The following is a 144,179-nucleotide window of genomic DNA, read 5'->3' as shown; positions in this document are numbered from 1 at the left end:
GTAGGCTCTTAGAAGTCTTTACATGTGTCTTGATATGAGAGTTGGGTTTGGGACAATATGGAGGAGGGAAGTCCCCTCAACCAGTGATACTCACTTGCTAAAGGGTGTGTTCGGGTTATTGCATAGTCCTGCTGTGTATGACTGAAGCGTTGAAGGAACTGGGCAACACCGTTGATAATCACTTGTACACTGGATAGATGAATGTATTCAGCTTGTTACTGGAAGAGTCAGTGAAGAGCAGGTATATAGAACAGTTCAGTGTCGGGAGCTGGGAGGCGGGATCAGGCCTGCTGCCAGGGGGTCCCAGGGAGGTTTAAGTTCATGTGAATCCATTCTGGGATTAGTTGCAAACAAGAACAGTGTGGTTTTACAATCGGATGTGCTGTAATTGTCCTGCGGAGCTGGGAGGATGGAGGAGGTCGGGCTAGCTGGGCCAAGAGCAAAGTTTTTTGGGTTTGTCTTGTTGTCTTATTTTAGTTGGATAAGGGGCTAGCCTAGTTATTTCTGTCTTGGGGGCCTCATTGTCTTTGCTTGCACCTGTTCCTATTTTGGGAACAGAAGAGGAAGGACTGTCTCAAGTTGGCTGCCAACCACTCTTTGCGTTCTCAAGGGGCAGACTCGTGATTACCATCTTGAGGGAGCAGGACTTAATATTGAAGACTTTTAAGGAGTGGTATAGCATAGTGAAGTTTCCATTTTGAAAGGTTCCTTAGGTGCCTGTGAACAGGATCGTCTGGGATGCAGATTCAATGGGAGCAGAGGAGAGCTCCTGGCCATGAGAATGAAGAGGAGGGAACGAAAACGATGGGAAGAGAGGGTGTGATGGAGAGAACAGGAAGGGGAGAATGGACAGAGACGGTGGACGGAGAGCATGGATACAGACGGTGGAAGGAGAGCATGGACACAGACGGTGGACGGAGAGCATGGACACAGACGGTGGACGGAGAGGAGGGGCTGAAAGAGTAGAGAGTGGGGAGTAGACAGGATGGGAGGGACAGGATGGGGGGGCAGAGTTGGGGACAGAGTAGGAAGAAGAGCATGAGGGAGAGGATGGGAGGAGCAAGGTGGGAGGGAGAGGAAGAAAGAACTTATGAAGCACACAGTCAGTCTCCACCATTTAACTTATGAAGCACACAGTCAGTCTCCACCATTTAACTTATGAAGCACACAGTCAGTCTCCACCATTTAACTGGGAGAAACAGTTTGACATTATAGACTTTCTTTTTCCCAGAAAAGGAAAAATCCAATGTTTAAAGTCCCTGCCTGGGCAAATATAGCTGACTCGGGGCATCTGAAGCCCTTTGGCTCCAGATCTGGGAACACCCTTCAGTAGTCTTGCCTCACTTTAGATGGAAAGGGCTCCCCACGTCCATGTGGTTATGATTCAAAGTGGTCGCACTAGGACAGACACCGCTGGTGTCTGATTTCCTCGAGGAAAGGACGCCTGTTGGCCCAGGACTGTGAGTCCCAGACAGCAAGGACAGGTGGGGGAAAGTGACAGCCGTAAGCTCAGTTCTCTAATGCTGGCTCACCCCAGTCAGTTTTTAAGGAAGTGTAAGTAAGTGAGCAATTCTGATGAAATATGAAGCTACCAGAGAGCAACAAAACCTTGGAAATTAGGAGGGAAATAAGAAACTTCCTTTGGCGTTAAATAGGGTGCTACAGTAACTGAACACAAAAGACAGTTGATTGTCCTACATTTTATAAACTAAGCTGATAATTACATTCCTCTCTGGGCTGTAGTGTGTGTGTGTGTGTCTGTGTGTCTGTGTGTGTGTCTGTGTGTGTGTCTGTGGGGGAGTGCATATCTGTGTGTGTGTGTGTGTCTGTGTGTGTGTCTGTGGGGGAGTGCATATCTGTGTGTGTGTGTGTCTGTGTGTGTGTCTGTGTGTGTGTCTGTGGGGGAGTGCATATCTGTGTGTGTGTGTGTGTCTGTGTGTGTGTCTGTGGGGGAGTGCATATCTGTGTGTGTGTGTGTCTGTGTGTGTGTCTGTGTGTGTGTCTGTGTGTGTGTCTGTGGGGGAGTGCATATCTTTGTGTGTCTCTGTGTGTGTGTGTGTCTGTGTGTGTGTCTGTGGGGGAGTGCATATCTGTGTGTGTGTGTGTGTGTCTGTGTGTGTGTCTGTGGGGGAGTGCATATCTGTGTGTGTGTGTGTGTCTGTGTGTGTCTGTGGGGGAGTGCATATCTTTGTGTGTCTCTGTGTGTGTGTGTGTCTGTGGGGGAGTGCATATCTTTGTGTGTCTGTGTGTGTGTGTGTGTCTGTGTGTGTGTCTGTGGGGGAGTGCATATCTTTGTGTGTCTCTGTGTGTGTGTGTGTGTGTAGGCCCCAGGAAGACATCAGGTGTCCTCTGTTACTCTCTGTCTTATTCCCTGGGATAGGGTCTCTCACCCAACCTGGAGAGCTTGGGTTTTTCCTTAGGCTCACTGGCCAGCAAGCCTCAGCAATTCTCCTGCCTCCCCATCTCGGATCTCCCAAGGGCCATTGTTACAGGCACTTGCCACCATGATTGTCTTTTTATATGGATGCTGCTTGTGAACTCAGTAAGGCTTAGCAAGTGCTCTTGCCCTCTAAACCAGTGGTTCTCAACTTCTGAGTTCCAGCTCCTCTGGGGTCAAGTGACCTTTTCACACTGGCCGTATATCAGATATCCTGTGTGCCAGATATTCATATTAAGATTCATAACAGTATCAAAATTACAGTTGTGAAGAAGCAATGAAAATGAAAATTGGTTGGGTGGCCACCACAACATGAGGAACTGCATTAAGAGGTTACCGCACTAGAAAGGTTGAGAACCACTGCTCTAAGCCGTCTCTCCAGACTCCTGGACTTTTCTTTTCTTTTCTTAACCCATGAAATGGCGATTCACTGATATGAAAAGCTGATGCATAGCAGAAACTCATGTGACGGGGGGGGGGGGGGATAAACTGAGCAATGAAATCAGTAACAGAGACGCCCAGAGGTGTGCAGTTACTAATGATGATAAGGTTGACATCGTAATCCTCTGGGGTGGGGAGAAGACATGAAAAGATCTGAAAGTCCCTTTCCTTTTAATCCCCTTTTGGGGGTGGGGATTGCCTCAGATAGCTTAATTTTAATCTGTGACAGCGTGGTTACATAAGTGGCTTGCAGCAGAGTGCTTCTTAACGTTTGCTCTGTTCCATTCTACACAGATGCTCCGAGGAGCACACACTGCTTCCATGTGTTCCGTAAGAGTTCGGACGACTTGTTTACCCAGGACTTCTACAGGCCTACTCTGCAGATTACCGAAACCCTCGGAAGATGAGGATTCTATTAGGTCACGACCTTGTGTTTTAGTGGGGGGGAGTGGTTTTGCAACCCATAAAATGTGTTAATGTGGGGATCAAAATCTTTATCCTTCCGCGTCTACTCAGTCCAATCAACAGGAAGGATTAGGTCCTAAATAATCTGACATTAGTATTAAAACAAACATTTGCAAACATGTGTGCCCATTACTGGCTATTATGTATGGAGGTTTAGTCCTTTATCCCCCAACCTTTTACTAGAAGGCGCCACTATATGTGACACTAGGTAGGGAATGCTAATTAGGACTTAGGTCACTTTTTCATTCAGTAGCCGAGGAAGAAACATGATGACCATTTGAGAACCGGCAGACAAGCAGAGTGTTACACGAGAGGGGCCCCCGAGGCTAGCTTTGCTTCCCACTGTTCGCTTGGGGCATGCTGAGGTGCTGCAGGGCATCTGCTGTGAGCACACCTAGCTGGCGTCTGCGCCCTGAGTTCACAACGGAGCAATGCTGTAGTTTGACTCCCGCCAGCTGAAAGCGACACAGCTGTGGCTGTCCCTGTGTACCGGCTGCTTCTGTCACTGCTAGCATGGGACAGCGACAGAAGCAACCTCGGGGTCTGTTTTGTGTGCAGTTTGAAAGGCACAGCCCATCGTGGTGGGAATGTTGGGGTGGCTTTAGTGTGAGGCGCCTGGTCACATTGCATCTGTAGTTAGGAGGCAGAGAGCTAGAATTCGGGTAGGTTTTAATCAGTTGATGACTCCAGCCCTTGAGATACTACCTCTCACATGTGGGTGGCTCTGCCCGGCTAAATTAAACCTCATAGACACACCCAAAGGTGCGTTTCCCTTATGATGCAAGATTACAGATTGAAATGACCATCCAGACTAATTATCACACCTTGCTATGCCCTTGAGAACTTGTCCCAGGAACCCCTTACCTGACCATCTCATCCCTTCAGACACACACAGTGAAATCTGTGGATGTTCAAATTTTGTCTATTTAATGACAAAGTGTTTGCACACAAACAGATTGCATCACCCCCTATACTTTAAATAAAGCATCCCTAGCTTACTTGTACATCATGCATTGCAGATGCCAGGTAAATGGTTACTGTGTCGTGAATAACAGTCTTTCACTAGAGAACAATGACAAGAAGAAACTGATTACTACAGATGCAGGCTTTCTTTTCCAATTTGTTGACTGCCTAAAAGTGTGGGACTTGTGAATGCAGAGGACAGACTATTTTATTTTAAGTACTTTTGAAAATAAAAATGTACTTGTTAAAACTGCGTCTCATTTTTCGCTCAGGTGAATACAGTTTTTTCCCCAAGTATCTGTTACTAACTCATTTCTTGAGTCTTTACACTTGTTTTCATTCTAACAAAAACAGTAACTACACGGAAGTGTAGATCCCGCACCTGCCCTCATGAAGCTTGTAGTCTGTAAGACTCCTCACAGCTTAAATGGTGGTAGGTTAAGAACATGTCACTGACATTTAACCAAGGTATGTTGCCCAGGTGTTAAATGAATGGAGTCACTTCCTTGAGTTCTCCTGGCAGTCAGGAAGTCATCCCGAGATGGATGTGGTCTACTTATGTTTTAATAGAATGCAGGTGTTAAGTTGATTCATGAAAGATGAGTAAGGACAGTGGAATGCTGGTAAAAAAAAATAAAACAAAACAAAAAAAAAAAAAAAACCAGCTGTTGGAATGGAGACGATTGGTTGCTACCATTTGTTGATTTCCACGTGTATCCGGCCAACTGTGGCACATGCAAAACTAGAAAGCTAGCATCCCGAATCCGAAGCAGGAAAATTGTTCACAACTGATTTCCTCAGCGAGAGTACGCTGTTCCCAAAATGGGTGAGGAGGAGCCTGGCAAGCACAGAGGATTCATCTGCTTCTACAAGAAAGAGACATGTGCTTTTACTTGCTCCCAAGCCTGTTAACCTCTAACTCAAGCATGGGTCCAATTCTCAACTGAACCCTTTGAACACTGGGGGCTAACAGTGACAGACAGTGCTGACCTGGTGCCAACCATGCTTTGAGAAGCTGCTCCCAGGGCCAGCGGAGGTTGGGGGAGGAATGGTCTTCCCCCAGCTTCTTCTCCCCTCATTTCTCAGCATCTCTCAAGAGCGCATGTTTCCCAAGGGTTGGACTCAGGTTGGACGCACAGGCTGCAGCCCCAGAACTGGTCGCAGTTTGTTCAAGCAGGGTTAGATTTGGTAGAACTTGCCCGGTTTGCTTCTTGGCTACGTGTTTCTAAGTGCTCGCTGAGGACACCCAGTCCGAATCCCATTGTTAAGGAAATGCTAATACGCCTCTGGTGAGTCTGACTTTAATTCTGTGGCTGCTGAAACAGCAGCTTTGGAATCCACGTAGAAGTGAATCTCAGTGCCTGTGGCTTTGAACACTTTGAATATCTAATGAAATTAGCATGACTGGAGTGTTTCTAGTAACTGCCCAGGTGTAAATCCCTGGCCGAGGAAGGAGAAGGTAGGTTGCTCACTGAATCCCTGGATTCTTAAAAAAAAATTTTTAATAGGTCTTGGTTGTTTTAACTTGAACTTTGGCATACTTTCCCCTCTCCTCTCTTCCCATGAACCTTTGCTAGCAAACACCCAGCAAGCTGGTAGAAGTGGACCTTGGAAGAACAGTGTGCCAGTTTCTGAGACGCAGCTGCTCCAGCCATCTCAAGCAGGAGGCATAAAGACCCCAAAGAACTTACTGTTGTTTCAAAGGTGAATTGTACAGCAGCTAGAGACAAGCAGCTAACAGCCTGGACCACAAGGACACCGACCCTCTCTTCTTGTGGATGACCCCAATAGGGCTTCGTCGTCTTCAGATTCAGGGTCGCACAGGAGAATAAAGATTTTAGACTCTACCTGAATCATTTGGACTATTCACTTTTATTCACTTTTCCTGGACACACCAAACATTCCTCATCCGCTCCCCTGGCCAGGTGTTAACCCTTGAATGTATCAAGTGAAGAGAACGAAAAGCCTGTCCTCTGGAGTCTGCGGGCCATCCACCCACAAAACCAGGGGCTGCCCGACTCGGTTTGGGACTGTAGGTTACATAAGGCACCACACGAGGGAAGGCTGAGGCGTAATTCTGGGGCTTTATAATCCTAGACTCATTCCCAGATTATTGTGTGCGTCTGTGGTCTTCTTTATGACTTCCCATATTCGCTCTAAATTGAAACAGTGATTCAACTTTTCTGAAGCTTGCTTTCCAGAAAGGAATCCCAGGAAGTACCAGACTCGGGGTTATGATTTCAACTTGAAGTGCTCCACCCCTCACCAAAGGTCATGCATTCAATGCTTGTCCCGCAGTGGGTGATGGTGTTTCAAGAGGTGCTGAAAACTCTGGAAGGCAGGCCCAGCTGGCAGAAGTAGGTGCCTGGGAGTAAGTCCTTGGATGCATCTTGTTCCTGGCCTCTTCCTTGCCTGTCTGCCACGAAGTGGGGAAGCCTCTGCCACAAGCTCCTGCCACACCGCGGAGTGTGAAGTGACGTTCTTGACAGAAGCAATGGGCGCTTAAACACTTACGACAGAAACCTTTCAAGACAGGGTTTCTCTGTGTAGTCCTGGAGGATACTTAACTGTCTGGAACTTGTTCTGTAGATGAGACTAGCCTCAAACTCAGAGATCCCTCTGCCTCTGTCCCAAGTGCTGACTTCACACAGTTTCTTACATAGCTTTCCTTCCTTTCTTTCTTTCTTTCTTTCTTTCTTTCTTTCTTTCTTTCTTTCTTTCTTTCTTTCTTTCTTGCCATTATACTCTGTAGTTCTGAATTAGCCCTTATCTAAATGCCAAGGTAAATATATTTCTCACCTACCAAATGACAGTTACTATTCATCATTTGTAGTGAAAGATGACACCTGTAACCGACCACTGTTCCTTAAAGGCCTTGCTCCCTGGTGGTTGGCAAGCTCCTCAGTGCTCCATCTGGGACCCCGTTTCATTCCTTGAAGAGCTAGCTGCCTGTATCTAGCAATGTCTGATGTTGCTGTGCGCAGGCCCCTGCAGTCCTCCCGGGACGGAAATGGAGAGTGAGCCAGGAAGCGAGGTCTGGAAGCCACATGGTAGGAATAAGAGGCAGAATGTTCTACTATAAAGTGGGGGCTTACTCCTGGGTCAGTGGAAGAAAGGGAAAAGAGGGAGCTCAAAGGGACACTGAAGCCCCCAAGAGCACTACCTGGGATCCCAATGCTTTTGTACAGATCTCTGTGAAGCTCCTCCCACATGGTCTGCCCACAACAACGTGAGCAGCAACTGGGCAGTCTGACGGAAACCCAACCTGTGTGGGAGGAGCCAGAGAGCCTAGCCAGGGCGACTACACACTGCAGGGGCCACCTACCGATACCTACTGATCCCAAAGCCAAGATGCTGATCAAACAGACCTGGTGGGGTACGCTAAGTTAATGCACCTCGCATATTCTATTTCATTTGCTTCCGCTGTCCCTCAGTAGGCTGATTTAATAGACGCAGTGTGATATAACAAGGAGAGCGTCTAACTAGATTTGCTCAGGACCTTACAAGAAGCCCAGCTGTGCTGGGTGGGAAATAGGGGGATTGTGAGCTCCAGGCCAGCCTACGTTACGGGGCATGGTGCGACACCTCCTAAAAACAGAGAAAATGTGGATGAGGATAATAAAATAATCGTCTTGGGTTACAGAGAATGTGTATGAATAAACATGACTCACAAGTATGTGACTGTGGTCTGCACTGAGAATGTGTATGAATAAACATGACTCACAAGTATGTGACTGTGGTCTGCACTGAAAGGCTGGCCAGCGCCGGCGGCTGCAGATTCCTGTCCCCGGCAGAGTGAGAAGAGAGAAGACAAGCCTTGGGGACACTGAAGGCATGCTTCTTTTTTTTTTTAAGATTTATTTATTTATTACACATACAGTGCTCTGCCCACATACCCGCAGAGGGCACCAGATTGAATTGTAGATGGTCGTGTCGTGAGCTACCATGTGGTTGCCGGGAATTGAACTCAGGACCTCTGGAAGAGCAGTCAGTGCTCTTAACCTCTGAGCCATCTCTCCAGTCCCGAAGGCATGCTTCTTACCATCCTCCAGCATCCATACTGCCTCTGTCTAATTAGCCACCAATGTGGATGCCCTTTAATGGAAAGAAATTGCTAGGACCGCTCACTTCTTAGTTACAGGTAGACTGGTCCTCAACCTGAGCTACAGGCACGGGGCCTTAGGAATGACGATGTCCACTTGCCTTACCCAGACATTCATTAATTAGTCAAGGGTAAGCCCCGGAGAATACAGGACTTTTTGAAAGTGCCCCGGGTCATTCTGATGCACAACTAACTGCTAAGGTGAAAACTCCTGGATTAAAGCAAGCGCGGCTGGAGAGGGAGCGCCCACAATTCGCGCAGCAGCTACCGTGCTTCGCCGGGAGGCTCCCTTCTGCGTACTAGGGCTTGAGCCCAGGCCTTGCGCATGCTTGACAGCGCTCTGCACGGGACTATATCTAGCCTTTCTTACTTCAGAACAGAGTCTGGCGAATTCGCCCAGCCTGCCTTCCACTCACCCCATAGCCCAAGCAAGACTGCACCTTGCAATTCTCTCGTGTCGGCTCCCTATTGGCTAGAATCACAAGCTTACATCACCAGGCTTAGCCTTTCTAATCCTTTAGATCCACTCCCAGGTAGGAGTGTTCATTTTTTCAGGCTGAATTAAGGTCGCAGGGAGTCCTCCCACTGCAAACCCAGTCTTTCCTGCCACACCTGCTGCCCCTCCTGGGAGATGGCAGAGACAGCACAAAGGGCTACAGAGGCAGGGGAGACCAGGGATTGTAGTCTCAAAACGAAACTGGCCCTGAAGACATGAACCAGGCTCTAGGACACATTTTTTCTGCCCAGAAGCTAAGTCTCCCTACTGGCACTTACAAAGCCAACACCTCTGCAAAGAGTTTACTGTTAGCACTGTTATTGCTTGCTGTGCCGAGAGCTTAGGGGTTCGCCAAGGGAATAGACTGTACAATGCTTGTCTCCAGGAAAATCTCTTACTGAGTTGAGTAGCAGGTGAAACCATGACAGGGGCAAATTGATGGAAAGGCTTTGAATTGTTCCAGCCCCTGTTTAGACTGCACCCACACCACATGGGAGCTCGTTAGAAATGCAGAGTCCCGGGCCCCACCTACTCAACTGGAATCTGCATCTTAAGTGAACTCCCTTGGGATGCTGTGCATACTCGGTTGAGAAGCTGTAGTCATGAGCAGTAGCAGCAAGTCTCAAGTCCCTTTTGTAGCTTTAGGAACATCTGTTTGATCCTCTCTTTTCCATAAGAATGTCTACCATGCACACCCTTTTTTCTTTGCACAGAGCGTAGTCTCGACCTTCCCTGCACTTCTTAAATCACAGGAAACAGAGAAGCAGCGAGCTGGGCTCCTGTTCATCACCGAGTCATTTGAAAGGCTTCTTTCTATGGCCCCAGGTGCCCTGGCACAGCTGCTGGTATTTAGTTACGTTCTGCACCAGCAGTTCCAGCATTTGGGAAGTGAAATTCATTTTTTCCCTCTTTGGATTATGAAAGCCCAGGGCAAAGGAGGTGAAGAAAGCAGTCATCAGAGGAAATCAGTATTGGAAGCATCAGGTGTAGCGAGGAAGTCAGAACTGGTTTTGTTTTCAGTTATAGCATTTTATTTCAGCCTTGGCAACCTTTCCCATTAACGGGAATGGCAGGATTGCTTTCATAAAGACAGGAACAAAGGTTTTACAGTTCTAGAGAGCTCAACATCGGACCGGCAAGTCCTTATATGGGCTGCACTCCAAACAGGTTTCCTCTCTATTCAGAATAATCACGTTTGGAAACAGTTCATGAAGTCCCCTTGACCATGATCTTCAGACATGTGTGATATTAATGTAATTGACCCATTTAACTTCACACCAGTGTGTGCTCGTTATTTTATTAATAAAGCCAATTGCTTTCTTGGGATCTAGATCTCCTTTGTGGTAAACCTGCTTGGTTCCTTGTTTTTAGCATTAGGAATAAAGACCCACCTTTGCCATTGAACATTGTCCAAAGGAAAAACTACTCAAAAAGAGAAAGGAATTTGTACACAGAGGGGAACTTGTTGGAGTTTAAAGCATGTAGGTGACCTTGAAGCAAATTATGCTTATTCTTGCAAAGTTGCAAAATCATGCTATATAATGTTTGCCTTTGAAGAAATTAATTATGATCCCAAGTCATAGGTTAGAAATATAATTAAACTGATTAGTGCCATAGGATAAAAAAAAAAGAGGCCAGTAACAGCTTCCTGACTCTCCCACCCCCAGAGAGGCTCTTAAGCAAACATTTAAAACATAAGCTTTTGTTCCCTCAAGCTATGGAGCTTGGGTCAGGTGGACCCTGCAGTGTGGCTGAAATATCTCAAAAGAGTCACTCACAAATGTGTCATTTGACCTGCTGTTCTTCCAAAGAGGTATGAAAAATGTGTTTCTTGCTGAGATAACTTGAAATCAAATAAACATAATCTCTTTAATTTGGTCTAAATAGTTCTATATTTTAAGTCTAAACACAACAGTACACAAGGCAGCTGGCTTAAGAGAGTTCATTTTCTTTCCTTAGGTGTGTAGCGGAGGTGGGGAATTTTATTCTCCCAGCTTATGTGAGTTTGCTTTTAAGAAGATTTACATTTAAAGCTAAGAGGACACATCCCTTCGGTTTGGAGAGAGACACGCACAAGATGGCAATGTTGTTGCCTGGTTAAATGTCTGAATATGATTTTTCTAAGGGTGCTATCACTAAGCAGAGACAAACATTCTTATTTATAATTAACTATCACTCCACAGACCAGAGGAGACTTCAGCAAAGCTGGCAACAAATTGAACAATATCTCCTTATGTAAAATTGGTTCTGGTCCATTGTTTTTGTTTATCTAAAATAATGGTACTCACTCAAGTCTGTAATAACAGTCATGGCTGAAGAGAGTTTGCTTTCCGTATTACTCCTCCTATCTCCTCCCTCTCCCTTCTTTAAAGAATTTCCAAGATGGAAATCTGAATGTAGCTTGGATTTAAGAAGAAAAGCAAGGGCGAAGCTTTCCTGGAACCTCACTATGTAGCACGTCGTTTTAGATTGTGGAAAGATATCTAATAAGTCTTATTTGTTTGCTCTTGGTATTGAACAAAGGATAGGAGCAAATTCACCCCATTCTTTAAGGACTGTGGGGCTTGGGGATTCCTTAATCTAAGGTGGGGAGTTGTCTGGAAATGGTCTGTTGCTTTCCTCTGGTCTTCTTTTAAAACAAGCCCGCCTGACCTTTGCCCATCACGGTTTACCCTTCCTAGGGCTCCCCAGCAGTGGAGAAACGGTGCGATTTGGGGGATACTGCTTTCCCTTATCACCACTAGAGCATGCTCTAATGCTGCAAGAGTGCAGGGTTTCTCACAGTGGGCAAGGTGAGTCTCTCCCTGTGATTACAGATCATCCTCTAACGATCTTGGCTAGACTAGGTTATGCATATCTATTGATTACAGCAGAACTGAAAGGCTTTTGCCTCACAAGCCACGTGTGACAATACTACAGCAACTTCCTTTTTTGGTCACTGAATTATCTTCACTTAGCTCTAGTAGGGAGGATGGAGGTATTATTTCTCCTCCATCTACAAACTATATTTTCAGGCACCACGTCTTGTGCTTTTCTAACGGTTTTAAATGCACACAGTCCCAGCATGTGAATGAAGAATTACCTGGACAGAGCTGACCGCTTTGGAGAGAGCGTGAGGACTATGCAAACAAGGCTGCAGCTACCATCTTTGCGTATGATCTGTTTCCTTTTTTAATCTCAACCACGTATTACTTCTCAGTCTTTCGGCCCATCTCAGCCACCATCTGAGGAGCTGAGATTCTCCGATGCCAACACACCGCCCAGAAAGGAAGGTCTGGCTTGAACGTCGGCTGTTCTTGTCCCCAGTTCCTGGGAAGCAGACCTCCCCTCTATCTTCAGTGATATCAGCATAGTCCCAGATGCTCAGTGGGCATGCTGGGATGCTCATCCACATGATTCCAGCAATGTCTTCCCCTGCAGTCTTCCTGGAAAGCAGAGTCAGCTTTCCTCTTTCTCCTTCCAGGATCAAACAGGTCAAGAGGTTCCTCGATCCCTATGTCCCTTCAGTCCTGCTTATCTCTCCAGGGGCGTGAAGTCCTTTCAGCCCCAGAGCTTTAGACGGCTTCATGCCCCCAAACACCTTTCTCCTTCAGAGTGTCAGTCATGCTCGCTTCTACAGCATAGCCTGAAACATGGTTCTTGCATCTGAGATCGCTTGTCTCTGTGGGTGTCCAAGTCTTTCTTCTCGGGGTTGAGAGATCACCGCCTCTGGGGCTCACATTCCTCTTTCTCATCAGAAGGTTGCCCGAGATCCACTTTCACAAAAGCATGTCACTGGTTCTAACTGGCAGTGGAGCTCTAGTTCAGAAGCCAGTTCTATGAGTTATTCTAAGATGGAATGGGTCTGGAGATCTCACAGAAGACACGCAGCTGGGGTGGTCAAGTGTGTTAGGCTTCCTTTGCAACCTATGGGTGTGGATCCTCAAAGGTGTCAACCATGTGTGTCGTACTTCATACTCCCGTATTCCCAGCAACCTTGAGTCAGATTTGGAAGATGCTGAGGCAGTTGTGGAGTACACCTGTAATCCCAGCAAGTGGGAAGCAGAGACAGGAGGACTCTGACTTTGAAGCTGTTCTGGGCTACACAGTGATCACAGACAGTATATCCTGGTCAGCTGTGGGTGATAATGGCCAATGCTCCTCAGCTGAAGGTTTCTCTTTCATAATTGAGACATAAAGAACTAGCCTAGGAAATCTGAACCCCCTTGAATAATCTCTACTAGCCCTTTCAAAGGAACACTAAGTAAAAACAGAGTGTAAATCAAAGAAGAACACTTAAGTAGGTAGGACTTTAAGCCAAATCATGAAGAGACACAACGGTAATTCAGCATACACTAATCAGTAAGTATAGCATGATACTGATATATAAAAAGACAAGGACAGAGATCACATGACCATTTCAATCAATATAGGCAGAGCCTTCAACAAAGTTCAATATATTTTCATAGTAAAAGCCCTGAAAAAAAAAACAACTAATACTTAAAGGAACATTCCTTAACATAAGGCTGTACTTAAAGAGCATGGACTCACACCCCTCAATACAATATAGCCATATACAACAAACCTAGAGTCAACATTACACTGATTGGAGAAAACAGAGTATTTCCTAAAATCTGGAAGGAGAGAAATATCTTACCCTTACCACTATTGTTTACTATAGCGCTTGATGTCTTAGCTATAGCAATAAAACAAGAGAAAGATTTAAAAAGGACATAAATAGGAAGAGATCAAATTATTCCTATTTTCAGACAACATGATCCTAAAGTCCCTCAAGAAAACTCTTATCAAAGCACTTTCATCAACATGGGAAGATGCAAAACCAACGCACAAAATCAATAGCTTTCCCATGTACCAAATAATTAAGGTAATAGTCAAGGTAAACTTGTGCAGTCACTGTGGAAATCATTATGGAACTTTCTCAGAAATGGGTAGAGCTACCATATAATCGGTCATATCACTCTTGGGTATGCATACAAAAGATTGGAGTTAATATACCACTGAAATACTGAATTAAAGACGTGTGGGTGCCTGCTTGCATGTGTGTGCACTGTGGATAATGTTGGCACATCCATGTTTATTGTTGCACTATTCATGTATAAAGGCATATACATATTCTTTCTCTCTCTCCCTCTCTCTACCCCCCACCCCCAGTGTGTGTGTGTGTGTGTGTGTGTGTGTGTGTGTGTGTGTGTGTGTGTGCTGAATCTAGAATCATGAGTGGAGAGGAAAAAAATTTAAGAAAAGTCAGGAAAAGGGGGAGAGTAGGTGATAATTGTGATAGGAAAATATTTTTGGTGAGAAAAAAAACTAGCTAGGGGTGGCAGGGGACACGAGGAAGGACAGTGGGAGAGGGGATGCGTTGTAACAAAATATCATGACAAATGTGTATCAAACTGTCAGAAAGACCCATTAGTTAGAATAATTTGAAAACAGGTACATAAAAAATAACATGTGAAACACGGTAAGTCTGAAAATGATTATGCTAGATGACAACCCCATATGAAAACAGAGGTACAGGAACAGTCCAGCAACTAAAGGCAGATAATTGCGCCCACCTGTAGTGTGAGAGCATGGTGCATTTGGGGATGGGAAGAAAGGATCACTAAGGGACACATCCAAAATAAATAGTTAAGGTGGTAAACTTGGTATTTTGTCACCATTAGAAATAAAAGCAGAGGGCGGGAGAGATGGCTCAGAGGTTAAGAGCACTGACTGGTCTTCTAGAGGTCCTGAGTTCAGTTCTCAGCAACCACATGGTGGCTCACAACCATCTATAGTGGGATCTGATGACTTCTGGCATGAAGGCATACATGCAGACAGAGCACATTACAAAAATGAATAAATCTTTAAATTTAAGAAAAAAGAAAGAAAAGCAGAGTCTTGAGACGTGTCTCAGTTGTTAAGAGCACTGGCTGTTCTTGCAGGGGGCCCAGGTTCCCAGAAGCACATGGTGACTCACAACTGCCTGGGACTCCAGTTCCAAGAGCCCTGGTGCTCTCTTCCCACCTCTGTGGACCCCACAGAGCACACACGTGCACGCGGGCACTCACACACCTTTAAATCAATCCTTTAAAAATATAAACATGACAAGCAATCATCTAAAAGGCTAGCGTGCACCTGGCTGCGTATGTACTATCCCCAAGTTTATCAGACATGCTAGCCAGGAGTCTGAAAACGGAATCGGTGGTTGGACTGGAAAAAGGAGCTCAGACTATATCTCAAAACATAACCCAGAGAGATGAGAAGTGTAAAATAATGAAAAGACTGGAAACAGGGCTGCTGTAACTGAAAACGGAATCGGTGGTTGGACTGGAAAAAGGAGCTCAGACTATATCTCAAAACATAACCCAGAGAGATGAGAAGTGTAAAATAATGAAAAGACTGGAAACAGGGCTGCCGTAACTGAAAACGGAATCGGTGGTTGGATTGGAAAAAGGAGCCCAGACTATATCTCAAAACATAATCCAGAGAGATGAGAAGTGTAAAATAATGAAATGAATGGAAACAGGGAGAAGCCCTGAGTTCCAGGAGAAAGTGAAGGATAGCCGAGAAGCAATCTGAGAAGACGATTAAAACGAACAAAAACGCATTCTCCAAACAATACACATACACGTCTGAATTATCACCTTTTAGTCTCTTAAAAACTGGAATCATTCTGTTATATAGCTTTGCTCAGTGTTTTGTCTCTTACAGGTGTCTGTAACGCTCCACTAGTTTTGGTTTGTGGGATTTTTGTTGTTGCATACCATTGCATTGTGCATTCTGTATAAGAGTGTGTCTATTCTGTGTCCATAGCGGTTTGGGGTTGTTCCTGTTTGGCATCTATGAGCAGCAATGCCACAGACACTTGCGTCTGTCTCCTGACTTCTCTAGATGAGAGCCTCCCCCGTTGTGTCTAGACTGTAGGCTTTTTGCAGCTTCATCTCCTTCAGAAAAAAAAGGCAATTTCCTAAAGTGCTTGCACCGATTCTCATCTCCAGTATCCATTGTTCCCTATACTTACCCGCACTATATATTTTCAGACTTTTGATTTTTGCAAACCTAGTAGGTACGAGGTTTGTCATTGTTACTTTTAATTTGCATTTCTCTGATCACCATTTTTGTATGCTCCCTGACAATTCTAGGTATAATTACATTTTTGTCTTTACAGATTTTTGATAAGCACAGCAAAGTTGATCTCTCAAATGTTATACCAATTTCTTTCATTATTTATATTTTACAGATACTAAATACCTCTGAGAATTAGAAAGGTGAAAACTAGGTTTTATTTTTTCAAATTCCTTGTTTGAATTTCGAATATTTTTCTGAAGGCAATTGACAGAGATACTTGTGGCTCTTGCGTTATTCTGTTGTTTAAGGTTTATGCAAGACTATTCCAGATATCTAATTGTGGTGATATATTATTTATGATTTAATAAAGCCTGCCTCAGGGTTCAGGATGCAAAGCCAGCCACAAGCTATAGAAGTCAGGCAATGGTGATACACACCTCTAATCGCAGCAGCCATAGAGCGAGGCAGTGGTGGCACACACCTTTAATCCCAGGACTCAGGATTAAGAGGAAGATGATCTCTGTTAGTTCAAGGCCTCACCGACTACACGAAATTGATCCATTCTTAAAGCGAAACAGCTCACACAAAGGTGACCTCAGCACCTGGGATCACACACCTTTAATCCCAGCACTAGGGAGGTGGAGACCCACCGGAGTGATATGGTTGGGCGGAGAAAGAAATAAAAGACAGAAGGAGACAGGAACTGAAAGTTTTTGCCCCTGAGGATTCGTGGAGACAGGATCAGCGACTTCAATCTGAGGTAGAGATAAGAAGCTAGTGACCGGCTGCTTTGCTTTTCTGATCTTCAGCTTGAAGCTTAAACCCCAATATCTATCTCTGGGTATTTTATTTTTTCATGTTACATCTAATTTATAATCTAAAGTTTTTAATACAAAGTGTCATCAATGTTAGGCAGATAAAGATATATATTACTTTGTAAATTGGGGTTAGAAATGGCTAGAGTTTGGATCTTTTGTGTTGAAATTAAGTACATTGAGATCTACAAAACTGTTGTTTTTTAAAGGTGTGTGTGTGTATGTGTGTGTGTGCATGCGTGTGAGCAGTGTCTGGAGAGTGCATACACGTGTGTGCCCTTGGCTGGGGTTGTGTATGTGCATGCATTCCATACAAGGCACGCATAAAGAGGTCAGAGGACAGCATTTGTAAGTCAGTTCTCTCTGTGTGTCTTTTTTTCTTGTTAGTTGCCGCTGTGCTGTGTAGCCAGGGAAGGTGGTTCCCTGCCTCTGTCTCCATCTCTATGTAGAAGGGCTTGGGTTACACATTCATTTTACTGCACCGAGGCATCCCACTTTTGCAGTGGACATGGAGGTTTGAACTCACGCTGTCAGGCTTGTGTGATAAACATGCCTTCGGGGCCATCTCTCTAGACCCTGTGAGCAACTCCTCAATGCTTGGAGAGAATGAAACAGAGGGAAGCAGCTTTTGTTTCCAGACAGGAGAGAGACAGCACATTTCTCTCTGTTCCTCTTGGAGAGCACAAGCGAATGCCTGACGCTGTACATGAGATGGACAGAACACAACTTCAACAGGTGCAGGAAAGACGCAAAGTCCTCAGCTTTGCACTTGGAAGAAGATAGCAGTGAGATAGCGGGGAGGTTTTTTTTCCGCCATATTTTCCTAGGACTGATTGCTAGAGGGGCTGACAATCCCCAGATGCCAATGGACACAGATGAGAGCAAGCAAGCCACAAGTATGAATCAACCAAAGGCTACTCAGTATAATCAATGGATGAAGAAAGTGAAGGAAATACTACTACTACTACTACTACTACTACTACTACTAATAATAATAATAATAATAATAAAACACCATTAGAAAACCTCTATAATGTAGCACAGATTCTAATTGGTCTTAATAATAAAAGACCCCAGGTCAGATATAGGGGTACATGCTGAAAGATCAGAGGAGCAGAGCAGCCAGCCACTAGTTCTTACCTCTATGGGTTCCTCAGAATGAATGGGACATGCTGTCTCCAGGAATCCCCAGACCGAATGTTCAGACTGAATGCACTGAGCTCCTGTGTCCTTCTGCCTTATTATATCCGTAGCACTCCTGCCTCCACCTCCCTAGTGCTGGGGTTAAATGCATGTGGCTCCCAAATACTGGGATTAAAGGTGTTGCCATCACTGCCTGGCCACTAACTATGGCTTAGCTCTGAACTCTGGTCTTCAGGCAAGGCTTATCTGTTAGATCATAAACAAAATATCACCACACTATCACCTGGGAACAAGGGCTGGGTGGGGAGTCCGCTTAGACCTTTGCCATCTCCAGGGACCCCAATGTAAGCAGCAGAATGGTCCCAAAGAAGGCTGCTTTGTTCTCCTTAGGAAATAAACGAGGCCCTTATTTTCCAATGGCATCATTGGAGACCCACACAGTGGTAATGGAGTGTCCCTCTTCCTCCCTGATGGATGGAGTCAGAGATGCCTAAAGGGTCAGTATTTGTTACCATCCCACAAAGAGAGGCCCCCTCCCTTGCCTCACCCACAATGGCTTGTAGATGTCACTAGAAAAAGGAGAGGGAACAGAAGAGGCCTAGGTGACCTTGGATGCCCATAGGAACAAGCAGCTGAAACCTCCCTGGGTTTTACTACTTATGTAAGTGCCAGAGAAAAAGTCATTCTCTGGAGAACTGAGAGTCAGTCCCCTATGACCTGTTTGGCTTTCAAGACACTCAGCATCACATTCGGGTTACCAAAGAAGCTTAGAGCCATGTATAAATTGATCACCCCAAAATCCAAATTCTGAAATGTTCCAAAACCAGAAAAGATTATGTACCAGCAAGATGCTCAAAAGTGTTTGGGCTTTGACTGCAGGGCATAGTGGAGAATGCTTTTAATCTCAGAGTTCAAGATGCTGAGGCAAGAGGGTCGTGGGTTCGAGGCCAAGTTAGGCTACATGGATCCTGTGAAGGAAAAAAAGGCTTTGGATTTTAGAGCGTTTTTTAGATTTTTATACTGGGGATACTCAATTAGTGGAGTCCATATAAATATCAAAAATTAAGAAAAAACTCAAATGTTAAATACTTCTGATCTTAAGCAATTTTTTGCAGGCTTTAAAATAAAAGATTTTCTTTTTAGTTATGCTCTACTTTGCCTGTGTGTGTGTGTGTGTGTGTGTGTGTGTCTGTCTGTCTGTCTGTCTGTCTGTCTGTCATATTTTTCAAGATAGGGTTTCTCTGTGTAACAGCCTTGTCTGTCCTAGAACTCACTCTGTAGACCAGGCTGGCCTCTAATTCACGGAGATCTGCCTGCCTCTGCCTCCCAAATGCTGGGAATAAAGGCGTCCACCAGCACAGCCCTTTGTCTCCTCGTAAATCCAACCCTCTTCTGTTTTCCTTGGCTTCATCCCTAACATTCTCTCTTTTCCAGATAACCCTTTCAACTACAGAAAAAATGGACCTCACCTAGCACTTCAGTGAATTTCCACGCTTCTTCCTTTTTCTTTAAACTTCTAAGAAATGTCTTCTATTTTCAATCTTCTATTTCTTAACCCACTGGTACTTGGCTTCCATATGTCCCACTGGACTGAAACAGAACCATTGACCATCGAAGGTTCAAATGTGTACAAGTTATCGAATCTAATCATGAAGGGTTTGCTAGCTGGTTTCCATCACGCACTCTCCCTTTACTCATTGTAGGAGAATCCTGAGTGTAGTGGCTTGAGTAAGAATGGTCTTCATATCCAAAACAATACAGAGAAACCCTGTCTCATAAAACCAAAACAAACAAACAAACAAACAAACAAAAAAAGAATGGTCTTCATAGGCTCAAATGTTTGCATTCTTGGTCCCCAGTTGGTGAACTGCTTGAAGGACTAGGAGTTGTGTCCTTGTTCGAGCAGGTGTGTCACCTAGGAGTTGTGTCCTTGTTCGAGCAGGTGTGTCACCGGGGGTGGGCTTTTGCCGGGTCCGGTGTCTCACTCTCTTTGCTTACCTGTGGCTAAGAATGTAAAGCTCTCAGTTGCTGGTCAGCACCTGCTTGTGTGCAACCCCCCCCCACCATGATAATAATGAACAAACCTTCTGGAACTACAAGCAAGCTCCTAATTAAATGCTTTCTTTTATAAAAGTGGCCATGGTCATGGCATCTCTTCACAGCAATAGGACAGCGTGACTTAGACACTGGGGCTGAGAAGATGAGTCAGTGGATAAGCTAGCTGCTTGCTGTGCAAAATTGGGGCCTTGAGTTTGGATCTCCGGCACCCATGTAAAACCCAGGTGTGGTGTTAGCACTTGTAAGTTCAGAACTGTTGGGGGTGTGGGAGACAGAGATAGTTGGATTCTGTGGGCTCACTAGAAAATCCAGTTAATCTCAAAACAGCAACAACAAAACCAACCAGCCAGCCAGCCACAAAAACCAAAAGCCCAAGGTGGACAACCATAGTGGAAAACATCCAACATTGAACTCTGGTCTCCACATACACAGACATGGACACACACACACACACACACACACACACACACACACACACCATATACACACCAGAGCAGAGGTAGAGAAATCATGGACAAGATACATGTCTACTTGAAAGGTATATTTTCCAGCATCTTTTGCTTCTAGGAAAGGCCTCACTCACTCAATTGAGGACAAAGAAATACAGAAGAATCATGCAATGGCATTTCTGGAACACTCTTTTAAGAAAGAGTGAATGAATGGACTGTAGAGATTGCTCAGTGATTAGAAGCATTTGTTGCTCTTGTAGGGGATCCAAAGCCCAGCTTCTATGGCTGTGACTAGCTTTGCCTTCTGATCTCCAGGAAAGCTTTATTAGATCATAAACAGCAAGCATATCACCACAAAGTGTGTGCTTGGACCTGAACTATTCATTGGTATGCTCTTTCAGAAAAGAAATAGAAGCCTTTCTGAAGCTTAAATCTCCAATATTCACTGCCTCACAACTTCCACCAGACACTAATCAGGAGATTATTAATTGGGTGCTGGGCTTCAAGGGCTTTCACAGGCTGCAGTAAAGGTTTCCATGAGTTGTACTTATTGCAAGGCTAACGTGGGGGAAAGGTCTGTTCTCTGTCTCTTTCCTACGGAACTGGCTGGGTTTACTTCTTTGAAGGTTAATGGATCAAGAGCCTCACTTGCTTACTGGCAGATGGTTGGAGGGGCTCTCAGCTTTTCACCATGTAGACCTTTTTCAAAGAACAATTAACAATGCAGAAACTGGCTTATTGGGAAAGCACAAGAAGATGAGAAATAGCGGAGTGAAAGCAAGCTGAAGACAGTCTCCCACGATCTAATTTCAAAAGAGGATGGCCATAGCGTTCTGCTGTTCTGTTGACAGGAATCGCAAGGGGCAGCCCCGCACAAACAGGGACAAGGGCTACACAAGCAGCCAATATTATGACACAAGGATGGCGGAGAACCGCCGACCAAGCGGCATATCACGCATGGTGGTCTAAATGAGATGTCCCAAGTGGCATATCACGCAAGGTGGTCTAAAGGAGATGTCCCCATTTGGAAATTTAGTCTCCAGTTAGTGGCACTTGCAGAAGAGGTGTAGGAAAGGAAGCCCTGAAGGAAGGCTTGGGGAGTTCAAAGACTTGCACCCTTTGAGTTTGCTCCGTTTCCTGCTTCGAGTTGAAACTCTAGTTGCCATATTCCATACCTACATACAGAGTCCCTCTTTTCCTCTCTTGCCTCCATGCTGCTGCTTGCTGCCACATCTCCCTGCTGTGACAAGCGCATCCCTATTGAACTGTCATCCCAAATAAACTGCTTCTTCTAGAGGTGTCCCCGGCCAGGGTTTTCTCACTGCAGTGGGAAAGTGCGGTCCACACCACCTCTGCGTCCCAGGAGCTACAACATTTCATGAACACCAGGAAAAGACTGAGACGGGTGGGCACAGTTATGCCAATCAGCTCTACAGTTGGGACACTTTGTCCCTGTCAGACGGCTTGTAGCCCATTTGAGACTGCTGCTCGTTTTTCGCGTATTTTGAAAAACATTCTGCGGAGGTTGCCCGACCCCTACCCAAGTCTGAATGATTGCTGTAATAGTGCAAAGTGTAAGCTTACAAATGTTTACTAAGGGCCGGGAAGACAGCTTGGCAGCAGAGTGCCCGCCCAGCGTGTGTGGGGCGCCAGGTTCACCTTCCCAGCCATGTGCTGAGAAGCTGCCCATCTCTTTCCACGCTTCATTTGCATCATTTACATGGTGTCTCCATTTCATTGCCCACTTTTAGAGCAAGTCTCCACCAAAAAATGTCCTCTTTATTTAAATAGGACACACTTTTGCCATGAAGAATCATTTTTCTTAGGGCCAGGACTCAAGCGCTCCAACTCACCTACGGAGTTCTCGTGTTATAAGAAAACAAGACAGACTAGCACATTTTAATATCTTAAGATTAGTGAATTAACAATTATCACGTGTATTTACATTAATTTTATTGAGACAAATCGTTATAAATACATAGCCGCGATCAATGTGCCCAATTGAAAAACAGTAGCAACTAGCATATTGGGTTCCTAGGGGGCACTTTTTTTGCAGTTCCACTCCAGGCCATAGGGGGCAGAGCAGCGTTTTCTGGCTCGCCATTTTCGTCTCCGCTTCCTTCTCCGTTGGAACCGACCAAGTCAGTGCGGAAGGGGGACAGGACACTAAGTAGGGTCAGTAGGTCCGTCCCAGGCTTGCTGTAGTAGGGGATTATGCTCCCTTGTGACTCGTGACTTCAAGTCTCACTTAGGAAAGCTCATTGCCACGCGTGGTGTCTCCCAGAAAGCTCGTAGGCCGTGCCGGGGCGCACCCGCTATTTCCTCCTCCCCCGCCGGGCGGGCAATAAAGGACTTGGTCCGCTCCTCCCGTAGACCGGAAGCCGCCGCGGGCTGCGCGCGCGCCTCTTCGGCCGGCCGGGGAAGGTCGGTGCGGCGGCGGCGAGGGTGCGCAGCCGGCGAGCTGGCGCGCGCGCGCGCGCGTCCGGGCCCATGGGTCTCCATGGCGACGGCGGACGCTCGGCAGCCCGAGCGGGGCCGTGGCGCTCCGGGGGCCTCCGCGGCAGCGTGGCCGTGTTCGCCGCCGTGGCTGCCGGGTTCACCCTGACGCTGCCCCGCTCGCTGCCGGGGGGAGACTCGGGTAAAGTACTCGCGGGCCGCCCTCCTGCCAGGGCCCCCGTCCCCGGGCGTGGGCCCCGCTCCCGCGTCCCGTCACGGGCGCTCCGCGTTCCAGAGCTAGCCGCCGTTCCGTTTCTGGAACCCTGGCCTCTGCGTTCTCGGGCCGTCCCGCTTCCGTGGCTTTCGAGCCGATGAAATTTAACCAGCCGCCGGCCATTGTCCCCCTGCGATCCCTTTTGGTCCGTAAATGTTACCTGTCGAGCCCTTCGCAGTGTCACAGACTGAAAGACTCATGACCGTAGTGAACAAATACCTGCAGCGCACCAGCGTGCTTAGACAGGACACAGCGAATTCCTAAATAAACTGTGTAGTTCAGAGTGGCAGACCAGGAAAAGTGACAATAGCTGGAACCTGACCATTAAGAGGGAAACTCTAAAAGTGGGTGTGGGGAGGGCGGGCCAGTTTAAAGCAGCCCTCTGTGAGGCGGGGGAGGGGGGGAGAAGAAGCTTGTCTCACACAGATGAAGACGGGGGAATGGTTGTTACACATCTGAGTCTAGAAACGAAATTCCTGGTTCGTCTTACGGCCAGATCAAGGGACCAGTAATATCTCTAAATGAGCAGCAGTGTTTCAGGCTGGTGCTGTAACAGCATAAATGGAACTATTTGCTGAAGAACCCACGAGCTGCTTACCATTTTCACTACCTGGAAAGGCCACCCAGATTGGGACGTCTGTCATCTCCCAGTCTGTGGCTCAGAGCTCTCGGTGCAGTTTAGCTGGGACGCTAAGATGTGGGCTGGAGGTGCAGACCCCGTGGCCCTGTTGGGGGGGCATCTGCTTTCACCTCAGGCTAGTTCTTTGCGTGGCTCCCCACAAGACAGCTGATGCCTGTCAAAAGAGAGAGATAGGGCGCCCTGACATTCTATTCTGTCTGCCATTTTTGAAACCTAATCCAGGAAGTGATATTGTGCCACTGCCCTGTTTTATTTGAGGGAGTCGGTTAAATCTAGACCAGTTCAAAGGGGAGAGGATTACACGGCAGGAAAGCCAGGAGATGGGGATTACCAGGCCTGGCTTCGAGATTGCCTGACACGTGAAGGATCCTTGATGCTCCGTTTTCAGGCCTCTTTCCGGTTCCGCCGAGCAGTTACTGGGGATGGTGTTTGGGAATGGAGTTACCAGCTTCCCAAGATTATTATTAAATGATGAAGTAGTTTTAGGGTGGCAAGAGGTTTGGTATTAGAGGGTGTTACTGAGAAACCTCTGTACCCATTAATAGGTGTCTACAACAGCTTACGGTTGTTAGAGCCACAAACGTGGCATGAGAAGCATACTAACACTATATGCCACTAGTCGTTCTAAGTGCCTTTGGATTTTTTCCCTTCCAGCTGTCCTAGGAGGTAGGTGCTGTTCTCTTCTTTTGGAGATGAGTGAAGTTTGGCTAGCCAAAGTCACAGTGAGTGGGGGCCATCCAAAAAAGAACCTACACAGATTGACTTTCGAGCACTCTCTTTTGATGCCTGCTCAAAAGAATTTTGGGACTTTGTTAAATTCTCCATCATACATAGTGATAATCTTTTTAATCGTTGCCTTCTTTTATAATACTGTATTTCACGTGTCACCAAGAGAATAAAATTCATCCGAATTACGAGACTTCTTACAGGGTCTGATTTGCTTAGTTGGATGCTGAATGATATTGGTTAGTTGCTTCTGATTTTTTATAATCATTTTCGGGAATCATCAATGAGCTATTTTCAAGTACATGCCAGTGTGGAAATTCTGTTTAGGCTTACCTTTGATCGTGTTGCTTCTGTGTTGAATGTACTTGAATGTTTATGAATGTATGCTCTGTCAATAAACAGAATACATCTCAAAACCGAATAAAGCATGTCCTCCTCCTGCTACATCTTAAGTCTTACCCGATGGGTCCACCGCATTGTGTGGCATTGCCAGCTGGCTTTTTTTTTTCCTTCTCTGCTAAACATGCACATTTGCTCATGTTCTCATGATCCTTGAGAGAGAAAAACTTAACTTGTAGGTGTATTTAAATATGTTAAATATAGTGACTTTAATGGACGATATATGGGCTTGTGGACACTTCTCCGGGCAGCTCTGGGCTTGCTTCTGGTTTGTATCTGGCACAACAAAATTATGTGTCTCAAACTGGAATATACTTAGAAATTCCCCAGCAAGTTTGAGTGGCAATGTCGGGAGGCCTTCACAAAGTTTAGTTCTGATCCAAGTGGCCCTTTAGTTTAACTGCACCGACACGGGCCAGGAGAAAGCAGAACTGAGGAGGCACTGAGTTTAGCATGTACTTTTGCCTTCCCGTTTTCACATTCGCTTTAAGAGCATTCCCTTTGCTCTCGACCATGCATACATTATAGGTTTTGAACAGTGGCATATTTTTGTTTGGATTCAACATTGCCAATAACTGATAGAAATTTGTCAGATTCCAGATTTGTCCTTATAACATTGGAATTTAGGGGTAAAAATACAGATGACTTATTTTCTGGCAAGAAGCACAGGAATGGTATTAATGTTACAGTATAGTTTGAATACATTCCGGATGGGAGAGAACGGTGGCCTTGAAAGCTGGAATGTAGTATACTTTGTCCCACAGATAAAAGCAAAAATAGATCAAAACTAAGCTAAATCATGAAGTAAAATTGTAAGATCCTGTCTCAGAGTAGTTGCAAAAGAAAAAAGTTATAAGCCTTTTTTGACTATAAACAATTTCTCTAAAAGAAGTGTTCACAATACAAAAAATACTTGCATTTCTGAGATGCCAGTATCACCCATTGACCTAATTAAGCAGTACGTGGTTGCCCAAGGGGGCTTCTGTGAAGAAGAGGGTTTCTGAGTAGTAAGGACCACAGTGTGGTATGTCTCCACCACCCACTATGTGTGGGGGATTTGTTCTTGATTCATTGTGAGTGGCCAGAGAGGGGATGGGTGGTGTTTTCTTGACACCTTAAATGACTATGATGATGTTTCTAGACTTAGTGAGAGAGAAATTAAAACAACCAGCTAGACTATAGTCCTACACAGGAAAGTGCTCAATAGTTCAGACATGTGGAGGAGAGGAATTATTAGCTGGTAGAGGATGCTGGTGCTGTGTAAGCAAAGGTGTTATTCCCAGGTGGAGCTGGAGCTGTGTAAGCAAAGGTGTTATTCCCGGGTGGCAGCTGAACTGGGCCTTGACAGGTTAGGAAAGAAAGGTGGAGAAACATTCCAGGGTGAGAGAGGAGTGTTGGAAGGGTGAAAAAGGCCACCCCAGTGGAACACTGGCATTCAGATTTGGGGAGCATAGGTAGTGTGGAAACAAGGCTGCCGAGGGGAACTGCCTGATGAGAGCTCGCATTCTTGTTAGGATACCTGAATTTAGTAGTAGCAGCAGCTTGAGAGATTATAGACTGGGGATAGGCTCCTTTATGGTAATTCTTCTGCCTCCTCCTTGATTTTGTATAAACTGGGGAAAGGGTGTTGCAATCAAGAATAGTTTTGGAACAAAAATACATTAAATTAGTTAAGTCTTGCTATAGTTCAGGCCAGGGAAGGTGGAGGTCTATATTTTAAGTAGGACAGTAGAAATTAAAGGCAGAGAGTTGATATCTGGTGAGGAACAAAACATGCACACTAGTGCCTTTCTTAATAAGCAGAAGTAACCACAAGTCGCTATTTCAGACTAGCGTTTCATTGTGCTTCTGAGACACGAGTCAAACGTGCTCTAGTTATAGTAACAAACGTCGGATTACCTACTGTGCTGTAAACTTGGAAAGAATGGCTAGCAGTGAGGAGCTACGTGTAAAGAATAGAATGATATATTGCTGTAAAATGTTAAATTATAGGAGAGCTTACCAAAACAATGCAGATTGTTTAAAGATGCCTAACTTGATGTAGAGAAGGTATCCAGATGCCAGCGTTTGGGTAACAGCACATTTAACAGTGTCCAAACCTCAAACCTCTGTACACTTTTTATGTCAGACAGCTGCATCCTTTTTGTTGTAGGAGGGGCAGTCTCACCAGGTCCTAGGCTGACCTTGAATTTATGGTAATTCTTGTGCCTCTGCCTCCCAAGTGGTAGGATAACAGGCCCAAACTGTTGCCACTCCTCGTTATGTTACATCGTTATAAAACCATGCTACGTTCTTGAGACAATGCAACATATCACTTCTATGCTCTGCTATTGTTTGCATATTCACAAGTAGACACAACTTTCAGGAAGGAAAAAATGATTTTTTTATTAGAATTCACCTGTATTTCCACTGACCAGTTACTTAAAACTATGGAAGATAGTTTGTTAATAAGACCTAAGGGAGAAAGTACTCTTAGACTATTTCATGCTGTTAAATCTCCCCAGATTTACAGTTTTATCCAGTCAAATTAATGCAAAACCCCAATGCAAGCATCCGGATTTTGGAAACTTTGGAGGAGTGTCATTCTGTAATAGTAATTATTGGTTTTACATTATTTTTTCACAGGGGAACTGATCACAGCTGCACATGAGCTTGGAGTAAGTATTAGTTTTATTGTTTAATCAATGCTCTCATTAACAGTTTTAGGAATTAAGAAAGTTTAATTAAGCATGGAATAAAGTAGATTAATTTATTTTCAAGCCCTAGTTTTTAGTAACTTATAAGTACAGTACATGACAATTTACTTTAAGTTTTAAATCCAATTAACTGAAATTATAAAGCAAAGCCTTTACTATATATACAGTAGCTGGCTTATTATCATCCCAAATTTTGTATAAGCTGTGGAGAATAAATCGGGTTAACAATTTTAATAAGTTTATTATTTAATAAACTTTATTATAGTGTGTGATCCCTTTAGTCAAGACCTTGTGACTGTCAGCTCGGTGGTAATCCGATAGCAGTGTGGTCTTTCAACTCTAACCAAGGCCTGTTTCAGGACCTGCCTGCTTTCAGTAACCTTTTAAATGACCCGAACATACTGTAAACCCAGAGCACAGACTGCTTAAGGACGGCAGAGGAATATGTCACCCTCCCTTCAGGTGACATACCGTATGATAGGCACGCCAGAGCCACTAAAACACACACATTGACACAGGAAGCACTGTTCAGACAGTTAGTCATCCAAGCGCCGTCCTCATGCCGGCCTGGGAAGGGGCTACTTTTCTGCTAACGCCAGTGAGACACATCTTTCCGGGAAAGCGTCTGACTCGCTGCTTTTGCCCACAGGTTGCCCATCCTCCTGGCTATCCTCTGTTCACACTGGCGGCTCGCCTGGCAATCACTCTCTTCCCATTTGGTTCCGTGGCCTACCGCGTCAACCTTCTCTGTGGCTTGTTTGGAGCCGTAGCTGCTTCACTCCTTTTCTTCACCGTTTTCAGGTAAAGTAGTTGATTAGTTAGTTTTGAGAATTAGTGATATGGGCTCCTCATGGCCGGCTACATACATTTGTAAAAATCTTTTGTTGCTTAAGTGGCTTCCCTAAGTCACATAATTTCACTTTGTTATGGGAATTTCACGACCCCTCAGGTGTTTACACAGTTGGCTCTGCTTTGTAAAGCAGGTTGAAGGTATCACCTGTCTGTTATCACAATTCTCTGGTTAGGCAGGACTAATGAGGACTGTCATTTTACAAAGATGAGAGTGGGCTGACTTAGCAACACAAAGCTTGTCTTTTGTAGATAGTAAATTCACTTAATTACTCACTGTGCTGCAGGTGGGCAGCCTCTCAGGCTGGGCCTGAGACCTGATTATAAATATGAACATAACTGTATGCTTGTGGAAACCAGGCTGTCACATTTGAGGTGTGGTTTTAGTGAGATTTCATGCTGTCCCACATAGCCCTAGGCAAGGGAGTCACAATTGATCCCACTAACTTCTGTGATGGAGGCGTTCCTAGTGGGAAGCTACTGTGCTTTTAATAAATTGATCACTATTTAAGACATTGGTGAACTCCTGTGCCTCTGATGTTTCTGTCTCCATTCTTAACTTAGTTCAAACCTGTTTCCTAAGAGGATGACACTAAAAAAATATAATTGGTACTTTGTGGGAAAATGGGAAAAAACAAATTCTTGTGTCCAAAAGCTTTTGTAACCTTTTCTTAAGTAAAAAAAATTAATGTAAATATTATAATTTAAGTAGATTTGATTACCAATATTAATTTTGCCACCTAGCATTTTAATATAATAGTCATAGTATTGTCCTTTAAATTCTAAGTTTCTTTTGAATTACTTATAGAAGTGGAAAAACTAACATAATAACTCTAAAATAACCTTTAAACCTATTTGTAGAAAGGGTTCAGAATCAACTATTACAGTTTTGCTAAATTTTATCCTTATCACTTAATGTGCTATTTAACCTTACATGTTTTCATTGATAGTCAGTCCTTTAATAGTCAGGGTTTAAAATAAGGTCCTTGCCTGGGTTGCTTAGTGTTGTGGATATTTTTCTAAAAGGTTGGAATAATTTTGATCAAAACTATTTCTTCTGAATCTTTTGTGACTAAGTGTCTGTCAGTTTCTGTTAAGAGAGAAACTGATTTTTGATTTTTAAATATCTGGTTGAAATTTGGAACTTAGCCTGTTCAATATTGAAGACGTGAGTTACTAATTTTCACAATAAACTTTAAGATAGGTGCTTCAGGGCTGTGAATTATGTGTGTGTGTGTGTGTGTGTGTGTGTGTGTGTGTGTGTGTGTGTGTGTATGTATGCATGCACACTCACTCTCTCTTTCTCATACACTGAGGCAGGTAAGGCAATTGGTGTTCTAAAACCTTTCATATTTTCTCACACTCTGTTGATGGCATTCCATAGAGAGCTACTATTTTTAAAAGTCATATAAAAACCTCTTCCAAACCCAAATAGTTTCAGACAACAGTCTTCCCCTAGTTGTCCAGTTTAAGGGTTGATTTTATTGCTCACTGTGCTTGATTATGTGAGTTTTAGATGAGCCCATTAGCATGCGACTCTGATTTAATACACTGTTGATGAATAATCACACTTGCTGACAATTTGAATCAGAGCTCTAATACTGCTAAAATGGCTATGGTCTTACTAATACAATCCTTCAGAAAAGTTGTCTTCTCCCTGAAAAGGAGCCCAAGGACATCATTGTTTGCCTGCACTTTCATATGAAAACACTTCATTTCGAATCAAATAACTGACAAGGTACACGTCCTTTGGGGACTACCCAGTTCAAGTGGCAAATCTGTTTTGTCAAACAATAGACACCGTCAGAAAGAGAAGCCATCTCTATGGTAATAAGACTAACAGTAGCCTATTGATTGAGTGGAAGAAGACATTATACAGTGTCAGCTGGCTTGTTACAATTTCATTTGTTGTGTGACCTGAACTTAACCTCTGAAACCTTTCTTCTGTGAATGTAAGCCCAACAGCAGGAGAGGTTTTGTGCAGCCATTGCAGTGGTGGCTTTGCCAGTCCTGGTGTACAGTAAATATATTCCTTTGCAGGTTGCCCCCTTGCTCAGAATTTCTTTAGGAGACATTTCACTACTTTAATCATGTACAGACCAAGTCATCTTTCCGCTTTATTGTTGACTATTGAAGGGTTTTGGTCCAGGAGGCAGTTTGGTTCTTTCTTTCTCCCGTCACTTAAGAGAGCATTACTGTACATGGAGGGCTAGAGCTGACTGGTGTGCAGTAAATTAATTCTTTTTCAGGTAATTGTTCATGGAGCATTCACTATATTTAGCTCTTGGGGTGGACATAAAGACCTTCTGTACCTTTTAAACAAAGATTGTGTTTCAAAAGCAAATTTCTGTTTAAATGTGTTGATGTAAAAAGCTCCATTTTTTCCCAGTAAACATGACTTAGATTGAAAGAACAATTTATTCGTTGTTTCCAATTACTATGTAATTTTTGCTTTTCTTGTATCCTTCTCTTGCTCTTAAAAGCTGTAAGATATCATTAACACTGCATTTTTTTGTCAGTCTTTCTTAATGGTTGGCAGGAGCTCACTTTGATTTGATTTGCTCGAATGTAGAAAGCATGAGTGAAACAGCACGCTGGAAGCAGTGTGTGTCAGTGCAGCTCGCGGAACTCAAATAGGGAGAGCGCGCCTCTTCGGGAATAGTGTGCCCTTTGGGGCACTGGAAAGGCTACACTTTGTTAGGGGAACTTAGTCTTTCATTTCTGTGAAATAATACTCAATTCATCACTACATCTTTATATTAAGGCTATGCAATTAAGTTAGTGTTTTAAAAGAACAATGATTCTTCATTTAAGGCCACTGAAGTAAATCATTTTTAAATTTGATAATATGTAGTTTAAAGTATCCTATTTGTAATTCATGGATGGTATATACAAAAGTTTTTAAGTTATAGGTGATTTAAATCATAAATAGTAATTTTGCTTACCATTTGAATTTCAAAGTTATTTTCCAGGAACCCTCAAACTAGGTCCTATTGTAGTGAATCAGGAGGAATGCTAAAGTCACAGTCACACATTTCCTATGTGCTGCTGTCACTTAAGGAGAAGAGAGCACACTGACAGTGTCATGTGAAAACGCTGTGCCCCGGGAAGGCTTAGCTGTGTGTAGTCTCTAGTGAGGGCACGTCTTAGAACATTTGTTGAGGAGGCACGAGGTAAGAGATACATTCTCAATAGCCTTGAAAGTCAGCAAATTGGGATGAGGATGATTTCCAGCTGTTAGTGGACAGGTGGAGCTAGGGAAAAATCATGCCACAGTGTTTATTAAGCATCCAATGAGAAATGAAAGTAAAATCTTCTTGTTTTCATAACTAAAATCACTTTTAAAGAAAGTTAGGTAAACCATCCACTGTATAAGCAGATTTTCAGAGACTCTAAAAGTTCCTGTTCTGGAAATATATGAAAACAGTAAGACCATTAGCACAGTATGATAAGAAACCGGTCTCTTAGTGTTGAATACGTTATGTAGACTATGTGTGTGTCAGTAATCAGTGGTGTGTTGAAACAACAGAGAAATTGCCATCAACTGCAGCAATAATAGTTGACTATCTTCCGGCAGGTTATTTTGTGTTCATGTTTTATGTGTGGGGTTTTGTCATTTTTATATCATGTGTTCCCAAACATTAAAAGCTGATTTGATTATAGTTTTGGAAAGTGCTTGATTCTGAGCAGTGTGTCTGCTATCCTTACAGCTCCCATTTAGATTCCACTCAATAAAGAAGAGAAAATTAAAATGCCATACCTTGGAGAATGCAGAATCTCCTGCTTAAGGACATTTGGATTTTCCAGCTCAAAGAGTGTTTTAGATTATTGCCATAGAGAATAATGTGAAGCGCTGCCTAATTTCAGAAGTAACTATGCATAAGTAACACATTGTCACCAAGCTTTCGTACTTGGAGAAGAATGGGAAGTACCAGAGCATTCATTTCCATTCAGGGGAATATCTGTCTTGATCCCTGGTTAATTGATCACGTATTTTTCTCATACGTGTATTAAATTGCATTGACTCAGGTTGGTTAAGCATATTAAGAGCCCAGCTCATTTGCATTTTCCTCCAAGTTGAGGGACATATTAGGCTCAAATAGCAGTGCTTCATTTTGAAGGGAGAAAAGCAGGGCAAAACTCTTTTAAGACTGTGGAGTCTTTTCTGACAGCTAGTCAGAGTTAGAATTAGTTCAAGGAGATGTTAATAATGCACTGCCTGGCCTAATCCCTTTGATATCGCCAGGTACCCTCCTGTTCATGGGTTAATTGCTTTAAAAGCGCAGGCAATATTCTGAGCGGTGGGCCGCTTCACCTTTTCACAGCTGTTACCATTGAGTGACAACTAAATCCCATGTGTAAGATGAGGAAGAGCTCAATCTCCAATTGGGAGAAAATTTATGTAAACCGCAATCCCTTCAGAATGTGCGGAAGTCATAGACTTTCTTGATTTACTCTGCTTTTCCCAGAAAGCTCTATTGTTCACTTTCCTAAGTCCCATCAACCCTTTGTAGCAGAATATCACAGCGGCAGCAGATAGCTTGAAATATATAAATGCTATCATAGCTCTGATTAATAGCAGTGCTTATGAGTCAAGCCTGATAACAGTGCAGCTCTCCACTCAATTTCAGATACTGCTAATGGAATCTGTCTTCTCCAATTGTAATATGAGAAGGCCTAATTTGCCATGGAGCTTGGAGCTGTCACCAGTAGGGGATTGTGGGGTCAGATGGGAGCTGCCAGGTTTTTGCCCTGCAGCCTGTATCTCTCACTTTGAATAGCACAGCCCCCTGCCTGCCAGTTAGCTGATAGGCCGCCGTGGGGCTTATACCACCATGTACAATAGGCAAGGGCTACATAGGCTGACTTTATAATTGTGAAGCTAGCTCATATTTCCACAGCTACTGTGCTGCATAATTTCTAATAAGTGGTTTTAACAAATGTCAGATTATGAAAAGTTTCCTCAATTACAAAAACTTATAAAACATTTAAATTGCTAAATCTGCTTCCTGCCGAGATTCTTGCTACTGGAACTAGTCATCAGTTATTACCACCTGGCTAATAAATGTACATATTTCTTAAAATTGTAAATAAAGTGGTAACTTATAACTCACGTAGATTTGCAGCTTTTGAAACTTATAAAGATGACGACCTTAATGAGTTGAATATTAAAATGCACTTCACAACTTTAGGTAATTCAACTACTTTATATCAGTCTCTTGTTTTTCATGTTTATTGTTGCTGATGAGAGCATCCTAATACCCTCATTTTGTTGATTTTAATTATTTAGATGTTTTGTGTTTACTTCCTACACATGTAATGTCTTAACTGTCAAAACGAGTCCACATCCTCTAAGTTCTCTGTTAAAGGGACTCTGGGTGTTGAGTTAGATGCCTGAGATAGGGGCGTGGCCTGTGCCTTTGACTATACCGTGCTGGAATATACTAGGAGCCAGTTTAAGTTCTACTGCTGAGTGCCAAGTACGCTATGGAGACTGAGTAGCACAAGGCCTTACACGTTTGTACGTATCGCCAACAAACCCAACTGTGATTTACCTGGGCCACTGTCTTGACGTAGGCGGCATGTCAGCAGGTGTTGGCCTCTCCTTGTGCAAGTTACTGGACTTGCAAGGAACAGTGGGAACGCTGAAGACTAGCACAGTTCTTTCTTCTAGATAATTCAGGTATGAGACAGTGGAGTACAAAAAGTGGATTGTTTTAGATTTTATTTTATAGCTTTATTGTGTGGCTTTATTTGAGTTAATTGTTTCTGAAAAAAGTCTTGTTCTGAGGAGGCGTGCACATATCCCAGTGTGCCTATGGAGGGGAGAGAGCGGCTTGAGGCAGTTGGTTCTCTCCCTTTACCATGTAGATCTTGGAGCTCAAACTCAGGCCTTCAGGCTTGGCCGCAAGTCCCTTTACCTGCTCAACCATCTTGTTGGCTCGTAAATCTCAATTCTCATGGAAATGTATTGATTATATTTATTTAGGGAAGCTGTTCATAATCTTATTTCTCCCATTGTTGTGCTAGGTAATTTTCCTTTTTGAGGGCTTTAAAAATCCCTCCACTTTCGTATGGTTTTAAGTCGTGAAGACCCATGGCAGTTTTCCTTTCCGTGTCTGTACTTATTGCAGGCAGAAGCAGCCGTCTTGATCAACTCTCACGAAGTCAAAGTAACCTTGGCATGGTTTTTATTTTTAACAGTGACAAAAAAAACTTATGAAATATGGGAGAGGGACCCACTTGAAAGTTTGTTAAAAGTGGGCGGAGTATAGTTTTTGAGGCGCAGTGATGGTGGCTAAAGAGTTACTACTGAATACACCATGTCTTCAGTTGCTGGTTTTCGTTCATGAGGTCTGAACTTGGACATGAAAAGGCTTAGATCCCCCTACTCTCATCTGACTACTGACCAGAAGTTGACACATTAGATGCCCCGTGCATAATTACTACAAAAATGTTGAGTGACATCAAGAGAAAGAAGTGTTACAGTACTAAGTGTTTTGTTGACCATTCTCCACATAGCCTGAGCGATGAAAGCTGTTGTGTTGATTGTGTTGAAAGCTGTGGTGTTGATTGTGTTGAAAGCTGTGGTGTTGATTGTGTTGAAAGCTGTGGTGTTGATTGTGTTGAAAGCTGTGGTGTTGACCGTGTGAGCAGGCCAGGAAGACAAGAGCGGGAAAGGATAGGAGTGACGCGTGTGCGGCCGGCTGTACCCTGCTTTAGTGTGTTTCCTTCCTCTCATCCATTGTGCCCTTTTACTTGTCAGCGAAAAGTGACGCCAATGGCAATTCAGTTACCACTGACGTTCGTCTGCTGCTTCATGGCCTGTCTGCTTCCAGCTCTACTTACTTCAAGTAGGAGAGCTCCGTATAGGTGAAAGCCAGTGCACCCCCTCCATGGGGCTCTTTGTACGCAAGGAACACTGAAGTCAAATACATCATGAATTTTATGAGGCGCATGGAATGTGTCCTTGGAATGAGTTTCAGGCTTCTGTTGTTTGCCTTCTGATTGAGGGGTCTAAATTGTAACCTCCTGGTTTATCCATCGTCTCAACAGATGGGTACTCCTCTGTCAATGAGGAAACTGCTCCATAGTCAATAGCTTTCCTAGGAACCCTCTCTGGGTCTCATGGATGTTATGGACCAAAAGAAGGTGGTTATGTTTTAATCAAGAATTATGATGCTCACAGTTACTAGGATGGACTCTCTTCACACCATTACAGCTGCTGTACCTTAGTGGAGCATTTCTGCCACTTGCATTACTCAGTGAGACCGAAAAGACTTAAGCATCCTTCTCATACTGTCTTTGTATGTCTATCTGTGTTGTACAGTACCACTGTGTTCTCCTAAAATGTGAAGCATATGATTTTAGTGATAACCCAAGCAAAAAACAATCAAGAAGATTCATTTACTGTAAATGCATTATGTATTTATGCATAGAATATGTTTATAAAGAATGAAACAAACTAGGCCTGACAGTGCAGGCCTATAATCTGCTGCTCAGGAGGATGGGGTAAGAATACAGCAGGTCCAAGACCTGCCTGGGAACTCAAGTTCAACCCCCAGTAAACACACACACACACACACACACACACACACACACACACACAATAGTAAGTAAATAAATAAATAGAATTCAAAGAGGGCTGGACACATAGCTTAGTGATGGTCCACTTGTCTACTTAACCCTATGTTCAAACCCCAGTACTATAAAAATAAAACATACTTCAGTGGCTTGAATCCAATATGTAAATTATTTGTATCTTTGTTTTTCTCTAATTATTAGTATGAGACCTTAGAATTAAGTACACCTCTTCAGCAGTATAAAAACTGTTTAGCTATTAGTATTTGACTACTTTTCACAACATAGTGATTGTATTATTTAAGTATCACAACAGTGGTGTTCAAAATGTGTGATTTCAGTATAGCTCATCAGGTTTACCTTTCTATAAGTCATTAAAAATTCTAAGAATATGTAGTTCATTTGGAGCAATACCTTCTTTGGCATCATATTATAAAAACCTGGACTAATAATGGGAAACAGTTTTTTTTTTCATACTACAGTTAACTCATCACAAAATGTTCTTAAAATGAAAAATAGTATCTGTAGACTGTTTATCTTAGCTCCTTTACAACCTCACCTTATCTTGTTTACTATTGGTGTGATCAAGGGTTATAAATCGATCATACATTTTTGTATGTCTTTTAATTTTTCTAAATTTTAATTTCAAGATTCTACCTTAGCAGATTATTTACTCTTTATTTGCTTTTTGGAGAGATTACTTACACAGGTTTGTTTGAGAAAATAAAAGAAAATTTGAAATAGGGTTTATAGGTTGCTAAGTGAAAACACAGTGGTACTTTTGAGTGTTTTGTTTTCTTAATCATATGTTTGGGTGCTTTTCCTGTTTGTATGTCTGTGTGTCTGTGCGCCACACGCAGGCAGAGCCTATGGAGGCCAGAGAGAGTGTTGGATGCTCTGGAACTGGAGTTAAAATTGTCAGCTCCCATGTAAGTGCTAGGAATCAAACCCATGTCCTCTGGAAGAACAGCCAGTGCTCTTAAGTACTGAGTCATCTCTCCAGCCCACAGTAGGGCTTTTTGTTAAACCATTTTTATTAGTTTTTTCAATCATCAGACTCAGTCTGTGGATTGATGGCAATTGTTTTATCTTATCTGGAGAGAGAGTTCTGGTTTATGTGCCAGATAGACTTTATGGGTAGTCCATGACAGCTTGATTTATGGGCTTAGACAGTAATTTCATTTAAAAGTCATAATCAAATATTAATATCAGATTAAACACCTACCTCATCTCTCTTTTGGTTTGTTTTTGAGATGTCTTCTTACTAAGTAGCTCAGACTGACTCTGAACTCACTTTCCTTGTGCTTCAGCCTCCCAAGTGCTGGGATGACAAATGTGCACCGTTGTGCCCAGTTTCCTCCCATTTATCTTTGAAAGGAAGACTCCCCAGCAAGAAATTAGGGCTGTTAACTCATTGAGCAGTTATTATATGTAGCAAAATTTGTTAGTGATATTTTATTCTACTTACATAATTTAACTCAACTGAAAAAAATCATGTTATAGCTCTGTGGGCAGAGAGAACATATAAAGTGTGTTCTGATTCAAGTTTCTTCCTAGAAGGTTTTGGCTAAGTCATCTAATCACTCACAAGACACTCCCTCATTATTAGCAGTGACAGTTACAGGGCTCAGTAATCAAACAAGGCCTGTCTAGGATATACTCTAAAATGCCCCCCGAAGGTTTGTGTGGTGCAGGCCAGCTGGTGGACTTTAATGATTTTTAACAATTTACTTTTTGGTAATTTCATCCATTTATGTAATATGTTTTGATCATATCCATGCTCCTGCATCACCTTTCTCATGCCCTCCCAGAAGAGGCCAGAAGGAGACAGACCCTCCAAAGGCATGTCTCTAGTGACCTCCTGCCTCCTACCAGGTCTCTCCTCCTAGCTCTTGTCACCAAGAAATAATGCTATCAAGTTGTGAATCCATCAGGACTAGCAGGAAAGGGTCCTGTTCCATCAGGACTAGCAGGAAAGAAAGGGTTCGGAGGGAACAGGGTCTGTCTCCTGGCCTCTTCTGGTCTTGCTGCTGCCTGGCTGCCATGAGGTAAGCAGCTTTCCACTACCTTGTCCTTCTGCTATGATGCTCTGCTTCAGCTTAGCCCAGAAACAAGGGAAAGTGGGGAGGGCAGGGGAAGGAAGGAGAGGAGAAGGAAAAGGGAAAGGAAGAAGAGGGCGCATGTAGATTGCCACCAAATCGCTATAGAGCTTAACTGTCGTCATGAACGTCCATTGTGGTTGTGATGGAAGAGGAACCATTACAGGGTTGGGTGGTAGCAGATGCAAGATTGAATAGTTTTGAGCCCTTCACTCAGGTGGAAATGGTGGACGTAGGCCTTAGAGCTTGTCATGCTGTGGGTTGGCTTGTGCTCAGGGTGATTACATAAGCCTGGAAGAGGGCTTTTATGGTATAGATGGAAGGAGGTAAGTTTAATAGTGATGGAGTGGCTGGAGAGATGGCTCATCAGCCAGGGGTTCAATTCTCAGCACCCACATGATAGCTCACAGCTATCTGTAAATCTAGTTCCAGGAATCTGACATCCTCTTCTGGGTTCCATGCTTGGTACACATGCACATGGCAATCATCATACATGCAAAATAGAAATAAACATTTATTATTTTTTAATTATTATTATTATTATTATTATTATTATTTGGTTTTTACGAGACAGGGTTTCTCTGTATTGTTTTGGAGGCTGTCGGTCCAGCCTGGCCTTGAACTCACAGAGATCTGCCTGCCTCTGCCTCCCGAGAGCTGGGATTAAAGGCTTGCGCCACCACTGCCCAGCAGAAATAAACATTTATACAATTGGCAAGTTGTGAAATGTGGGGAGAGGAAGAGGAAATGTTGACCCACCCTTATTTCTCTTATCTTACACAACTAAATAATGCAAGTCATGAAGAGAGACAATAAAATAGCAGGAGTTGTGTCTGGCAGAGACGATGAAAGATTCGTTTTGTTCAGGTTGGCTTTGACTGACTGTGGCATCAGATTTGGAATAACACAGCAGCCAGGTGGATGTACATAGTTTGAAACTAAGGGAATGAGGAATGCTAGGGTGTTTTTTCAGTGTGGTTGTTGGTTGAAATCAAGGTAGCGGATAAAACCAGCCCATCTGTGTACATCACCTAAGCATGAAGAGAATGGAATCATGGCAGCTATCAGTGTTGGGTTCATGGGAAAAATGAAAACATTGCGAGAAATCACCAAAGGAAGATTTATTTATTATTCAGAACTGTGTTAGAGAGTAGGGGAGTGTGGGACCCCAGAAACCAACCTAATAGAGTGTGCCTGCAAGAATTCTTGCAGCAGTGACAGCACTGCAGAGGTCCAGAAAGCCTGCTGTCTTTGGGGTTGTGAGTGGGAGCAGTTTGCCATAATGTGTGAAAGGACAAGACAGATGTGACAGGGCTGAGCCCAGCTGTGGCCCTGAAGTGACTTCCTGAACGCATCCTGAGGTCAGATTGCTTTTCGGGTATTTCTGTTGCTCGGAACATGCTGAGGTCAGAGGATTTGAGCATGTAAGGAGACTGCTTCCCTGTGGCAGCAGTGCAGGAACCCATCCCCCCAGCCTGTAGAGTTGTGTCCTTAACTTGTCTGGCTTGTCCAGAGCTCCTCCACCCCACTTGCCTTGCACTGCAGAAAGCCCACCTCTCCACAGCCACATGAACCCCGGCTTCCAGGACAAATTTTAATTTTAGTGAGAATCTTAGCAACTTGAGAACTGCCTTACTAGACTCTTTTCTATCCTTAGATGCCTTCAGCAAGAGTCCAGTTTGTAGTAGCTGGCCTGCTGCAGCCTCTGACAATTAGATAGCTCCTTTTGCAATACGGCATTTTGCTTCCTAGTGCACTTTAGCTTTCAGTTGGTTCATTTCTCTCGTGCCCCGCAGTGTCCTCAGACCTTCGCCCTGCAGTTTTCGTCTCCATCCTCTCATGGCTGCCTTTCCCTCCTCCCCGAGCCAATCCATTTCCACCCCATCCCTCCTCTGCTTGAACTCCGCCCTTGTCCTGCTCGTCCTTTCCAGGCTGGTATAGCGCTGCTGCTCCGTGGGCTCCCGCAGTCTCTGGCCTCAGCTGCACCCCATCCTATCACCGTTGTGCAAAGCCTTGTGTTCAGCTGGGGATGTAGCTTAGCAGTGGAGCCCTTGTCTGGCATGGGTGAGACCCTTTGCTTAAGCCCCACACCGTGTGTGTGTGTGTGGGGGTGCGCATGTGCACACATGCATGCATGTGCAAATGAGTGCAGGGGTGGGGGTAGGGGGTGTCTTGTATGTATCACTCCTGAGTGCTGGTATTTCTCACAGCCGGTATGTCAAATTACCCCCTTTTCTAAATCCACCATTTCATGCATGTTGCAAAGTTATGCAGGCAGTAATGCTGCGTCTGGATCTTAGCATAAAAACAGTGTTAAAATATGTACATTTAGGGGAAATTCAGAGCTTGAGTCATAAAATGTTGAAATCAAAGAAATGTATATAATATGGTTCAGCCTACATAGATTATTTTATGAAGAATAAAATTAATAGTCAACGATAAGTCTTCCCAAATGTTTGCTAGTGTACCCTTTTCAAAACCCTTTTGTTTTTTGAGATGTGGTCTTTCTGTGCAGTGCAGATTGGCCTGGAACTAACTGTGTAGCCCAGCTGGCCTCTTAAGTCATGACTCTTACCTCTGCCTCCTGAGTGCTGGGATTCCAGGCCTGACCCATCATGCCTGGCATAGTCTATGTTGGAATATGTATAGAAATAACTAAAGAGGTTTTAAAAGTCAGATGTGGTTGTACACATAATCTCAGCCTTTGAGAGTCTGAGGCAGGAGGATCACAGAATCAAAGGCCAATGTGAGCTACATGGGGGTCTGTTTTAAAAAGAAAAAAAGAATCCAATAATTGTATGGTTATACATGTGACTTCCTGTACTTAGATGTGTACTTTCTCTGCTTTCCATAATTTTTTCAGAGTTGTGCTAAAAACCATGGAAATTGTAAAAGAGGGGAGGCATGCCTTGTTGGGATTATTGGTTGCAAGCAATTGTCTGGCTGTATTTAGTAGAAAAGAATTGTTTTTTTTTAAAAGTCAAGGTCAGGCAAGGTGATGCATGCCTTTAATCTAGCACTTAGAAGGCAGAGGCAAGTGGATCTTTGTGAGTTCAAGGCCAGCCTGGTACACACAAAAAGTTTTGGGTCAGCCAGGTCTGTATAGTGAGGCCCTTTCTAAAACAACAGAAGAAGCTGAGAGGAACTTTAAGTTTGGTTTAGAAAGGCAAGTAACCCGATTTTAACAATTGCAACAGGGACAATAAGATAGCACAGAGGGTTGAAGTATGCAAATGAAGGCAAACGCAGAAAAGGATTTGTGATGTTGTTAGTCCTTAGAGATACGCAAATCAGAACCTCAGCAAGATAGCACTTCACACCTACTAGACTGGCTGTGACGTGAAAGCTGAGCATCATGGGGCACTCCTTTAATCCCAGAACTCAGGAGGCAGAGGCAGGCGGATCTCTTGAGTTCAGGCCAGCCTGGTCTACAGAGTGAGTTCCAGGACAGCCAGGGCTACACAGAGAAACTCTGTCTCAAAGACAACACAACACAACGCAACAAACGTTGGATGGTAGGCGCTCACTGGAGTAGAAACGAAGCAGCCACTCCATACTCTGCCACTGCTGAGAAACAAACTAACTGTAGGCCCATTGCCCTTCCGTGTGTAGCTGCTTCAGGGCTGCAGCCCCAAATCCATTAGTGTGAACTCTGAGCAGGTCCTCAGATGCTAAAGGTGAACTTTATAGATCTGATTTCTGTCACTGTTTTTATACCAAGTACTTACTTTTTTGTCTATAACTTTATTCACCAGTTTCATACATTATTTCCCTAACATTGAGGAAAATCCAGGTTAAGACTGTACAGTTCATTGCAAACCCACCTTGATCTGAGGTTGGGAGTCCTCAGATTTTGCAGGCATGAAGTTAATCTTGAATAAAAGCCAGTGTACCCAACCATGGGTAAGTCTAAGGTAACTAGATACATTTTCTTAGTGAAGTCAATAATTTTACTTTGTTCTGATCAGTATTTCAATCCTATGAAATATTTGAAGAAATAGCTAGCACAACGCATAATTCTAATAATTAATGTCAGCAGTTCCAATGTATTGGATATCTCCTTGAGTGTAATAGCATAGGTTTAAAATCATTGTAGATTAGGAAATCTTTGGCTTTCTAGAGTTTACTGATTTCAAAACTTTCTCTTAATTCTATTTAATTATCCACCTGGTGGTTTTAAACTTTGACAAACTTTCCTTTCAGAAAAAGTAAACTGAAACCAGTCAACAGAGATTTGGAATATAATTTAGTCTTTCTTCATAGTATGTTTTTTCTGTGTAATGAGGAAATGAACACAATTCTATTAACTATAAAAACTTCATTCTGCATTTCAGAAGGTACACTTTTAACCAAAGAACAATTTTCCATTAATTCAGAGTATATTATTTAACATTAAAACCCAAACACCTATCTCTGAATCCACAACATAGCAACAGCGTTAACACTGGTCTAGTCACCAGTTACCACAGGACTGTAGAAATATAGTTTAACTTGTCTGGTTCCCATTTTTTTTGAAAAAGGAAATTATAGAACTTTAAACATACTATATTTGAGGTACATAATGATGGACTTTATAGTGAGTTTCATGCAGGTATAGTGTATATTTTGATCTTATTCATCCTTCCTTATTACTCTCTTCTGTCCCCCTCAGCTTTCAAATAGTTCTCCCTCTAGTTTCAAGTTTTTTATTTTTATTTTATTTATTTAATTTTTTTTGAGACAGGGTTTCTCCATGTAGCCCTGGCCGTCTTGGAGTTTGCTTTGTAGACCAGGATGGCCTCAAACTCAGAACTCTGCTTGCCTTTGCTTCCTGAGTGCTGGGATTAAAGGTGTGTACCATCATGCCTGGCTGTTTTTTTTTTTAATTATTTACATCTAAAATTCTACATAAGAAAAAACATGGTATTTATATTTCTGGGCTTAACTTGTTTTGTTTAACATAGTGGCCCCAGGCCCAAAATTTTTATGCAAGGACATGACTTCATTCTTCTTTATGATTGATTAATACACATTGGATACATAAGCGATATTCTTTTCATCATTCATATAGTGATAGGTGTGTAGACTGATTCCATAACTTAGGTGTTGTGCAGTGGTCTCAGGCTAGTTTTAGGTTTTGAGGAACCTTTGTACTGTTTTCCATAGTGACTGTACTGATTTACATTCCTGTCTACCTTCATCTCCCAATCTGTTGTCTTTTTATTATAGTATATAAGGACCTCCTACCTTCATCTCCAAATCTGTTGTTCTTTTTATTATAGTCATAATGACCAGGTGAGATGAAATCTCATTGTAGTCTTGATTTGTAGTTTGCCAATAGTGAGCACTTTGTCATGATTTATTGACATTTATACTTCATTTAAAGATCTTTCAATTCATTTGCCCACTTATTGCTTAGAATATACAAAGAACTTTTAAGAGATGAATTTGTTTCAGACTCATTCTATCCTTATCCTTACCCTTGAATCTCCCAGGATGCTGATTTATGCCGTTGAGTAGAAGAAGAAATTGAATTGATAGATGAAACTAAGTTCCATTAAAATGGTAGAAGTAAAGTCAGCTGTAGTGACACACACCTATAATACCAGCAGTTAGGAGATGGAGGAGGATTATGGTGAGTTCGAGGATAGCCTGGGCTATATAGTGAGATCCTGTTTCAAAAAACAACACCCAGAAATGCTTTGAAGGCTAATTCCTTGTTTCCTTTGTGTGCTCGGAGCTGGGTGCTTCTGATACAAATGCAGACAGTGAGATGATAGAGGTAGACAGAGACGGACTAGAGACCTGAGAATTGATGAGAAGTTTGAGAAGAGAGCAAGACAGAGGAAGGAAAGGGGAGGACCTGAGCCCTGACAGGTGCAGGGAATGGCATGTCCTGTTAGGGAGTTTTGAGGCACACACCTCTCAGCACAGATCATAATGCTGGGGTTAGTGGGAGAATGGGAAGGTTGGATTCCAGGCTGGTTCATTCTGACAGCATGCTGGCAATGAAGAGTTTGGAAGTTTGGAGCCTGGTGGTCATGAGGAGTCTGTTTTTAAGGAAATTACAGACTGGATTACAGAATGGATTGGACAACAGAAGACAAGCTAGGGAAGTATTAAGTGATTGGATCTAAACCAGTAGGAGTGCAACCCAGAAGTAATGAGCACAGAGGAAGCTGACTGAAAAAGAAGTAACTTTGTGGTTGCAGGATCTCTGGGAACGTGAGAAACTTTGAACAACATGGGGAGCTTTTTGTGTGTGTGTGTGTGTGTGTGTGTGTGTGTGTAGTTCTGGCTGTTCTGGAAGTCACTTTGTAGACCAGGCTGGTGTGGAACTCACAGAGATCCGTCAGCCTCTGCCTCCAAAGTGCTGGGTTTAAAAGCATGTGCCACCACCGCCTGTCAGAAATTCTGCTTTTTATAAGGGAAAGGACAGAAATCAATCACAAATAGAAATTTGAAAAAAAGTTTGGTTAGAGTGAATTTTATTATTTTTGGTTCTATGTGTCAAACTTGGGGCTTTGTGAATAGTAAGCATGTGTTCTGTCACTGAACTAAATCCCAGCTCTTGTGATATTGAAATTTTAAGAGATTGATTTATTATTTATGTTTTATGAATATGAGTTTTTTTTTTTGCCTGTATTTTCATGCAGTGCCTGAGGAGGCCAGAAGAGTGCATTGGATACTCTGCATCTGATCCCTTGAACTGGAGTTAGAGATGGTTGGAGCTGTCATGTGGGTGCTGGGAACTGAACCTGGGTCCTCTGGAAGAGCACTAAGTGCTCTTAACCACTGAGCCATCTTTCCAGCTCCAACGTGGAAACTTTCATTAAACTATTTTTCTAAAGTGATTAATTGACATTATAATTTTTTTGTGTTTGTTTTTTTCAAGACAGGGTTTCTCTGTGTAGCCTTGGCTGTCCTGGAATTCACTCTGTAGACCAGGTTGGCCTCAAAATCAGATCTACCTGTTTCTACCTCCTTGAGCACTGAATTAAAAGCATGTTCCAACAACACCTAGGACTACTTCATGATTTTTGTACAAAACAAAATATCTGAAAACTAATGACTTAGAGCAATTAGTATCATAATTGTTAGGCCTAGTAATGGTTCCTGGAAATATTCAGCAGTGGTTTCCTAATACTCTTGATAAACTCAGTCACTGGATTTTCAAAACTCCTGCAATATTAAATAGTGTTTTTATTTTTGTAGTTATAGATTTATAGCAAGGTGGGAATTGTTCTGGCCTGATTTGCTGTGGTGTGTCAGTAATATTACTAATCACAAGTCATATCTCTGAGTTAAAATGCAGAGTCCCCATGGGGTTGTTTCGTGGTTATTTTTGGAATTTAGTGAGCAATTTGATTCCAAGTATAGCATTTAATTCTTTATATTTCTTGAAAGTTACATTCCCATCTGCCTCTATAGAAAAATATAACTTGTCTTTATTTAAAGCAAGAGCAGAAATTAAGAGCATAGCTGTGCAAGATCTTAAGATCATCAAGTACTTTGACCAAGACCTACTTGGTCTCACACTGGGAGATAGTATAGAAGGAAGGCCCTGAGAGTCATGAGATGTGAGAATTGAATGTTCCTGAATGTTTTGCCATTTCATTAGTTTTACAGTTAAACATATCCGTTTCAACTAGGCCGACTTCCTTTGGGGAGGTTCAGGAAAATGACAGGTTTATCTGTAGCTGCTATCTCTTCAGGGTTTCTGACCTGGCTCCAGTCCTAGAGGTTGATCTGAGAACTCAACCTCATTCTGTCCATGAGCTTGTCGATTTGTTAACATGTGCGCCTCCTAACTAAAATCTGGTGGAGTTATGTGAAGAATGCATTGGTTATAGTTGTTGGGAGAGGGCTGGGTGATTGTCATAATTTCTGCTGGTAGAGTTTCTGAAAGAAAAATGAAGTCAGCTCCTTTTGTTGGGAAGGAGATTTCATGTTATCTGTGTTTGCAGGCTTTCTGGCTCACATGCTGGAGGAATCCTTGCTGCGGGGGTGTTTTCATTTTCTCGTCTAACATGGCAGTGGTCCATTGCAGCCGAGGTTTTTAGCTTAAACAATCTGTTTGTGGGGCTGCTCATGGCGCTTACTGTGCGTTTTGAGGAGGCAGCAGCCGCAAAGGAGAGATCAAAGGTAAGCTATTTTGATCAAAGTGAAATCAGTTTTGTTTCAATTTTTAGACAGAAATGTATTTCTTTTTAACTTTGGTTTAGACCACATTGATCTGTTCTGATTCCTATTAGGATAATCTGGGCAGGTGGAGAGACTGTCCTCAGACCCTTTGTTAGGAACGGAGTGGTGGCACCTCCCAAGCATGGCTCTTTTCCCCCAAGAGTTCAGAAGGTTTTTGGAGAATGGGAATTATGAAATATCTAGTCAGTCCTGAGGGAGGGGTGGGTTTGGTTCGTGTGTGTGTGTGTGTGTGTGTGTGTGTGTGTGTGTGTGTATGGTGGGGGTGAGGCCAAGCTGTGGATGGACTACCTTAAGGTATATACTGTGGTAGTACATTGATTCCTCACTGGTCACAAGTTATGAATTATTTTTAGACAGTAGAAGAGCATCAGATCTAAAAACCCAAGTTGTTCAGAGGTCACCCTGCCACAGTCATCTAAGCCTTGTAAGCATTTGGCCTCTGTACCTAGTTCAGGCCACCCTGTTGTTCGAGTTCAGAACAAAAGATACCATGGTTTATTTGTGATTCCCATAAATCCCCAATGCTACTAGAGTATTTTGTTTAAAACAACCTTCTTTTCTGGTTGTGTTAAAGAAAAAAAATGTGATATGTATATGCCATGTCCTTGTTATGGGACACAAGCAGGCTTTGTTGGATTCAGCCAGAGGGACCATGGTAGCAGACTTAACTCCAAATATAAAAAAAAGTAGGAATTTCTAACCAAGGTGCCGAAGGGAATCAGTGAAGGGTTACTCACAGGAAACATAAGGAAAAGGGGGTTCGGGTAAAACCAAGGTCAGGAGATTCTCGGGAGGAAGCAGGCCTTGGTGAATGCGGAGCTGTGATAGGACATGTAGGTGGGGAGTTAAGGATCTGCACTGCGATTGGACGGTGGAGAAGAGGTCAAAGGAGCCTGACTGCAGTGTGGTCAAGGAGACCATGTTTATCAATTAGGAAACAACTACATGTTCAGTAACAACTGAAAGCCCCCTCCGAGATAACCAGAGTTCTAAATGAAATTTTATTTATTAGCATTTCAGCAGAATTGCTCAACTTCAATGACAGATTTCAATTAGGGATCATACAGTACCCCAGCATTGTAAGGGGCTTCCCAGGAGCCAGTGTGAAGATAGTCTTGAGGTCAAGCTGTAGGGTTTTATAGGAGTGGGAAAATTACCCAGAACTCCTGCTGATAAACATTAGTGACTATTAACGTGACTGCTTGCATCTCAGGGCTTGGCTCTGGCCTGGCACGCAGAAGCTTCGCAGGTGCATCGAGGCCTCCTTCTGTTATGTTTAGAGTTTTAGGGGAGGTTTTGACTAGTGTTTCTCTTTTCCTTCCCAGATAGCAGTCATTGGTGCTTTCTCCTGTGGCCTTAGCCTGTGTAATCAGCACACAATAGTACTCTATGTTTTATGCATTATACCCTGGATTCTCTTCCGACTTCTGAAAGAGAAGGTAGGTTTTTTATTATAAAAATTAAAATCCGATTGTTTCACGTAGGTTCAATTCAGCATTTGTGCTATCTGAAAAATTAGGGCTTTAGTGTTTCTTGAGTTTTATGTAAAGCATAAATGACCTGAGGCTTTAACAATATTGACTTTAAAAAGAGGATTTACAGAACTATGCAATATTGATTGTAGTGGCATCTGGCCGACTTCATAATTTTCCTCATGATTCTCGACAGCACCTCAGTGAGAAGAGGCAGACGGGACTGAGAGCAGCAATCTCAAGTTTCTTAAATGGTTTTCTTGCACGTCCTAAGAGTCAAGGCAGTCAAGCACCAACTATTGGTTCCTTCGTTCAAGGGTTGAGTGCTGTCTTCTGACTGCTTGCTCCAGGAGCTGGAGACTGACAACAGCAGAGAGCGTTGCCGCTGATGTGAGCTTTGAAGTCAGCAATGATAGTCCTGTTTTCTCAGAGTCTGTAGAATCCCTCCTCACAATTGAAAACCGCTCATTTCCCTTTCATCTTTCTCTAAAGAAACATTAATGTTAATTAAAATGCCAGAGAGAAGCAATGCACAATTTCCTTTGTTATACACTGGGAGATTTCAGGTAGGAAAACGCAGGGAGTGAGTTAGTCCTGGACTGTGGGAAGATAAATGTCCTTAATTCTGTCAGAGTTCTTCTAGAACTATAGCCTATTTGTAAAGCAGTCACTTTATTTATTGTTTCTTTAACAAACTCAGTGATATTTATTTCTCATTATTTGTTAATTATATCCAACTACAATCGGAATTATAATAGAAAACACATAAAGCGTGTAATAAAATTATTAGGAAATAATTATACTAAAGCTTTAAATAATTGTATTTACTATACTTTAGCACATCTTGGTAACAAAGCAAAACAGGGTAATGTGGAGATTACAAAATTCTTATTATGTGATTACAAAAAGGAAACAATAGTTGATAAAGAACAACTTTTTCTTAGAACTTAATTTGGTGACGTCAATCATGTAAGTCCTTACATGGGGGACATTAAACAGCTTAGCCAGCAGAGTGTTTTTAGAGTGTTATTTATTGGTGTTTGGTTCTTTGACCCAAGGTCTCTGTGTTCAACAGTGGTTTACCAGAGTATACAGAGAGTTCCTTTATGTAAGTCTTGGATAATAGATGAAGACATAGCTAGATGTGATGGTGCAGGCCTGTAATTCCAGCATCTGGGAGTCTTAAGCAAAGGCTTGAGGGTTTGAGGTCAGTCTAGTGTACACAGAGAGTTTGGAGCCAGCCAGGTTTATATCTGAAAATTACAAATTTAGGGCAAAGAGTTAACGTAAAAAAGTATAATTCGACACAACCGAGGCAGCACATCTGCTTTTCCTGAATCTGGGTGCCTGGGTGGGGTAGACAGGCAGTCCTGCCTGCTCTAGTTTCAGACTTCTGACCTTAGAGTCAGGTTTGTTTTATTGGAGGACAAGCCATATAATTTGTGTAAAATGTTCAGGACTCAAGAGTTAACACTGTAGAGCCTGGACTATTGCTCTGTCCTGGGGTAGACTACTGATGAGTGCTCGGATTTGGGCAACAGTGACTCTTCAATGTAGCTCTTTCATTTCCATTAAATAACAGAAGGGAAGTCAAGAGAACATGGAGTATGTGTGTGTGTGTGTGTGTGTGTGTATGTGTGTGTGTGTGTGTGTGGTGTGTTTCTGTATGTATACATAGGTACATATATGCATTTATTTTGAAGCCTGATTCCACCACCAAACCATTCTGTGTTTACAGGTGGAAGAAATCCCTGTCAGGGGATCACAGTGCACAGCCAGGGCAGGGAAATTCGGCCCCATCCACCTGTGATTGTCCCTGCTTACTTCTTAGACAAAAGGAAAACAATATGTCAACTGTTTCTTTCCATTCTAAATTCAACTTTATGATGTGCAGTGCCTTCAAACCTGTGAACACTGACTTCATGGCCCACTTTAAGACTAGCAGCTGCCGTTGTCAGATTAGGTAGTTCTGCATGCTTCCATGCCATCGCTTTACTAATCTCGCTGCTGCTGTGGAAATCACAAATGAAATCAGTGCTACAAGAAAACACTCCCTGTTCAATTAAGAATGTTCGTTTGAAAATGCAAAGAGGAGTCAGCTGCTTGTTCTACTGCTGCCGATCAAGTCCTGCCTCTTATATCATTCTCACAGATAAATTTCTCATTTTTGTAAGGGAAAAAGTTGGTAGTTTCCAATTATGATGTTTGTAAGAGATCCCCTTTCTCAGTTATTAAAGCGAAAAAGGCTTGGATGTTTCTGGAATACCAGAATTCACATTGTTTGGACTTAATCTTTGTAATTGTCATATTTCGTTTTTGACATGTACAGGTGAGCAATTCCTCCAGGCAGAGCATATGAAACAACATGGTTACACATAACAGCCAATTTCTTTGGTATTCCATTAAGCATAGATGGAGGAGAGGAACGTGGAGGCACCTGGGGGTCTATAAAAGCTAGCTTTGTCTACACCAAACGCTTCCATGAGCTGTTGAAAGAATCACATCATCCCATTACATCAACTGTAGTGAAGTATACAGTTAAAGATGCTTCTGGTGATGGTGATGAAGTGAATTAGCATTAAAATAGTATCAGGGGCAAATAACATGCAGTCACTTCCAAGGGGGCCATCTCAGCAGTGCGGTGCAGCACGTCATGACATGGTTTAAATGTAAGAGATACAGCCATTTGAAACTTACACGTCTTTGCTAATATTTGCTCCACTCAGCTTTTGCCACAAAAAGGGATCCAGGCTGATGCAATTTTCTGGTAATCCTCAGTAATCAGAAGGTTTAGCATAGTGTTCTGTGGTGACTTAATATAAATTGAGAGATCAGCTTTAAGCAAACACATTTGATGTTTCCCCTGATGTGTTTTTTGAGGTTCCAGGATGAGTGGGCTAAAATAAACATGTCCCCCACGGTGTGTCCTGTGCAGGAACTCACCTTCAGCTTTCTGTTGAAGCTCACTCTGGCTTTCTCGGCTGGCCTGCTGCCCTACGTCTACCTGCCTGTGTCATCCTACCTTAGCCACGCCCGCTGGACCTGGGGAGACCAGACGACATTGAGAGGGTTCCTGACACATTTTCTCCGGGAAGAATATGGAACATTCAGCCTGGTAAACTTTACTTAAAGCCCTGCCAAGGAGTGGCAGAGCTTGAGTGTTCATTTGGCCCTTGGCTGAAAGAGCAGCACATAGGGCTGTCATTTTAGTTACTTGTGGAGCAGGTTAGTCCCTTGGAATACGGCTCTTCACCTGTACTGTTTACTGTGACAACAGTACCCCCCACCCACACACTTTTTCTTTGTTTATTATCTTTGTGAGTCAATGTCTTACTCCATAGACTAGGCTTGCTTCCAACTTACGAGCTCCATGTCTCTGAAGTTATAAATATGTACCCACATTCGGTTTAACGTTTCCATTTCATGATTTATACTTCAGTTTCTAAAAGTTTGGTTTTTTTTTTTTTATGTGCTTGGGTGTTTTGCCTTAATGTATATCTGTCCACCATGTTTGTCTGCTACCCATGGAGACCAGAAGAGGATGCTGGATCTCTTGGGACCAGAGCTGCAGACAGTTGTTAGCTACCTACCACATGGATGCTAGGAATCAAACCTGGGTCCTCACTTAAGCACAGAACCATTTTCTCCAGCCTCAAGATTTCCTTTACATGTTGAATAGTATTCGTGTTACTCCTTAGTGTTAAAGGGAAAGGCTGTCTATAAAGACTCAGAAAAGGAAGCTCACTAAATTAGATGCGGGATGCTTAAAACAAATCAACAGGCCTGCTTTCCCTGAGACATGGAAGGGGGAAGGTTAAATGCAATTGTAATGGATAAAAGGAAGGGGAAGTTGAAGATATATTATTTTAATATAGACAGTGCTATTAGGGCCTCCTCAGATAGCTTGTGTTCTGTGTTTTGCTTAAGAAGACAAGTTTCAGAAGAATCCATAGTGGCCCCATTGACAAACTTCCAAACCTCTCAAGAACTGACATTATCATTCAAGGCTACATGAAAGAGCAGTGAAACTTTCTGAACAGTGGAGGCAAGGCCAGGTACAATGACACACCAGGGCACACGTTCTAGGCCAGCTGTCTGTAGTGAGACTTCTGAACAAACAAGGAGACACATAATAAAGTGGGGAATAATTAGGGAAGGAGGGGTCTGTGGGATTCCTGGTGGGGTTGATGAGGTTTTGTTTCTTTGTCTTTTTTTGTTGTTTGTTTGTTTGCTTGCTTTTAAAGACAGCATCTCCCTTTGTAGCCTGGGCTGGCCTGAACCTCCCAATGCTGGATTAAAAGCCTATGCTCTCATAACCAGCTAGGTTTTGTTTCCTGAATGGTTAATCTAAAGATTTCTTTCTTTAGCCTTTAAGTATGCATGATATGTGTGTGTGTCTGTGTATGCACATACATATATCATATCTAGGAAATACTCCTTATCAAAGAGATTAATAAAAGATAATTGTTCATTACTATTTGATGAGAGAGTTTAATTCTTTACATTTCTTCTCTTGTTTACTTAACCTTGGCTTACTCTATAAAATGTAGACCGAAGCTAGCAAGAAGGCCCATCAGCTTGCTGCCAGCCCTGTTGATCTTTCAACACCTTGGAGCCTAATGGTGTTGAAAGACAATTGACTCCCATAGTTGTCCTCTGACCCACGTGCAGGCCATTGTGTCATGCGTGTGCACACATGCATGGGGAAATATATGCAAAAAAGTGTTTTTGATTTTTTTTTTAGTGGCAGATGCTTGATTTGAATTCAGGTCTTATGGTTTCTCTAAGTTGACTTTTTAAAAAGTGTGGTTTGAGGGTACTTCCAGAGTTAAAATTAAGCTATTAAATGATAGTGAACTCTCATTAAAGCTCTGAGAGCACAGAAAGACTGCAGCAGACAAGTAAGAGATGTGAGTTCTCTGCCTGCCAGTCATTCCTTCTGGAACAGCTAAACTGATTTTTAACCAGTTATTCTAAAAGTTTCCTAGTGGGTACCCGAGTTTAGTTTTTACTGGTTCTAAATTAAGCAAAGCTTCAAAGACTGAGTAAGGAAAATGTTGGATTGTATATTTAAAATATGAAGCTCTTAAGTCATCAAGAACATTAAGAATGCAGTCATCTAACAAAGAAATCTTCAGTTTAATGCTTATGCAAATGAACTTTCCTGTTTTTAGGCCAAATCTGAAATAGGATCCAGTATGTCCACAATACTGCTGTGAGTATGATTTTACAACCTTCTTAAATGAATTTTCTATTACCTATCTCAAATGATTTGGGGAGATTTCTTATTAGTTCCTTTCTTTATTAAGAAGTATGTCTGAGAAGTAGTTTTCACCTCCACAATTAATGGCTTTGTATGCACACTGTATTGTAAACTGCTTAGCTTTTCACTAAGAGAGCTCAAGGCAAGCAGTACACACAGCAGTGTAGAGGCCAGCAGGAGACTGGCCAGGGCCTAAAACCACATATTTCACCTGTGTTTAAAATTGCCCATGTGGTGTCCCTCTGAAAATGACCTGCTCTCCCCTATGGTTTTCCCATTATCTTTCTTGTAGGGACATTGGAGAACATTGCATTCATCATGATTTGAACAATTTCCTGTTATTTTGACTTGAGTTCTGCTCATTTAATCCTCAGAGCTGGGTATATATAGTCTCTTATGACTTCCTTTTGGTTGTCATAAGCTGTATTTTTGACTTTCATATTTTAACATCCAACCTTATTAGAACCAGCTTAAGCAAATATATGTCATATGTATTAACCAATGGTTTTCTTTGAAGAATGGATTAATGTTTGCTTTAAAACCTACAGAGATTAAAGCACTTGGGAACTATCCATGTCAACTTTAAAAATTACCAATACCAATTATAATTCTTCAAATATAAAATTTTAGGATAAAAGTAAGTTTTTATACCATTAAAGTCATCTATTAATTTCTGGTTTGGAACCCTCTGGACTGGACTGTGTAAAAGAAAGATATACCTATCTAGCTAGCTAGCTGTTTGTCTCTTTCTGTCATCCACCCATCTCTTATCTGTCTGTCCATCCGTGCCTCTGTCTGTCTTAGACAAGGCCTTGCTTTGTAGCCCAAGCTAGCCTGCAATAAGCAATCCTGCTACCTCAGCTACAATTGCATACCTGTGTCCCCCATGGTCAATGGTGTTCAACAGATCCCTCTCTCCCTTTAGTTTTTTAGTTAGGGTCTTAGTATGTAGCCCAAGCCAGCCCTTGAACTCACAATCCTCCTGTCTCAGCTTCCAAAGTACTGGTGTACCACTATGCTTGATAGTCTTCCTTTGTTTTAAAACTTTATTTCCCTGTTCCAAAATAAGATATACGATCACAGGAATTTTTGAAATATAAGTAAGCAAAAATAACAAAGTTAAAATGACCTTTAATTTCAACATGCAGGGATAATCACTGTTACTAATATGTTAATATTTTGTGTATATTTTTGCATTCTTTTATAATTTGTTTTTAAATCATTTCATAAGATACATACAATTTTGGTAGTCTGTTTTCAGTGTACAGCAGATCTTGAAAATATTTCTCTGCCATCGTTATTTTTCTCACAACTGATTAACATTATTTCCTTGAATGTTTGAGCCAATCTTTTACAGCACTTCTTTCTGTTATGGAGGAAGTAGAGAAGAGGAAGGTGTGGAAAACTGATTTCCTCTTTAGACAGACGAGTTTCTCAATGACTCTGAGCTTTCCCTGCCATCTCCCCGTGTCGAGGGACTCACTGCTTGATGTTTTCTGCCTTCCCACGATTACTGCTGTATTTTACCTCAAGTCCCACATGAACTCCAAAGAATTCTCAACCATATATCTAGCTTGTATAAGTTGCACATAAAGTCATCTGTCAGGTGTTGTATGCAGAGCAAAGACTGCACAGGAAATGAGTACCACACCCACACCATGAACCAGCCATCATGCAAGCTGGAGACACAGCCCTCACACGCTGAGTGAAATAATTCCTGGACTGAAGTTGTTTCAGGTGGATGGGGTGTAGAGAAAGGAAAAGCATGATTAACTTACAAGAAAGGCCTTCAAAATGATGGCACGTATTCATCTACGCTTTTCCCGTCAAGCAAATTAAATTCTTTCCCCACACATATCTCTAAATTACCACCCTGTACAAGGAAATTACTGAATCTAACCTTAGGCAGTGGACATCTTTTAGAGTTTACATTTAAGCAACAGATCTCTAAGAATTAATTTTGAGACTGACTTTATTTCTTTTGAAGAAACCGACCTTACTCCAGAATCAATTTTTCAAATATATTTGTAAATGAGTGAGGGTAGCTTCTCATAGTAGATGTGTCTCCATTAGTAAAATACTCATTGTATGGCTTCTATAATTATGGCATGACATTTTCTCCAGGAAAATTGCCAGTAGGGAGAATGAAGTTTCTTTAGTTTGTAGACATATTTCTTCTTATAGAAATTAAATAGTGTGGCAATTTTAGGACTCAGATAGCACTTGAAAGTACTCATTAGTTAATGGAAGAATTTAGCACCGTTATACAGAGTAAGATGAGCACATTTCTCTGAGATTGCTGAAAGATTTTCCAGAACAAATACTGTGGAAAACAAGGAAGCTGCTTAAGGAAGTCGACAGCCCAGGAAGAATGGCAAAATCCTTCTCTTGGTCTTTCCCTCTTCCTAATTGGATCTGTACTAGAAACAGAAACTGCCTAATGTTCGCTTCAAAATAACTTCTCATCTAAGCCATTAGGAAGGTCTTAATGCTATATGCTGCTGTCAATCCTCAATTATGTATGCTAAAAACCAAACACTGCAATCAGAAAATGCCTTGGAACTGATTGGCTTTTTCGATGATACTTTTCACCCCCTTTCAAAATTTGAAAGAAGAAAAGGTAAGTTTAAAATATGATCACAGTCCTTAGAACTGCTCAATGTATAAGTGAATATTTTGTTTGTAAAATACTCTGTTTGGTATTTACTGAACTTTTTTGTGCCAACAATAAAATACATTGGTTGTCTGTTTGTTTGTTTTTCAGTTCACAAATAATAAATATGAAGACTGAACTTTCATTTAACATCCAAGCTCTTGCAGTTTGGGCAAATATATGTTTAGCTAGAAAGTGAGTAATGTTCCCTTTGTTGCTATGCTTCCCATATTCTCGTGTTGAATCTGTGTTTAATATGTGCTGCCAACATTGTTTCATATTTAGAATAACTCCTAATCATTTCTGTCTTAGAGTTTCTTTTGCTGTGAAGAGACACCATGATGACAGTGACTCTTTTATTTATTTATTTATTTTGATTTTTTTGAGATAGGGTTTCTCTGAATTGTTTTGGAGCCTGTCCTGGAACTCACTAGACCTGGCTGGCCTCGAACTCACAGAGATCCACCTGCCTCTGCCTCCCGAGTGCTGGGATTAAAGGCATGCACCACCATTGCCAGTCGACAGAGACTCTTATTAAGGAAAACCTTTAATTGGGGTGGCTTACAGTTCAGAGTTTCAGTCCATTGTCATCATGGTGGGACATGGTGGCGTGCAGACAGACATGGTGCTGGAGAAGGAGCTGAGAGGTCTGTGTCTTGATCCCCGGGGCAGCAGGGATCTGTGCCCACACTGGGCATAGCTTCTGCATAGGAAACCTCAAAGCCCGCCTCCCCAGTGACACACCTACTCCAAGAAAGCCTCCTGATGGTGCCACTCCCTTTGGGGGCCATTTTCTTTCAACACCACAACTTCTGTTAAGGCAAATATATACTGTTTTATGATTACAAATAAGTGACTTGAAAGATTGGCCATTTGATCGTCTCAAACCTTTGATTTGATCCTTTACTCTGCCCATAGCTAATTTTTATTATTGACTTACAAAAGAAGCCTATTACTATATAATTCCTCCAATAGTTAAAAAAAGAAAAAAGCCTTCTTGTCAGGCATGGTGGTGAATGACTGTAAGCCAGCAGCATCTGAGGCAGAACCAGCATGAGTTTGGGGCTGGGCTATATAATAAAACTGTTCTGTTCTATTGGGTGCATTTGTTTGTAAATACACATATATCTATTGTTCTATTTGCCTAACAATTAACATTATGAGATAATGTTAACAACATTTTCCCATACTAAAAAAAAGATTGTTTAAATATCTACATAATGTATTCCACCATGTCATCATAAAAAAATAATTTATGTATCATCTGTGATGCTGAGGATTGAACCCAGTGCCTTGTACATATATAGCAAGCATCCTACCACTGGGCTGAGATGTATCTGAAGATGTACTAGGAAATTAAATGTTCTCCTGTTTGAGGGTCATTAAACTGCTTCCACTTTTTCACTATTATAAGTGGTATAAAGCATTCATGGATTAATGTTTACTTGCATGTCTGGTTATTGCTTGGAGGTGTTAAGTCTGAACTCCAGGTTGCTGACACAGTGATTGTGTATTAAGGGTATTGGTAATTACCAAATCACCTTTTCTCAAGGATGGCACTAGTCATGGCTCTGCGGAGTCCTTACTTTGAAATTTGAATTTTAAACTTAATTTCTAAGCATGAAAGAAAGTGCATTTTTATTTTGCATATGCTCGATGACTTCTCGGATCTGACAGGATTGCTAGTGTGTGTTTTTTATGAGTTCCTATCTGCTGCTGCACCATTGCAAGTTAACTTGGCTGCAATATATAATTGTGTTTGCTAGTGCTCTGGTATCAACTATTCCACAGAGATTTTAAATTTTTTGCTCTTTCTTAAAAATAGAGTTTTAAAGCTACAGATACTGCCCTATACTTTAAAGCTGTATGTATTATTGATATTCATACACATAGGTAATTTTGGACACACTTTTGTTTTTTGTAGGGACAGACGGCAGTCTTCCTTAGTGTGGCTTTTCACTGGGATGCTTTGTGTTTATTCGCTATTCTTTGCTTGGAGAGCAAATTTAGATCTTTCAAAACCACTTTTCATGGGTGTGGTAAGTTTTACCTTGATAGACTTTTTAAACAGTAAATTTGTGAAGATTGAACAAATTTGCCTTTCATGAACTTTGTCAAAGGACAAACTATTTAAGAAACAGTAAATATATTCTGTGTATAATATATACATATACACACACACTCACACACACACACACACACACACACACACACACACACACAATCCCAGCACTTGGGAGGCTGAGGCAGGAGGATCAGGAGATTACGGCCAGTGTTTGTTACATAGTGAGTTTGAGACCACCCTGAGAGCCACATGAGCTCCTGTCTCAAACAAGCAAGCAAACAAGTAAAGTGTATAGTTAACAGAGTAGTTAAATAGACAAAAATAAACCCAAGATAGACTTAATAATTTTGTGTCTGCGCTCTTACAAATATAAAAACAACTGCATTTTGTCTGGAATTCCTTTTAGAATAGCAAAAGAAATATTTGTTAAGCAGAAGGGGAAGGGAGCTCCTACCCTGTCTTCTGAAGCCTGTGCAAACAAGCATGATTCTTATATTTTTTTCTGGCAGTTGTCTCTGTGACTGAGATAAGGATTTTTGTTTTTATTTTGTTTTGTTTGAGACAAGGTCTTTTTATAACCCAGTCTTTCTATAGTGCATGGTTCTCAACTTTCCTAATGCTATGACCCTTTAATACAGTTCCTTATGTTTTTCTGACTGCCAACTATAAAATTACTTGTGGCTACTTCATAATTTTGATTTTGCTACTGTCATGAGTCGTAATGTAAATATCTGATATGCAGGATATCTGATACGTGACCCCTGTGAAAGGGTCATTTGAAACCCAGGGGGTCCTGATCCACAGGTTGAGAACTGCTGCTGTAGTGAATTCACTGTCTTCCTGCCTCAGTTTCCCGAGTGCCAGGGCCACGGTCAGAGCCACCTTCCCGGCTTCTGTAGTTCTCACACTAGAAACTATAGATGTGAAGTAGTCCCGTTTTGAAAGCTGATCCCAATTGGTCCTTTGTGTGTATGGTCATGAAACCTAATGACTGATGCTCTTCTTGACTAAGCTTTGAACCAAGCGAGAGAGAAGATAAGCTGCTCCAAGCTGGTGGGTGATCACCTTTATCTGAGGAAGCTGTGGCTGGAGAGTGTAACGTGTTCCTGTGAGCAGGGGAGCTTAGACAGACAGGGTTAGCAACCAGTCACAAGCAGTGCTACACACCATTCGGCCTTACCAACTGGAGCCTCCTGTGGACCACTCACCTGCAGTAGAAACAGGAAGACGAGGGCTGTGTTGGCCTGGTGGAAGCTGCCAGTCTTCTCATCAGATTAGTTCTCTTCATCCTACAAAAAGACATCAGGGAGGTGTGTGGGGAAGGCAGGTGTTTCTCCCTAGAGTAAAGCCAGAGCATTTCTCTATCTTTTTCGCCTGCATTGCTGGAGCAGAGATGAAGCCTGTAGTTCTGAGGTGACTATGCAGGCACATGCCAAATTAGGAAGGAGAATCACTGGAAATTGGAAAATAAACTGACCTAGAAGAGAAGTGAATTCACTAGGCCTAATGACAATAGGTATAAGTAGCTACGGGAGAGTGATAAATGTTTTTTAAGCTATGTAAGTTCCGACTGATCACTTAAGCCTGTCAGCTGGCCATACTGTCTGCATGTCTCCTTCCCAGGTGGAACGATTCTGGATGCAGAGCAATGCGGTCGTGTCTGTTCTCGCTGGCCTCGGTCTGGCCACACTTGTGTCGGAGACTAACCGAGTGCTGAACTGCAATGGGACTCAGTATCTGGAGTGGCTGTCAGCAACTCTTTTTGTAGCTTATCAAATATACTCAAATTACAGGTAACAACATATAGTTCTTTTCTGAAAAGTAGTACTTAACACTAGAGATATTTGCTGAAGTGGATTCTAGGACTTCCGTTCCTCCTCTGATTTCTAGAGTCAGTGAAAACAGCTGGGTGGGATGCCCGGCTGTAAAGCTGTGACGTTTGTCACGCCTCTGGCAGCGGTGTGGATCAAGGCCATCGTAAGCGAGTGGAAGTCATGCATAGAGACCATGTATTTACCTCTAAGAGCTAGAGAAATACACTGAAGAATCTAGATATATGTAAAATTTCATAATTAAGATACCCTTAGATGGAAAATTAAAAGACTTGGGGTTCTTGTGTATCCCTTTATGTTCCAAAATTTTCATCTTTTGAGTAATACTTGACCGTTTTCTAATTAACCATGTAGTAGAGAGTATTCATCATTTTGAAGTTAAGGTCTAAAAATTAACTATCACAGACTATAAGTATTATAGTGTTTTTTCAAATTTTTAAAATAATCTTATAATGAAAATCTCAGAGTAAACAAAAAGTTTTTCAATTATTAAATGACAGTTCATTTATTTATAGCAGTATCAAGTTACAAAAGTAAAAGAGCAAGCCCTTTAAATGATGTTATAGTGATTTTGACTAGTACTATTTTAAGAGATTAAATTTTTGTCATGCAACTTAGCTTTTTAAAACTAATTTTTGCTGGGCATGGTAGCACATGCTTTTAATATTAGCACTCGGTAGGCTGAAGCAGGTGCATCTCTGTGAGTTCCAGGGCAGGCGGAGCTACATAGTTAAACCCCTGTCTCTAAATTAATTAATTAGTTAATTCTTTAGGTTAACATGCGAGGAGTACACTTCATTTAGCATCTTCCAGTATGCACCGTTGCATTTTATTCTCATGTTCCCTTCCCCATCGGGTAGGTTTCCTTTCTGTTATCCTCTCTATTTTCACCTTCCTTAAGAACTACCTGCAGGGAGCCGGGAGAGAGGGGAGGGGAGGGAGAGGCAACTGGGATTGGAATGTAAAAAATAAACTAATTTAAAAAAAACGAAAAAAAGAACTACCCACATGACCCCATTTTTAGTCTTGTGACTTGCAAACACACACACAAGTATATGTTCTTGCATACATAGACATTTATACATATGCATGTGCATAGATACATAGATGTACATACATATATATGTACATACATACACATAATTTTAAATCTTGGATCCACATATAAGAGAAAACTATAGTATTTGTCTTTCTGGGTGTGACTATTTAGCTATCATAGTAATTTACAGTTGCATCCATTCTCTTGAAAATGTCATGATTTGGTAGTTATTGCTGTATAAAATGCCAGTGTATATGTATACCATCTTTTGATTATCTGCTTACATGTTGATGAATTACGCTGCTTCCTGACTAGTGTCCACAGTCAGGACACTACAAACACGGATGCATAAGCATGTCTCTTGTAATCGTATGGAAGCCTTTAGATCATAGTGAAGAGTGGTGTAGCTGAGTAGTACAGTACTCTTTTCCTTTGTGGCTGCACAAGCTTGCTTTTCGAGCACTGAGTAAGGATTCCTTGCATCCTTGCTGTCTGTTGTTTGTTTTCTTAGTGGTAGCAATGCTGATTGGAGTGAGCTGGAATGTCTAAACAGTTTTAATTTGCACTCCCCTTGTGGCGAAGGACATGAGACCTGTTTTCAAGTAATTGGCTGTTCTGTGATGTTTTACTCTTTTGGCTCTTTAGTCTTTTGGGGGGACCCATCACCCAGCTCCCAATTAAATCACACAGGGAAGCTTATTCTTAGTTAAGAATGCCCAGCCTTAGCTTGACTTGTTTCCTGCCAGCTTTTCTAACTTAAATTATCCTGGCTAACTTTGGCCTCTGGACTTTTTCCTTTTCTTTTTTTTTTTTTTTTTTTGGTTTTACGAGACAGGGTTTCTCTGTATTGTTTCGGAGGCTATCGGCCCAGCCCGGCCTCGAACTCACAGCGATCCGCCTGCCTCTGCCTCCCAAGTGTTGGGATTAAAGGTGTGCGCCACCACCGCCCAGCTGACTTTTTCCTTTTCTTACTTTTGGTTTACTCCTCGGCTGGCAGTGTAGCTGGGTGGCTGGCCCCTGATGTCCTTCCTCCTCCTCCTCTGTCTACTTCTCTTCCTCCTCATGGCGTCTCCTCTTTCTCCTGCTGCTTATGCTCTCCGCCTGCCAGCCCCGCCTGTCCTTTCTCCTGCCTTGATATCGGCCGTTCAGCACTTTGTTAGACCATCAGGTGTTTTAGACAGGCAAAGAATCACAGCTTCACAGAGTTAAACAAAAGTCACACATCTTTACATCGTTAAACAAATGTTCCAGAGCATAAACAAATGTAGCATACCTTAAAATAATATTCTACAGCAATTGGCCATTTGCATTTCTTTTGAACACGATGCATTCCATTTATTCACCCATATATTGATTGTTGTTCTTGTCTGTCTGTTGTGTTACTCCCCGTCCAATGTGTAGTTGGTGATGATTGTTTTTCCGTTCTGACGGTTGCTTCCTTGGCTGTGCAGAAGCTTCTTAATTTCATGTAATTCCACCTGTCACCTCTTGGGATTATTTCCTGTGCTAATGGATCTTGTTCAGAAAATCCTTGCCTATGCCTGTATTGTGAAGTCTTAAGTCCTATATAAAGGGCTTTGTGTGTGTGTGTGTGTGTGTGTGTGTGTGTGTGTGTGTGTAGGATAAGAAATATGGATCTAGTTTAATACAGAGATCTAGTTTTTCCAGCATCATTTGCTAAGCAAACTATCTTTTTTCAAATTGTTTTTGACAGGTTTGTCAAAATCTGGTGGCTGTAACAGTGTGGATTTTTTTTCTGGATCTTCTTTCTACTACTGATCTACTTGTCTGTTTTTATTCTAGTACCGTGTTTTGTTTTGTTTTGACTGTGGCTCAGTAATGTAGTATGAGACCCATATTGTGATGGGATCAACACTGTTCTTTCTGCCTAGGTCTGTGCTTCTGTATGGATTTTAGTGCCTTAATTTTGTGAAGAAGACATTAGGGTTCTGATAGGAATTATGCAGAATCAATTAGTTGTTTTAGGTACTATTGCCATTTCCACTATATTAATTCTGCCTAATCATGAACATGGGAGATCTTTCCATCTTCTAGTATCTTCTTGAAGTTCATCAGTGACTTAAACTCTTTACAGGTCTCTTACCTTCTTGATTAGGTTTTTTCCTAGATATTTTTCAAAAAGATTGTGAATGGGAATTTTTTTTCACTGATTCTTTCTCTGCAAGTTCATTATTGGCATATAGAAAACTGGTAGTGTTGATATTCAGATTTTGTATCTGATACTTGGCTGAAGTGCTTATCAGGTCTAAGTTTTCTGGTAGAATTAAGATCCTTTAAATAAAGGATTATGTTGTCTGCAAATAGGAATAAATTGACTTCTTTCTTCCTATTTGTATGCCTTTTATTTGTTTATTTGTTATCTTCCTGCTCTAGCTAAGACTTCGAGAATTATATTGAATAAGACTGGAGAGGAAATAGTAGGCTCCCTTGTCTTGTAGGTTTTAGAGGAAACTCCCTCACTTTCGCCCCACTCACTATAATATTGCCTACAGGCTTGTCACACATAGCCCTTAGTATGTTGAGGTATGTTCCTCCTATTCTTAATGACTTCGTGACTTTTGTTATAGAGAAGTGTTGAGCATTGATGAAGACTTTGTGCATCAATTAAATTAAGATGCACAGAACATCTTAAGATTATTATTAAGATGATCATACAATTTCTGTCCCTGTCTTTATGTGCTAAATTAGACTTGCTGATTTGTGTATGTTGGAACAGTCTTAATCTCTAGGGTTAAAACAACTCCGCCATGGCATGTGATTTTCTTAACGTGTTCTTGAATTCAATTTCTAAGAATTTAAAAGATTTATAATTTTATTTTAAATTTTGTATATGTGGGGAGAAATGCATGTGAGTGCAGGTATCCACAGACACCAGAGATACTGGATCACCCTGATGCTAAAGCTATAGGGCTTTGTGAGCCCCCGTTGTGGGTGCTAGGTACCAAATTCGGCTCTGCTGGAGAGCAGTGTGTGCTCTTTACTAAGCCAGTTTCCAAAAAACTTATTCGGAACTCTTGTATCCTTAGTCGCCAGGGAAATTGCTCTGTGGTTTCTTCTGCTGTGTCCTTATCTGGTTTTAGTTTGGTAGCACTCACTCCATTTCTGTCTTATAGAACAGTTTAAGGAACATTGGTTGTTAAACATTTGATAGAATTCCGCCAATTAATTCATATAGACATATGAGAGTAGGATTTTTATTAATGTTTCAATCTCAGCATTTTTATGGGCCTACCTAAGTTTATGTACTCTTGATTTAATTTTGGTAGTTCATATATGCCTGAGAATTTTATCTATCTATTCTAGATTTTCTAATTTTTTAAAAACAAGTTTTCAAAGTAGTCCATGATGGTTCTCTGAGTTCAATTGGGATCTGAGGAAATCTTCCTCTTTTCGGTTCTGATAATATTAATTTCAGCCAGTCAGTCACTGCCTCTTGGTTGGTTTGTTTAGGGGTTGGTCAGTCATTATATAAAGGTTCTGATAATTGTGCTTTCATTTTTATTTGGTTCCAGGAACTCTTCATTTCCACCCTGACTTTTTTAAATGACTCACTGTTCATTAAAGAGTATAATTAATGTTCCGTCTCCACATGTTTGTGGCTTCTGTAATTTTTCTTGTATCGATTTCTGGTTTTATTATACTGTGATTTGGTGTATGTAAGGGTTTTTGTTATTTTGTGTTTGTTAAGTCTGGTTTATGGTCTAGATTATGACCTGTTTTGGAGAAACTTCCATAAGTTGCTGAGATGAATATGCATCCTGTTTTTGTTGCCATATATCTGTTAAGTCCATTTGGTCTGTGATGTAGTTTACCTGTGACATTTCTTGTTGGTTTGTATTTTGGATGACCTGTCTAGCAGTGACAGAAGGATATTGAAATCACCTAGTGTCGATATCTCTGAACTTTTACGTCCATGAAGCTAGTTTTTGAAATCGGGACTGCTCCCAGCATCTGATGCCTGTGTATTTACAGTTTTCATTTTGTTGATTTTGTTGTTCTCTGTTAGTCGTCAGTAGCCGTCCTTACCTCTTCTGGGTAATCTGGGGTTGGAGTTCACTTATTGAACATCAGGGCAGCTGTGCTAGCTTTGTCTTTGTCTTTGCCTTTGTCTTTTAGTGCTTCCATTTGCTTCCACCCACTGGCTTTGTCTGTGGGTGTCTTACAGTGTGTCTTCTGTCACTGTGCACAGTGTCATTGAAGTGTCTTCTCCCGACTGTTTGGCAGTCATGAACCACATTAGTTTGTGCTTGCCTTGAAATTTCTTCATCTCTCCTTCAATTTATTTATTTATTTATTTTGTTTGGTTGTTTTGTTTTGTTTTGTTTTTTTACTTGGTGGTCGGTTGCTTGGTTTTTTTGAGACAGGGTTTCTCTGTATATCCCTGGCTGTCCTGGAACTTACTTTACAAGACCAGGCTGGCCTTGAACTCAGAGATCTACCTACCTCTGCTTCCCAAGTGTTAGGATTAAAGGTGTATGCTGCCACCACTTCCTTTGGATTTTTTCGGTTTTTGTTTTGTTTTGTTTTGTTTTCCACCATCAGTTTTAAAGGACACCTTTGCTGTATATAGCAGTTTTACTTTAGGAACTTAAAAGCTATCATCCTGTGCTTTCCTGGCTTTGGGACTGTTGATGGAAGATCTGGTGTTTCTGCTGGTTCTCCCTTTATGGGTGAGTTGGTGTGTTCCCTTTACATCTGTTTTTCCTCCTTTGCTTCAGTTTGGACATCCTGCCTTATCATGTGTTTAAGAGTGTCTTCTTCAGCCATGTGTACATGGGTTCTTAATGCTTCTTGCTTTAGGAAACATTCCGCTATAATTTTATCAAATAGGTTTTCTGTGTCTTTAGTGTTTTATTTCATCTCCTTCTAGCTTGTGGGTTCTTAGATTTTTACCTCTTGATTATATCCCAGAGTTTGTGGATATGATGGTCATGTTTGCTTATTTTTTCCCTTATTGATATTTGAATGCCAGATTTCATGACCCTTGACGTCTCTTTCTGAGTACTGCTTTGACTTGGGCATATCTGCTGCTGATGCTCCCGCATGCTTCCATTTGATACATTAACTTTCCCCTTCCGACCCTCAGCTTGCTTCCGTTCACCACCTGTCAGTCTGTTTTCTGCTGGATTTTTCTCCCATGTTGCTTGTTTCTTATCCTTTTGGTTTACTTTTTTCCTCTGTGTTGCTAACTTTCCTCTCTAGGATTGGATTAAATTTTCTGCTTGTTGGGAATCTCCTTTTAGATCATCATTGTAACCAGAAAAAAATCGAAATATTTACCTGGAATTTCACCTATCTCAGTATGTTTGAGTTCACTGGTGGAGGAATTATGATCTTTTGTGGGGTCATGTTTCTTGCATTTCTGCAATGGATTTCTATGGCTATTGTTTTGGATATCTCTTCTGGATATGAGGGAGGATCTTATTGAGAAACCTACTCTTGAAGGCTCAATATTCAGTGCCACTTAGTGAGGAGGCAACAAATTGCTATAGCAGCAATATCATCAAACCATACAGAATATGTGAATACATTTAATAATTGCTAAGTCCACTACAGCATTACCAGTTACCACAGACTTGAAAATGGCAAAACTTTGAAAAATGGACAATAAAGTAAAGTTATTTAGAATAATGGTGGAAATAGTAAAGGAAGGAACTCAAGAAGAGAAGAGGGAAAGGGCAGGGCAGGAGTAAATGGAGGAAGAAAGAGGAGGAGGAGTGGAGAAGAGAATTGTGGGAGAAGAGAAGGGGAAACGGCAGCGGGGTTTCCTCAGTACCAGAGAGGCTCAGACAGAAGCCAGACAAGTGAGAGAAAGGATGAACACAGAAGAGAATGCTTTTGTTTTGTTTGAGACATGGTTTCTTTATGTAGCCCCAGCTGTCCTGGGACTCACAGAGATCCACCTGCCTCTGTCTCCTGAGTGCTGGGATTAAAGGTGTGTGCTGGCTGAAAACGTTTTGAAAGCTAGTAATGTAAACAGAGGAAGAGAGAAAGGAGATAAAAAAAAAAAGCTAAGAAAGAGAAAATGTGTTGCCCCCAGTAGAAAAATATGTAAACAAAATTATATGAATGCTTAAAGGAGGATAACAAAGAAAAACATTTATTTTTAAATCGTTTCTTTAAAAATATTTTAATTGCGTTATATTTTATTTACTTCAAATTGGGAGGCGGTGGGCGGGCCGCAGGGAAGTGTGAAGGTTAGAGGACAGCGAATCTTCCATCATATCTTACAGTCCCAGGGGTCAGACTCAGGTCACCAGGCTTGGCAGCAAGTCCTTTACCCTCTGAGCCATCCTGCCATCATGTGAAAAAGGTTTGAAACTTCTGAAACTACAGTAAAGATCCTGCTAAATGTGTAGGGAAAAAAAAAAAAAGAAAAGAAAAGAACCGAGGGGGCTGGGGGTAAGGTGTGCTACAACAGCTTCTTTTGGTCCTTGAGAATCGGAGGCGTCTACTTATGCATGGGTCAGGAGCCGTTTGAACTTGTGGCTCCTGTGGCTCCTCACTTATGCCGTGGAGGAGTCTGTGTTGAACAAGTTGTCCAATGTCCACCAGAGCCGTCCTCACCGCAGCCATTTCCCTTCTCTGTGTACTAGGGCCCTCTGCTGGCCACCCTGGGCTTTGCGTTCTGTGTGCTGGGAAGAGTCCCTCACCTGATCCTCCCTAGATGATGGGGCTGGAGGCTGGAGTGTCTCCCATGTGTCTTGTTGGGACGCAGCCCTGGCACTGACGTGAACACAGGCGTATCGTCCTGCTTTCACGGCCTTGTGAGCTTGCGTCCCCTGCTGGGCGGGTACAGCTGTGGGTGTCATGTTCACCCCTGGAACCTGAGTTCTCAGACCCTACAGCAATGAAAAGGATAGGCGGCTGCAGATCTTGACCTCCCTGACACCTCAGACTCGGAACTGTCCAACTCCGGGGAAACTGTTGCTGGGTTCCCCCCATGACGCGGTGTGCCCACTCCCAGACCCCCCCCCTCCGCCCCCCAACCGCCCCCCCAGCCTGAGTCCTGAGCTGCCTGCCGTTTATTCCCCTCCTGTTGTCAGTGTCCGTCTGTCCCTCCTATTCTCCACAACAGCCTCTCTCGCCTTCTCTCACCCACAGGCTGTGGCAGGTCAGATGAAGTCTCCTGACCAGGGGATGTTCCGTGACCTGTAGCCCACAGAGTGGCTCAATTTTCAGAATGGGCAAAGTGGGGTTTTTCTTCTTGGCTGACTAGTTTTCTGGGGGAATTACAGTCTTAGTAAAACCCCACTCCTGGACTCGAGGCTCAGGAGAGCTGTGGGCCTTCCTGAGGCGGGCTACCAGGTTGTGCCCGGCTTACCTTTGGAAGTCCCTCAGGCAGAGCCGCCCCACGTCAGGTGCCGAGTGGCAGAATTGGCCCCGGCTCTTGAGTGCTGGCGTCTTTGCTTCTGTCCTTTCCCAATACGCTTCAACTTTCTTCGTAGGCTTTCGGAGCTCTTTCTCTGCCTCTGTCTTTGGATAAAGTCTGGTTTTGTTTTTGTTGTGATCTGACTCTCCCCTTCGCTGCCCCTCATAGACGTAGCCTCTAGTGTACCATCTTACACAAGACCCTGACCACCTCGCTTTCGACACTAAGTCTCTTCATCACCATTACTTGTGAGGTGGTCTACACATCCTATCAGTGGTCCCTAGGAGAAGTCACTAAGCCATGTGTGTCCCCACCTTACCCAACCCACCCTCAGCACCAGTGATGTGCGCACGCGGGGCAGTTGCTCTGGTTTTCTTTTATTTACCCCCGAGAATGAAATGAATAGCAAGTTTCCTGGTGACAAAATGTAAGCTAACACTAGCAAAGTAGAGGGTGTTCCTTGTAGGAGACAGTCATCACTGTATGCGTTGCAAGGCGGGGTGGGGCTCTTTGCCTTGTGATACCAACCTAGTGATTCTACTTAGCACCTCCTCAGCCCAGAAAAGAGGATGCTACAAAGACAAGGAGTTACAGTGTGTGTGTGTGTGTGTGTGTGTGTGTGTGTGTGTGTGTGTGTGTGTGTGTGTGTGTGTGTGTGTTTCGGTGCCTTTTCCTCCGATAGTCCTGTCTTCTTTCATATATTCTCTGGACGTACTCACCTCTCCTTTAGAAAGCCCACTTCCTTCTTGAGAAGAGCGGTGCTACAGTAGTTAGCGTTGGCAGGTCAGCTAGGGGGCCACAGACAGCTCGGCACATGCCAGTCAGTCTCCAGTGACTTCCTGACCCCCAGGGAGAGATGGGGGAGGTGGTGGGAAGCCTCGACACTGTACATGTCATAGTCACACGGGGCCACATTAGCTCTTGTCAGAAATATCAGGCTTCCTACTCTGCTTGTAGTTCTGACTATTCCTTTGGAGGAAATGGGATGAAGACGAAATCACCTTAATTCTACATAGTCAGAGAAACTACTTTGACAACTGAAATTGGACTACTTGGAGTTATGCAGGAAACAGACGGTCTGCTTCCCACGGACGTGCCTGTGGACTGGTGGAGGGAATGAGTTTCACATCTCCAGAAGAGCTGAGGTGATGCTGAGCATGGCTGCTCGCGCCTTTACTCAGGAAGCAGAGGCAGGCAGGTCTCTGAGGTCGAGGCCAGCCTGGTCTACAAATCCAGTTACAGAACAGCCAGACTTACCCAGAGAAGCCCTGGTCTCAAAACTAAACAAAAGACTGAGTTGATGAGCCGCTCTCCCACGGGGGTGCCTTCTCAGAGGGCAGCCGGTGGAGTGTAGCACTGAGTTGGGTGCCGAGGGAAAGCGTGGAGAAGAAGCCGGGCCGCTTAAAGTGGTGCACGTGTGCTGCTGTTAATTTGCTGAAAAAACTCTTTCCATTTAGCATTTGTGACCAAAGAACCAATAATGTGATCGATCAGTTTGCACGAAACCTTCTGGACTCCATGCCTCGGGATGCCATCATCTTACTCAGGGGAGACTTGCCAGGGAATTCTCTCCGTTACTTGCATTACTGTGAGGGGCTGAGGCCAGATGTTTCCCTAGTGGATCAAGAAGTAAGTATAAGAAAAATATGCTCAGCATAAAGCAACTTTAACCGCATCGTTCATGGTGGCCTATGCCTGTGACTTGTGAAACCAGTCTGAGCAAACAGTGTGATCCATCCACATAAACAGACAGATAAGCATTTTTAAAAAATATGGTTGGGTAAACTTTTCATAGTCATTCTTTTGTGTGGGGGGGTTTCTATGGGGAGAGGAGATAATTTTTTTCTTTTGACTAGGGTGACCTGCCTTGGCCTCCTAACTGCCAGGGTTACCAGTCTACACCACAGCTGTAGTCACTCAGGATGGCTAGATCACAGTCCTGTTTGTTTGTTTATCTGCAACCAGTTCACCAAGCAAATAACACTGAACACTGACCTACCTATGAGAATTAAATTAATTGAATATAAAAAATGTGGGCAAGGAAACATTTCATTTAAATTGGAAATTGTTAATTACGACATGGCTATAGAATTTTTATGTAAACTTGATGATGACGAAGCAGAATCGATGGGGGTTCACCTTTTAAGATCACCCCTGGCTGCTCTTTCAAGGGATCCAGACCTGATTCCCAGCATCCATCTATACAACTAACTCACACCATCCATAGCTCCAGGTCCACAGAATCCAATACCTGCTTCTGGCATCTAAGGGTACCAGGCATGTACGTGGTACAGACATACACGCAGTCAAAATACACATACACATAAAATTAAGTTAAAAAATAAGAAAGTGATTACTTTTTAAAATTAGGCTATTAAAACAGTTTTCCTGGGCTGGGAGCATGGCTGACTTGGTAGAGGGCTTTCCCAGCTCACACAGATACCCTCAGCATCATTTAAATTGGGTATGGAGGTGCATGCCTGTAACCTCAGCACTTAGGAGGAAAAGCTGGAGGAGCAGAGGTTAAAGGTCATCCTTAGCTACTCACAGATGTCAAGGCCAGCCTCATGTACACAAGACTATGTCTACAAAGAAACAAGCAAATTACAAAACAAAGCAAGTTTCTGAAACTGAAAAATTATACTTAATTATAGGATTTGTTATTTTAATCAAAAATGCCAAAAAAAGAGAGCAAATCCAGTATTCCTTAGGGAAGAGAGAAACTCGGAATCGTGAAGGAGTAGTGTGACTGGTCCGGCTGAGATGCCATCTGGCTCTTCTAGTAAGTGATGGGAACCTCAAGAAAATGGGTTTGCAATTGCCGTGGGTGGGGATTTCACACATTGTGCCTATGAGCAGTTTGCTCAGGTGTGAGCAGTACAGACAGGAAGACTTGAGCATCAGTCCCAATTCTGAGATCTAGGTCTGGTTGATAACTTAGTATGCACTACAGTTGCAAGCATTGTTTGAAACAGCAGCAGTCGTGGTTGGAAACCATGAATTTCAAAGAACATCACACTCTAAGGTCCTCATTCTGTTCGTTTCTTGGATGTGTGATAAGACTAATGATTTTTCCTCTGAGGACTTCTGTTGACTTAGTCGTAGATGGAAAGATGCTTTTGAACACTTCAAATAGAACGCCCAACTAGGAGCAGTTTAAACTGTGACACTTCTGTGTCACAGAGCAAGTTCTCCGGAACGTGGAGGTCTTAGGACTGATGATGCAAACAGTGATGTCAGTGGTCTTCTAGTTTGTGTTTCTGGCTCTGTGATAAAACACTGACTAAAACCAAGTTTTAGAGGAAAGTGTTTGCCTGGCTTACGGGTTGTAGACCATCATGGCAAGGGAAGCCAAGGCACAAACTCGAGGCAGGAGCTGGAGCAGAGAGCACAGAGGAACACAGCTTACTGACTTGCTCTCCATAGCTTGCTTACTCTGCCCAGGGCTGGTACCACCCATAGTGGGTTGGGCCTTCCCGAATCAGTCATTAATTAAAGCAATGCACCACAGATGTGTTCACAGGCCAGCCTGATGATGGAAATTATTATCCTTTGAGGGCCTTCCTTCCAGGTGACTCTAGCTTGTGTCCAGTTGTCAGAAATTAACCAGCACAGATGCTAGTTTCAAACCTCACATCCTTAAACAAAGCAGGATGCTTCTTGGCCCTGCTGGCATAGCTCTTTGTTGAGAGTTAACAGGTTTTTCAGAGCTCCCAAAGACTTAAGCAATTTAGTTCATAATGCCCACTTCTAAAACACTCAATAGCAAAGGTGAATCACTAGGCCTGAACACATTGCTGCCTGAGAGAGTTGATTGTAATTGGGAAAGTGTTTGTAAAAAAAGGAGATAGTAGCTATTAATGGGCCAACAATGGTATCTCATAGAATCATAATAAGGTTATTATGAGAATTACCCGAGGTGTATTAATTTCATAGCATATTGCTCAATTGATGTGAATAACCCCAAGTACTGAAACTGTTCTTTGGGTTGTATAATATATGCACTTAAAATTAATTTGTCTTTTGTTAATTGAATGACTTATACAAGGTAAGTAAAATATAAGCACAATTGCTTAGACGATCATATTCAAATGTAAACAGGAGTCTTTTCTATGAAAATACAGAACTAAGTATACAAGTAAGAAAAGTGATTTTTTCCTGATAATTTATTTTAATGAAAAGAAATGGGAATCTAGTTGTGGTGACACTTACCTATAATCTCAATCAGTTCTCAGGGGCCACCAGCAGGAGTGTCAAGAGTCTGAAGCCATCTGGGTGTGATGGCACACACCTTTAATCCCAGCGCTTGGGAAGCAGAGACACGCAGATCTCTGAGTTCAAGGCCAACCTGATATACAAAGTTAATTCTAGACCAGCTAGGGTGACTCATCTCAACAAAGCAAAACAAAAAAGTTTGAAGCTAGCTTATGTCGCCAACGAAATACTCTTTGTAATTAAAGTCCCTGCCTCAAAAATCAACACAAAATAAAAAATCTATATGTGATTAATTGAAGACTACTAATAAATTCAGATAATTTAACCAAAAAGGTTTTAAGCTTTGAGGTCTAGGTTATTATATAATTGAGCTTCCCAAGGGCAGAGATTATATCTTATTGTTATAAGTGAGCAACACGTAAGAAGATGAGTGTAGCAATGATACATTTGTGTGTTTTGCCTTGGTTATTTGGTCTGCCCATCAAAGATATTTCAACTACAACTAAAATAACTGGAGTAGTGTTGTGTGCTGTGCAGTGTGCTAGGTACACAGAGATGAGAACATACAGTCCTTCCCTGTGGGAGCTCAGGCTGGTGAGGCGTAGGCCTAGAACCAGACGGGAGGTAGGTGCGGAGGCTGGGGGTGGAGGACTTCCCAGGGCTGTGCCTTTGCTGATTCTGAGAATCGATCCATTCCCTGAGATCGGGGATCATCATGGGAATTGGCAGGTGCCTGGGGATGAAGTAAAGGCAGGGAAGTGGACCTCTCTTAAGCCATGAAGCCTAAGGGTCAAGTCATTTTTAAAGGCAAATGGTGCCACATTCCTTGGTTTGCTGGAATGTCTTTTTCCCAATTAATGAGTATATCTATATTTTTGAGCCTTTCTGTGGCTATTGGTGAACCTGGTATTTTGCAACATGTGTGGCCTCCTTGTGATCTCTCTGACAGATGATGACTTATGAGTGGTATTTACCCAAGATGGCAAGACATCTACCAGGAGTGCACTTTCCTGGGGACCGGTGGAACCCTGTGGAAGGAATATTACCTAATGGGATGGTCACATTCAATCTTTATCACTTTCTGGAAATGAATAAACAGTAAGCATTCTTTTCATATAATAGCTTTTCTAAAATTGTAAGCTTTTCTAAAATTATTTCTGAAGCAGCTGTGCCTCATCCAAAAGACCAATTTTCTACCTATTTCCCTGTCACCAGTGAGATTATCTTTGTAATTAAATTGAATATCTGTGCATAAATGAGGCCAGGCAGAAATAAATGTTATTGTTCTGGGTAAAAGAAAAATAAAAACAGATTAGCAAGAACAGCAAATAAGATCTTAGCACAATCCTGAGAAATTGGAGATGTGCCTGCCTACTTGAAATCATTGCAGGTGGATCGCAAGCAATTACGGTTCCCTCCTGATCAGCACTATGGCCCCTTTTAAGTGTAAAGCGTTTTTGTTTTGTTTTTTTCAGGAATAATCACTATATAAAAATAGCATAAGCATTTCTATAAAGGATAAAACATTTTTATAAATAAGAAAAACACCTACAGTTTCTGCTAACTGAGGGTAAAATAAGAGAATTGTCAATTCTGTACGTACTTGAGAACATAAAATGATTTGTAGTTTGGGTCAAGACTAAGTGAGCCTCAGTGGTGAGTTCTAGCATCGCTTCTGTCTGAGATGCTTGGGGCTGTCCCCAGCTTGAAAAAGAAGCATTTAGATCATGTTTTGTTTTTTCTTGTGAAAAGGACTTAAAAATCTTTTTAGATAAGTTCCAGTGTCAAGTTATTCTTTGGTAGGAACACAAAGTGTGTTTTCAGTGTACTGCCGAGCCTGTCATTAGTGGCTCATGGAGTAACAGAAAGGAAATGGGTACGTACAAATGTGCTGTGAAAATGCATTAATTATATTCAGAAGTAACAAGCCAATAAATAGCATTCCCAAACTGGCATTTTTGTGAGGTCCATTTAATTCTGCTTCAAATTTTTCCAAATATTTGCTCTGTTATATCTTGTGTTAGGCCCTGGCGATAAAAACGTAAGTGAGGCTCAGGTTCAAATCCCAGTGGACCATGGTCTAGTTGGCTGTATACAGTCATATGAATATAACTAATCAGGATGTGGGAAGTTCTCCACAAGCAAGTGTGAAATGTGCCATATGTGCCTACTAAATAGATTACTTGACTATATAAGCTAAGCATTCTGGGAACATAGACAGGAAGCCATTGATTTTGCCAGTGGTTATTCATCCAGCTTATGTTAAGAAATGAGAGTTGGGATTGCAGAGATGGCTCAGCAGTTAAGAGGACTTACTAGCTGCTCTTCTAGGGGACCTAGAAGAGGACCTTGAGGACCTAGAAGACCTAGTTCAGTTCCCTGTTCCAACTTACAATGGCTTATAACTCTGGGTCCAAGGGATCTGAAGCCCTCTCCTGCCTCTCAGCCACCCTTCCAGAAGTGTACACACACACACACACACACACACACACACACACACACACACACACACACTATACACATAAAAAAGAAAAGAGAGCCTAACATACTCCAAGAACAATATTGTGGAAATAGTCGCAGCTCCCTGGGAAATGAGGCACTACAGAAAAACTGTCAAGGGCACCACTGTTGTCATTTTGATCAGCTGGCTTTGAATTCTAGTTGTTTGTATCGTAAGCTACTCATCTACATACACATCTACATGTAACCACATATATGGTGTCTTCTGTGGAAAGGATAATCCAGCTTCTTATGCCTCACGTGTCATAAGCATTTCCAACGGAATCAGTCTTACGAACTCCCAGGATGAATTTCACAGATCATGGAAAGATTCAATTTTCAAACAGTTTTGTTACAGGTCAGTGCTTACCAGAGAGAAAGCAAGCAGAGGTCCTGTGTAGCAAGAGCAGCCTCATGCAAGTGCCGTCACCGAGCACCTCACTCGAAGGGCGGATGACGTTTTGTTAGATTGAGGCTTTGTGTGGGGGAGCTGCTCAGCCCAGCTGCTCATACCCTTCTCCATCCTGGTGTCGGAACTGGAGTTTGGGCACACGTGGGGGATTTGATTCCTCATAGCATCCAGGCAGCTGCGCTCACGAGGTCAATGTATAAAAAGAGAAAGCTTAAAATAAACCAGAACACACACTAGGGCCCTTAAACGTTTTTTGGCCTCTGGCCAGGATAGAACCGCCAGTAAAACCAAGGACATCTGTGGTTCCTCAGTTTTGAGTTCTCATCTCTGACCAGTTTCTCACCTTTCACATGGCTACCCAGAGTCTAGAGACCATGGAAGGAGGCAGGATGGACGCCCTGCTAGTTTGGTAGGGCGTTGGTTCTGGTTCTTTCCAGGGTTTGCTGGTCATTTCCAAATCAGGGCCATCAGATGCTGCTGCTGGCTTCTAGAGCCTGGCTGAGCGCTGCTGCGAGCACTGCATCTTCCCAGAGGGACCTGTCTCACTGGAGGCCCAGCTGCAGGTCAGAGCCATGTGTGGCAGAGGCAGGAAGTGTGAGGGGAAATACGAAATGTAAGCTGACAGCTTGTCTTCTTTCAAAGTTAGCAAAGTCATTTGCTTTCACGTAACTTCTGATGTGCTCCTTTTTCTTTCTGCTTACCAACCACAAATAGGAAGAGAACAACTGTTGAAGCCATTTCTGTTTCCAACTTTTCTAGTAGGCTCGAAGGTTCTTAACAGTTATTCAAATCTGATTAATTTAATTCCAGCCTGTATTTATTGTGTGTTAACCTCATGCTGTGTGGCATTCAAAGTTAATGCAGGGACAGAACCAGCCACTATCCTCAGGATGCTTCTAGGGTTCTCAGGGAGAAGACTACCAAATGCAAATCATAAGCATAGAAATGACAAGAGAGATAGATAATAAAGCACAACGGACCTGTGGGGAGTAGGGTGACTTATAACTCTACCTGTAAAATAAGGAGGGTGCCAAAGAAAGCCTTTGTTGACATGTGACACAATGCTACGCCAGTGTTCCTGGTGATAAGGTCCCCTGCTTTAGCATGAGAGGCAGGAAGATTTTTCTCATACATTTCTGTCTGTTTCTTCTGCAGTTTTCTGTTTTGTTTTGTTTCATTTAGCAGTAAATAAATTTCATGCACTATACTTGGGAAAGATTTAAATAAGCCAACATGTTCACAAATGGCATGTTTCACAAATGGTGTATAAATAACTAAGACTGTGGAGTTCAAAATGACCTGTGAACTAGAAATGTGACATTTAGAGTTGTATGCTTTTCTTTCTTGGATAGAAAAGAAACATTTGTCTGCATAGGAATTCATGAAGGTGACCCAACGTGGAAGAAGGACTATTCACTTTGGCCATGGGGATCTTGTGACAAGTTGGTTCCTTCAAGGATTGTATTCAAACCAGAAGAGTGGATTAAAAGCACCAGAAGTATCTATAACTGGACTGAGGAATATGGAAGGTATGAGCAGCAGGTGTGTTTTTAAGCAAATAGCAGTTTTGTATCTCTTAAAAACAAAAAAGACTACATTTTGAGTTACCAAAGTTCTTTCTATACAGCCTGGTCTCAAACTCAGGGTCCTGCTGCCTCAGCCCCCGGTGCGGGGGTCACAGGCCTGTCCTACCACACTTGACTCTTTAGATGCCTTTTAATTTTAATGTTCAAGGTTTTTTTTTTATTAATAACATTTTCTGCCCGCAAAAGATCCTAAAGATGGCTTTCTTTCTTTCTTCTCCTTCTGTCTAGGCAATCGGGAAAGGAGGGCTTTGGGTTCCCTAGGAGTTTGATGCATGGCACCTTCTGCTTTCAGGCCATGACCCTGCATGGTCCAACATCCTATATCTTATTATGCTTTGAGTGGAAGGGACTCCTGAGCTCCCGTTAAGCTCTGGGAGGCACTCTGTTGGCCAGGACAATTTCCGTATGTGTGAACTCGCCATGCTCCTTCTGTAAGAATGCAGACACAAGTTTAGCATGTGTGTAGCTCAGTGATGCAGCACTTTCCTAATGTGTTTGGAGTGGAGTGCTCAGCCCCAGCACAAAACTGAAAAGACAGCAGCTTCTGTAAGGAAGGCTGATTTGAGAGCCCTTTTCTGTGGTTGGTTGTTTTTTATCGACCTTGTTATGTTCCTTAGGGTATTCTTCATCCCTTCCTGAGCATTTCTACATAAAGTTTACTCTTACCTATAGAAAATAATCCCATTGAGACAGTCGCCTCTGTTATCTGTTGCTTTAAATTATGAGCGATTGAGCTGGAGAAATGGTTCATTGGTTAAGAACCTGCACTGCCCTTGCAGAAGACCCAACTTTAGTTCCCAGCACCCACATATGCTGACGTCGTAACAACCTGTAACTCTAGCTCCAGGAGACCCAGCATCCTCTTCTGGCTTCCACGGCCACCTGCACATATCACCCCCTCCACACCCACACAGTTAAATAAAAATGTCTTTAAATTAATGGATTATTTAGCATCAGCTAGCCTGATGTTTATAATTCAGGTGCAAGAGGAAAGATCACATTAACAAGTGCAATGAAGGTTTTCTGAGACAGTATGAGCCAACAGCACATGGTTGTATGATTCATAAGAAAAGTTGGGAAATAGCAGTGTGCTGGATATGGTGGTGTATGTCCCAGCTTCCCATACTCAGGAGGCAGAGTCAGAAGGGTTGTGAGTTCAAGGCCACCCTGGTGTACATAGTGAAAACTACGTTTCCTTCCAATAGCTGATGGAGAATACATGAGCATATCGTCCTGTAGCTCCACTCTGCTTACACCGGTACATGGAGATTTTTAATTCTAAATTTCTTGTCTTAATTTTTATTATACATTTTTATTATAAAGTTCTGGCAGCGGTTGTTTGGCCAGAATTCTTCAAGCAGCCCATAGCCCAGCAGGGGTATAGTGCTGTTCCTCTTGACACATGCTCTTGGCTGTGTCCCAGTGTGGCCTGGCCCCACTCTGTCACCTCATAGGCCTGCAGCGTGGTCCCTTTGTCCTCTGCTTCCTTAAGGCTGGTTAAGACTTAGTAGGCACACCTATTGAAATGCCAAAGGTTTTGATGTGATCACTGTCAGTACATCAAGAGGCAGCCTGCTTCAGTGGCCTTGTAAGACTGCAAAGCAGACATTACGTGTTCGCAATGTATTGGAGCTGATGGTAGGAACTGTTTTTCTGTAACTACAGGTTTGATCCATCTTCTTGGGAGTCGGTGGCCAATGAGGAGATGTGGCAAGCAAGGTGACCCATCTACATTTTCATACTAACGTGGCAAAGAATAGCTCATGGCTCTTTTCATTCTGGGAATATGGACAAGTGGAACTAAAAATAACTTAAGGGCAACTATTTTGTTCATGACATTGTGTTGCTATGTGTACATAATGTCATCTCATCCTCAAAACCCATGAAGCTCTGTTATCTGGATTTTATAAGAACAAGGTGGATGGATTTCTGAGGGCACTTACTGACGTGATGGAATCCAAAGCTCGGTATAATCCTGAGGCACTCCTCTCTCTGATACTTGTGGTCCAGCTAGGCCAGGGGATGTAGGGGAGATGGGGTGGAATTGAGCACTGAAGCCTTGCTGCATTTGTGTCGTGCTAGTCTGCTATTAAAACATCAGTTAGTACTTACCAGAAGCCAGACCCTGTGCCTGACCAGAGCTATACCTGTCTCAGAACACTCATGAAGAGATATTGTCCCTTATGTGATGGATGCTATACTCTCCTGTTGTTCAGCAGGTCAAGGCACTTGTCAAGCCCAATGGCCCGAGCTTCATCCTTGGAATTCACAAGTTCTTCTCTTGTCGACACATTTGAGATATGCCATGCAGTTTCACACAGATACAATGTAAATAAATGCAAAAAATTAATAAAAACAATACCAGTAAATTTTAGCCAAAACATTAGTACAGAAGTCCTAAGCCATACAGAAAGGTGTCCCTCATGTATATGCAAAAATATATTGATGCCCCACCTATTCCAGAGATTATGTTCTAAGAATTGACTTATGGTATAAAGCATTTACATATGCTTAAAGATCTATTAAGAATTATGTGGGACTGGAGAGATGGCTCCGTAGTTTAGAGCACTGACTGCTCTTCCAGAGAGCCTGGGTTCAATTCCCAGTAACCACATGGCGGCTCATGGTTGCCTGTAACTCCAGTTCCAGGGGACCTGACACCCTCACCCAGACATACGTGCAGGCAAAACACCAATACACATAAAACTAAAAAATAAATAAATTTGAATTACAAAGAAATATAGCTCCTTGGGCCAGCAAGACAGCTCAGCAAGTAAAGGTGTGTCAGTGTGAGTCTGATCCTTACTGCCTTGTGGTAAAAAGGGAAAACTGATTCCTGCAAGTTGCCCTTTGACCTCTATATTTACACTGTAGCACATGCAGCCCTGTGTCATACCACCACACACAAAAATAAATAAAAAAATTTAATAGTAACGTTTTTAAATAAGTATAACTCCAGTATAATTACTACTAAATAGCTGTATATAGTGTGTGCCAGCATGTTTGTGAAAACAGTAGAAAATGGCCTAAGTTGCCAGCCTAGTTACAGGGACAAATACTTGCATTGAAGAACTGGTCAAAGCTGCACTGCACAATTGTTCATTGTGATTGAATGTGGGAAAGCCTGGGAGATGGTTATATAAGAAGAAAGCAGGTATTGCTCTAATTCAGGCAGGTATTGCTCTAATTCAGGCAGGTATTGCTCTAATTCAGGCAGGTATTGCTCTAATTCAGGCAGGTATTGCTCTAATTCAGGCAGGTATTGCTCTAATTGTGTGCTACATACAATTTGGATGTTGGTGTGTTCAAAGAGTCCAGACACTTTTGAGGAACTGGTTGCACATGACACAAGCTGTTGTGATGGGCACCTTCAGTGGTGCCCTGACAAACCCAGCAAGTGCCCCTGTCCCTGACTACTCTTCTGTAACAGCGATACATGCCTGTAGGAACCCTACAGTGATGACATGACTTTCTCGCCAAAAGCTTCAGCGTTGAGTGTGAGCGCTGTGCCTCAGGGGGCTTTTGGATTGCTGTTGATTCAGAATAAATTTCCATGCACGCAAGAAAATGAAGAATGCACAAGAAAGGAATTTTATGCTGTGGTAGGAATCTAATGAGAGTTCTTCCTCCCATCTCCAGGATGAAAACACCGTTCTTCATCTTTAACCTGGCGGAGACGGCCAAGGTGCCTCCAGACGTGAAAGCCCAACTCTACACTCATGCATATAAAGTAGGTCTCAGTTTTGTTGACGGGCATCCTGGGAGGTAGAGGTGACTACGGTGGAGACAGCGTGTGGGACATCAGTTTTAGTCTCTGGTGCCCAGCTTATCTTGAGCATTATAGAGCAGCACATATGGGGAAAATATTCAACTTCCAATTGCGTCATAAGCAGGCTTTAAGGTCATGGTAATCAGAATAACATCCCCATCCCATCATGCTTTCCCACTACTGTCTGTGGCAAAAGGCACTCTAAGTATGGTTGAGTTAAAGGACTTGAGATCGAGCTTATTCTGGGTTAGCCAGTTGGGTCCAGTATGATCACGGGGTCTTATAAAAGGCAGAGCAGAAAGAGGGAAGAGATTTGGGGTGGTATCCACTGGCCATGGAGATGGAGAAAAGGATGTGAGTTATAGCAGCAGAAGATTCTGGAACCTAGAACAAGTTCTGCAGCACACCAGGAGTGCATCCCCGCTGATGTCTCAGCTGCTCACCCCGGGTGCAGGATGGTGAGCCTGGGTTGTTTTTAGCCTGTGTCTGTGGTTCTTCATTGCAGCACCAAGAGGAAACTAACATAATAGCTTTACTAAAACAAGTTCTGCCATGTCACCGTCATCCTGACCGCTTGTGAAATGATAGGCCATGGCTGGTAGAGGAGTCTTGAGGACAGATAAAAGCCACAGAGAGAGTCTGTCTTCTGACTAGCCTTGGGAAGCCCAACACCTTCGCCATGGCTACTCCCTCCTCAGGAAAGGCACGCAGAGGAGAGGCTTGTGATAGCACTGTTTTGACAAGGCTCTGGTTTCCTTTGACTTCTAACACTGCAGACATAGCCAGTTGGCCATGTATAAACATATATCCTGGTAAGGCCTGTGCACACAGAGCTCAGGCCCTGCATACATGAGCAGCCAAATTCCTGTCTCTTTGCATTGCTAGGCTTCTACTCAACCAGCACATTTGCTGCTGAGTTAAATCAGCATGGTGCCCAATTGGCATGGCTTATTCTGCTCCTAACTTTTGAACATTAACTCACTTTTATCCATTTTTCACTCACAGCACTTACTGAATGCCTGCTAGATACCATATACTGTTAGATACAGACTTGTCTCTGCTATCACAAAGGTAGCAAGCTACAGAAAGGATGTTGAGGACGATCTACTCTGTAGTCACAGATGAGTCTCATGTGTGCTGACAGAAGTGCCATGGGGCTCAGGGAACTGAGCCTGAGTGCTTGGGAGAGATGTCCTGAGGTGCCATGCTGGAGTATCAGGATGAGCTAGTGACAGGAGGGAGGTGGGGCCGGAAGGAGGCAGCCCCGGGGCAAAGGCAGAGTCCTCCCAGGAACCGCACTCAAGGACAGTGAGAGAGTTGATTCTGGAAGGCAGCTAAGAGGGTCAGAGTCTAAGCTCATTCCAACATAAATGTCAGCTGTGAGTCACCAGTGTGAAGGGAAAACTGTTCAGGGAGAAACTTGAAGACAGATGGAGTTTTTACATCTCCAAGGGACAGTCACAGGCTGGGAGTATCCATTTGGCTGCTCTGGAAGGGATGGAAAAAGATAATACAGTTGGTCCATATTTTCTACATGATATTGTGAACACACCCCCTAATTCAAATGCACTGTATGGTCTGTCCTCACTCTACTGGGACACTCCAGTTAAACAGTGCTAATGTGAGGTGAAGTTCCTAAAGAAGGAGGCATCATGTTCCTCTGTGCAAACTATGTCCTCTTACCTGTTCATTTGTTAAATGTTGATGCGTTCCCTCTGGAAAATTCGTTATGAAAACTCTAGACCACTGGAAAGATGACTCAGTAGATAAAGGCACTTGCTAACAAGCCCGAGGACCTGAGTTTGATGCCCAGAACCTACGTAGTGGAAGGAGAGAACCATCTCTCAGAAGCTGTCCTCTGATCTCCACATGTGCACCATGGTGCGTGCGCACGCGCGCGCGCACACACACACACACACACACACACACACACATAGGCACGTGTGCACATACACATGCATGCATGCACGCACAATCAATAAATGTTTTAATTCTACTTGTATCAATTACTACTGCCTCTGCAATTGGGCAATCAAAATTCCGTGGTTCTGTGGTCAGTGTTGTGGCTGAGAAAACGGTCAATTGTAGGGTGTTGGGAAGATTTCCATCGTTGCCCTCTCAGGGGATCTCTCAATTGTGTTGTGCCAGTACATTTGAGAACAATGGAATTGTTTGGATTAAATTGTTGCTAACACTACTGTTCTTCCATGTAGAGAAAAATCCATATTAATAATGTGAAACAGAAGTTTAATTCTGCCAAGTCCTTTTTCTACACTGTCTATTAAAGACAATTTTTTTTTTTTTCCAGCAGCTAAATTTAGAGGTTTAGCCGCTCGGCCTGTTGAGTAAATAGCTTTCCTCCAGTTAGAACTAAATCCTTTCCCAGAACATCTTTCTGGAGGAAGAGCACTTTGTCCTGACACAGTGTGTCTTGGGGTCCTGCAGTATCCAAAGCCCCAGAAGCAGTTTTAGATGAAGCACATTTGCCTCCTGCTACTGTAGTAATTACGTAGCATCCCTGTATTTTCTGCATGGCCTGGCAATGATTAGATTTTTACCGTAGGCTGCTTGGATTTTTTTTTCCTTGTGTTATTAATTCCTCTCTGTTTTCTGGTTTTGAAATGAGACAATCTGTCAAGATAACAATGGAGTGCCAACATTTGCTGTCTTCCAGCTTTATAAGGAGATAGTGTACTTGCAAGAGGAACACCCAGAGAATTGGCACAAGAACTACGCCATCGCCTGCGAGCGGGTGCTGCGCCTCCCAGGCACAGACGCAGAGCCTGAAGTCCTGCTGTCTGAGGCTATCAGACACTTCCACCTCTACACTCAGAAAGCACAGACTGACCCACAGCGAGCAGACATTATAGCCGCCCTCAAGCACCTCAGAAGAGAACTGCAGAGTCTAAGAAACACAAAAAAGGTCTGAGCCAGCAAACGATAGCAGCCTGCTCCCTGTTCTGCTTCCGGAGTTGAAGGTCTAAGTCCAAAAACTTTCCTTCAAGGAAAGAAGCTGTGTCAAAAACGTAGAAATCTCAGTTATCTCCTGGATATAAGTAATGTGTACAACAGAAACACGTTAATGGCTAAAGTGTACGCCTTATGCAAAATTGTGTTTATCTCATGTTGTCAAATTAGCATTTCCTTGAGAAGCGTTCAGAAACACCCGCAGTCTTCATATACCAGCTGTAGGTTCTAGAAGAGAAGTAGCTGTCTCCACAGACCTAAAACATTTCTGAGTCTTTTGTGGTCTGTGATTATTGGGATCCATTTACAAAGATATTCTTAAAATACTTGTTCCAGACCAAAGACATTTTCCATTTCCTGCAAGTGTGATGGTCTCTAAAAACAATTCTCGTTATACCTCATTAGAATTCCTTTTTTCTCTAGTTAACTATAATTATTAGAGTCTGAAACTTTATACTTTATACCAAGTATGGATTTTTAAAAAAAACTTTTGAGTTTTATCATCTTCATTCTGCAGTCACTGAAAAGGAAAGCTAATTTCATGTTTGCTTATTTCAGTTGCAGAAATAGGCAAATTAAACAGCGTGTAACGTGTCCTTAATTAATTTCATATTTATGTTTTACTGCTATTTGGATTCACAGATCTAGACCCAATAATTAGTAGGTAGCCGGCTGCCCAGATGCACAAAGCGGGGTGGGCAAGAGGGGGGGGAAGTTGTTGAATAAATTCATTTTTGTTACAGGCATCTTTTATACATATTACTAAAGGGACGTAGTAAGAAACGCAAATAATAATAGTTCTTTATTTTATTATGACAGTTAATTAATAGCAACCTGTTTTAATGAATAAAGTCACTCAGAGTCCTTCAGCACTTCCTAAGTAGAGGCCAGAATCTGTAGGGATTCTTTCCCCCGATTGTATAGCTCCTAGACTCCAAGCACTATATAGGCCCCTGTATAGAAATGCTCCCTAATGAAGAGGGAGGGCTAGAAGCTGGTCTGCATTCAAAGATCACTGGTGAGTCATTCAGCAAGCAAAGGCCCCTTACCAGGAATAGTCACAGTTCCGTGGCATTGTACTAGCAAAAGGGTCTGATCAAAGGTCTCCCGTGGAGCTTGTATGGTTCCCTTTCATACCACGACCATAATTAAAACCACTAATTCTCTTTTAAAATGCTGCAGGATGCCATGTAGGCATCTGTCTGGAGTGTCCTTTGTGATGTCATAAGCTGTTAAGGACCAGTGCCGAGGGCTTTTGAGTGAAATGCCAGTCATGAAGGTGCTTCAAGACAAGGGTGCCTCTAAAAGCTTGACAGGGCCTTGACTGCACAATTCGAGCTGAATTTGCCCCTTGTCAGCTGCCAGTAAATAAATCTCAAAGGGGGAAAAGCTGAAGTTTCATTACCTGATCCATGGGGCTTTGTTGGTTTTGGCATCACACAGGGGAAGCTCTTGCCCCTCCATTCTCTGGGTTTGAAGATGTCCATTGGAGCCTGCAGTGCCTGGACAGGGTTCAGAGCGGGGCCTTTTGAAGAGTGTCAATAGTTGTAACAGTTCAGCTGTTAGGAAGACAAATACATGGAGGAGCTCATTAATCCGCTTTTGGCTCTCGGTGCCTTTTGCCCTTTCATCGAAGCCTTATTAGGCTCCTGCTCATCTTGAACCAGAAAAGCTGAATTGAAGTTGTTGAGGACTAATTGGCAGAGACTTTAATCATGGGCCAAGAACTTTCACTGACTTGAAAGTAACTTCTCCACAGGGAAGAGCCAGAAACCTGGTTTACCTTAAAACAAAAACCTGTTGGAGCTCAGTGTGGTGTGAAAATTGAAGGAAGCATCGATAAATTGTCTAAGTCTATCCACTCGAAAAAATTATGTAAGATTATGATTTTCACTTTTCTGGGAGACAACAAAATTCAAACATTTCTTACAAGTTTTTATTAATTCATTAAAAATTTTGTGAAAGTATGTGGTGACCAAGTTTGTTTCTGAACATCCGGCTCCACGTGGGATGGCTCACCTGAGACTCTACATGTGCATGCAGTACATTCAGACCCTCATTAAAAGGAGCGCTTTCTGTCAGTGGCTTTACGAGTGAAGAAAGGCCTCTGTAAGAGCACCTGCCTTTTAAATGTGTGTCAGCATGTAGGCCTGCCAGCTTCTGAGTGAGTTTCAGGCAGCATGTGTGTTATTTGGTATTTGTGCAGCAGTGACTTCAGACCACTGTCTTTGACAAACCAATAATATGTAGCCTGTGACACAGAAAGTCACAACTCCTTAAATTTCTTAAAAACCATTGGGAAATGAAAAAATGAGGAGCTAAGATTTAAGGTTGGTTAGTTTGGTTGGCCTTCATCCCCCATCAGTGGCTTCCAAGAATCCTCTCCTTTCTCCTGAGAGAAGCTGACGTTGCTTTTCCTTGCTTCTCTTACTTTCCCTGGGCTAGAGCCTAACATCATAAAATTAGACACAGGGCTCCTCTAGTCCAGTACTGAGGAGGTGTGGAGGAGATGGCTTCTCATGCAGGATTTGGCCAGCGTCCCCCTCACAGTGTCCCTGGAGTGCTGTGGCTTGGCAGGTTGACAGGAACCCCACAAAGCCAACTTCTGCCTGGAGTTTAGCCTGAGGAGCAAGTGGGAGCCGGCGGAACTGTCTGTCTCCACACTGCAGTGCCCTGCTGCCTGAGCCTGAGGCCAGCCCACACCAGAGGGTCCAGGACGAGGCATCCTAGCTTCCATGTCGGCTAGCAGAGCAGCGAGCGTGGCTTCCATGTCGACTAGCAGAGCAGCGAGCGTGGCTTCCATGTCGGCTAGCAGAGCAGCGAACGAGTCCCACTTTCACCCTTCTCTGTCCTTTGCTGGGAGTGTGCACAGTTCCTAGGGTTGATTTCCCTAAAAGGACCTTTACTGTGTATGGTTCTGTTACTCAAAGTGTAGCCAAAATAAAATTGTCACTAATGTATTACTTTGAAAGCATACAACAGACTTTGCAAATGTTATTTTGCTGATAGTCTCAGTGTTTTCTGATGATGAAGCTATGATGTTTAGCCATTAAGAGATTTAATTAAAGCCAGTTTGGGGAGGGCAGGTTATTATACTCTGCTGGTAATTTGATGTCATCAGATTAGGATATGAAGAGTAGATTCCTAAATTTACATATTAAAGTCAAACATTGTGACTCCTTAATTGTACTTCCCAATAATATCTGTCAGCAGTTAAAATGAGTGCCTTTAATATTCAGGAAAAATTTTCAATTTCAGAGGTTAAAAATGAATCCTATTATAGCCAATCCTTTTGTTTTATTTCTGATATAATTTTATAGATGCACTATCATCGGGTAATAAGATTCTGAACTACTCAAATGCTATGGCTAGGTAAAGAAAATAATTCCAGACAGACCCCTAAGAGATTCACACGATTTTCATTTATCCTCAAATTTTGTTGTGGATGCAAAATCACTCTTAAGCTTATATGCCAAATAAGTGATGTTTCCAAGGATGCTGGGAACATTGAAAGCCAAGATCTTGGCCCAGCATTGCAGCGCAAACAAGGAGTGGAGGCTTAGCTGTGCTCATGCTCAATGAAGACGTCATTGTCAGGACTCCGAAGGCCTGTTTGATTTGGATCAGCATAGACGTTATCTTTGAAAGCCCAAGGAGCGGTACAGTGTGCTTACCTGGGGTACAGGGAAGCAAACCAACCTGGGTATATCTTGACAGGGTTGCTTTGTTTTTTCAGCAAAAAAGAAATAACTCTTCACCAACACCACATGTGTTAGAAGGATTAGCTCATGCTGTTAAATCATAACTGGTGGTTGGTGGGAAGGGCAGATAGAAGTCCTCAAACCATGAATGTGAAGTGTTGTGGGTAAAGACTACAGAAAGATATTTTGAAGGTGTTTAAAACTGTCAGTTGCTAAGATTGCCTCATTTCAAAATAATGGTCAAAAGACCAGCATGTAGCTCAGGGCTGCACTCCTGCCCAGCGCTCAGCTTACAGGGTCCAAACACACCTGACCCTTCTGTCCATGTGCCATGGCATGAGGACATCTTAAATTCAGGTGTAAACAAAAATAGAGAACTAAGCCAAAGCCAAGAACCCATCCTCTCATAACTGAGTGGTTTAGAATTGTTGCGTCTGCTGTACAGAGAAGTTGAAATCAATAGACCAAACGTAATACAGCCCAGCTCCCTCCACTCAGGTCCAGTTCTGGAATCAAGTCTTCATGTTGGTATATGTTACATATTATAAACTAATAATATACATTGCATATTTTGTCCTTTTTATCGAAGTCAGCATCTATTCGTAAGTGTTGCCTTAAAGGGATTATTTTGAAAGAAAATCTGTTATAGTAGAAATTTTATTCAACTAAATGAAATATTACATAGCTGAACTGCTGGAAGTATTCTTAATTAATACCTGTAGTTGTTGCTCATCTGTGAAAGTCTGTGCTAAAAACTAAGGAGATTACTGTCTGGGAAATTAGACCAGACTTCTTGAGCCTGATGAATTGCCCACTACCTGGAACTTATCATTATACCCACAAGTACCATGAAAGACTAGAATGTCCCATGATACTAGTATAACAAGTCTTGAACCCCAAATCTGCAAGAGTGGAAACATTGAAGATTTTGAGGACCTGAATCATCTTATTGTGTCTTCCCTCAAAATCAGCTTTGAAAGTAGAAAGGAAACATTGCAAGATTGTTGTATTTGTAATAGCAGTCTTAAACATAATTCTTTATTGATCTTTTGGGAATTTCATTCATGCACCCCAACCCCACCTACCTTCCAGTCCCTCCATACTCATCCCTCATCCTACAGCATCCCCCCAAAGATAACCCCCACAGTTAAAAACAAAGCAAGCAAGCAAACAAACAAACAAAAACCCACATAGTTCCTTCCTCTTTCCCGCCTCTCCAACACTTCCATGCATCCTGGTGGCATTTGGAGCTGAGGTGTGTCATGCAGGATACCCTTTTGTCCATCAGCCCCACCAATACACAAGACCAAGCACCCTTTGTAGTTGCTTTAGTGATAAGGAACTAAAAATGCCTTTTAAGGAATTTCTCAAGTGGCAGGTGACCCTTTCATCAAAACACTCAGTTTCTTTTGGTTGAAGAGTTAAATCAAGCAGGTAGAAGGAAGTTTTAAAATAATGGAAAGATGGATGGTTGGATAGATGGATGGATTGACTGACTGGGGTCTAAAGAGATGGCTCTGAAGTTAAGAGCACTTGCTCTTGCAAAGGACCTGGGTGTGGTTCCCAGCACCTACAAGGCAAGTTGCAATAATCCATAATTCCAGTTCCTGGAATCTGATGTCTTCTTCTAACATCCCACGCCAGGCAGGCACATGGTGCACTTGCATGCATGCAGACAAAACAATCATACACATAAAAATAAATCTTTAAAAATATTTGCATAGAGAAGAACAGAAAACCAAAGTTCATTATAAAATAGCGTGGCTCCTTATGGAGAGGGCTCCTGGGTGGTGGTTCTTATTCAGCTTGCTGTGGTTTAAGTCATAGCATTTTCATTTTCCATGACTTGTCTTGACATCACTGTTTATCCTTCAGCAATCAGAACGTGAACCACTAACCTGTGCACTTAGCTGCCTTGCGGGGAACAGTCTCTCAGTGTGCAGGGCTGTATCTAGCTGGAGCATCTGGGTCTTAAAGTTCACACAATAAGAACTGACCTGTTTCCCGATGAAATGAGGGAAAATATCAGAAAGCATGAGGGAGGAGTATTTCTTAAAACTCCGTTCATGTTGTGTATATGCAAATGGGTATGCGTAACATCATACTAAATGTAGGGATAATACATCATACTGAATGTGTAGCTGGTCTCCCAGCACTCAGGAGACCAGAAGATTCTTCTACTTGAGTTTGAGGCTAGCCTGGGCTACATATGGAAGACACTGCCTTAGAAATAAGAATAGAGTCTGTTTCTTTTAAGGGTCATTAAAAAGTAATTATGTTTCAAAGATACTGGCTTTGGAAAACCTAATGCCAGAATGACTTGTAAGGAATCACTGAATACAGACTACCATAGCTTCTCTATCCACCTAAACCAGGAGTTTAATCCCAGCACTAGGGAGGAGGCAGGAGAATCACCAAGAGTTAGAGGATAGGCTGGGCTATGGAGTATTCTAAGCCAGCCTGCACTAGAGTGAGACCCTGTCTCATAAAAACAGAAAGGAACTTGGGTGGAGAAAGTTTCTTTCTCCAATACTTCTTTTAATAAATGTTTATGATCCCAGCACCACAGAAGCAGAGCCAGAAGGACTCCTGGGTCTGGCTGGCCCAGTCTAATCAAATTGGTGAGCTTCAGGTTTGGTGACAGATACTGTCTCAAAAAAATATGGTGAATATCAATTGAGAAAGACACTGGTGTCAACTTTGGCCTCCATCCACTTACAAGTAGCACACACACAAACACACACATATTCACAAACATAGGCCTATAGTAAATAGATGGCTTGGTTAATGTCACTTGCCTAAGTAGCCATGAATTTGGAAGCAAAATATGAGCTAGCTGACAGTCTGGGAATCTTCCCACAATGAAATGAAACCAGCTGCATCCCACCACCATTCTGTGGCTCTCAGAAGCCATCAAACGTGCAGCTATATCTAAATCATAATTAATTTTCCCAAAGCTAGTATGTGAAATCAGAGTCCCCTTGTCACAGGAAATTAAGATCCATACATGAACTTCTTTCTCTGGTCCAACCTTCCAGCGTAATTTCTTTTCCCTCTTCTTTTAGCAGGACTGGATGTATCCCTGGCTTTCCCCTGAAAATTTCCCTGCCCATTCTGGATTCAGGAACGCATACCCAAACAGAAAGAGTTCTGGCCAGGCAGTGGTGGTACATATCTTTAGTCCCAGTACTCAGAGAGGCCTGGTCTACAGAGTGAGTTCCAGGACAGCCAGGGCTACACAGGGAAACCCTATCTTGGGGGGAGGAAGGAACGAAGGAAGGGTTCTGTATGATAAGAGTCACTTTGAAATCCAGGGACTTATTAGCATAAATTATGCTCCAGCTGACTTAGCAGCTGGGCGTTAAATGTTGGTCTTCTTTAGATTTATTTCCCTCGCCTAAGCCAACTTCAAAACATAGTCATAGTCCTGTTTGCAGAACATGCCCCAACTCCACAGAATGTTCATTTAGTTGGGGGTTTGGCTTTGCCCCTGGTAGCAGAGAAAAGGAGCATCCTGAGCTGGCATTTATACTGCTGGTTGGTTCAGCCACTGCACTTAAAATGCTAGAGACTAAGCAAGATGGCCCACCATGCTTGCCACACAAGCCTGCCCTGGGTTCGATTCTTAGAGCTTAGGTTAAGGTAGAAAGAGAGAATCAACTCCACAAAGAGTTGTCATAGATTTCTGCACACATATTATGGCATGATTGTTTCTTTCTCTCTCCTCTCTCTCTCTCTCTCTCTCTCTCTCTCTCTCTCTCTCTCTCTCTCTCACACACACACACACACACACACACACATCATACACATTCATAATATTAAAAATAATACATGTTTAGCTTTTTTAAATGTTTATAGTCTTTAACCTTTTATCTGTATGAATGTTTTTCCTGCATGTATGCATGCATGTGCCCGATACCCAAGGAAGTCAGAAGAGGGTATCAGATTGCCTGGATATGGAGTTAAGGATGGTTGTGAACCACCACGTGGGCGCTGGGAACCACATCCCAGGTCCTCTGCAAGAGCAACAAGGGCTCCTAACCACTGAGCCATCTCGTCAGCTCCACAAGCCTAGCTTCTTAATTACAAGCCAGTTCCATGTGGTAAGAATGTTATTTCCAAATTTGCCTGGGTTTTACATACGGTTTGTGACAAGTAGAATAGTAAGACTATTATAACCATAGTCTTGGTAACACTGGTCACTTGTTAAATTGCCTCAGTGAGCACTTCAGTTTTTTGTTGACTCAGAATTGGAGGTAATTTGACCTTTCATCTTTGGGAGGAGAGTAACTTTGGTGCCTCCCATGAAATTGAGAACTCCCCTCTGTAACCATGCACACTGTACTTTATGTTTCCTGTATGTTTGATAAAGACATAAAGCTAGCCTACTGCATAGGGCTAGCCTCTAGTAACACAGTATTTCTCCTCTCGATTGTTCTCTCATGAACAAACCAGTACTTGCTTAATAGAGCCCAATTCTGTTGAATATTGTGAGCTAATCTGTACCAAGAAAAGATATGGACTCCTATAAGAATAAATCCAAACTGGAGTTTTATTTCACAGTAGTCTCCTTAGATCCCACAATAATAGTGCTGATGTAGTTAGATGAATCCCGTGACTTGCCGGCAGTTTTGATGGAGACTCTATTCTTTTTAATGGTGCACTTGGTTTGAGAAAAAGATCTTCAAAAACACCTGTCTCACCCAGAAAACTTCCATAGCCAGGCCATGTTTCCTGCGGGCAGCCCCTGTGATGTGTTAGGCGAGGCGAAGCTTCTGGCTCATTCTGACTACTGCTTGAAGATGCATGTGCAATGGTGTGCACTGATGTGTTCATGGTGCCTGCACTGGAGCCAAGCACGGAAACCTAATCCTTCCCAGCTCCCCTGTTCCCAATCCCACAGGGTGAGCTGTTCTAGAAAGCACAAGCCTTTCCTGGAACTGCTCTAGAAGCAGCACAGCCGGCAGCAGTTGGAGCTAGACTCCCAGCTCCCCGCCTGGGAGCAGTTTATTCCAGCTCTGTGTGTTTTGATTCCCTTCTCTGTGGAGTGGAGCTTGAGTAGACGCCACAGCGGGACTGTGGGGATCCACGGGGTTTTGCAGTTCTGTGCATACAACTGCTCAGAGTGTTGGCTGCCTTGCTGGCTATTAGTGAAAACGGTTATTTGTTTTATGTCTCTTAGTAACATGAGCCTTCCCATGGCTAGGTGTGATGGTGAGTCGGAGGCCAACCTGGGCTATAGAGCAAAACCCATCTTAAAAACAACAACAACAAAAAGGCCTCCTAGTACTTTACTTCTCGTGGATTTAAAAATATACTCATTAAATAGAAATGTGTACATGGGTTGGGGGCTGCCTGCTCATGTGTGTGTGTGTGTGTGTGTGTGTGTGTGTGTGTGTGTGTGTGTGTGTGTGTGTGTGTGGAAACTAGAGGCCAGCCTCAAGTGTTGATTCTCAGGAGCCGTCTGGGACTTGGGTCTGTCACTGAGGCTGGCTGGCCTGCTCCCGGGGATCTGTCTGTGTCCCTCCAGTGGTGCGGGCTATGCGTGTGCAGTGTACCCAGGTGCCCAGTGTTTTACAGGGATGCTGGGGGTCAAATCAGGTTGCCATGCATGTGTGGCACGTGCTTTACCCCCGTGTCATCGCCCCAGCTCCGGGCGGAAATGGTTAATGAGTCAATTTACATTGCAGTGAGAATTATAAATAATGTTGTTGAAGTTTTGTAGATAATTGGCAATCATGAGAAAGGAACCAATATCACTGGACAAAGAAATGAGACTAGTCACCATGAGACAGGTCTTGCATGTGTGTAAGGATAAACACACGGGGGGGGGGGTGTATGTGTAAAAGCCATGTTTATGATTTATTCCACGCGGTCCTATTTATTCCCATGACTACCCTTCTCTGACAGCCGTTTCCCAAACCATGGGCTGCGAGAAGGAAACCTCGCATGGCCATTCTTCCTCTCTCCCTGTCTCGGAATTTGCCATCTATATGTTTGATACTGTTCAGTTCCCCACAGATGATGCGGATTCTCGGGCTAAGGGACCTCCCAGAGGACAGTTCTTCTGTCAGGACACCTCACATATGTGCAGAGTTCACCCAGGGCCAGAAGCTCCAAGCCCTATGCACGTGGCCCTTGCTAGGCTCTCACACCCAGCCTGAGGTGAGGGCCATAGACTTCCTAAACAGGGAAGCGTGACGTGCCTGAAAGTGAACACTGTGCTCGTTCACTCTTTTTTGGGGGGAGGGGCGTTAGAGACAGGCTTTCTCTGTGTAACAGCCCTGGCTGACCTGGAACTCATTCTGTAGACCAGGCTGGTCTCGAACTCAGATGGATCCGCCTGCCTCTGCCTCTGCCTCTGGAGCGTTGGGATTAAAGGTGTGGGCCACCACAGCCCAAGTGAACTCATTTTTTTTAAATGTATTTCCTTAATAAGCATTTTCTGGGCTCTTACAATGAGCCAGGCTTGAGTAGCAGCTATCAGAGAGGCACCAAGCAGACAAGGATCCTGACCCCTGTGAAGCTGCCTTTTAAGGAGGTGAAAAAAAAAAAGGCAAATTGAAAGTCTAGCCAAGGCAGTGATGGCACACACCTTTAATCCCAGCACTTGGAAGGTAGAGGCAGGCCGATCTCAGAGAGTTCAAGGCCATTCTGGTCTACAGAGAGAGTTCCATGACAGGCTCCAAAGCTACACAGAGAAACCCTGTCTCAAAAAAAAAAAAGAAAAAAAAAAAAGAAAAGAAAAGAAAAGAAAAAAAGCCCCTAAAGACCCCATTACTACTACCAAATCTAAGTAAGGAAATTCAGCGTGCTCTCTAATTGCTGGGAACACTGTGTAAGAAATGGTTTCCACTCCCCTCAACACATTCACTGGTTTCCACCGGCTGAGAAGTCTGCGTCTCATTCTGCGTCTCATTCTGCGTGAGGTCATCTGGAGCCCTGATGAACTAGACTCAAAAAGGGTCATTCATCAGCACGCTCCCTCTGGTTCATCGTCGAGCACTCCCACATCCCCGGGGCCTTGCCGTCCTCCGGCTGCTGCGTGGCCTTCTGCTGGCCTTTAATGGCACCAGATCTTTCCAGAATCGGTGCTGTCTCCCCACAGCAAAGAAAAGTCCCTACTTCTCCGCTTGCCTCGATCATAACAGAAAGGAAATAATGAGGGACGGCAATGCGTCACCGGCCCAGGTTCATACCTAGCTCTCCTTACAGCCACTGCTCGGGTTCCTCAAGGTCCCCTGGTCTCAGGTGGCCTCGACTCATGTCCCTGTTCGGCCCTGCTGTAAAGCAGGCCCTGATTCCACAGAGCTCCAACAAAGAACTCTTAGTATTCTTGCCCGCGATGTCTGCTTGTCGATGGCGAGAAAACATCCCACAAAGAAGAGACGGTCAACAACACACTTGTCAAGCACTGTCCAGATGTTCTGACGTCATGAAAGATGAGAAGACACAGAACTCCGAAGACTGAGGAGACATGGCAGCAGAACGTATGCCGGTGAGATTAAAGCCTGTGGTGTAGACAGTAGCCTTGTGCTCCCGTGCATTCTGTGAGGCTGTGTGAGGCATTCCATGGCGTGAAGTTGGCGAAGAGTGGATGGGTGGCTCCTGAAATAACTGTGACATTCACGGTACTTCTTTCCAAAGGAAAGGGTTTTCAAAGGAGCCATCTCCCTGCTGACTCTTGTCATCTTTTGTTGACTGGTTTGGGTCATGGGAAGAAGAATAGAGAGGACAATGGTCTTTACTACTTGGGCGCACCAGTGATCAAAGAGATGAGATTCTTAAGGACAAAGGCCATGGCCTGCTACCAACCAGGCCATTAAGGTAGGTGGCCTGCATTGGCCCGGAGCCCAAACTCCCTCCCAGTGGCCATCCAGGTGACCTGGATGAGGGGGGACATCTTGAGAAAGCCTGGAGCTCTGTGTTCAAAGTTTGGGAAAGCTCAGAGGCAGCCTCTGTGGTTAAATTCCCACAAGGCCAGCAGGCTCATGCCCAGCTGGAAGCCGGCAGGATCCTCTCCCAGATTAGTCCCTGGGTTCTGGATTCTTCTTCAGGGAGAAAAGGGAGTTGGAGGCAAAGCACCCTTAATATCCTAATTCTTTAAAAAGATGATTCAGACTTTTGTAGCTTCATTAGCATTTGCAGATAAAAATACATTTTAAGTGGCATTATGCTAAGTAATTATTCTTACAAGATGTGGAATTAAAGACATTTCCCTCAGCATGAAATTATTCCTGCCACGCACTGAGTTGGGTGACAGCTTAAAAAGAATTTGGACAGGGGGTTGCCACGAAAGCAAGAAGCAATCTATATTCTTGAGGGGGTGGGGGAGCCAACCCAAAATATTCCACCAAAGGTAAAGTCTTTGCAGCGAAATCATTTTGGCTAGATGGAATATTAAACCTGCTACTATAAATTTCACGCCTTGCATTCTTAAGCAGACATGGAGAAATGATGCCAAAAATTAATCAGAAATAATGCAGCTGGCCTTCCATAGTCTTTCCAGTAGGGGGCACAGCAGATAAGACTTGCGCTGGAGAATTCCCTAGACTGATAATAAGGCTTGTTTGTAATTGCTTCTGTAAAGATATGTAGCCGCATGCTTGGATGCTTATTTACATTTCGGGATGTGGTTGGGAATAGATGCTTTTGATTTAGAACTTTGTTTCTGTCTCTAAGTACATGGGAGACTTTCATCTGCCGTGAGCATTGTATTTACCAATGCGTGATGTTCAATTGCTGGATTTAATTGTTACAGTACAGTGAATTATTCTATTATTTCTTACTATTTTTTATGTGGAGGAAAATTCAAACTTTCCAGGCTTTAGGGCAGGATAAAATGGCTCTGAGCGTGTCAACGTCTCAAGAGCACATTATTTTCTTATTGGATTGCATTAACTTACAGATGAAAATTTGAAGGAGAATTAGAAGGCTTAGAGATGGAAAATTTGGAGAAGAAAAGAATTATGTCTTCAGATTTCTGGAGGGGCTAGCTGGCAAGACATTCGGAAGGCTGCTGGTAATAATTCGTATAGCAACACTTAGCAGACCTGAAAACTATCACAGACAGGCACAGAGTCGCTGAGACAGGCGTGGATCTCAGAGAACAAGGAATCGCCAATGCATTGGCTATCCAGGGCTTACCCCCGCTCCCTCTTACAACTGGCACCAATTTTTCTTTCTTGAAGATTTACTTTGGCTTTAAAATTACTTACTTTTTATTATATGTATGGAGTGTGTGGGCACACATGCCCCAGCATGTACATGGAGGTCAAAGGACAACTTGGTGACATCAGTTCTTTCCTTCTGTCTTTTTGTGGGTTCCCGAGATCCGATTCAGGTTGCCAGACTTGCACAGCAGCGAGTGCCTTCTCTGGCTGAACCACAGGCAGGCTGTGTACGTGCGCTCCCTGCACAGTGACTTCCCACAACCTGGGAGTGGTTTCTGGCAGTTCCACTTAGTTTGAAATACAAACATAGTCTCCTGCCTCGGACATACAGAACCACCCCCGAAGGGACAGCTACATGACATATGTAAACAAACATTCACCCCTAAGTGTTCTAATTGACTGCGAGGAGGCCGAAGGAAAACAGAACGTAATAAAGCCTCTAACAGGCAAAAACCGAAGACAAAAGTTCAGGCCTCCTCCTGCCAGCAACTGACAATTTCCTGAGTATCTGGTGGCAGGGAATGGGCAGCCACAGGCTGTCACATCCATGCTCTCTGATCAAAACTTTTGCAGACTTCAACCTGATGGGCCTGGAATCCTGGCCGTCAATACCCACAGCCCCACCAGCACCATCCCACCCACTAGAGCCGCCTCGGGATCTGGGATCAGATAATCATGGGTGGCAACTGCCACAGAGCAGGCTTCCAGGCAAGGGAGGAGCACCTGTCTAAGGGTGGCCAAGGTCCCATGTGTCTCTCTACACCAGAGGTTCTCAGCATGTGGGTTTCAACCTCCTTGGAGCTACATTGTAGATACTGACATTATAATTCACAGCAGTAACAAAATTACAGCTATGGAGTAGCAACAAAATAATTTTATGGCTCAAAGTCACCACTACATGAGGAACTGTGTTAAAGGCTCGCAGTATTAGGAAGGTTGAGAACCGCTGCTCTAGATGCTCAGACTCAGGCATGTCACTAGTCTTTTTTAGAGCGCGCGCGTACACACACACACACACACACACACACACACACACACACACACACACACACACGGGTGGGCGGGCGGGGCCAGACAGACATTACAGAGAACTGCAATCTGGGCCAGCAGAAGAATGACTCGTCTGTTCCCAGATGCAGCTCTGCTAGCAGCACCCTCCTGGCGTTGGGATTTCTCGTTCCTTGTGCTCACGGAGTCATCCTCCCTTCTAGGGATGCACACGTCACTCCTGCACATCTTTTAGCCTTGTCCCTTTGAAACGACTTCGCTGCCCTAGAGTGCCTTCACTGGTCTGCTCCAGTGTGTGCTGGGTTGGCGTGGGGAGGGGGGCTGTAAGAGGAGGAGAACAGAGAGGAGAGAGGCCGCTTGTCATCAGGGTGGGGTGTCAGGAGACGGCAGGGTTCTCGGTGTAGGCTCGTTAGGCTGAACTCAGAGCAGTGTGAAATGACAGCCCCCAGAGCACCGATGCCCCTTTGCCTCACCACCTTGCCCTTTGTACCATCACATAAAATCGCATGTGCACCCCCAAAATGTCAGCAGTCACACTTTGTCTCCCAAAAGCCTCACTGGCCACGAAAAAGCTAGAATGGGCTTCTCTTCGTAGGTAGCTGCTTTTCTTATCTTAAATCGTTTCTGTCAGAACTTGTATCTGCTATTGCAGATGACCCCCTCTGTGGCATACATGTAAGGGTTTCCTCGTACAGGACAGACCTGACCCAGCTGGTTTGGTAAGAAAAACGTATTAATTGAAGCAGCATGGATGGCTGTTGGAATTATCAGGAGGGCTGACTCAGCTCTGTGGGACCAGACTATCTGGAACTGCAGTTTTCTGTTTCCTATAGCCAGGAAGTTCCATGACCCAAAAGGAGCCACTGCCCCAGAACCTGACGCCACCGCCGCTCCCAGGACGTCAGGGAGTTACTGCAGACTACTGCATGCAGAACCACTGAGTAGACAGAGCCACACCCGAAAAGCCAGGGACCTGCCGCGCCTTCCCCGCACAGGCAGTGACTGGTGAGCACAGGTGTTGTGTGACTAAACTTTTTCTGGGGAGACAAAACACAGGATCAATCACAGATGGAAATCCCACAATACACCAAAGTACAGATACCTCCAAAGTCAACTCGGTGAACCAGTGAGTTTTGTTGGAGTTACTTACAGGAGTATGGGGGAGGGGCAACTTACAAAACTGATGTAAAATCGGCTGCATTCCCAAGGCCCATCCCAGCATGAGCAGCAACTCAGAATGGTCCGGAAACTTGGAGCACACTGCACAACCTGAAGGCAGTTCAACAGCGAGGACGTGCTTTCCGAGCGACTCTGAACTAACCCTAACCCTGGTCTGAGTCTTCTCTGCAGCTTGGCATCTTCTGAAAGTGACACTGATCAGCTTTTGCTTACTCTGGAAGGGAGGGGCCTAGTGATTCTGGTCAGTTTCAGGAATTTCCTGAGCTAATTTGAGTGCCCCTTCCTTATTTGTGTGTGTGTGTGTGTGTGTGTGTATGTGTGTGTGTATGTGTGTGTATGTGTCTGTGTGTATGTGTGTGTGTCTGTGTGTGTGTCTGTGTGTGTGTCTGTGTGTGTGTATGTGTGTATGTGTGTGTATGTGTGTGTATGTGTGTGTGTATGTGTGTGTATGTGTCTGTGTGTATGTGTGTGTGTCTGTGTGTGTGTGTGTGTGTATGTGTGTGTGTATGTGTGTGTGTCTGTGTGTATGTGTGTGTATGTGTGTGTATGTGTGTGTATGTGTGTGTATGTGGTGTGTATGTGTGTGTGTATGTGTGTATGTGTGTATGTATGTGTGTGTGTTTGTGTGTGTGTTTTGTTTTTGTCGTTTGTATATAGTTTTTCAAGACAATTTCTCTGCATAACAGATCTGGCAGTCCCGGAACTCACTGTATAGAACCGGTTGGCCTTGAACTCACAAAGGTCTTCCTGCCTCTGCCCCCTGGGATTAAAGGTGTATGCCATTCCCCCACCCCCACCCCACGTTACCTTCCTTCTTAAGTAGCTTCCTTGCAGGATGGAATGTTTGAATCTCAGAGGGAACTTACACAGCAAAGAGACACAACCTCTCTGCCTATGCTTCCCTGCAAGAAGTACTTGGGGGTGTTCCACCACTGCTACCCAAGGTCCCACATGACCGTCTGAATGAGTGAGTTCTGCTGACATCCACAGCCTCGCCCCAGGAATATCCGGGAAGTGCATTTTAATTTTTCACCCTCTACAGGCACAGGTGGCATCTGGAAGGTGGTTGGATTAAATGTTCTTTAAACAACTGCAGAAGTGAAAACACATTTTTTGCAAAGGAGTATTTCTAAACAGCGTGCAAGAGTGATCGGTTCCTTTAGAAGTGAAAACAAATGTGCATTCAGAAACAGATTAGTGAATTTGAGCAAGGTGACACATACCAAAAATGGCATCCTTCCCATCATACTCGGGAGGCAGAGATAGGAGAATCAGGAGTTCAAGGGCAGCCTGGGGCACATGAGACCCTGACTATTAGATATATAGGTAAGCAGGGGGAAGGGAGAAGAGAAAGGAAAGGTGATAGGAACCCCCTATTTCCTAAGTGCTGGAGGGCCAAACAGAGCACTATGTAGCCGGGCGTTGGTGGCGCTTGCCTTTAATCCCAGCACTCGGGAGGCAGAGGCAGGCGGATCTCTGTGAGTTCGAGGCCAGCCTGGTCTACAGAGCGAGTTCCAGGACAGCCTCCAAAGCCACAGAGAAACCCTGTCTCGAAAGACCAAAAAAAAAAAAAAAAGGAGCACTATGTAAGTCTGCTGTGGGGAGTCCACAGTACATTCACCAGTGCACGGATTAGAAGAGAGAGAGAGAGAGCATGAAAGGCGGTCAACCAAGGTCTTTCTGGCTTTCCAATCAGGGCTTCAGAGGCCAACCTCAGACACCTGTGGGAGTGTGCATTTGTCCTCAGAAACTGCAGGCTTGGAGCAGTCATGCTATAGGAAGAGAGCTGCTTAAAGTAACGTAAAATAACTTCCAGTTACTCCAGTGACCCAGGAGGCTGCTGGAAACACACTGCCCCAAGGCTCGCAGGGGCTGGAGGTCAACAAGAAAGGCATTGGCTGCGATAGGACAACAGGGACCCCAGACAGCAGAAGAGACAGGAAGTGCGTAGGGTCAGAAAGACACGTGGAGGCAGGGACCGAACACGCCTGCAAGTCTCTGGGGAAGGAGATTCCGACATCCACAGAGAGTCACCATGTGAGCCCTGCAGAAGAGACTGTGACATCAGCTGGGTCAGACGCATCTCACTGTGCCAAGAGGAACAGGTCAGATGCCCCAAAGTTTTAAGATGCTAGAGACTTTTGCCGTGGGCATTGGCCATTTGATCTTATCGTTTCTCACTGATTTTTTTAAGCATTTGCTCCATGTTAGGTCTTATGAAATACAAACCAGAAGTAGTGGTGCATGTTGTAATTTCTAGGACTTGGAGGTCAAAGGTCAGCATCAGCTACCTATTCTGGGATATAGTTCTGGGACAGCCTGGGCTAAAGCAGATCTTGACCAAAAACACAGGCAAAAAGAAAACAAGCGAAAAACAGTGGCTCTTTGCAGGCATGATATAGGTAAAAGAAGCAAATTACTGGAGAGGGAGAGACGGGCGGATCTCTGTGAGTTCAGAGCCAGCCTGTTCTAAATATTGAGTTATAGACCAGCTGGAGATACATAGTGAGACCCTGTCTCGGAAGGAGGAGGAGGAAGAGGAAGCAGCAGCAGTTATAGACCAGTTGGCCATAGCTTAAGGGGATTAGAATGAATGCAAGCTGGTCCGAGGAAAGCACTTCCTCAGAATCCACTGCTCTCCTTGCGCCACGTCCCAGAACGAGGCCTGAGTTCCCCCGACTCTCATTCCTCTGCAGAGTCCATTTGGACTCTTAGAGCAGAGTACCCCAGACTGAGTGCCTTATGAACAGCAGACCTGCATTTCTCTGGGTGCTGGAAGTTCAAGTTTCTTCCATAGATTTTGCTTTTAGTGACACATTGAAAACATCAAGGACAATGAGACACTCAGGAGGCAGAGACAGAGGCAGGTGAATCTCAGTGACTTTGAGGCCAACCTGGTCTACCAAGTGAGTTCCAGGAGAGCCAGGGCTAACCAGAGAAACCCTGCCTTGAAAGACCACACACACACACACACACACACACACACACACACACACACACACACACACACACGCACGCACGCACGCACGCACGCACGCACGCACACGCACAGCAGCTGACTGCATGCGTTAGTCTGTTTCTGTGGCTGAACTCTGGTCTCTTGGCAGTTGTGTATATTGCACCACGAGGTTTGACTATGAGAGTTTTATGTGAGTCTTGAAGCTCAGTAGCACCAGTTTCCTGTTCTTTAGTGATTCCGGCTGCTCTGTTGTGTTCTGCCTTTCTATATAAACTTTCTTCCTTTCTTTTCTTTTCCTTCTTGTTTTTTGAGACAGAGTTCCTCCGTGTAACAGTCCTGGCTGTCCTGGAACTCGCTGTGCAGACTAGGCTTGCTTTGAACTTATAGAGACCTGTCTGCCTCTTCCTGCCCCTGCCTCGTAAGTGCCCAGCTTCTTTTCTTCTAAAGGAGCTTTACGAGTCTTTAAATACTGTGTGTGTGTGCATGCGCGTGTGTATGTGTGCACGTGTACACGTGTGTGTGTGCATGCGCGTGTGCATGTGTGTACGTGTACACGTGTGTGTGTGTGCATGGGGCAGTGCTCACGTGCCACAGAGTACATGTGGAAATCAGAGGGCAACAACCCTGTCTTTCCCTTCACTGTGTGAGTTCCAACATTGAACTCAGGCTGCTAATCTTGCTGGCGAATGTCTTTACCAGTTACCCATCTCACTGCCCCCCTCCATATAAAATCTCTAACCCATTTGTTCACAAAATAATTTGATGAGATTTAATTGGGGTTGAATTATTTTGAGACTGGAAAGAACTGACATCTTAGTACTGAGGCTTCCTATTAGTGAGCATGGGATGCTGCCCATTCACGAACATGGGATGTTTCCTGTCCGTGAGCATGGGATGCTTCCTATCAGTGAGCATGGGATGCTTCCTGTCCGTGAGCATGGGATGCTTCCTGTCCGTGAGCATGGGATGCTTCCTGTCCGTGAGCATGGGATGCTTCCTGTCCGTGAGCATGGGATGCTTCCTGTCCGTGAGCATGGGATGTTTCCTGTCCGTGAGCATGGGATGCTTCCTGTCCGTGAGCATGGGATGCTTCCTGTCCGTGAGCATGGGATGCTTCCTGTCCGTGAGCATGGGATGCTTCCTGTCCGTGAGCATGGGATGTTTCCTATCAGTGAGCATGGGATGTTTCCTATCCGTGAGCATGGGATGCTTCCTGTCCGTGAGCATGGGATGTTTCCTGTCCGTGAGCATGGGATGCTTCCTGTCCGTGAGCATGGGATGCTTCCTGTCCGTGAGCATGGGATGCTTCCTGTCCGTGAGCATGGGATGCTTCCTGTCCGTGAGCATGGGATGTTTCCTATCAGTGAGCATGGGATGCTTCCTGTCCGTGAGCATGGGATGCTTCCTATCTGTGAACCTGGGATGTTTCCTATTCATGAACATGGGATGCTTCCTGTCCGTGAGCATGGGATGCTTCCTGTCCGTGAGCATGGGATGCTTCCTGTCCGTGAGCATGGGATGCTTCCTGTCCGTGAGCATGGGATGTTTCCTATCAGTGAGCATGGGATGCTTCCTGTCCGTGAGCATGGGATGCTTCCTATCTGTGAACCTGGGATGTTTCCTATTCATGAACATGGGATGCTTCCTGTCCGTGAGCATGGGATGCTTCCTGTCCGTGAGCATGGGATGCTTCCTGTCCGTGAGCATGGGATGCTTCCTGTCCGTGAGCATGGGATGTTTCCTATCAGTGAGCATGGGATGCTTCCTGTCCGTGAGCATGGGATGTTTCCTATCAGTGAGCATGGGATGCTTCCTGTCCGTGAGCATGGGATGTTTCCTATCAGTGAGCATGGGATGCTTCCTGTCCGTGAGCATGGGATGTTTCCTATCAGTGAGCATGGGATGCTTCCTGTCCGTGAGCATGGGATGTTTCCTATCAGTGAGCATGGGATGCTTCCTGTCCGTGAGCATGGGATGTTTCCTATCAGTGAGCATGGGATGCTTCCTGTCCGTGAGCATGGGATGTTTCCTATCAGTGAGCATGGGATGCTTCCTGTCCGTGAGCATGGGATGCTTCCTGTCCGTGAGCATGGGATGTTTCCTATCTGTGAGCATGGGATGTTTCCTATTCATGAACATGGGATGCTTCCTGTCCGTGAGCATGGGATGTTTCCTATCAGTGAGCATGGGATGCTTCCTGTCCGTGAGCATGGGATGCTTCCTGTCCGTGAGCATGGGATGTTTCCTGTCCGTGAGCATGGGATGCTTCCTGTCCGTGAGCATGGGATGTTTCCTATCAGTGAGCATGGGATGCTTCCTGTCCGTGAGCATGGGATGTTTCCTATCTGTGAACATGGGATGCTTCCTGTCCGTGAGCATGGGATGTTTCCTATCCGTGAGCATGGGATGCTTCCTGTCCGTGAGCATGGGATGCTTCCTGTCCGTGAGCATGGGATGCTTCCTGTCCGTGAGCATGGGATGCTTCCTATCCGTGAGCATGGGATGCTTCCTGTCCGTGAGCATGGGATGCTTCCTGTCCGTGAGCATGGGATGCTTCCTATCCGTGAGCATGGGATGCTTCCTGTCCGTGAGCATGGGATGCTTCCTGTCCGTGAGCATGGGATGTTTCCTATCTGTGAGCATGGGATGTTTCCTATTCATGAACATGGGATGCTTCCTGTCCGTGAGCATGGGATGTTTCCTATCAGTGAGCATGGGATGCTTCCTATCTGTGAACCTGGGATGTTTCCTATTCATGAACATGGGATGCTTCCTGTCCGTGAGCATGGGATGTTTCCTATCAGTGAGCATGGGATGCTTCCTATCTGTGAACCTGGGATGTTTCCTATTCATGAACATGGGATGTTTCTTATCTGTGAGCTTGGGATGCTTCCAATCCACATGTATAAAATATTGCTTCATTTACTTAGTAATTTTCTAACTTCTTCCATCAGGTTGTTTTGGGTTTTCTTATGTAAATTTTTATGTAATTTTTAGATATAGATAAATATTTCATTTTAAAAATATTGCATGACTTTAACCCTCATACTTGGAAGGCAGAGGCAGGAAGATCTTTGTAAATTCAAGGCCAGTCTGATCTACAGGGGGAATTCAAGGACAGTCAGGGAATTTGCAGAGAAACCTGTCTCAAAAAGACTATATATATATATGTAGTTGGGCATTGTTGGCTCACGCCTTTAATCCCAGCACTCAAGAGGCAGGTGGATCTCTGTGAGTTCAAGGCCAGCCTGGCCTACAGAGCGAGTTCCAGGACAGCTTCCAAAGCAATACAGAGATACATCTTTGCCTGAGTGCATGCATGTGTACCAAGTGTTTGCCTGCCACATGTGGAGGCCAGAAGAGGCACCAGATTCTCTGATGGGTGTGAGCCTCCATGTGGGTACAGGAACTTGAACCTGGGTCCTTGGGAAGAACAGCAAGTGCTTTTAACTTCTGAGCTACCTCTCTCAGCCCTAGACATTTTAATTTAATGTGAATGCAAAGATGCTTACTTGGTAAGTGATGGCATGGCAAATAAGTTGCTAAGTAAGAAAACAATATGGTGTTTATTTTCAATTCTTTCCCAGTTTCATACACAGACACATATACATTCTATGAATGCACACTTTATAAAGCCTGTTGACATACAGTAGTTTCGGAAATCCACTTGGTTTTCTCTTGACTTGGGGAAATGATGTTCAGTGTTCAGTGATCAGGAACTGTCAACTCTTCTGTGTGGTGGGTATCTTGCTTCCATTTTCTAGTTCACTCTGGCCTAGGTCATGAGGTGGATGGAATTTTCCTCTGATGTCAGTGTGACTAATCATGTTGTCACTTCTTCCAACGATCTTTTCAAACATAGTCTGAAATCTGTCTTGCATCTGCTCCAAGTGTGTCTCCACCACCGATGTAATGTCTTGCCTGGTCTTGGGGTCTGTCTTGTTCATCTCCCTGGTACCCTGCTTGGAGGCAATGACTTAGAGTCATCACCTACACTTTAGTTTCTCCAAGCATATACCTGCAAGCCTCAGCTTCTTGTTATACACATATATATTTCATATATTACATAATATATATTATATATATAACTTGGATATCCTTCCATCAACCACTAAACTCCTTCCTCAAAACTCCTCCTTTTACGTCTTTTTAAAAAAATTTATCTTTATCTTTAATTATGTGTATGGGTGTATCTATGCATGTGTTCAGTGTCCTTGGAGGCCAGAAGAGGGTGATTGTGAGCTGCCCCATGTTAGTGCTAGGAACTGAAGTTTGTTGACAGCAAGAAGAGTACACACTCTTAACCACTGCTCCATCTCTCCAGCCCCTCTCCATGCTCTCTCTCTCTCTCTCTCTCTCTCTCTCTCTCTCTCTCTCTCTCTCTCTCTCTCTCTCTCTCTCTCTCTCTCTCTCTCTCTCTCCTCTCTCCCTCCTCTCTCTTTCTCCTCTCTCTCTTTCTCCTCTCTCTCTCTCCTCTCTCTCTCTTCCCTCTCTCTCTTTTTCTCCTCTCTCTCCCTCTCTCTCTCTTTCTCCTCTCTCTCTCTGTCTCTGTCTCTGTCTCTGTCTCTCTCCTCCCCCCTCCCTCTCGTGTGTGTGTGTGTGTGTGTGTGTGTGTGTGTGTGTGTGTGTGTGTGTGTTAGGGTTGCCTGCGAGGGTGGTAGATCATTCACTTGAGCAAGGTCAATGACTGATTAAAAACCACTGAGGACTCCTGTTCCCCCAGCATAATATATGTGCCTTCAAGGATGTCATTCTACTAATGGTGTGAAAAATGAACTAAATATGGATACAATAAGAAAATAGGATGGCTCGGTATAATTTTGTTTTAAAAACTAGGTGCAAACAGAAATAAAAGAGTAAACTAAGAAAGGTGCTGTGATGATCAACCCTGATTGTCAACGTAACAGATGATTTGGCAAGAACTATCTCGCATACCTCTGGGAGGGTCTCTAAGGACATTTCTGGGAAAGAATAACAGGAGAAAAGACCCTCTTTCCCCAGAGTGAGAACACCTTTGGTTGGGTGACCCAGAAAACACTGAGTTTCAAGGAGAAGCAACACCACTTGCCTGTGGGCCTCCACTTTTTGCTGGTAAGTGTATCTCTCCCATTGCTGCTGCTGCTGCTGGCGCTTGATGTGGCTGCTGATGGTGGCGATGATAGCAATGATAACGGTGATAACGATGTTATCCTCCACTGATGTCAGAATCCAGCTCCTTCTGACTCCCAAGAGGGACTTCAGACCAGCCACTCTCCAAGAATCTTCCGGGTCTTCAGCACTGGTTTGGTACTAAAAGTACCCAGTTTCTGAGAATGAGCAGCTACCAGCATGCAGACAGTCGGGGCCCTGTTGGTTCTTAGTCATTCTAGGGAATCCTTTCATGCTATATATACTCTGTCCATTTTGCTCTGCTAAAGAGCCCTGACTAATACAGCAGCAAAAGGAGAATACTGGTGGCACACACCTGTAATCCCAGGACAGTAGGCTACAGTGGGGTGGTTGCTGTGAGGTCAAGGCCAGCCTGCATCAAAAAAAATTCCAACTCTAGAAAAAAGGCAAATAATTAGGATATTCCTTTCATCAGCGCCAAGCAGACAGATATTCCTGCAGCCCTGAAGAGTCTTCAGCTCCTCAAATCTGCACATCACCCCAAGGAACTGGCGTGGAAAGACTCAGAGGCCACACTTCCTTCCTTTGGAGCAGGGGACCTTTCCCCACTAGCCAATCACCATAGGAAGCCAGTTCCAGTGGTGAACTAATTGGCCTAAAGGTGGATCCATTTAGACCAGAGATGGGCAATTCTGGCCAATACGACAGAAAAGAAGTCCGCAGCGTGGAGTAGCAACCAGGCTTTCCCTAGCCCAAGAGAGCACATAAGGAGAAACCACCTCCCGCCTCGCTCTGAACCTGGTCCTGTATCTGTGTGTCTCCCAGAACTACTGTGGTCATTTCCCCATTGCAGACTGAAGACCACAGTGAGGTCGGTAAAGAACAGAGCAGGCACTGTGATGCCGGTCAGCCAGAGCCCCACATAATACTAGAGTTTATTGCAGTCTGCGAGGGGTTTCTAAAACTTAACCCTGAAAGCCCCGTCTGTTATTCCTGCTCATGCAGCCCTCTGGAGACGCTGAAGATTTTAAGGCATTTGGTTAGATCACACACCTCCCTCCAGGAGGGTTTGGCCCACTCCTTCGTTGGTCTGTACAGCTATCTAGAACCTGGAACTTTCTAGGTGTCTCACAAATAACCATTGAAACTCCAGGAGCCCGAGTCACCTTGGTGCAGCTGTTTTCAACCTCTCTCTTTGCTCCTATTAGAAGTCACCAGTGCTAGGGGGCCGGAGAGACGCTTCAGTGGGTAAGAGTGACCATTTCTGAGCTGTGACTGATACACACGCTTGACAAATGCCAAAGATTATAGCAAGAAGCAGGTACCTCAAGACCAGGCGTCATGGCGCACAGCCCAGTAGTTGGGGGCCTGAGGCAGGACTGGGAGTCAAAGACCACTATAGGATACACGGCGAGTACGAAGGCACCTTAGTCTATGCGAGACCAGGAAGAGACCTGCCTCGGAAACCAAGCCCCAAAAGAAACAGGAATACCAGAACAGTTCCTGCATTTGCAATATAAGAACAGAACTCTGCAGTAACAAGTTCATGATTTGATTAGAACACACTTATGTATGATGTTTTCATAGTTCCCTATACAAATTGTCCTAAAACAAAGCAGAAAGGGGGGACCAGCCTCCTTTGGGGGAACCATCTTGTTTCCTCCTAGTAGACTGCCTAAACCATCCAGCTGGGTGTGCTTTTATGCACTAGGAAGCCGAGGTTGTGATCTGATGCTAACTCATAGGACCTCGGTTGCATTTTATAGTCTATGATGCTCCTTTCTCCTTTCCAGGGTTTTGCTTCTTTCATTCTATTGTGCTGTTTGTGTTTGTCTTTATTCTAAGTTGTTTCCGATCCTTTTCAGAAAGAGTTGCATATATATAAATATATATATGTATATATATATATATATATATGAAAGCTGCCGCTGGTGGTGCACGCCTTTAATCCCAGCACTAAGAGACAGAGGCAGGTGGATCTCTGAGTTTCTGAGTTCGAGGCCAGCCTGTTTTACAAAACCACCAGAGCTACACAGAGAAACCCTATCTCAGAGAAGAAGAAAAAAAAGTAACAGCTCAATTCTGAAAAGCCACACAGAGCCCAGGCTGGCACCATTTGTTTTTTGTAATGGCCTGGGAGGGCCCCCAAAGTCGCTCTGTACTTTATCTTTACAAACACATGTTAGCCACAACAGTGGTGCTCACTGGAGATCTCAGGAGACAAGGGCAAAAATCACCCGTCATTTTCTACTGAATGGGTGTCTGGAGAACCATTCAGGTTCCTAGGGGCTGAATCTGGGGGGGATTAATGTGAAGAGCCCTTGGAAACCAGCATCGCCCCTGCCTGTGCGGCTATTGTTCAGAGGTGAGTGCCGTCTAGGTTTGAAGATAGAATCTCTCTCCGGCCTGGCCTCCAGCCCCAGGCTTTGTACAACCCTGCCCTTTCCCCTGCCTCTGGCCCACAGGCATCCCCAGCCAGTCCTCTGTGCCAGCTGGCAGAGGGTGCTCTTGTACAGCGGATCTGATGCCCTCCCCGCTCTCCAGTCTGCCGCCTGGACCTGTTGGGGGCCATGGAACCTTCCAGGCTTGGGAGGCGGGAGGAGGCAGATTACTAGGGTTTTCCTAAAGGCTGATCTAAGCCCTCCTCAAAGGCATGACTGAGCTGGCCTCATTCACCTTCAAGCTTATATAACCCTCCCTTCACTCCCACATCCCCGCAGGTCAAGCACTGGCCACACACACATTCATATGTGTGTGTATACGTAACATAATGTGTGCGCGTATACATATATATGTATGTGTGTGCAAATGCACACACATGCACATGCATGTGTGTACATATATATGTATATACATATGCATATAATGAATAATGGTTTGGCTCACTATGTCACATTGCACATAAGTGTGCAGTCACAGATGGGTAAGAGTGAGGGAGAGCTAAGAATCAGAGGAAAGATACTGCTTCCTCAGAGCTCTGCAATAAGAGATTTGTGGTTTAATTGGAAATTGAGTAAATCTGCTAAAACATTTAGTGGCTTAATTTTTTTTCCTGTTTGGTAGGGAAACAAAGACTTCTGGTTTACCCCGTGTCTTTCAACAACTTTAATTTCACTCATAGATTATGGATGGAGGCACTATCTCCACTCGATCGCACACTGAGCATTAAGGACACAAAACCTTTCCTTGTTTGCAGCCGTTGGAATTTTTTTCCAGACCTTAAGCTGTAGGTGGCATTCTTTATATCTGACATCAGAGCACTTTTGTAAGGCATAGAGTTGACAGGATTTACTGCAAGCCCATCCTCGGTGTTCGAAGCCGGGAAAACAAGAAAATATTCCATTCAGGTGGGCAGAGTGAGGAGCGCACACGGGTGATCGCCCCGATCGGGTGACTGCTGCTTTTCAAACTGTGTAATTAAAGATCTTTAGAGTTCTTCGAAGGGAATTAATTAGCAGAGAAAGGCTGTTTTGTTCACGGCCTTTCCCATCAACATCATCAAAAGCCAACCTTGATACTGATGGCAAATTGGACAGAATTCTCTGGAAACCAAAAACATTTTGTGCCCGGCCATTTTTTTGCTTGTTTGTTTGTTGTTTCTGAGGTTTGTTGTAACTGCGTGTTAGTTTGCCATTGGGTGTCCTCCGGTGTGGGGAGGACAGGGGAGTATGCATTGTGAATGGGGCGAGGAAGCAGATATTGTCATAACACACTAGCCGTGTGCTTGGCCCACCGCTAATCCTGCACCTGTGTGTGGGGCATCGGCGGGTCATGACTGTGTTTAGGGTCACCTGTCTGCGTGGTGTGTCCGTGGGTGATTGTGTTTTCTGGTCTGGACCCTTGCACCTGGGAAACCCTAAAGAAGTCACCTCATAATGTTAATGTGTCGTGGGCAGTGTCACAGTAGCAGCCTGATGTGCCTCAGACTGCGTGCAGGCTTCCAGGACCGACCAGCAGCCCCTGGCATTTGGCTCAGTAACCCATGTGAGCTCACTATGCAGGTGTGTATATGCAGCTGTATTGGGGAATGAATGATCCAAACTTTCTGGTGGCCTTAGCGGGGGAGAGCATGGGCATCAAGTGTCAGGCCTGGAGATATCCAGGGAGATTACCTTGACACAGAAACGTCCCGTCACAGCCATAATGTCCAGTCAGAGGCAGCCACTGGTGGCCCAGCTGCTCTGCCATGTCCAGCATAGTCTCAACGGAAGGACAATTCCATGGAATCGTTTAGACCGTCACTGAGGAGATGTTTGCTGCCAAGCCTGAAGGCCTGAGTTCAAGCCTCACGCCCCACAACGGTGAGGGGATGTAACCACGACCTTCAAGCTCTCCTCTGACCTCCGCATGTATCATGTGTGCACGCCTGAGTGCATGCACACGCCCACATACAGAAGAAACAAAAAAAGTGGTAAAATGTTTTTTGAAGTTTATGTTGTTAAAATAAGCATTTCTGTTTAATGAAAGTGAAGATATTTGAAGTGAAGGGTGAAATCTCTCCCTATAATCTCACCCTTCGGAGATAATCCCCACTAATGGTGTCAGCCACCTCATTTGAAACCAGTGGATGTGGTTGACAGATCCAACAACGAGTCTAACACAGCCAGGGCCGGGGGTTCTGACCCTTTGCCCAGGACTTTTTCAACCTCCTCTTTGAAGAGCCTCTCCCAGCCACCCAGGCTCTTGAACTTTTTGTTGTAGTCTTCAAAGAGGTGGCTAACCCCTTGCTGGGTATGCAGCTCAGTCGGTAAAGTACTTGCCTAGCATGCAGGAGACTCTGGGTTGCATCTCGCGGCGAGATAGTGAGAGATGATGAGTCCATTTCTGGTGTTTTAGCGAAGGTGGTCATAACGAGGGAGTGTTATACCAGACTCTAGATGCTTCTAGACTACAGGCGACACACCCCGTGATGGATTTCCCCCACGCTGTTTGTCTCCTGTGCCCATCAGTCTCAACTCCAGTTTTCTGAATCAAGTTCCCAAAGGCAGCACCGAGCATGCTCTGTAACTGAAGACGTTCTGGGGAACAGCTGTAGCCATCTTGGAAACCTTTGGGGAGCGTGAAGAGAGTAGGCAGTCCACGTGAGAGCCCTCACACAGACTGGCCGTGTTATTGTGAGAGTTTTCTTACAAGCCTTTTCAACCCCCGCCCCCCACACACACATTCAAGCCTCCCCGTGCTCGCCTTATTTCCCTTCGGTGTACAATTTGACCTTGCGTTGGGAAGCGGGTAGAGAAGGACTAATGCTCTTCGTGCCACGCCCTGCGCAGAATCCAGAGCAGTGCAGCCACAATGGGGCCGTCTCCAACAGCGAGAGCCAAGGTGGCCACCGAAATTTGTAGTAGCCCTTGGTGCTTGCAGAGTCCGGGTTGGCAGTAATAGGTGTCACAATGTTAATTCTGTCATATTTAACAGCAAATGTGTGCCAGGGACAAGAGCGGTGCTTCACATACGTGACCACATCTACTCAAGAACAGGGTATCAATCCTTCCCATCCTGGGAGGCAGGGATCCAGACTCCAAACGTCGCCCAGCTGATGGCACACAGGTTTCTTCATGTTGGCTTGGCTGCAAAGTCTGAGGGATTCTAAGTGTCGCCGAAGGCCTAGCGTCAAATCTTATAGTGTTTCCCACACCTGAAGACAGCTCATGAGAAGGCCAGGCCAGCGTCTGGGAAAACTGATTTCCTACTCCGCCCCCACCCCCCTCCACTCTCCACCCCACCCCCCCCCGCATCCGGCTACGCTGTCCTTCTGTTGTGTTGGGTTGGGTAGAACATCTGGGGTCATGGTGTGAGCTGAATGCCTGACAACTGTAGATTCAACAGGGTTTGGGAATCTCTTATCCTGCCCTCCTGGTTATTTATTTTGCATTTAATCCCCTTCTCCCCTAGAAAAATGATCTCCACCTCTTTGGAAACTCTTGGCCAATCATTCTGTTGACTGCAGTAACATACACCGACCAGGGCGATAAATAGAAATAAAGGAGCCTCTCAGGTCTCAGGGTGGAGGGAAGTCGAGTTCAGAGTACTCACCCAGAGGAACCCAGCCAGCTGGAAGTCATTTTCAGGGTAGCCGAAAGCCCCAAGTGGTTTCTTACATTTCTAAATTCACGTCAGTAAAGCTGGGTTCTTCGTGCACCCCTCTGAGAAACCTCACTCTGGAAGCTTAGCCTGAATCTTCTCTGGATTTGCCCTGCCATTGTTGGAGGAAACCTTCATTTTCATTCCTTTCTCCTCTGTAGGTCCCTCCCTCCTCCCCGCCCCCCCCAAATGTTTTAGCATCTGTTAATCCCAGTTGGAAATCTTAGCAAGATAAAGTCGTGTTCTGTGTAGATTGCTTCCAGAACAAATACAGGATGGTAGATAATTCAGCATTTGGTTTCAGGAGGGCTTAGGGTCGGGGCTACAGAGAACTGCACCTCTTCCTTCATAAAACACCCAGTCAAAGCAAAAGCAAAGTAATTCCCAGGCTCAGATGGAATGCATGTAGATCAGGTTCATTCCCGGAGCCGCCGCCTGCGTTTAGGTGATATTAGAAGCTACCATGACAGCAAAGTAGTTTTATGCATAGCGGCTTAGCGGACACTTTGAGAACTAGTTTAGTGAAGCTATCGGGTTGAAAAATACCAAGTCACAAAGTTTTAATGAAAGTAAGTGTGGATCAGCGTATCATAAGGGGGCATCCAGGGCGACTTAAAAGATCCGAGGGTGGAAATTAGAATGGATCTTCGGGATTTATTTGGCAAAGCCTGTCTAGTTTGACCTTTTTTCCGTTTCATATTAAGGCTCCTGGAAGTGTTTTGTTTGGTGGGGGCTCGGGGAGGACGGCAGGCAGGCTGCCACCGGAGTTTAGCTTCCTTCGTGACTGATAAGGTTCTGGCATCAAATAGCAGCTAGAAAGGCCATCGGAGATCCTCCTGCTTTGTTTCTCTCTGCGCCTCATTTACATCTTAAGCTATATTGGTGAGTCAGATTTGAATAATCATAATCATAATAAAACCACAGCTTACGCAGTGATTAGATCTCAATGCTTGGATTTGCTATGAAGTTGCTGCATTTTTTTTTTTTACTAGATGTATTTAGAAATACTGGTGAAAACTGACACCTTGAGTAACTTTATCATTTAAAATAGGGGGTAGGGGAAGGTGGAAAGCAGCTAAAAGAGGGAGTTAGTTGCCAGGCCTTTGACTCTAGGGGTGTCAGGGGTTAGAATTAGACAAAAACCAAGCTCAGAATGACTTGGGCAAGAAAGAATACAGACCAGTCAACTTACCTTCCTCTAAGCCTCCTCTCCACCAAAATGTCAATTGAAGCAGTGATCCCATAACCTGGGGAAAATAAAGAAGCCAAAGGGAATGCACGATTCAATAAGGAGCTTTTTTTTTTTTATTCTGGGTTTTTTTAATCATAAAGCAATATTTTTAACTCTAAGGTTAACCTGCTAATCCTTAAGCTGGTGACATGCAGTGTCAAATGTGATGGGATTCTGTGACTCTCATTATTGTTATGTATTGTTCTTTCCATGCTATTTCATATTAATATTTATAAATGCCCTTTTTATAGAACCGAGAGTACCAAAACCCATTATTAAATTTTTAAAATGGACGACCTGCGCATCCAATATAGTTGATTACAATTTGGAACAAAAAGGATTTCGGTAGTAATCCACTTCTTGTTTCTCCTGGTTGTTGATTTGTATAGACAGCAGAGTTCCTGGTGTTGTTTTTTCTAAAACTGGTGTTTGCACAAGTAACATCCAAAGGACAGGGAATGGCAGGTATTGATTGTGCTCTGTGACAGGGGTAAAAACTACCCCATGCAGGTGGAGGGCACACTGGAGGGAAGGTGTACCTCTCCGATGCTAAGAGCCCACCAAGAACAACTGCAGAATAAAACAAAATGATTAAAATTGAGCAGATGGGAGGTGGGGGGGGGGTGGAGGGAGCTGGAGGAGAGGAGGGAGAGGGAAATGGGACTGGGATGTATAAAATCAATTAATAAAAAACAGAAATATAAAAAGGAGGCTGTTTGGGTGATTTCAAGAGCTTTGCTGGTTTCATACACGACCTCAGAAGAGTTCAGTGGGCATCTGCATCAAACACAGAGACCCCTAAGAAAGAGGCAGACATATCTAGTCAGAGAGGAGAGTCCAGTTCACCATTTGTCTACCTGGGCCTATATGCTTTCTGTATCACAAAGTGCAATCCAATATCCCTTAGAGACAACATTATCCTAAGCTGTAGGCAGCCAGTGACAGTCCTCTGTCCAAGAAAGGAATATTCATGGAAGGAATATATATCACAGCTGCCTGGTCCCATCTCTCCAGCAGCCTCCAAAGGGGCCTGGTTAGAAGGTATGATCTTGGCAGCGATTTGGTTTTACAGGACAGTGGTCAATGAAGGACAAGGAGTATTGTCTCTGCTCACAAAACCAAAAACCTGCACAGGAGTAGTGACACACTAATCCCAGCAGTCAGGAGGCAGAGGCAGACAGATCTCTGTGAGTTCAAGGTCAGCCTAGTCTATGTAGTGAATTCCAGAACAAACAAGGGGTACGTAGAGAGACACTGACTCAAACAACCAAAAACAAAACAAACAAACAAACAAAAAAAAATATATATATATATAACCTGAGCAGTTAATCCACAAGATTGGAAACATCACACACAGCTAGTTCTTTTGGAGAGGGTATTGGTTCTTGTGTATGTTGGGGAGGGAGTGATCACAAAGATGGCTTATAAATATCATTTCCCCAATTCTGAGTCCTGTTTGAACTGTGTGATCTTGGGTGAGTTTGCTTGGTTGCATTTCCTTGGTGGTAAACTGAGGAAACTGACCTTTTCCACTCTTTTGTAAGGATAAATGAATTTACTACAGATATCTCACACAGGGCCTGGCATACAGAAAGCATGTAAGAAATGTCTTGTACCTACCACCTTTGAGGCTTGGAGAACACTTTTTTTAAACCTATGGATCATTCTCTGTCTTTTCCTCTTTAGTTTAAGAATTACAACCTTAAAAAAATAAAATAATTATAACCTATCGGTGCCGGGTTCAGAGACTGCTATCTGGGGAATCCCAAGCAATGTTCGGCCTTTGGGCACAAACACTTGGGTATTTAGGTTTAAAAGCCACTGAGGTATTTTCCAACAACAAGGAAAGTGGAGTCAAACTTGATGCCTAGTGGTTCTGACAGCTACCCTATTATGGCGCAGAGCTGTCCTCCACAGGGGTGGTGCCTTGGCTTCCAGCTGAGGAGTATTGTGTGTTCAGAACAGCAGGGGTGTAACTCAATTCCAAAGAAACCCAAGTTTGCTGGGGCAGTGAGAAGGCTATTCATTGCGACCAGTCTTTACAGAAACTGGCCGTGCCTTCTGGGGAACGTGGCTTATGTTTCAGGCATGCGCTGTTGCGGTCTTTTGCCTGGCAGCACGAGCTGAGAAACTACGCTAAGGACGCAGCCTTCTCCGACTGCTCACACACTTGTCAGCCCACTTTGCGAGAAGCCGCCGAGGCTCTCCTTTCTTTACGGCAGTTTGCCTGTTCTCCTTGAAGTAGTCCTGAGAAGAAGCAGAAGGCGTGCCATGCCGCTTTCCTCCTTTCCACAGAACACCCCAGGATCTTTCCAGAATCTTACAATTTGTGAGCTGAGGAGGCCTTGTGGGGCTCTCTCCACCACTGTTCGATGCTCCCACATTGTTCCCCTCTTACCGCTGACTAATCAAAATTTGCCTTGTCCTGCCTGGTTTCCTTGGAGGACCTTGCTGAAACCATCGGACATTCAGTTTATTAGAAGATTTGGTCAAAATTGAATGTATAAGGAAGGCTCTGTGATAGTTTTCTTAACATGCTTGAGGCCCTGGGTTCAATCACTGCGCAATAAACGAATGAGCATCCATAAATACATGACTGGTACTAGCCTAGTGACCATAAATCATTGTCCCTCAGATAAATTTCCCTTCAATCCAAGCACCTTTAGTGACATTGCTCTTTTTATTTTGTTTCTGTTTCTTACTTTTGTTTTTTGTTTTTTGTTTTTTGTTTTTTTTTTTGAGACAGGGTTTCACTATGTAGCCTTGGCTGTAGCATGAGTTTTTTGTTTTGTTTTGTTTGTTTTTTATGAGACAGGGTTTCTCTGTGTTGTTTCGGAGGCTATCGGTCCAGCCCGGCCTCGAACTCACAGAGATCCGCCTGCCTCTGCCTCCCGAGTGCTGGGATTAAAGGCGTGCGCCACCACCGCCCGGCTGTAGCATGAGTTTTAATAGGTCTTAATAATAAAAACCCAGAGTCAGCTATCAGGGTAAATGCTGGAGATCAGAGAAGTAAGGAGTCAGCCACAAGACAGACCTCTTACCTCTACTGAATCCTGTTCCTGCAAATCCTCAGACTGAATGGAATGAGCTCCTGTCTCCTCCTGCCTTATATTCCTCTCTCCTCCCAGCAACATCACTCCTGTCCCCACCTCCCTAGTGCTGGGATTAAAGAATTATGATCCCAAGTGCTGGATCAAAGATGTGGACTCTGTTTCTCTTTTAGACTGGACCAATCTCAATATCTCAGCGTGGCCTTGAATTCACATAGATCCACCTGTCTCTTTCTTGCAAGTGCTGGGATGTGTGCCACCACCCCCTGGCCTCTATAGTTAACCAGTGTGGCTAGCTCCACACTCTGATCTTCAGACAAGCTTTATTAGATCACAAACAAAATATCACTATATTTCCCCTTTTTGTCTAAACAAAAAGGTAATACTAATATAAGAAAAACTATATACAATAAGTACATTAACTATGAATAATATATAAGGCAATAAATACATCAACAATAGCTAGTTCATTTGCATTTGACAAATTCAGAGAAAATACTCCATTATCTATCTTATCTTGGTGAGTCTAAAAGATTGTACCTAATTCACTTTCTATTCTAATTTGCATAATCAAAATTATCTTATATAATTTACACTTATACATGTTACATCTCTATGGTGCATTTCTTTTTTTAATAAAATATTTTATTTATTTATTATGTATACAGTCTTCTGCCTGCATGCCAGCAGAGGGCATCAGAGCTCATTCAAGGTGGTTGTGAGCTACCATGTGGTTGCTGGGAACTGAACTCAGGACCTTTGGAAGAACAGTCAGTGCTCTTAACCACTGAGCCATCTCTCCAGCCCTCTATGGTGCATTTCTTTTCTGACCTTGTAAACAAGGAAAACTATAACTATCTAGTCTTCAACTCCCTTAGAGACCTGAGAAGGAAATAATACTGAATAAACAGGAAGTAAGGCAATCAACTTCCAAAAAATGTGATTAAAGGTGTTCGCAACCACTGCCCGACTCTAATCTGCCTTTCTTTATTATTCTAAATAGTTTGTAATGATTTTCAAGGACTAGAAATTTGTATTACATTGTTAAATAAGCTATATAGGTACAATATCTTGAACAAAGTCGGGTGGTGGTAGCATACACCTTTAATCCTAGCACTCAGGAGGCAGAGGGAAGTGAATCTCTCTGAGTTTGAGGCCAGCCTGGTCTTTCAAAAGAGTTCCAGGACAGTCTCTAAACCTACAGAGAAACTCTGTTTTGTAACAAGCATTCTTCCCACCAGCCTGGTACCAGAGCCATGACAGTCCCAAATGAACATGCAGGACGATATATTAATTATTAAGCTGTTGGCCATTTGCTATGGTTTCTTGTTGTTTAGGTCTGACTTAATTATTAACCCATAATTGCTAATTTGAGTATTTCCACGTGGTCTTCTCTTACCGGAGAAAGGATCTGGACCTCTTACTCCTCTGTGTCCTACATGGTGACTGACTGTGCCTCCGTTTCCCAGAATCCTCCACCTCTCCTAGTCCCACATATCTTGCTTCCCTATTGGCCAACAGTGCTTTATTTATCAATCAATAAGACAAACATATACACAGAAGGACTTCCCCCATCATTTCCTCTTTTAACTTTAACATAGTCAAACTATGTTAAACAGAACAGTTATCAAGTAAGAACTAAATATTTAGTCCATTAACATTTAGTAATATTTAAAGAAAGTATTTTATCATCTATCCTATCTGTGTGAGTCTAAAGTCTTATACGTAGCTTATCTTTTACTACAACTAAGGAAATTATAACTATCTGTCTTCAACTCCATCAAACACCACAGAAGGATAATATATAAACACTAGAATTCACAGAGACATCTCGCTACCTAGACAGTCACCCAAAGTTCATTTGTAATGTTGGGGCATCCATCTTCAGCCAATAGGCCACGGTGTGTCTGGAAGACTTCTCAGCAAAGCAGGAAATTTTAAACTGTCTGTCTGCATTGGCAGTTTGTCAATCATTTTTTTCTGTGTCCTGTAGAATGTCTGGCAGACTCTTCCATGAAGCAGGAACCCTTTAAGACTTCAGCAGTCACTTTTCTATGGGTTCTGCATGTCCCATCTATCAAACAGTAAAGACAAGAGCAGTTTCTTGCCCAAGTGGCTAATCTTGCCTTGTTGAAAACAAACTCCATAACGAGTTTCTTCAATGCCCATCTTCCTCTCAGATGTAATTGGTGTGCCAGTAATAGTTGTGTCTCACTATCATGAAAAACCTTTAACCATTTAAATGCCATATATTCTGTAGGTCTTTGAAAGGTTTGAAGATTATCTATCCTTCTCAAATACATCTCTATATATCTAGAAAACCTAACTAACCTAACTATAAGTTCTGACTATTATAGGTGACTATATACAATCAATATTTAATTACATATTACATTTTAAAAGATCAGCATAAACACAATACTTAAACAAGAGGAGAAATACACATATCACAAAATTGACCTTATATTTGTATCAATGAATGAAAATCCACTCCAATACAAAGTATTCATTCCTATACCATAACCCCCCTTTTACCTTCAAAAAGATTGGTTGTGATCATTAACCATTTATAATCAACCCCACTTAAATGAAAACACAAATTTATAAACAATATTTGGGAATGTGGGTGTTGTTCTCTCCAAACTACTTCCTGCTGTTAGGGGCCGCTGCCTTGAGGATCATGACAAAATGCCAGGTCCTTGTTTTTGTGGTCCGTAAGGCTGCATCATCTCAGTTGTTTTAGATGTTGGATCACCTGGGACACTGTTTCCAGGGGTCTTGCCTCATCAAATCATATAAGTCTGGAAGGAATCCACAGCTTTTCATTTTCTATGGAAACACAAAGACCTGTCCTTATATTTAAATTTAGAAGTCAAAGTATTTTTAAAATATGTAAGTTGGATTAATTTAGCAGCATTGATAGTCAAATCTCTTTTAGCATTTGTTGCTCCTTCCCCAGCAACTAAACAATTCAAAGACAACACAACAGCATACAGTATCCAGACTGAGTATTTTTCATCTTTACGTGACTTTTTATTACTCTATATCTTTTAATTTTACTTTTTACTTTTTTGAGACAGAATTTCTCTGTGTACTTTGGATGCCCTTGAACTCCCTGTGTACACAGGCTGGCCTTGAAATCACAGAGATCTGTTTGCCTCTGCCTCCCGAGTGCTGGGACTAAAGGTGTGAGCCACCACACCCAGCTACTTTATTTCTTTTTCGTTCCCCACTATCCTGTTTCTTTTTCTCTCCCAAGCCTACGTATATTTTTAAACACACTGTAAACCTTTTAGAGGTTTTACTTCATCTGAATCTCACTTTACTGTAAATCTTTGTTTTTCTGACTATGTGTCTTTTATCTGCTAAACAACATTGCTAAAATTAAAGAGGCGAGCCAGGCGTTGGTGGCGCACACCTTTAATCCCAGCACTCGGGAGGCAGAGGCAGAGGTTGTGGTGGCGCGCACCGGTAGGATTTGCTGAAGGAGGCAGAGGCAGGAGGATCTCTTGAGTTCAAGGCCAGCCTGGTTTATAGAGCAAGTTCCAAGACAGCCTCCAAATAATAAAAAAAAAAAAATTGGTAACAAGCTGGGCAGTGGTGGCACACGCCTTTAATCCCAGCACTTGGGGAGGCAGAGGCAGGCGTATCTCTGTGAGTTCGAGGCCAGGCTGGACTGACAGCCTCAAACAATACAGAGAAACCCTGATTTAAAAAAAAATGGGTGAAAAAAAATTTGTAACAGTAAAGAGGTACTGGTATTAAGTAAAGAAAAAGAAAAAGACAAAGGTATATAGAATGGAAAATTTTGTTTACATTTAAGTTCTATTTTGTGAGTCATCTCTAAAAACTTTTGGCCAAAAGCTTGGCCTCTCTACCTTGCATCTACAGTTACAAGGAGTAGGTACGGCTGTACCCCATGACTGTAGCTCAAATGGAGGAATGATAAAGAACATAGGACTTTTTAACCTCTTAGTTCAAGGATTGGCTGGAGTTGTTCTTTTACATAGATTTCAATTAAGGAAGCTTCATTGCAACAGACTAATCATGACCTAGGAGAAAAGGATGACTGAAAGATGCATGTATGTTCTGAATGTATGGTGTGGCCACACCGGTATGTATGAAATGTGATTGTGAATGCATGAGTGTGAACTGCTTATATGATTAAAAGGATACTTAAATCCCTTCAAAAATAGTTAAGAAGCTACCTAGATTGCTTTAAATATAGACAAAAGGAACATCCAGCCAGTCTGTTAATGTTTTCAGAAAAATTTAAGATGCAAATGAGGCCTTGTCAGCTAGTGAGAGCTCTACAGGTTAGATTGGGAAAGACTGCTCACAGACTTCAAATAATTTTCACAAGTTATTTGGACACATTATAGTTTACAATCTTTGAGTGATTTTCAGAAGTTTTTGGGAAATATTTAATGAATATGTCCTTTTTAATGGGCATCTACAAATAATCTAAGTAGTAATCCCAATTTACCTAGATAGTTAACCAAGGAGGGTAGACAAATCCTTCTACTATTATGGTCCAGCTTCAACAGTTCAAAAAAATTTTTTTTAGAAAATAAAAAAGGGGGAATAATGTCCCCCAGTCCCCACATGACTCATCAAATAATACACTCCTCATTTAAAAAATTTATAATGTGAATGCCAGTGAGCTTCAGACAGATTCTGGCATGATGGAACTTGAGCAACCATTGCTCAGGTCAAATGGAGACATCCATTCACTAAACAGTGGAGAAGACCCTAATTTGGGGTCGAGGGCATGTTTGTGTTTTCTTGTAGGAAAAGAATAAAAGCTTCGGCATGGAGCAGAGAAAAACTGGACCTGAGACCATGGGAGCCTACCTAAGCCAGTTTGAGTGAGATCTCCTAAATCAGTGTTCCTGACCCTTGCTGTCATCGAATCTAGAGCCCAAGAAAGAAAGAAAACAGTCGGTTTGAGATTTCCAGTTTCTCAACAGACCTGCTGCATCAACCTTCCAGACCCATGAGTTTTCATTGTGAAGCCAACAGAAAAAAAAAGGACCCATTTAAAACATTTGGACATTGGTATGGACTGTGATGAGGGGCTAAAGCCTCTTTTCAGTAATTGAACAGGACATGGTCACTTGAAATATCAGACTTGATGGTTCCTGTTTCTGGAATCACGACTAGGCCAGTGTATTTTTCTGGAGAGATGCAACTTGTCCTAATGCGACAAAAAGGAGACTTTGACTCAAGTTGCATAATCAGCTGACGTTAAATCAACAAACTGCATCACCACAGGAACAAATTGGTGCTCTGTGGATAGTGCAACAAGCCTATTGTTCATATTTTTCATAATGCTACATGTGTAACATCAATGATTGTACCTAATGTATCTGTGCAAGTGCACTTTCTAAATGCTTTCCTGAGCAGATCTTGGAACAATTGTAACTTTATCAAATTGTAAATCTAAGTCACATGCGGGTTACCCTTGTAACAGAATGTAAATCACGTACATGTTACCCTTGTAACAGACGAAGGCTGGTAGAATGTTATGGCCCAGATCTGGTGATGGGTACGGTGATGGAGAGGCGCTATGTCAATGGGGGTCCTGGAAATGGTGGCAGTGGCGGTAGGCATTCTGGCTTTATGCCGGGCTCAAATGTGCCTTGTTCCAGAGGCAAGAGATCCGTAACCAAGTATTGCTTAGCCTAGCCCATGGCAATCCCGATAGCCATGAAGGTTGGTTACAGATTATTTAAAGTTGGGATGCTCTGATGACGGGCCACCTGTGGGGAAGACCCCTCCCGCCTAAGACAGGGGTTCAAGGTCCCCCAAGGACGGGAAAGGGAGGGTGACCCTACTTGACCTAAGCCAGGAGTGCCTCATTTAAAAATAAAAAGGGGTGAATTGTGGGAACACCAGACCTTGAGCAGAGACCCACTTCCCCTTCTGCCTGTGTCCGAGAACGTGCGGAGGGTGTCGGGGATTGACAACACAGAGACTTGTTCAACGATGTAAAGAAAACTTTTAGCAGGCCCCAAAAAGGTTCAAGAAAACTTCCTAAGAAAGGCTCCCACCAGAGAAGCTTCTGCTCTCTCCTCTACCCTGGCTGGTTCTGCTCTGACCCCAGAAACTGATCTGAGCGTGGCAGAAGAGGCGGTTAGTCTCTGGACAAGGTCGAGCTCAGGGTGGTTTCTGCGGGCAGGCCTTTTCCAGGAACTTAATGCCCCCAGGCATTGTATTGTTTTTAGTAAACATTGTCTTACAGCTGCCTACTCCCAGGCAGAAGGGGAAGTGGGTCTCTGCTCAAGGTCTGGTGTTCCCACAGATCTCTGTGAGTTTGAGGCCATCCTGGTCTACAAAGCGAGTTCCAGGAGAGCCTCCAAAACAATACAGAGAAACCCTGTCTCGAAAAACCAAAAAAAAAAAAAATAAAAAAAAAAATAAAGAGGCGACTGTTTCAGCCAATGTCTTTCCAAGATGGCAGGCATAAGTTTACCTCCAGCATGGAGAGCTGCTCACCACCTTGGTCTATGCTGCCATCAAGGAGTATGCTGCCGGTTTGGAGATGTGGTCACTGCCACTGCCAATTGCTTGTACACACTATTTAATTATTAGCAGGGTCTCTTAAAAATCTTTGTAGTTTTTTGCTGCTTATGTTAAGTCAGGAAGACTCCCTTAAAGGAGCCATGTGAATCTCTATCTGTAGCAAAACAGAGCCCACCGGAGCAAAATGCTGCTACCAAGAAGCTGTGCTTCTCTCTGTTCTTCTCTTTTTTTTAAAATCCCTTTTTAAGCTTTTGTTAAGTGGAAATTTGTGCTGCAAGTCTGGACGCCATTATTATTGTTCCATTTCCTGATATGCATACCTATAAAAGTTGAGATTTCTCTGTTGACATTAACGTTTAAGTCCTCTACAGAGAATGAAGAATTTCCTAACAGCAATCTTCAAACACTCTGAAAAGAAAATGGGGCCCCAATTCATTGATTCCCCCTGATACAATTACCACCCTGAAACTGGTTTGGGACTACACTACTCTAACATTTTCTTCCTACAGGATCCCATGAGGTTATCGTCATCCCATTTCAGCAGGAAGCAATTCTGAGAATATTACACCCCCTTTCCCTACTGTTGATATTACAGGATAATTTACACCTGTTTAGAGTTAGTTTTCAATCATTTAGCGTTGGGATTGAAAGGAAGTATTCAGACTTGGACATTTCTTTCAGATAAGCTTAGGGTCTAGATATGCTTAGGATGGGATACAGGTATATTATTATATCTTTGGTGATTTATAATTTGTTTTTGGCAATTTGTTATGCTATGTAAAGTCTTCTTTCTATTCATGATGTTTGAAGCATAAATATCCTTATCTTCTATGTATATATGCTTTATATAGTTGAGACATTTTGTATATTGACATAATTTAGTTTTGTTTCAAGACTAAATCTTTTCTTTAGACTAAACAGAGAAATGTAGGCAGAGATCTTAGGTGCCTGTAGCACAGGTAAATAGAAGGTAGAGGGGATAAAGAGCTGGGGAAAGAGACGCTCTCTCTCTTGGGGTTCTAGTCGGGTCTTGGAGAGCAGCAAGTGCTGACCTTGGGTTCTCGGCTTCTCATGTAAGTGACTTCTCCCTAAATAAATGTCATATGACATCCCTATCTTGCGTAGCCTAATAATCCTCAATACTGTCTCGAAAAAACAACAAAAAAAAACCAATATCTTGAACAATATTAAAAATGTATATGTAGTATTTTCTAACAAAAATAACTTTAAATTTGTATCAATATACAAAGAGCCATATCAATGTACAATATTTAAAATTAGTAGTTGCTTTTTAAAAGTAAATTCAATAGTGTACCATGGTAAAGGGAAGCTTTTTCTTTGAGAGAAGCCTTCCCACCAGCCTGGTTCTAGAGCCGCATCAGTCCCAAATAAACACACAGGAGGTTGTATTAATTATGAAGCTGTTGGCCTTGCTTGTTTCTTACTGAGTAGCTCTGACTTAAGAAATTACCCCATAATTGTTAATCTAAGTTTTTCTCTTACCGGAGAATAGTTCCGGGCTTCCTACCCCATGGCGTTACATCTTGACCCCTTGTGTTTCTCCTTCCCAGAATCCTCCTGGACTCCTAGTCCCACCTATCTAGATTCATATTGGCCAACAATGCTTTATTGACATAATCACAGGACTTCCCACATCATACCATTTTATCTTATCATATCTATATCTTCCCTTTTTTCTTTTCACAGTGTATTCAATAATCTACTCTTTTATCCTATCATATTTATATCCCCCTTTTTTCTTTCAAAACAAGCACACTGAATCTGTTCTCCTTTGTTTAGCTTATTTCCAAGCCATTACCAATAACAACTTATAGGTAGTCCCCTAAACAATGGCAAATATTCATAACCCATTGAATGACCAAAAACCACCCACCCCCACCTCTTGGAAAAGTGGGCATTGTATTCTTAAATTTACTTCCTGCTGTCTGAGGTCAACAGCATCTTCAGGGAATCCTGAAAAGAAAAATTTGGGTTAATTGTCAAGTCCTGGGAAAGGTAGCTGTATAAACTTTTGTCTAGTGTTTGTGTAATGGGAAAGTGTGGGCTTGTCACAAGTCCTGGCTAAAGGAGTCTGTGAGGCTGGATCATCTCAGCTAGCCACCTTCAAATTGTCCTGAGAAGTTTGTAGTCCAAAGATAATCTTCATGTGGTGTTCTTTAGCTTAGTGGTGTTATCATAGTCCTGGTCATTGTGGAGCCCCATCCTTTTGGAAACTTCAAAGTTGTTAGGCACAGCCATGGTTCACTGCAGAAAACTGATAGAGACTCAAACCCTAGATCATGTACAGGAAGCTAGAAGAAGTCTTTTTCTAGAATTAGTTAGTACTCTATATGACAATTAATATCATGACAAAAAATAACATATATATATTAAAAGTTTTGAGGTAATAGTTATACCTTAAGTAACACTTTAAAGAGTCAAAATAAAACCAAAGGATTATGAGATTAGTGACAATAAAATACTCCCTAATTTTTTGGTTTTCTTCTGTCCCATATCAGGTGGCTCTTAAGACATAAGACAGAGATTTTGGATGTTACTTTAACAATCATGCTTGGGTTTAGAGAAGGAGAGAGCCACACTCCAACTCCAAAGCCAGCTTTAATTTTTAATTGGACTGGGACTACAAACAGAGCAATTGTATTGTATGTGTGTGGAGAGAGCAGAAACAAACATTTGGGAAGATTTATGAAATTGTATCCTGTTGGAGATGTGATATACTAATAGGTTAATTTACTCTTTTTCTTGGGACATATTTCAGGATGATTTGTCCTTTTTCTTCACATGTCTTACTTGTCCACTGGTCTTCAGATTCCTTAGCTGGATGCTTTCGTTCTCTTGAAAAGACAAAAGCAAAATCCTTCGCCAACCCTAATTCTAGGGAGGTTCCCTCATGGCAAGTTATATCTGATCAAATGAAAAGCATTAGTTAATTTTAAAGTTAGTTTAGATTGAGCAGCCATAAACTATCACCTCTTCTAATCAAGAGGTGTCTCTTATTCAAATCTATATCTCTATCAATTTTGATGGTATCCATAGCTTTTCTTCTCCTATGGAAACAAAAGCAAAAACCCCTTCCCCAACATACATATGATTCCTATTCCTGATTATTGATTATAAATGAATAAATAATAAAGTCAATTATGTATTATCTGGTATAAATTCAGCAGTTTCAATAAGTAAAACAACTCTCTGCATATTGTAAATCAGTAACTTTGTTGAGAGGTTCTTTATGATTCATTAACATCATGAAAATAGCATGTAACTCTGACATTTGGACAGAACCATAAGGACTTTGATCCATTCTCCTCAAATTTTCTGATTTATAACCTGCCTTTCCTGATTCATTTGCAACATTATATGTACTGTGTACTCTTCCCGCCAGCAGCCTGGGTCTCACCGCTGTCTTAGCCCCCAAATAACACATGAGACACTATATTAATTATGAAGCTGTTGGTGGTTTGCTATGGTTTCTCATTGGCTAACTCTGACCTAATTATTAACCCATAATTACTAATATATATTTTTATAAGGACTTATCTTTCCGAGGATGCCCTCCTGACATGCCCTCTCCTCCCAGGAGATCACACAGTGACCCTCCACTCTTGACTACATTTCCCAGAATTCTCCTTCTCTCCTAGTCCCACCTATCTTGCTTGCCTATTGGCCAACAGTGTTTTATTCATTAGCCAATAAGAGAGACATACACAGAAGGACTTCCCCCATAAATTATAGAATATAGGGACTCCAGTATTGGTGTTCCCTGTACAATCCAAGGAAGGATCCTGTTAGTTCTCTTTATAAGTTGAATTGTCTTACTTTTGGGATATTTGCTGTTAATATCTCCCAGAAAGCTTACTGTAAGCTTTTTGCCAAAGTTCAATTCCTGCTCATAATTTGTCAATTTCATCACTAGTGAAAGGTACAATTTCTGCAGGGTCTATTCCTGCTAATTGATGAAGCCTCAATTTTCCTTTTAGAATCAACCCAAAGATCTTTTCCCCATAAGTTTTTTTTTTCACTGTGTTGTTGTTTTTTTGTTGTTGTTGTTGTTTTTTTTTTTTTTTGGTTTTTTCGAGACAAGGTTTCTCTGTGGCTTTGGAGGCTGTCCTGGAACTTGCTCTGTCACCAGGCTGGCCTCGAACTCACAGAGATCTGCCTGCCTCTGCCTCCTGAGTGCTGGGATTAAAGGTGTGCGTCACCAACGCCCGGCTTTTTTCACTGTGTTTATGTCGTAAAAAGTTTCATCCTAAGATAATAGTATCCCTTTGCATTAATATTCCTGTATGACAATGCTTAGAGGGTAAAATAACCAAAATACAATCAATCTCTGTATCCAAATGATCCACGTGTACATCCTGTAGTTTCTTTTCCACCAAAGCCAATTCTCTCTCAGCTTCAGATGATAATTCTCTTGGACTATTTAAGTCCTTGTCACCATCTAAGGTTTTGAACAAATTACTCAGTTCATTATTTCCTATCCCAATGATGGACCTTAGATAGGAAATGCCTGCAAGCAATCTTTGAAAGTCATTCAGAGTCAGCAATCAAACTCTCCTAATTTGTACCTTTTGGCGTCTAATTTTCTATAGACTGCACCTGTGTCTACACGACCTTTAATGACAACATTGTTTATTTGTATTTTTAATTTTAGTTTTTGTTCATTTATAGAAAATTCAGGTTTCTCGTGAATTTTTTGTTCTCTCTTCCATAGTTGTTTTATCATCCAGAGCAGTATGTTGTTTGTTTGCTCTTTTAAATAGGCTTTAGATTCTTTAATTGCTCTGGGAAGGAGTTTCCTCCATGGTTACAGGAAATGGCTGATCCAAATTTGACATGGAGGCCTGAGAGACGCCCCTCAAGGAGTTTCCTGATGGCAAAGTATTGTCTTAACTGTCCCTTGTTGATCTACATTCGTTAGTTCAATGTCTGCCTCTGCCATACCTTGCATAATCCAGAATGGAGGGGAATTCTGTTTGAATTATGCTTAGGAATACCCTATTCATAATCCCTTTTAAGGTGACTTTGTTTGCCACAACTGAAATACCTGACATTTTTGTTTTTCTTCAACCCTCTGGAAATCACCTCTCCTCATGGTCATGAGATTCAATATTGATTATATTTTGGATCCATTCCTCCAAGGGTGCTGATGTTGCCTTTAATGGCCTAATTTCCCTTTTGCATGTGCATTAGCATTTTCAAAAGCTAATTATTTAATTATTACTTGCCTAGCTTCTGAATTTGGTATCATTCTATTTACTGTTGAAGTCAGTCTTTGTAAGAAATCCATGAAGGCTTCTTTTGGGCCCTGTATAACTTTGGCAAATGATTCCATTTTCTTCCCTACTTCTCCAGTTCTATCCTAACCATTCAAAGCTACTGCACAGCATAAATCCCGGGCATGGTTATCATATAGATATTGGCTTTGTATATCAGCATAATCTTCCTCTCCAAGAAGCTGATCTTGAATGTCATACCTTTAGCCCTACTTTGTTGTTCAATGGTCTTAGCCCCATATTTCCACCAGGTCTTCCATTGCAATTGAGGACCAGGCTCCAACACAGCTGTAACCAAATCTCTCCAGTCTTGAGGGATAATTCTATTACAAGATGACCATGAATTTAACATCTGCTTCACAAAAGGTGAATGCATGCCATATGAGACTATTGCTTCCTTGAATCTAACATTACCACAACGATTCCAGTGAGCACTTAAACAGCTTGGGGATATATGTCATTTGGCCAGTTCCTGTAAGGTGACTGGATATATTAAGGTTGGTTGTTTGAAAACCTTAGGCTGTTCCTTTCTAACCTTATAATACAACACTGAAATTGGTTCTCCATTAAATTCCTCTGTCTGGATCTGAATATCTCTGTGATCTGTTTTATTAAGTTTTCTAAAACTTGTATCTTAGCTCACACATTAGCCAACTTTTTTAGTGATAAAACAAAAAATGATAAAATTGATAATGTTTATAGTTGACATTACATAAGTCCCATCTAAATTAGTTATCCTCCCATTTAATTGCTCCATTTTCAAACTGTCCAGTGTATCATGATACAGAGACCTAAACCCCTCTGCTGTAATAGTGCTTCCTGTTTTTTTAATGTGGGGAAAACCTCTCTGTTCCCAATTACTCCCTTTAAGAATTTCAATTGACTCACCAAATCTGCCAACAAAGAAGGTGGAGCTTAAGGCTGCGCAGCATGTCTGATCAGAGAACACAGGCAGTGAACAGCCTGGCTGAGGACAGCTGCAGTTGCTATTGTGCAGCTATGAGCCGGGAACGGCATCCCTAGGAGAGGGGATGTAGGGAAAGCCCACAAGTGCCTGTGCCCGAGGCTGCAGAGCCACAGGCAAATGGTTTTCGTGAATCTGTGCCTTAACATTAGGCACCAAATGTAGCCCAAGTTCTAATAGGTCTTACTAACAAAAGCCCAGAGAAGTAAAGGAGCAAACCACAAGAGAGAACTCTGACCTCTACTGAATCCTCAGACTGAATGCCATGAGCTCCTGTCTCCTCCCGCCTTATAGTCCTCTCTCTTCCCAGTCACATCACCCCTGTCTCCACCTCCCTAGTGCTGGGATTAAAGGCTTTATGATCCCAAGTGCTGAATCAATCTCCTGTAGACCAGAGTGGCTGGCTTTGAACTCACAGAGATCCGCCTGCCTCTGCCTCCCAAGTGCTGGGATTAAGGGTGTGCGCCACCACTGCCTGGACTCAGTGACTAACTAGTGGCTAGCTCCACACTCCGATCTTCAGGCAAACTTTATTTGTTAGATCATAAACGAAATACCACCACACCATGCAGACCAGGCTGACCTCCAACTCACAGGGATCAGCCTGTCTCTCCCGAGTGCTGGGATTAAAGCCACTCAAGGCTTTAATGTCATTTCCTATGTTGAATCAGGCTATCGTGTAGTCCAGCTGGGGCCTGACAGCCCTCCCCACCCCACCCCCACTTTCTTTCTCTTGCACTCTACCCTGGGGTGTCTTTCCCTCTGTGGCCAGTGTGAACCAGCACAGCCAGCTGGCCCACATGCAAACAATGCCTGGGGAATCCGTGCCACATAGAGAGAGATGGGGGACCAGGGTAGAGGAGCCGGCGTAAGGAAGACCTTTCCGCATGTCTCTTTTCCTGGAGCTTCAGAAAGCCAGCAGGAGTCAAGAGGGAAGGGGAAGTGTACTTGCATGCAGCACTAACCATTCTGCTTCTAACCTGGTTTTCCCTTCCCTCTCGTAATCCTTTCTGGGTCCTCCACCCAGCGCCCACCGTCACTTCTCAAAGTAAACAACAGCCCACCCTTCCTTAGCTCGGGGACTTTGTGGAAGAACTCACAGTAGGACACCCTTCTTGACACAGGCTTTCTCTTTGTGCTTCCCGTTTCATTTGCTGTGGGTGGCCCGGGCTGACCTTGAAGTCAAAGTCCTCCTGCCCTCACCTTCTGAGTGCTGGGATTACAACGCGGGGTTTCTTAGGAAGGCTCTTTGACATTAGACTGCCATCTCCACTACAGACTGTCCATGCATGGGACTCCTGCCAGGGAAGCATACCACCTCTAGTTCCCCTTGGTGACCAAGGAACAATCTTCTACAGCTTGTCACTGTTAGATTGTGTGGCTTGCCTTTATGGCTCCCGTACTACGCTGAGTTTAGGGAGAGTGTATCTTCCTCTAGCGTTCTCGTGCCTGTTACAGCGTTGGCATTCAGTAGAAACATATCTGCATCATATTAAAGCTGTGCGTAGTGTCACAAGCATGTAATTCCAGCACGTAGCTGGCTGAGGCTGAGGAGCACATGAGGCCGGAGTGGACCATGAAGTAAGACTACTTGCTCAGAAGAAAGACATAGACTCAGCAGATGGATGGATAAGTAAAGAAGGGGCGTGAATACATATGGACCACAGTAGCCCCCATTTCAGATACCGTAGTTAACTACCTACGCTATTTAAACGCCACTTACCGCAGCATCCCCCAAATAACAAACATGCTACAACATGCAGTTACGTCCTATTACTGTTAAGCTATATAATGATATTAAGTTTAGGCAAAGACAGAAGAAAATAAAAATCTCACGGCAAGCCTCCATGTTTCTGCAGGTGAAGGAATCTCTTGTTGTCCCATTTCAGTGGTGCTCTTCTTGGTAACAGTCACCGCCAAACCACACCCAGACTCCGGTGTAGATCCTCCCGTCTTCATCTTGTCAGTCTTCTTTATGCAACTCAATGCGAGGAAAGACTTGTCAGAGTAATAGAGCTAAGACACTGTCCCACAGCTTAGGACACATTCTCCTACTGACTTCAGTGGAGTAGTCTGTTTGCTTGGCTTGGGAGACAGGCTGGCCTTGAACTTGCTATATACCTAAGGATGACCTTAAACTCCTGGGCCTCCTACCTATACCTCTGAACACAGAGGTGTCCTGTGTCTGTACCTGGACACAGATGTGTCCCATGGCGCATGGCAAAGTATCTTAAGGGCTAGCTATAGTGAAGCTTTTGGAGAAACTGCAAATTTTCACATAAAAATAAATTTGTTTGGGAAGAGATCTGACACTAGGGAGATTTTCAGAGATCTACAAGGATGGCACCAACTGACAATCTAAGCAATAGTGGAGAGGCTACCTTAAATGTCTCCCCCGATAATGAGATTGATGACTACCTTATATGCCATCCTAGAGCCTTCATAGCTGATTGAAGCAGGAGCAGACACCCACAGCTAAACACTGAACCGAACTCCTGGAACCCAGTTTCAGAGAGGGAGGAGTGATGAGCAAAGGGGTCAAGACCAGGCTGGAGAAACCCACAGAGACAGCTGACCCGAACAAGGAGGAGCTCGTGGACCCCAGACTGACGACTGAGAGGCCAGCATGGGACTGATCCAGACCCCCTGAATGTGGGTGTCAGTGAGGAGGCCTCAGCAACCTATGAGGCCTTGGATAATAGATCAGTATTTAGCCCTGGTGTACAAATGAACTTTGGGAGCCCATCCCACAATGAGGGATGCTCTCTCAACCTGGACACATGGGGGAGTGCCTAGGCCCAGCCCAGGATGATATGACAGACTTTGAAGATTCCCCAAGGAGGGCCTCACCCTCCCTGGGGAGTGGAGGCGGATGGGGGGGCTTGGGGAGTTGGTGGTGGGCAGGGGAGGAGGGGGAGGGTGAGGGAGCTGGGATTGACATGTCAAGCAAGCTTGTTTCTAATTTGAATAAAATAAAATAATAATAATGAATTTATTTTTTGGTTTTTAAGACAGGGTTCCTTTGTATAACCTTGACTATCCTGAAACTCGCTCTTGACCAGGCTGGCCTCAAACTCACAGAGATCTGCCTGCCTCTGCATCCCAAGTGCTGGTATTAAAGGCATGTGCCTCCAGCACCCAGCTGTTTAAAATTTTAATTAATTGTATTTAATTACATTTTAATTTTATTAAATTACACATAGATAAAATGTTAAATATATTTTATATAAAATATATAAATTAAGATTTATATAAAATTTATGAGAATTAATAAAATAGTAATTAAAATGACTACCTTAATATTTAATCAAATAAATAGATTTTTGTTTGTTTGTTTGTTTTTTGAGATGGGGTTTCTTTGTGTAGCCTTGGCTGTCCTGGAACTTACACTGAAGACAAGGCTGGCCTCAAACTCACAGAGATCCTCCTGCCTCTGCCTTTAGTATGCTGGGATTAAAGGTGTGCAGCATCACTGCCCTTCTTAGATTATTATTTTTAATTTTTATTTTTAAAAATACATTTATTCATCAATAATAACACAAGTTAGAATTATGATACACAATGAAGAAAATAAACACGTCTCTCAATGATTTCAACTTCCTGATATATTACGTTAAGATTCAGGAAGAACAAACCAGTATTTTCCAGATGTTCTCTGAGTTTTCAAAGATAGGACATTTATTTATTAACATTTTGAGACAAAAGTCTCAAACTTACCATAGTTCTCCTGCCTCAGCCTTCCAAGTGCTGGGATTACAGATATGTGCCAACATACCTGGTTTCTTATTTTAAATTTGACTTCTCCCTTACTTAGGTGAGAAATTGAGCATCTGACAACATCTGCGTCATGAAAGCCGTAAAGGCAGAGAACTGACGTAAGTCCCAGCTCCATCAGGGTGATTTTGGTTGCAAGTAATGAAAATTCTAAATCAAACCAAATTGAACCAGGAGGGAATTTATTGTCTCATAGGACAAGAAGGTATGCCCTACAATGAGTTCCAGGATGGAAGGGTTCAATAGATGAGTATGTCTGAGAGCTGGAGGTGTGGCCCCATTGACAGAACACTTGCCTAGGTTTCATGAAACCCCGGATTTGGTGCCCAGCGTCACATATGCAGGGTGTGGTTACCTACTGTAATTCAAATGCTTGGAAAATGTGGTGGAGGGAAAGACCTGATGTTGGAGGCAGTGGACACCCTCGTGCTAAACCCAAACCAAAAAGGTCATATTCCTTATCCACAAGGGGTTACAAAGTTAAATACAAAGTAAAAAAGAAGCCAGGCAGTGGTGGCGCTGGCCTTTAATCCCAGCACTCGGGAGGGAGAGGCAGGTAGATCTCTGTGAGTTCGAGGCCAGCCTGGTCTACAGAGCGAGTTCCAGGACAGGCTCCACGAGTTCCAGGACAGGCTCCAAAAGGCACAGAGAAATCCTGTCTCGAAAAACAAAACAAAACAAAAAACATAAACATAAACAAAAACAAAGAAAGGAAGGAAGAAAGAGAAAGAGAGAGAAGAAGAAAGAAGAGTGGAGGGCAGGGGAGGGGGGAGGAGAGGAGAGGAGGGGAGGGGTGGGAGGGAGAGGAGGGGAGGGGTGGGAGGGGAGGAGAGTGGAGGGGAGGAGAGGAGAGGAGAGGAGAGGAGAGGGTGAAAAAGATAGCTGGGCATGGTGACTTGTGCCTATAATCTCAAAATTTAGGAGCTAATGATAGGAGGATTCCTGCAGATTTGAAGACATCATGGATTACATAAAGACTGCCTCAAAAAAACAAAAATAAAACAAGTAAAATAGAAAATCACAAATTTTTTAGAAATAAACTTAGGAGAAAATCTTTAAGATTTGGGGCTAGGTAAGGAGATCTTAGGCTTGACACCACGAGATGATCTCCAAAAGGGAAAACTGAGACGTTGGATTTAGGGCTGGGGAGATGACTCGGAAGATAAAAGCACTGGCCGCTCTTGAAGAGGGCCCAGTTGGATTCCAGCGTCCACATGGTGGCTCACACCATCTGTGACTGCGGTTCCAAGGGATCCATCACCCTCTTCTGGCCTCCTTGAGCGCCGGGCACTCCAGTGCACAGGTTACATAGGACAAAACACCCGTGCACATAAAGTAAAAATACGTTTTAAAAGAGAAGCCGGACTTAATCCAAATCAAAAATGTTGCCACCTGGTGGCTTACACCTTCCCCTGGGGAAGCTGGGGGAGAAGGAAGGGTCCCAAGGCAGCAAAACCCTGTTCGTCTCTCCAAGTCAAAAGTTTTCTATGTGGGTGGGAGAGAATGCTCAGTGATTAAGAGCACTGGCTGCTCTTCCAGAGGACGTGGGTTCAGTTCCCAGCAACCACATGGCAGCTCACACCTGTCCTGAACTCCAGTTCTAAGGGACCCCACGGTCTCACACGGACATACAGATAGGCAAAACAGCAACGCACATAAAATAAATAAATCGGCCTCCTTCCTCTGCCACTCCTGGTGCTGCCTGTGAGCTCCTTCAGGACGGACCCCGTGCCTCTTTTGTGAAGCAGCAGCTGAGGAGAAACCCACGGAAGGAGTCACGACTGAGAACAGCGATCGCATCAGTTTGAAGGGGGCGGGGCAAGAGGGCTCGGTAGTAGTTTAAGATTAAGAGGCATTTAATCCCAGCACTCGGGAGGCAGAGGCAGGCGGATCTCTGTGAGTTCGAGGCCAGCCTGGTCTACAGAGCGAGTTCCAGGACAGCTTCCAAAACAATACAGAGAAACCCTGTCTCGAAAAAACCAAAACAAAAAAAAACAAAAAACAAAGAAAAGAAAGCTGCAATTTGGTTCCGCCACATCCTGACCACTACAGTATAGCTTTCTCTACTCTCTCATTTCCCTGTCCCCATTTCTTTATCGTACATAAAGTAACCGGTATATGCGCACAAGCATATTGAGCTTTTTCTTTCTTTTTTAAACTAAATGGCCAATGTTCTGGTTTGATTGACATCAGATGGAGATGGTCTGGGCGGAAGTACTGGTTCTGTGAAAATATCCCCCTTTCTCCATTAGGGGCACGCTCATTCAGCTCTTATCTTTCTATTCCAGTAAGTTATTTTGCTCTCAGTGGTTTAACAAAAGAACCCAACAACAAAAATCTTTGCGTACCTTGTTCGAGTGGAGAATTTTAATGTTTTTCATTTATCATTGCAAAACCAAGGACAATTTTATAACTTTTTTTGTACGTAGCTGTTACATGTAGGGCAATCTGTCTTTAAGTAGGGGTAAATTACTCTTGAGCAAAATGATCCTAGATAGTTTTCCCTTCAAGTCAGGTGTCTTGTTGTTTAAATAAACTTCTTGTTTAAAATAAAAAATAAATAAATAAACTTTTTTTGCTACACCCCCACACCCACAAAAAAGAAACAAATCTACTGTTTAGATGTGTAAAGAACACTCAAAATTCAACAGTTTATACAACAAAACAATCCACAAACAACAGTCCAGTGGATAACAGACAAGAAGATGTCACACTTTGATCAGGAAGACGTGTCTGCATGGTAAATGAGTACATGGGAGGGTGTGTTGGGGTTGGGTATTAGGGAAAAGCAAACTAAAACACAGTAAGACAGTCACGTCCACCTATTAGAATGGCTGGAAACAAAAATGATAAGACCCTGAGCCCAAGCCAGGCGTTGGTGGCGTCCGCCTTTAATCCCAGCACTCGGGAAGCAGAGGCAGGAGGATCTCTGTGAGTTCGAGGCCAGCCTGGACTACAGAGTGAGTTCCAGGACAGCCTCCAAAGCCACAGAGAAACCCTGTCTCGAAGAAAAAAAAAAAAACCAAAAAAAGAAGACCCTGAGCCCAAGCACTTGCATTGAAGTCCAGTGAGGGCCACCAAAGACTCCAGGACGAAACTTTGCGTTAGAAGCCCTTGCCGCCCTGGGTCCTACGTCTTCAAACCATAAAGTCTTGACAACATTGCTTTTTACACCAGTGATTATGCTGAGGCAGTCTCGTTGCTATTCCATGCTGCCTTTGAACTCTCTGCATAGCTGAAGATGACCTTCGACCCCTGCTCCTTCTGCTTCTCCTCCCAAGTGCTGCAATTACAGGCGTGTGCCACCATGTCCGGCGTATGCAGTGCTGGGGACCAAACCCAGGGCCCAGAGCCTGCAGGAGTCGGCTGACTAAACCCCATCCTCAATGCGTACACAGTCTTGATGAGTCTGATGCCGAGTGAGAGAGACAGCACAGAGCATCTCCTGCTCTGTCCCTCTGAACTGTACTCTGAAAACGCCTGCAGACACCTGTCACAGCCAAGGAGAAGTGCTCCTGGGAGAGAAGCAGGTTTGATTTGGAAGGGCACTGTGTACCGACAGGATTCTGTGATCTTGACTGTAGTGGTGTCTGTGTCCTGGTGTTAGTGTTCTGACGCTGCTTATACGTCTGTAAGGTCCCGATATGGGAAGATACTGAGCAGAGAGGCAGGGTCTCGCTGGAGGGCCAGGGTACTCCAGGGGCTACATCCCCGGCCTATATTCCTTTTTAATTAGAGACGATTTTTTTGGCACAGTTTCCCTCTGAGTTGCTCAAGCTCACATTGAGCTTGATTGACACGTAGCCCAAGCAGTGCTTGAACTTGTAACTCAACCACCTGAGCCTCCAGAGGAGCTGGAATTGCAGGCTTGGGCCATTGTGCCTGGCTGTTTTCTACAGTAGTTGCACGTGAAACTACAATTATGGCAAACTGAAAGGGTCAATTTAAAAAGTTAAATGAGATCATATCCATAACAGGTGCAGAGTAAGCCTGTAATAGATTTTCGTTATTATTCACCACCTCCCCCCCCCTTTTTTTTTGCAGTCATTAAGTATAACTCTTGTTTTGTCCCTGTGACCCTTCTAAAATGGCACTAGGCATTGTGATACTGAGGAAATCAGGGCTTGGTAGGAGCCAAATTCAAGCAGTAGGCAGATAGGAAGCTTATGAATCAGTTCTGTGGTTTTAACCAAGATAAAAATCTTTCCTGGACCTTATTTTCCTCATCAGTAACAAGGAGACTCTTAGTTCCCTATTGTCCCCATCACTCTGCCTTTTTGGGTTGTTTGTTTGCTTGTTTAAGAATCAAATAAATGATGTACATGGAGACGGAAGCATTGAAAACTAAGTGCCATAGAAATGCTAGCACATTCAACATGCATTTATTAAATACCGCTTACTCATCTAGCGCTATTACTAATAAATATGACCATTTGCTCCATTGAAGCTCATGCTGGAATTTGGCATGCAAATTTCCCGAATGTTGCTCATTTGCATTGGAAAAAGGGAAAGAGGTGGGAGCCCTTTTGAAGCCTTTTGAAAATTGAGCTCAGGGGGATGAATTCTTATCACTGGGCCCAAGGTATAATTGATTTTCTGCACAATGGCTCACAGGTGTTACATTTAACACCCCAAATAGGAGGAGGATGGAAATGTACCCCAAGGTGCAGCCATTACTTCAAATATCTACATAGTCAGCCCCTTCCCGGGAGGAAGGCTGTGTGCCCAGGGAGGGTGCAGGCGGTGGGACTTCACCCAGTTGTGGGAATGCGCTGATGGAGGGAGGTTCCTGTTCCTTGGCATTCCGATTTTCAGTGGCCAGGAGCCAAAAGCACCTCTTTTCCAACCTGGATCCCAAGGCGAGGGGAGAACACAGGGCAAACCCACCATGAAATACATATTAACATTGTAACAACCTTCTCAGAATCCACTGTTGCTATGTCAACAAAGCAGCTGGGGAAATTGGGTCTTTGGGAAATTGGGAAATGAGGTCGGCTTTGGCAACATGTGTTTCCTCCTCACAGAACAATCAACCGTGAGCCCGGCCCGTCTTTTCTTACCTTCATTTTCCTTTCCTTGTTTATTTGAAAATTGAGAAGCAACCTGCCTGATGACTCTCCACATTTAGGGGTTAGGGAGCTTCTGTGTCGCATAAGAATTAATGGAAACAAAAGGGCCCTGCCTCCGGAGCTAGCCCTCTCTTTACCTGCTTCCGAGGGTGTCTTGGTCCCACCCCAGGTCTCCGGGACCCAACATCGCTGACTTCACCTCAAATTCGCTTTGTCTAAAGCACTAATATATGTTCCCAGGGCCAATCACAAATTTGTGAGACCCGGTAAAACATGAAAAAGCAGGGCCACTGGTTCAAAAGCTGACATTCTAAGCCGGCAGCAGAGCCTTGAGTGGAGGGCAGAAGCCCTAAGAGAATTCCGGCCGTGTAAACCCAGGCAGCTGGGCCTCTGTATCAAACTCGGGGTTTACGAAGATGCCAAAGTACACTCCCTGGGCAGCCGTATTTAATTAAATGGTGCCCATTCCATGTGGGAGCAAAGTCTGGGGAAGCAGAGCTGAACGTTGCAGTGAGTCCCTGCATCAGGCATCACTAGAGGGAAGTACTGGGCAACTGTGTTCTGTCCCGGTTCTCCTCAGCCTTCCGACTTACCCAGAGGTTTTCTGGAAGAGCCCAGGTACCTCCAGAGGTTGCTTGTTCTTTTACAGCGGTAGCCCTGAGACACGCATGGCCATGTTCTTGGTCTGCTTGATGCAAAGAACCTGGGCAGGGCCTCCCTTAGCATAAGGTAAGGCATGCACTGTGGGCAGATCTCCCAGAGATGGATCCTGATGAGTTTCAGAACAGTGGCCTGAAGTTGGGTGTGGAAGCCTGTGATCCCAACACCTGAGAGACTAGGTCAAGAGAGTCACAAAATTGAGGCTAGCCTGGACTACATGTTAAATTCAGTTCATCTGGGCTATATATTGAGGCCTCCCCCCACTCCCTAAGGATGAAAACACACACAGAGGGGAGGAGGAGGAGGAAGAAGAGGAGGAGGAGGAGGAGGAGGAGGAGGAAGAGGAGGAGGAAGAGGAAACCCAGGAGGATGACCATGACAACCAGGCAACAGTGAAATTGCTGGGCGGGGAAGCTCACATCTGCCCTCCTAGTCCTCAGGAGGCTGAGGCATGAGGATCATGGCAAGGTTGAGGCCACTGAAGGGACCAGACCCTCCCCCAGCACCCTGCTTTAGCAGCCATGACAGGATGCAGAAAAGACCCGGCAAGATGTGCTGAGCTCCGGGACCCTGCCCCGCCTCCCAGTCACTAGGAGGCCAGAAACCCTGCCTGTGGCAAGGAACCAATCAGAAGTTAGCTGGCTGGACTCTAGACATGATTTATGGTGCATTATGGTAATGACAGTGCCATGCAGAGCATAGCAACCCCCTGGGAGGGCCTAGAGGCCATAAAACCAGTTGACAGTCAACACAGGACAGGTTGCCCACACCCAGAAGTGCACCAGTCCTGAGACTGTTGCGTACCCCTAGACACTAAACTTGCACACCCCAATAAATTCCCTGCCTTGCGGTTTCTCACCCCACCTGCAGTGATGAAGGGACCAAGGCCCAAATTAAGGCAGTTAACTCGTTAAACAGTAAGAGACTCTTGACTTTTGGGTTGGAATGGGTCTCTTGGTGATTTGGGGGGTTCAGAATTTGAGCACAACAGCTGCCTGGCTTACAAAGTAACTTTTAGCTCAACCTGGACTATGATATGAGACCATATTCAGAAGTAAAACCAAATAAAGCAAGCCTCGTGTTGGGAGCGGGCAGGGCAAGGCTGGCAAAGAGGCCCACCGTGCCTGTCTGCTGTAGGAACAGGGAGAACAGGTTTTGTCTTACAGATGCACTGGCAGCAGGTGGATGTTTGGTGCCCCACTGAAGTAGAGGTACGGCTGGGCAGTCCCAGCATTTGGCAGGTTGACACAGGAGAACCCCCGGCCCCCCCACACAAGTTTGAGGCCAGCCTGGTCTACACAGCAAGTTCCAGACCTCCCAGAACTGTATGACAAGGCTCTGTTTCAAAGAAAGAGACACTTTGGTGAAATGTAATGAAATGTTTTTATAAATAAATGGATTTATTTTAAACATACAAGAGAAACACAGGACTGAGGCTATAGCTCAGTTTACAGAGTGTTGTTAATTAGTTTCAAGTTAGAAATTAGAAGGGGTGGAGGGAGGAACTCGAAGGCGGGTCAGAACCAGGACCGGCCTGATGGACGGAGCACAAGCCATGCAGAGCATATTAATCAGTTTATTATAGCGAGACCAAAAGGGGGGAGACAGACATGAGAGAGAGAGTAAGGTAAAAGAGAAGAGGAGAGAGAGAGAGGATGAGAGTAAGGTAAGAGAAAAAGATGAGAGAGGAAGACAAGAGAGAGGTAAGCAGGCAGGGGTCAGTCCTTTAAAGGGGTCCTTTTCACCTGCATGGTTCTCATGGAACTCTGGGCTGGCCAGAGTGCTGCCTGAGTGCATCCTGCCAGGTATCAGGGCAGGCCAGCATAATGCCTGAACCTTTCACAGAGTGCTTGCCTAGCATGCCCACAGCCCTGGGTTCCATCCCCAGCACAGAACAAACCAGGTACATCTCTGTAATCCTAGCACTTGGGAGGTGAAGGCAGGAGGATCATAAATTTAAGTTCATCCTCAGTTATACAGTGAGTCCAACGAATGAGACCCTGTCTCGTGTGTGTGTGTGTGTGTGTGTGTGTGTGTGTGTGTGTGTGTGTGTTGGGTGTCAGTAGCTGGTGACCTGAGTTTAACCTAGAACTCAAGTGAGTGTGGAAGGAGAAACGGACTCTGCAAAGCTGTCCTCTAGCTGCAAGTTTGCCATGGCAGGCATGCCTGCCTACGCACATGACAACAACCAACGCTAATAGTAAAACAAACGAACTGGTCTAGTTTGTGCTGCAGAACGCAGATTCTTGTGTAAATTGAATAGCTACTTTGCTTCTTTGCAAGTGTGTATGTTTCTGCAGGAGTTCTGCCTCGGCGAGAGGAGCCGTGGACTGCATTTGTAAAGGCACTCCTGGGGAAGATGATGGTCTACAGCCTATGGAAAAGTGTGGAATAGTTCTCCATCTGCCCCACGCCTACAAACAGCACAAGGGCAATTTTGCATGTTAGTGTACCTTGGGTGGCTTCTCATCCTGAGGAATGCCTGAGTCTTTGTTTTTATGTGAGTTCAAGTCTAGAGGAACTGTTCCTTTGTGTGACACTGGGGCAGGGGTGTCAGCAAATGACAATGACAAGGCTAACCCAACTGTTCAGTCTGGCTGTTGAGCACCTGCATGGGGTTTCTCTGGACAGAAACATGCTGTACATAGCAAAGATACTGTGGACTTTGGTGACTTCGTGTGAGAAAAGGAATGTAAAATACTTAGGTGATGTTGGTAACTGGGGTTGTAGCTGGGAAGTAGACCATGCATATGGCCCTGTTGTTCAGTCCCCAAGATCACCAAGAACAATTATTATTGTTAGTTGTTGTTAAAATGTTAGCATTTACTGATTTTTTTTCTTGGTTAAACCTTTTTCATTTTTTTTATTTGCACATGCCCCTGCATATGCACACGCGCACATATGTGTACATGCATGCAGGTACCCCCTGTGCCCAGCGAAGGTTGATGAGTCTCTGGAGCTGGAGTTACAGGCAGTTGTGAACTGCCCTACAAGGATGCTGGGAACCAAACTCTGGTCTTCTGTAAGAACAGTATGTACTCATACTGCTGAGCCAACTCTCCAACCCCAACTTTTTTCACACTTGAGTCAAATAAAAATTCAACTTTTAGATGAGTGTGGCAGTACATAACTGATCCCGGAACTCTGGAGGCCAAAGCAGAAGGCCCTGGATTTGAGGACCATCTGGATTACATGGCAAGACTCTGAAAAGCCAAAAGCAAAAAAACTTAACCTCACCTGTTTCGTTTTAGCCTTCAGTAGTGGAGCCCTGCGACTCCCGTGACTGGCACCTGCCGTTAGTTAGCAAGGAGTTTCCTCGGGCAACCTCTCCAGACCTCTCCGTGCAGTCTCCCTCCCAGGGAGGAAGGAAATCTAGTCTGTCCTCTAAGGGGCTGGCTCAAGGCTAACCCAGTCAGTTAGAGGACCTGGTGAGGCTCAAAGGAGGGGACACTGTCCCACCTCCCAGGAGGAGTCTCAAGACAGTGGCTGGAGATCTGTGTACCCCTCTCTCTACCTTGGTCTGCCCTCGGGCCTCCTCTAGCGTAGGTACAATTTTCAGTGTTCAGAGACTCCTCGGGGGATGCTCATGAGGTGGTGAAGATACTGCACCAAGGAGCAGAGCCCTCGATCTGCAGCTGGCCTTGCTCCTCATCTACCGTGCAGAGCCAAGCAAGCTGTGGCTCTTGTGCAGATGTGCATGCTGGGATTGCTGGTGTGCAGATGTGCATGCTGGGATTGCTGGTGTGCATATGTGCATGTTGGGATTGCTGGTGTGCAAATATACATGTGCATGCTAGGATTGCTGGTGTGCAGATGTGCATGCTGGGATTGCTGGTGTACCGATGTGCATGCTGGGATTGCTGGTGTGCAGATGTGTATGCTGGGATTGCTGGTGTGCACATGTGCATGCTAGGATTGCTGGTGTGCAGATGTGCATGCTGGGATTGCTGGTCTGCACATGTGCATGCTGGGATTACTAAATCAGCTGGAAAGATGGTGCCTACTCTAACTCTCTTACTCTGCATGATACTGTGGTTTCGGGGAAGGATCTCTTCACCAGGGCAGAGGTTCTTCCAGGACCACATGGGTTTTGGGTACACCCCCATGTGTTTATTTATCATGCATATGTGTACAAGCTCATGCCATTGTGCATTTGTGCAGATTACAGGACAATTTAAGGGGGTTGGTTTTTTTTTTCTTCCTTCTACCACATGGGTTCCAGAGATTGAATTTAGGTCTTCAGGCTTCCTGGCAAACCTTACCCACCGAACCATCTTGTTGACCCCAATGGGTTATTTTCACATGAGAGCCCAGTGCTCCCCCAACGGAAGAAGCGCGGGAGCATTCAGACTGGGCAGATGGTGGGGTAGCTTCCTCTTCTGGCTCTTCCTTGATTCTGTTTCTCCTCGGGACTATTTCAGGAGGGTCATCTCCCACTGCTCTGTGCTCACAGCCTCTGTAAGAAGCAACAGCCCCATTTAGCACTGTCCATTGCGCATCATTCCTCCCCTCCCCCCTCCAGAAGGGCGCACTGAGAATGGCTTCCTCTATGGGAAGCAGAAGATGGCAGCGGATAATCCATAGTCAGCTCTGAGATGCATTACCTAAATACAGCAAGGAGATCTGGAACCCCGGAACAGATAAGTGATACTTTTTGCTCCCCGGGACAGTCTTGGAAAATGACGTCATCTATAGGACCCAATTAAAATTCACACCTTTTAACCTCCACAATTGAAGATCCATATCATTACCTTTGATATTACCAGGAAGATGGCTTGATATTCTAAACTATTTGTCAGCCTGGCACGGCAAATAAACATTTGTGAAATTCATTTCAAAAGATGTTAACACTGGTGAAACCCACATGCCCCCAGAGGGATTATACAAATTTCCATGTCAAATATTTGAGGCAAAGCACTTGTAGAGAAACAGTG

At 43.6% G+C, this 144,179-nt stretch overlaps 1 protein-coding gene across 2 annotated transcripts; it reads left to right on the top strand.

Annotated features, from left to right (window-relative positions):
• Positions 1-22,847: 22,847 nt before the first annotated feature.
• Tmem260 (transmembrane protein 260) lies at positions 22,848-86,442 on the top strand. 2 transcript variants are annotated; one of them, XM_021222779.2, is made up of 16 exons: positions 22,848-23,057; positions 27,520-27,551; positions 28,240-28,391; positions 46,066-46,243; positions 47,629-47,742; positions 50,738-50,890; positions 52,950-52,990; positions 55,803-55,886; positions 57,616-57,730; positions 59,380-59,549; positions 69,478-69,649; positions 73,185-73,333; positions 76,499-76,675; positions 78,398-78,451; positions 80,372-80,462; positions 83,176-86,442. In XM_021222779.2, exons 1-16 carry the CDS (start codon positions 22,910-22,912, stop codon positions 83,428-83,430), a joined length of 2,085 nt encoding a protein of 694 aa, XP_021078438.1. In that variant the 5' UTR covers positions 22,848-22,909; the 3' UTR covers positions 83,431-86,442. The 2 variants fall into 2 exon arrangements, with proteins under 2 accessions (XP_021078438.1, XP_005085794.1); XM_005085737.4 differs by having other exon boundaries at positions 22,850-23,057; positions 50,711-50,890.
• Positions 86,443-144,179: the final 57,737 nt, after the last annotated feature.

The sequence above is a fragment of the Mesocricetus auratus genome, unplaced genomic scaffold (assembly GCF_017639785.1).
Source record: "Mesocricetus auratus isolate SY011 unplaced genomic scaffold, BCM_Maur_2.0 Super-Scaffold_100048, whole genome shotgun sequence".
NCBI classification, from domain to species: Eukaryota; Metazoa; Chordata; class Mammalia; order Rodentia; family Cricetidae; genus Mesocricetus; species Mesocricetus auratus.
The sequence above is the reverse complement of the archived record's forward strand: the minus strand, read 5'-3'. Positions and strand labels throughout refer to the sequence as shown.

Bases quoted from the DNA above. Each gene is read 5' to 3' on its own strand.
- Tmem260 (XM_005085737.4), top strand. From the start codon at position 22,910: ATGGGTCTCCATGGCGACGGCGGACGCTCGGCAGCCCGAGCGGGGCCG. The intron at 55,887-57,615 runs GTGAGTAATGTT...TGTTTTTTGTAG, and splicing joins AATATATGTTTAGCTAGAAA to GGACAGACGGCAGTCTTCCT. The intron at 80,463-83,175 runs GTAGGTCTCAGT...GCTGTCTTCCAG, and splicing joins TCTACACTCATGCATATAAA to CTTTATAAGGAGATAGTGTA.